We start from the raw sequence: 143,585 nt of genomic DNA, 5'->3' as shown, positions 1-143,585 counted from the left end.
TTGAGGCAGAAAAGTCTCCTGAGTAGTTGTTGGAATTTAGAATTACTCCAGATTATTATAACTGAGTGGCCAGAGGGATATGCTGCCATTATGTCCTTCAGCACAAAGTAGCGCTGAGTTCCGTGAGGAATAATGAATGTCATGTTTGTTATGAAGGCGGCAAAATAAGAAATAAAGAAAAGAATGAACGTTAGCACTGTTCTTAAGGCGTTTATATGGACTTCTGTGCTGACACTTCGAAAACCACGAGATCCGTTTTGCATCCGATGAGTGTGCTTGTAGAGAGACATGAGTAACATAAAAGTGCACATCAGGAATATGGCTAGAGGAAATAGGAGTGAAAAATTGACAAGAAGCACTTCATTAATACTCCTTATCTTGAATTTAGACGTCGTGCGTGTGGCATTTCTGAGGACATCCTCCACCGCGTTCTTAGGGTAATCTACCTCGATACACAGAGTTGCAGTGCTCACCGAGGCCAGCAAGCTTCCCAGAAGCAGCCCAGGCATTAACTTCGAGATCCTGAATTTCAGCCAAAGAAAACAGGGATGAGTGAAGCCTATTAACTTGAGGCAGTAAAATACAGAAAGGCAGGTGGCAAACCAGAGACTGACAGAGCTAAAAAACATCCAAAGGAACACCATCGCTGCACCATAAATTTTTGTCTGATAAAAGAGTGGAAAGAACATAGAGAAAAAACTTTGTACCATTAACATCAGCAGCAGACCGACTCTAGACATCCCTATACATATTAAAATGAGTTGCATTGGTGTTAGCTTTCTGCTTTTGATCAATTCGTTACAGCTGATGATTATCAGAAATCCATTGCTGGTAATCCCTGTAATAAATTCTGCTGACATGATGATAGCATGAGGAATAGCTGACAAAGAGGAGGTCATGTCTCCTACCACAAATCTTAGCTTTTCCTTGTGGATGGTGTTAAATACCTCCTCTAGATGATCTTGCAGATAGGAACATATACTGAGAAATGTGATCTTCTGCCAACTCCTGGAGTAGAGTCTTACACTAGACTTTTCCCCTAAGGTAGAAAATCAGAGGGAGACTTTTTGAATCTGATGCCCTTCAAATGAAACTGTGGAAATGCAAATTCAAAGATTTGAATGATGGTTACATCTTCCAATTACCATATCGACATTATTTAATTCTCACTCATACTCAGTTTTGCCAAAAAGTGTAATTATAAATGTTTTATTAAGGTTACTATTATTTCTTTTTTGCCTTTTGTTGTTTTTTTTTTTTCCTAATGACAATTACCACATCCTTGGGACAGACAATTATTTCCTATTATTGCCACAAGTATCCAAAAGCAGTGCACTTTTTTTCCCTGATAATTCCAAGATACTTTAATAGAATTTCCCCTTCCTCCCCTCCAAGCCCCACCAAAGACAATTTCTTCTCCATACTTGAAAATCACTTTCTGGGAACTAACTTTGTATAAGAATCCTTCATTTCCCTAAGCAAACTTTTATATTTTTAAAGCCTTCCTGGTAGAACTCTGATCTGAGGGTCAGCAAACCAGTGATGAAAGTAGTCTATAGTTAATCCACATGCTGATGACATCTAATGCTCATCTGAAGAGCATCATGTCAAAAAGTAGATGGTACAGAAACTTCTAACCACCAGCAGAAGGCATAATTACCTATGCGAAAAAAATGAGCTTACTCTATTTCACATAACCTTGCTGAACTTTAGTCACATCACAGGTAAAATGTAAATAAATCATCACTACTTCATAAATGAGATACGGTGCTCACAGTGCTTAGCTCAGTAGCTAGGTCATGCTAAGCACTCAACAAATGTTAACTATTAATAGTATTAAATGTCTGTTTTCATACCATGTTTACCCCAGCAAGAAAATAATGACTCTGTTTAGAAGTATTTTCAACAGCTTAAATATTTTCAATAAGAAATGAGATTTTAAGAGTATTGAAAATAGAAAAAAGCAAAGGACTAGACTTGCCACCCACTGTCTACACCAGTTATAGTTTTTAAAGCCTCCCAGAGCCATCCATAGAATGTATATTCACCCGCCCATGAAAGGCAATGTCAGTGGTACCTATGTGGTATTCCTCTGCCAGCTTTATCATCCTCCCACTCATCTTCTACACAGCATAGCTACCAACATGCAGCAAGAATTGTACCTTGGCATACTGGAATAATACTCTAACCCTGTGGTTGGCAAACTGCGGCTCACGAGCCACATGCAGTTCTTTGGCCCCTTGAGTGTGGCTCTTCCACAAAATGCCACGTGCAGGCACACGTACAGTGTGATTGAAACTTCGTGGCCCATGCGCAGAAGTCAGTTTTCAGCCTGGGCGAGTCTATTTTGAAGAAGTACTGTTGATATTTGGCTCTGTTGACTAACGAGTTTGCCGACCACTGCTCTAACCAACGAGGGCCTCCAATCAGTTTATATTTATATTTACACTAGAGGCCCAGTGCACAAAATTCGTGCATGGGGTGGGGGGCGGGGGGGTCCCTCAGCCCAACCTGCACCCTCTCACAATCCGGGACCACAGGCTCCTAACTGCTTGCCTGCCTTCCTGATTACCCGTAACCACTCTGCCTGCCTGCCTGCCTCATCACCCTTAACCCCTCTGCCTGCCTGCCTGATCACCCCTAACTATTCACCTGCCTGCCTTTCTGATTGCCCCTAACCACTTGCCTGCCTGCCTGACAGCCTCTAACTCAGGGGTGGGCAAACTTTTTGACTCGAGGGCCACAATGGGTTCTTAAACTGGACCGGAGGGCCGGAACAAAAGCATGGATGGAGTGTTTGTGTGAACTAATATAAATTCAAAGTAAACATCATTACATAAAAGGGTACGGTCTTTTTTTTCAATAGTTTTATTCATTTCAAATGGGCCGGATCCAGCCCGCGGGCCGTAGTTTGCCCACGGCTGCTCTAACTGCTCACCTGCCTGCCTGATTGCCCCTAACCACTCACCTGCCTGCCTGATTGCCCGTAACTGCTAACCTGCTTACCTGATCGCCCCTAACCACCTCTGCCTCAGCCCCCACCACTGAAGCTTCATCTGGAAGGACGTCCGGAATGATGTCCAGAAGGTCATTTGACTGTCTGGTCTAATTAGCATATTATGCTTTTATTATTATAGATGACACATTAATTGTATAATGTTAGACTAAAAATCTTGGAATATATGCTGACCATTAGGGCAATTTGTTTACTATGATAGATGTTCACTGCTTTTGCCTATATACTGTTGTAGAGGATACATGAATATGTCCAAAATATGTATATCCTATACCAGTATAACAATATGGATTTTTAAATATTTCAAATATTAAATATTTAAAAATATTACCATGATAACCAGCTTTTGGGGAGACAATAATTATATTAAATTATTTATTCCCCAGTATTCTTTTCCTAAGGTCCTTTCTCTTAATTTTCCATAGTAAGCTAGGGCAATAAAAGATGGATCAATATATGAAAACTCTTGATAGCCAAAAAGTTAACAAATTAATTGTAATCAAGAATAACTTCCCTGACAATTATATTTTATAAAAAGCAATTATTTTTTAAAATTGAATATTTATAACAGCTCCCTCAGGATGCACATATTTTATGATACCTAAATTCTTTAGAAATATAAAATCACACACACATTTTGTAAAGTTATTTTAATCTCATTTCTCAGATTAAAAATTAAGATTTAAGATGGATCTATCTCATTGAGTGTTCAAGTGCTTTAAAATTTTTTGCTGAGCTTCAAACAACCGTGTTTGTTACATTCATGCAGCTGCAGCTGGCAGCAAGGTCTGTGGGTTATATAATTCTGCCGTGAGATTAGCAGTTATCCAGAACTGATTTCATTCTGAAATCCTGCATTACAGCTCTCATTTGCCTCCTAATACATCAGTTAATTGAAGAGAAAGCTTGAATTTTCTAAGAACTCTTGTAAAGATGTAATGGACATTCAGCTACAATTTAGCTGGTTTGTGTTTGCATTTGTGATTTTCCTGTCATATGTGGACTGTTTTGCATTTGCCCTTATTGAATCTCACTTTGGAAAGAGAATTTTAGTGAATAACTTTCTCTTAGATCTGGAAAAGGCACTGACCAAATAGAGAGGTGATTTTCAAATTAAACAATCTCTGAAAGCTTTACTTTAAAAATTCTTCAAAAACCAAACAAAAACAATATCTACCAAGAGACATTGGATATTTATAACCTATTAAGCAAATTTCACTTTAGACATCTTTCAGTTAGTATATATTCTTCTACATGCTCACATGAACCTTGAAAATAGGCATTCCTCCAGTGGAGTTTTTTGTTTGTTTGTTTTGCCTTTGCTTTGAGTCACCTGATTCTAAGATGATGTTCATAAATTGCTCTAAAAATTAGGATGAACTTTAAATCTTGATATTATGACCACATGTTGCCCACACACAGAGAACAGCTTATTTAGTTGTCATTGGTTATAACTGTACAAATGTCTGAATTTTTAAAACAAGCATATTTAATTGCTACTACTTTCCAGTGCTTTAGTGCTTTATGAACCACTAAGATGATTGAAGCTTGTTTTCATTTTTTTAGTTGAATACTATAAACTGGCTCTCCAACATCCCCCAAGGGGTCCTGGATTGTGAGAGGGTGCAGGCCAGGCCGATGGACCCCACCGATGCACGAATCTGTGCACCAGGCTGGTTTCGGCCCGATCCATGCAGGCCAGGCCAGGGACCCCCACCGGTGCACAGATCTGGGCCTCTAGTATGCATATAAGGTCTTTGGTTAATCTCTTCCTGCCCTACCCCTCCCCACTTCCCTCTGAGATTTATCAGTCTGTTCCATGTTTCCATGCCTGTGCATTGAGCATCTGCTCCCTGGTGGTCAGTGTGCATCACAGCTACCAGTCAAGTGATCAGTCACTTAGGCTTTTATATAGAGAGATATTTTTGTTTGCAATTTTACCACTACCCTTCAGTATTGACATTTTTACAGAGAGAATTGGCCCTAAAGACTTGGTCCAATAATTTGGACCATTATTGGACCAAATTAATTCATTGGATTGGCTTATTTCTGTGAAAAACACAAAATGATTTTTGGTCTTCTGTAAAGGACTCAAAATTTCACTTACAATCTGTCTTGTTGTCATTAAATGGTCATTGGAGATGTAAGACGTCTATGTAGCTTTAAAAGATCCCTTTTTACACATTGGCAGCATTTAGGCGACTCCCTCCTTGCTGAGACCAGACTCCCATCACTGGAGAAATAATGTTTAAAGTTCATGCAATATGTCTTCATGTCTTTTATGTTCAATGTAGTTCTTTTATGTTGGGTTGATTTTAGTATTTGAATAGGTTATTTGTGTGAATTTTGAGCTTGAAGACAATTTTTTAATTTAGTCTCTGAGTTTCCTCCCCAAGTGTCTAGAATATTAAGTAAGAGGTGGGTGGTAGAAAATCCAAATAGAGTGAGCATCAGGCTCATAATCCTAGAGGTCAAAACTATTCCCACATGTGTTATATTGCATTCATCGGTTATTTTCTTAGGAAAAAAGTAGAAGACATCAAATTCAAATAGTAGAGATTAAGGAAATTTGCTAATCATATTCATATTTGACAATAACATTTCAGTTAATTTGACATGTATTGATTATATTTTATTTATCTGTAATTTTTACTTTAAAATATATTTTAAGCATTGTTCTGCATACTTATTATCATTTAATACTTAATGAGAACTATCAAATTATCTCATTTGATGAACATAATGAAATTCAAAAACTAAAGCTTCAGAATAGTGTAAATAGCCCTAGCCAGTTTGGCTCAGTGGATAGAGCCTCAGCCTGGGGACTGAAGGGTCCAAGGTTCAATTCTAGGCTTAATCACCGGCCCTGGTCAGGGTGCATGCGGGAGGCAACCAATTGATGTGTCTCTCTCACATAGATGTTTCTCTCTCTCTGTTTCTCCCCCCTTCTTCCACTCTCTCTCTCTCTCTAAGAAAAAAAAAAAGAATAGTGTAAATAAGGATTTGAATACAGTCTGACCCTGCCCAGAGCCCACATTTTTGTCCAAAACACTACAGTATATCCAGATTGTAATACTTTGCTTCACCAAAATTGTTAGAGAGCACATGTACAATGAAGTGGAGAATCACATTTTAATAATTCCTTCCTTCTCTATGACATTAATTAAAATATTAAATATAATTCATTTGTTTAGTGAAGTGATGAAGCCATGGAGACCCTGTATTACCAGCATATCTGTCTGCATCGGGTGCCATGGAACCAAGGCAGCAAATGGAACTTATTAAGTGTTCAATAACTATTGTTATTGCCCTTTCTGTGGAAAATGAGACACAATTCAGTTCCATGGAAAGTTATAGAGCTCTTAGGATTCGTAAAAAAACTTATTGGCAGAAGCAAGGAATCAGATTCCACTTCAATCATCCCAATTTTAGAGAGAAATATATTTTGGAATCTTACTAGTAAAGGTTAAATGACTTAGTCAAGGTTTAAATGAGTAACAACCTGTTACTTTTCTGGGCTTACATTTCTTCCAAGGCAAAACAAGAATCTAGAGGAAAATATGAATATTTATAATTTTGATTTTTGTCAACATTTTCACACTCATATTCTGCTAAAACCTTGAAGCAGTTGAGCTGCTTTTGTATGAGTTATGTCCCACCATTTCATGACCCATTAATATACTAGGTTAATGCACGGTCTATGAGCCAACTCTTCTCCGCTCCCCCTACTCCAGCTGATATCATAATGTTTATTATAATTCTACTTTAAAGGCCTTTCTAAGTGCAAATTTTAATTTGTATCTCAACCAGTGAATGAGGGAGCAGAGAAGAGCTCAGTTTCTCAAAGAGACTTTAATTAAGGACTTCATCATCTCCTTTACCACATCACTAAATATCAACTTTCATTATTCCATGGGACAGTTTAAACGAACAGGAAATGAAAGATGCAATACTTCTGAAAGTTGCATAAAAATGCAAAATGTAAATTAGTTACTATGAACTGCCTAGATATGACAAATATGTATCTAAGATAATAGAAGGGAGACAAATTTGGGGGGAGAATGTTTTAATTCTTTCATTGCAATTGAGAAACTATTAAACAACATAATAGAAGCAGACAAAAGAAAGGCTTAGTCCAAGAGTCAGAGAGAAGTATTTAGAAAGGTGTAGCAACAAGCGAAAAACATACATTCTATTGGCAGTGCTCCCAGTGGTCCCGGATCTATCTCTTGCTTCAAGTGTTTGGAAGGAACAGACCCAGGAATACCCCTTCTTTCAGCCTCCAGCCACTCTCCTGTGTCTTATCCAGTCACCACCTCCAGAACCACCTCTGACACCTTCCAACACAACGGGTTGTTGTTTTTTCCTACCTTAACTCATTGCCGAGCAACCATGAGCTCCCAAATTCGTCAGATCTATTCCACCGAGGTGGAGGCTGCAGTCAACCCCATGGCCAGCCTGCATCTGCGGGCCTCCCACACCTACCTCTCTCTGGGCTCCTATTTTCACTGTGATGATGTGGCTCTCCCGGGTGTGGGCCATTTCTTCTGCCTTCTCGCCTTTTTGAGGGCGCTGAGCATCTCTTAAAGTTGCAAAACGAGCGCAGTGACTGCATTCTCTTCCAAGACGTGCTGAAGCCTTACCAAAGTGAGTGGACAAAACTCAGGAGGCCAGGCAAGGCGCCATGGCCTTGGAGAGGAACATGAACCAGACCCTTGTGGAGCGGCCGGCACCGGGTTCTCCCCGCAGACCCTCAGCTCTGTGACTTCTGGGAGAACCACTTCCTGCGTCAGGAGGTGAAACTCATCAAGAGGATGGGCGACACCTGACTGACCCCCAGGGTGCGCTGGGCAAGTATCACTTTGAAAGGCTCGCCCTCAAGCACAACTAGGAGCCTTTGGAGCCCAGAGGCCTTTGAGAGGCTCCTCTGCATCCCCTGGTGTCTGGCTTTTATCTGAGCCTCTTCCCGAAATTACTAGCCATTCTTTAACCACCCTGAAGGCCTCTCCCATGCATTGGACCAATTGAAACAATAAAGCTTTTTTGCAGCAAAATAAACTTCACAAACACACATACACACAAAAACATACATTCTATTATCCCTCCATACTGAAATGGACTGTAGCCACCTTCAGATGTCTAGCATTCCTTAGTAACATGCATATAATCAGAAAAAGTAGCTGACAGCAGAAAATATGGTGATAGCATAGATGTGCTCCTCCAATTGAGACTTTATAAAATATTTATAAGATAATAAGTAAATGGAGTATAATGAAACGATACATTCTTTACTAAAATAGTGAGTGCAGAAAGCTCATTTAACTTTTTAAAATTTTCTAGTATTTGTAGTAGGGTCATCTCTATTGTCAAGATAGAAAACTGTAGCTTTGAAATGTTAGATAATTTACCTAAATTTAACCAGACAATCTATGAGAAACGTAGAAATAAGTTTTGAAATCCATATATACAAATTGGTACTTTTTATGTACACTAAGCCAGTCTCTCCATAGCTGATCTATTGAATGTGCTGAAATATAAAACAAAAGGAACTCCAAATCATGGTTTAGAACACACATAAAAAAAAAAGAAAAAAAAACACAGAAAAGGCTGCTATAATTTAGCCCAAGACCAAATTGTTTTAATAAATTTGAATAAACATACAATGTTTGCATATTTTGACAGTGATCTGTCCCTTCTTCAGTGTGCTTTTTACATCCATTTTTTTCAATATTCATTCCATATATAAGGTGACTGAATTCCAATGTAAGACCCTTTATATTTCTAGTAGTGCTCTGGTGGACTCAAAATGATTAGCGCAATTTGATGGAGAAGGATATATTCATACTATTTTCCTGATCTGTTCAAAGATAAAGTCTTAAAAGAAAAAATCTGTAACAGCTAGAGACCAATCAGCAAGCATTAAAACCCCAACACCATCATTTATCTTCTTTAGCTTTAGGATCATACTAGTAGTTTAGGCTGTTCATAATTCAAGATCAATTTCTGTCCTTTGGGTTTTTTTCCCATGTCCTTTGTTTTTGAGAGATTTCAAAAGCTTAATTAAATGATATTTTTCCTTGTCTGAGATCTAGCTAATGTTACCTTGAGACAATATTTATAGAAAAGAAAAACCTTTGTGCCCAATTTCAGTGATACTGACATTTCAAAAGAAATCCTGATGAATCGAAGTGGCAGTATAACAACCTTTCAGAAAGTCAGATGAAGCAATTCATCTACAAGTGGAGAAAAAATAGTACAACCCTTCCTTGATTTACATACGGATGTAGTCAGGTAGGCCTGCTGCACTAACTCAGAAAAAAAGATTATGTTCACAGCAATGTGTAAATTGAGCCTTTTCTCAAAAGGTACCCACATATAAGGCCCTGACTGGTTTGGCTCAGTGGATAGAGCATTGGCCTACGGACTGAAGGGTCCCAGGTTTGATTCCAGTCAAGGGCATGTACCTTAGTTGCAGGCACATCCCCAGTAGGGGGTGTGCGGAGGCAGCTGATTGATGTTTCTCTCTCATCGATGTTTCTAACTCTCTATCCCTCTCCCTTCCTCTCTGTAAAAAATCAATTAAATATATTTTTAAAAAATTAAAAAAAGGTACCCACATATAAGAATGCCAACACTTCTAGGAGACATATTTCTTCTGAACCTGAAATATTAAGCTAGTATATTTAAGACTGTGACATCTAAAAACTAGTGAATAAAGTAAAAAATTTTCCTCTTCCAAGATTACATTTTTGTGTGTGTGCAGCAATATATATAGTTAGTACCATTCTGTTGATTCTGCCCTTGGATATATTATATGGATTCTGGGAACTAAGTAAACTCTGGTTGATTTTTTAAAAATATATTTTTTATTGATTTCAGAGAGGAAGGGAGAGGGAGAGCGAGATAGAAACATCAATGTTGAGAGAGAATCATTGATCGGCTACCTCCTGCATGCCCTACACTGGAGATCGAGCCTGCAACCTGGGCATGTGCTCTGACAGGGAATTGAACCGTGACCTCCTAGTTCAGTGATGGCGAACCTTTTGAGCTCGGCATGTCAGCATTTTGAAAAACCCTAACTTAACTCTGGTGCCATGTCACATATAGAAATTTTTTGATATTTGCAACCATAGTAAAACAAAGATTTATATTTTTTATATTTATTTTATATATTTAAATGCCATTTAACAAAGAAAAATCAACCAAAAAAATGAGTTCACGTGTCAGAGGTTCGCCATCACTGTCTTAGTTCATAAGTCGATGCTCAGCTGCTGAGCCATACCAGCCGGGCAACTCTGGTTTGTTTTAAAATTTGAAGACTGGATTTTTGGAATTGAATTTTAAATTTGGGTTAGATGTGGGCTGCTTATGTGAAATGGATACATTCTGATTCTCTAACATTTCGGGATCACTGGTGATACGTAAGTAGAGGAAAATAGGGACAATTCTTGAAAGACTTTCCTTTATATATTTATGCTAGAGCAGTTCTGTCTCCAAGTGAAGAGTATATGTTCATCTACTGTAAACCTTGCAAATTAACATACTTATAACTGGCGTATCAAATCACTCAATAGTTACCAGTGATCAGTCAAATAAATATGACTAAAATTTCAAAGTGACCCTATATTTTCTTGGAAGTTTAAGAACATATATTAAAAGGTAACTCAGTATAACCATGGATTCTATTACACAGAAGTGAAAGCAAAGTTTATGGCTAGTGTCTCTTTATCTCTATCTATTAATAATATGGTTATTGGTATTTTAAATTTCATCCCTGTGGTCACATCATAGCTTTGCAAAGGTCTGAATCCAATCATCACTTTTTTTTTCCATCACATTTTGAATTAAGTTTAGCACCACATTAGCTTGGGAAATAAACACCTAAACCTGGTTATAGCCTTTATGCAGGTCAGCAGGTATCAGCATGTGAACTGGTATCAGCATGTTCTACTGCTTTCTGAGTTCAAATTAGATTTCCTTCTGCTCTGCTCTGTCTCCTCAATGATCATTGGCATTGACAAGTTACTTATGAATAGATCTTCATATTTTGGTTAAGAGAATATTACTCACTTTTCTAGATGACAGTATCCCAAATGAAAACTAATTTTTTTTTAGCCAAGATTAGTCATAGTGCTAAGATTAGAAGCTGTAAATTTATTAAATATTTTGTCATTATAGATTAGGGAATAATCTAAGTTCAGAAACACCACTACATAAACTTTTAATAATTTTGCATTTTCTTTTGAAAAGAATGAAGCTGTTATAATCATTCCATATACATCCTATCTAATAAAAGAGTAATATGCAAATTGACCATCACTCCAACACACAAGATGGCCACCCCAATGTGGTCAAAGATGGCGGCCACAAGCTGGCCAGCAGGGGAGGGCAGTTGGGGGCAATTAGGCCTGAAAGAGAGGACAGTTGGGGGCAATCAGGCCTGCAGGGGAGGGCAGTTGGGGGGACCAGCCCTGCAGGGAGGGGCAGTTGGGGGAGACCTGCCCTGCAGGGGAGGGCAGTTGGGGGGGACCAGGCCTGCAAGGGAGGGCAGTTGGGGGGAACCAGGCCTGCAGGGGAGGGCAGTTGGGGATGACCAGACCAGCAGGGGAGGGAAGTTAGGGGCAACAAGGCTGGCAAGGTAGGGAAGTTAGGGATGACTGCGCCAGCAGGGGAGGGCAGTTGGGGGCAACCAGCCAGCAGGGGAGCAGTTAGGCATCGATCAGGCTGGCAGGGGAGTGGTTACGGGGTGATCAGATTGGCAAGCAGAAGCGGTTAGGGGCAATCAGGCAGGCAGGCAGGCGAGCGGTTGGGAGCCAGCAGTCTTGGATTATGAGAGGGTCCCAGATTGAAGAGGGTGCAGGCTGGGCTGAGGGACACACACACCCCATGCACAAATTTTGTGCACTGGGCCTCTAGTTTACTATAAAAAGATTCCATGTTTTTACATAGCACATTAGCAACTGACAACTTAACGCTCTTCCCACTATATTGTGAGCACTTTCTCCCAAAACATCTCCAATAGGCAAATAAAATTTCATAATACAGTTATGCAATAATTAACTTTTCTTAATTTGTTAGATGTTTAAGTTTTTCCCAATTTTTAACAATATAAGTAATGTTAAATAGAACAGCCCAGCCAGTTCCTTTCATCTTTCTACTTTAAACAGTTTCTTTATCAGAAAGATAAAACTTAATTTTGTATTTTTAACTAAAAGTTATTATGTATTTATTTGGAAGAATATGAACTTATTGTATCATTTGTAAAAGCAGGTCTAATGGGAACTCTTTAATTTAGCTATTATACTTCGATTTAAAAAATCTGTTTTAATAGCTTTAATACACTGTCTATAGATGAAGCTCAGAGTAGACAGGAAATCTGATAAATATGAGAGAGGCACAAAGTTGGTAACACATTCTGCCAAAAGTTTAATCTCCTCTTGCTTCTTTGGGCCATATTTATATAGACTATTATAGACTGATGATGTGAGCAGTGCTTTATCCAGTTCCCTCAAGCTCATTTCACTGTCAATATTCATATCTCTACTAGAGAATAGGGAATAAAGAATGGTGGATTATCCAACAGTTCTTTTTCTGCCCCTGTAATGTTGGTTCCTTAGGTAAGTAAAAAGTAGTATCTAAAGTTAAGTTTCTTGAATTATCTACATATTTCATTAAATTTCTCTATAATTTAACATTGCTCAGTGAAAAGCATGCACCTAGTCAAACCATATTTAAAAAATAAATATCAGTTTCTCTACTTCTCTTGAATTAAAACAAAAGATACAACTTTGTTCAAGGTGCCTGCTGGTGCTTAGTGTGTGTTCACAGTGGGTAAGAGTACAAGGTGCCTGGTTAGTGTGTTTACGGTGGGTGAGAGATTGGACTACTCCTGTTGGACTGCAGAGCTGAGACCCTGGATCCCAAGGGAAGAGGCTCTTCTGATGTGGGTAGTGGAATGGATTTCCCTCCAAGGACTAAATTGCTTTTCAGAAAAGCTTGCTGAAGGTCAGTCAGATTGAATATCAAATTAAAATATTGAGAGGAGCAGTGAAGCCATCGACATATATATGACTAAAAACTGAGTGGACACAATAAAACTCATGTCAAAATGGAAGGAGGCTTTACTTGGGGTGACAAATACACAATACAATATACAGGTGATGTATTATAGAATTGAAACCTATATAATTTTATTAACCAATATCACCCCAATACATTTAATAGAATTTTTTAAATAACGTTCTTAAAAATTGCAAATATCCCTTTGTTTTTCTGTGGACATTATTAAGAAGAAGGTGCAGGAACTCCTTTCAGGCTGGTCCTTTGAAACATCTCACAGTAGAAACATATTGAATTAAGCCATCTCAATATCCTCTGCCTGTTCCAAACTGTGGATGTATGAATATGTTACAAAAAAAGTTATAAAATGCTTTTAGCGCCCAGCCAGCATGGCTCAGTGGTTGAGCGTCAATCTATGAACCAAGAGGTCAAGGTTGGATTATTAAACACAGCTTTATGGTGACATATAACAGAGGTTCAGAGTATTCATCATGTTCAACAAGCACTATGACACATTTAAAGTTAAAGTGGTATGCTGATTGTTGTTGTTGTGGGGATTTTTGGTGGTTGTTAACTAATATATTATTGATCTGTTTTAATGAATTGAACATAAACAAAAGACAGAATGCTTATTGTGTGTCTTAGTTTATAAAGGTTCTCATTTTCATTTTGCTTCTATATTTTACTTGAAAGAGAACTCTCTAATTATAATAATTTTTAGAACATAGATAGAAAAGCAAAATATATATTTTCTTACCGCTTAACACACTTTTTGCTCACAATCCATCATAAAAATACTGATATTTTTGTAATTAATTATTGTGTTTTTCTTCTTCCATAACTAATATAAGAATATTATTTTAATTTTTATTATTAGCAACTGGTTAATAAAATAACTCTGTGATATAATAAAAGAGATTAGTAAATTTATCATTGCAAAATAGTTGTAATTGCTGAAGTGGCATATTTAATCCTGTTTATCTAATCTTCATTTTGTTTAGAGGTACTTTGTATATACAGGATGACACATATTTACATGAGGAAGATTGTAGTTCCTGTTGTGTCTGCTTATACATCAGATCATGATACTGTAGGTAAATGCAGGTTTTCTTCTATGTAAATAAGTGAGACTAGGGGTCTTTTTACTAATCCATATTTACATGTACTATCTGGATTTTTATTGGTGGACAGGGAATCTACAGTTAATAGCTGTAGTACTTCATGGAAATGTGCATTGAAAAGTTAAAAATTGCATATAAACAGAGGAAAATATTATTATAGGTGAGTTAACTCTTTTTTATCATTAGGTTGCCCTCATATTATAAACATATGATCATAATTTAAATGCATTATTAAGCTTATTAGTCCAATACACCAAAATACTGAAATAATCTTTGGTATTGAAAGAGAGCTACTTAGCTGAGCAAATATTCATGAAACTGCGTGGATGCCTTGTGCCACACAGCTCTGTCTATGTCTATGAAGAGTCATCAACTTTGAGTGAGGGAGAAATTCCAGAAAACTAGCTTATGGTAAAACAAAATATAACTCTCCAGGCTGAGTTGAATTTACCAGGAAGCTAATCGAGCACAAGCTTCAGAGCCTCTTACTACCCATGGCCATTTACTTCCAAGTAAATGGCCTCGTAAGTGGCCCTAGCAATGCTTGTGAGTGTATACTTTTGAGACATTTGTAAAAGTAAAATATCTGAAAGTAGCTAAGACTGTTCTCTCTTCACTTTGCCTTCTTTATACTTTCCTTGTGGCAAGTGAGGTTGAAGTTATTGCAGAAACGTTTTTAAATAATACATATTTTTAATATATTTTTATTGATTTCAGAGAGGAAGGGAGAGGGAGATGGAAACATCAATGATAAGAGACAATCATTGATTGACTGCCTCCTGCATGCCCCACACTGGGGATGGAGCCCGCAACCCGGGCATATACCCTGATTGGAAATTGGACCATGACCTCCTGGTTCATAAGTTCATGCTCAACCACTGAGCCAGCCATAACTGCAGGAATTTTTGAGATCCGTCTAAAGGAAATTGAGTTGGGATACAATGAGATTGAATTTAATATGATGCAGTTATGTGGTTCACAGTTTCTTGCATGGATAGTTACATCATTGCTAGCTTTCGCTCTGCAGGAATGGCTTTCTATCATCCATCATGCCAAGTCAATGATGTCATGTCACAAAGGTGTTAATTTAAGCACTTGAATAAATGGCATATTACTCTACAAAAATGTCCAACAACAATCTGACACTAGAAGTGTAGAAATGGAGGGAAAAAAATGGTCTTGAAATCTGTATGTTCAAAACTAAAACTTGACAAAATAGTCCTATTGGTGAGTAGTCCCTGCATGCGGGCTCCTCCTCCAGAGAACTTCTTAAAGCGCAGAGTAACCTTTCCCAGCCCCACAAGCAGGATCTAGCATTCCTTCCTGCAGGTTCCCACAGTATGTGTTACTGTACTCTGGTTTGAAAATCTTACATGTCTTCCTGATTAGACTCCTGACTTCATTTTATGCTTCCTATTCTGTTTTCCTCTGTCCCAATTCTTTCCCTTAAAAATAATATGACATTAATTTGTTTTATTACTACCCAAACAATATATGTGTGCTTTACTAGTTTGAGGTCTATAAAAAATTAAAATGACCTTCCCTACTCCAATCCCAACACCTTAAGATATCAATTATAACAATTTGATTAGGTATCCCGACATATTTTTTAAGCTAATACAGACACAAACATTTTCATTTACAACAATTAAGATATATCCATATCTATATATACAGATTACTGTGAAGGTCATCTCTAATATCAACATAGTAGATCCAATTCATTCCATTGCAGAATATTTCATAGCATGGCTTTCCCATAATACTTTCAAATATTCTATGAAAGTTACATGAGATCAGAGATATAGATATACTTGCAATTACATAGAGCAACGCAAGTTCTCAGTAATTTTAGCATAAGGAACAACATTTCAGAATTTTACCTCTAAAGTGTCTCTAAATCTGTTTCCTTTTGGGCATTCCTACTATGATACTCAATTTAACTGGGGAAGTAGGCAGTCTTCATATATGGTGGCTGGTTAGTATTCCAAGAGAACTACATAAAAGCCCCCACGGCCTTTTCTGACCTAGTTTGGAAGTCACATAGAGATCATAAAGATTACCCAGACAGCATGGCTCAGTGGTTGAGCATCAACCTTATGAATCAGGAGGTCATGGTTCAATTCCCGGTCAGGACACATGTCTGGGTTGCAGGCTCCATCCCCAGTGTGGGGCATGCAGGAGGCAGCTGATCAATAATTCTCTCTCATCATTGACATTTCTATCTCTCTCTCCCTCTCCCTTCCTCTCTAAAATCAATAAAAAATATTTTTTTAAAAAGATCATAAAGATTTAAATTCTCATGTATTAAACATAAAGGTATCATATGAGCTCTTTTAGTGGAATGTGATGAGAAATAGCTCAGACATTTCTATTGTAGAAATGTCTATAGGTCCTTTTATTAAAATAATGCCAGTTATGATTTTGAATTTTACTCATGCCTTACTCTATAGTAGTGGTGGTTTTAAAATGTAGACCAGAATTCTTTGACTCTTCCCACAAGAATTGGAGTTTGTGCCCATCTCTAGAATCTGGGCAGGCTAATGATAGATTCTACCAATAGAATACAGTAAAAGTAATGTTGTGTGTAATAAGCCAATAAAATAAGGGGGCAATAAATAACATTATTCTAGGTCAATTTAAATCTTATTTTGTTACTTAAAAGTGCTTTCCCTTGCTGTTTGTGAAACAAAGATATTACCTAAAAATAAAGCAAAATTTAAAAGAGTGAAGATAGATGAACATGCTTATCATTTCTATCTAAAGAATGAACAGATTAAAATTACTTGTTGAAACGATGGCATGTTTGTGGGGCCTATTGACTAAACTGAATTTTTAAAAATTCCTTTTTCTGCCTTAGCCAGGTTTGCTCAGTGGATAGAGCATCATCCTTGGACCAAAGCATCCAGGGTTTGATTCTGGTCAAGGGCACATACTTAGGTTGCAGGCTTTTCTCCGGCCAGGGCTCTAGTCAGGGAGCCCGCAGGAGGCAACCAATTGATGTGTTTCTTTCACATGGATGTTTCTGTCTTTCCTTCTCTTCCACTCTCTAAAAATCAATGGAAAAATATCCTCAGATGCGGATTAACAACAACAACAAAAAGAAATAAAAAATTTTTCTTTTTAAAAAATATATATTTTATTGATTTTTTTTTTTTTTTTTTTTTTTTTTTTTTTTTTTTACAGAGAGTAAGGGAGAGGGATAGAGAGTTAGAAACATCGATGAGAGAGAAACATTGATCAGCTGCCTCCTGCACACCCCCTACTGGGGATGTGCCTGCAACCAAGGTACATGCCCTTAACCGGAATCGAACCTGGGACCCTACAGTGCACAGGCTGATGCACTGAGCCAAACCAGTTAGGGTTTCTTTTCCTTTTTAAAATTAAATTTATTGGGTTGCATTGGTTAACAACATTGTGTAAGTTTCTGGAATATCTACACTAATAAAAGAGAAACATGCAAATTGGTGTCACTCCGCTACCCTTCCCATTGGCTAATCAGGGCGATATGCAAATTAATTGCCAGCCAAGATGGCGGCCGGCAGCCAGGCAGCTTGAAGTGAACATGAGGCTTGCTTGCTTCAGTGACAGAGGACTCCAACATTCCCCACCTGCCCCTGCCGACCTCTGAGCTTGCAGTTTTAAACATTGTTACAAATATAGACGCTAAACAAAACCCCAGAAACCTGCTTTCAGCCAGCCGGGATCTCAGAGCTGGAGTTGAAACAGTGTTTCGATTATAGAACCCAAACAAACCAGATACCTGCTTTCAGCAGCCGAGGCCTAAGAGCTGGAGCCAAGCCTCAGAGCTAAAGCTGGCCCAGAATAAAAAGGAAAAAAAGAAAAAAGGAGCGGTTGGGAGCTTCAGTCACCCGCCAGCCTGAAAACAGCCCTCAGCCCCTCACCCAGACTGGCCAGGCACCCCAGTGGGGACCCCCACCCTGATCCAGGACACCCTTCAGGGCAAACCAGCCAGCCCCCACCCGTGCACCAGGCCTCTATCCTATATAGTAAAAGGGTAATATGCCTCCCAGCACGGGGATCAGTGGAGCCGAGAGGCCTTCTGGCACTGGGATCAGCGTGACAGGGGGCAGCACCCAAACCCCCTGATCACCTGGCGGCTCTGTGTGTGATGGGGGCAGGGCCACAACCTCCCTATCTGCCCTGCTCTGTTCGTGACAGGGGAAGGCACCCCAATCCCCTGATCAGCCCTGCTCTGTGCCTGATAGGGGGGAGCTCCCCAATCCCCTGATCACCCTGCAGCTCTGTGTGTGACAGGGTGCAGCGCCCAAGCCCCCCCCCCCCCACACACACACACACACACACACGGGCCCTGCTCTGTGTGTGACGGGGTAGAGCCATAACCTCCCCATCGGCCCTGCCCTGAGTGTGACAGTGGTGGCGCCCCAACCCCCTGATCAGCCCTGCTCTGTGGGTGATAGAGGGCAGCGCCCCAACCTCCCCCCACCGGCCCTGCTCTGTGTGTGACGGGGTAGAGCCATAACCTCCCCATCGGCCCTGCCCCGAGTGTGACAGGGTGCGGCGCCCCAACCCCCTGATCCGCCCTGCTCTGTGTGTGACAGGGGTCAGTGCCCCAACTCCCCTATCAGCCCTACTCTGTGAGTGACAGGGGGAGATCCTCAACCCCCTGATCGGCCCTGCTCTGTGCGTGACAGGGGGGATCTCCCCAACCCCCTGATGGGCCCTGCTCTGTGTGTGACAGGGGGGAGCTCCCCAACCCCCTGATGGGCCCTGCTCTGTGAGTGACAGGGGGCAGCGCCCCAACCCCCTGATTGGCCCTGCTCTGTGCGTGACAGGGGGTGGCGCCGCAACCTCCCCATCAACCCTGCCTTGAGTGTGACAGGGGGCGGTGCCCCAACCCCCCAATCGGCTCTACCCTGAGCATGACTGAGGGTGGCATCGCAACCTCCCAATCTGCCCTGCTCTGTGCATGACAGGGGGCGGTGCCCTAACTCCCCAATCAGCCCTGCTCTGAGCCCAACCAGGGGCTGCACCTAGGGATTGGGCCTGCCCTCTGCCACCCGGGAGCAGGCCTAAGCCAGCAGGTCCTCTCCTGAGGGGTCCCAGACTGCGAGAGGGCACAGGCCGGGCTGAGGGACCCTCCCTCCCCCCCAAGTGCTCAAATTTTTGTGCACCGGGCCTCTAGTGTTTAAATAAATGAGGGATTGCTGAACTACAAGTAATATAATAAACAAAGGTGATTTATAGCATGTCAAAATTGAAAGTATGGTAGAATAAGCCATATGGCATAAAATGAATCAGAGTAGATTGTGGGAGGTCAGATACCAGGTCTGTAAGTTAACATGCTTTATCTTTTTATGAAGTATTTACAGGTGTGTACTGACACCTGCACACACAAACATAAACTTATTTTCTTTTAACTTCATTCCATCTAATTGAAATGTTCTTGAACTTCACTGTATTTTTTTATTCAGGAATAATTTACTTTTATTTTATGGTTTAAGCAATAATAATGCAATCATGTCATTAAAAAATAAAATTATGACTATTCAAATTGTAAATGCAAACCAGTGAAAGATGATATTACTGCATTAGGTATTTCATAATACAATGATTGGCAATGTTAACTCACTAACATATCATAAACAAGAGTCTAATGCTGGCCTGACCAGTGTGGTTCAGTAGTTGAGCATTGACCTATGAATCAGGAGGTCACAGTTAGATTCCAGTCAGAGCAAATGCCCGGGTTGTGGGAACAAACCCCAGTGTGGGGCATGCAGAAGGCAGACAATCAATGATTCTCTCTCATCTTTGATGTTTCTATCTCTCTCTCTTCAACTCCCTTCTTCTCTGAAATCAATAAAGAAAAATATATATGTGTGTTTAAAAAGTAACAATACACTACTTACTTGTGTGACTTGATTGAACAAAAATTTAATTTCACAAATTATTAAAAAGTAGCTTTGCCAGAAACAATGTTATTAAATTAATTAGAAACAGCGCCTGACTGTTGGTAAAACAATTCTGTGGAATATGCCTCAATAAAGAGTAGCATCTTGCTTTTGGTGATGGGATCAGGTCTTGGGACTCTGGAGAAAAGAATAGTCCTGAGGGGCTGAGTGAGACAATTGCACTGAACATGACATTTAGCTGGATATACATAAAGACCTAACTCAAACATTTTGCTTTCCACTATAACTATACACTACAGTAGGATGCCCTAAAGCACCCAAATACATGGTCAGGGAGAGATCAATAATAATGCTTTTGTCACCAGTCAAATCCAAAAAACAGCCTGGACCACAAAAATGCACTGACTTCAGTGAAAGGAGTATAAGATTAGGGAAATGGGCTACTGATACCACAAGCTCCTCCTTTTTCATGGCACTGAAAATATACCTGCACCTGTACTTATCCATTACATATAAACTACACTATGTCATCTGTATCTATCTATCTATCTATCTATCTATCTATCTATCTATCTATCTACCTATCTAATGTTTTCTTTTTGAAAACATTAAGAATATTCTTAACTTCTATCTATAGCTATATGGAGTAAATATCCTTTGACATTTAAAGGTTTGAGTTTCAAAACATAAATGAATGAATAAGTTGGTTTGGCTCAGTGGATAGAGTGCCGGCCTGTGGACTGAAGGGCCCAGGGTTCTAATCAAGGGCATGTACCTCAGTTGCAGGCTTGATCCTGACCTCTGGTAAGGACTCAGGTGGGAGGCAGCCAATTGATATGTCTCTCTCACATCCATGTTTCTCTCTCTGTGTCTCTCCCCCTCCCTTCCACTTTCACTAAAAAAGAAAATTTTTTTAAATGGAAAAATATCCTTGGATGAGGCTTAACAACAACAACTAACTAACTAACTAAATAAATAAATAAAACTCATTTGAATCTTTTTTTTACTTTTTTTGTCTAGTTGTTCTGGCTAGAGCAACCAGTAAAATGGTGAATAGCAGTTGTGAAAGTAAACATTTTGTCTTGTTCCTGGTCTCAGGGAAAAAGTTTTTCACCATTGAGAATCATGTTAGCTATGGGTTTTTAAAAAATACTCTCTTTTGTGCTGGTGGGAATAAATTATTGCTTTTCAGCTATAACAATAAAATTAACAATAAGAATACTTTGGAGCTCCAGTTTGTATATGATTTCCACAAAGACAAAAGGACCATTGCTAAGGGTAAATTGTAAAATATCTGTATGGCAGTACTTTAAGAAAAAGGACTATCAAAAGTTGATATCAACGTGGTTATCCATGAAGAGTAGAATACTGAATAGATATTGGACACACACTGTGGAATATTTGGTATTTTTATATATTTTTAAAATAATAAGTTAGGTCTATACATATCGACCTAGAGGAATGTAAACTATCTGTTTTAGAGTAGAAAATATTTTAAGTAAATTAATACAACATAAGCTAATTTTTGTAAAAACAAAAACAAAACCACCCCAATGTGTGTTGTGTGTGTGTGTGTGTGTGTGTGTGTGCTTTCTATGAGTGCAAATGTGGAAAAGGATACATCCTGTGATAATAATAATAATTAGCTACCTAAAAAATAAGAGGTAGAAATCACATGGCAATTTCTGTTACTAGATTCAACATTATCTTGTATTACGGTACAAATCCTTCAGAAGATTTAATTAATACTTTATTAAAAATTAATTGATAAATATTTCAGAAGACTGATATGAAAAAGTGATACAAACTTGTGGAATAGCTGGAGAAAGGTTCTTTGTCAAGGGGAAAAAAACAAAAATGTGGAGGCCAGCATGACAGAGAGCCACTACACAGAACAGACTGGGAGGAGTGAGACAAGGGGGCTTCGTAGGTGACTGGAGATACTCAGTTGTCAAGACAGAAAAGCACTCACTTCAAGGAGCTCCCAGTTTAACAGGTTGTGTTCTATTCCCCTGAGTGTTTCTGGGAAATGACAACTTATGTAGTTGTTTGTGGTTTTTTTTTTTTTCAGGTAAAGCCTCAAATATCAATTCGAATGTATCATTTTAACCTTTGTGATTATAGCTATGTACAGACCATTTCCCCCCTAATTTTAGGGTATTGCTGCCACCTGTGTGTAATAATAGAGTATTACATACAGTTTGCACCAGTGAGTTATGGAGTAGTGAATGCTAGACATAGTTTGAGTTTCATACAGTTTAGATCAGTTCGATTCAGTTCAAATATTTATTATCAATATTAAGCACTGAATTAGGCACTGGACATTTAGAGGTAAATAAGCTTTGATCTTTTAATTAGCCTCTCAAGGTTTAAGTTGAGAACCTGAAGAATGAATAAAATACCTTTGGGAGAAAGATGACAAAGACAGTCACAAAGACACATGGGTACACTCCAACTAGCCTCTTCTAGATTTGGAAAAGGAAGAGCGAGAGGTAGGGCAGAATCTTTAACAGAGTGGCTCAGGGGAGATCTATGCAGAAAGACCAGGTCACCCCAAAAGAAGTTTCCAAATGGCTGTGAAGGGGCAGCAAGCTGAGAGAGCCTAAGGATCCATGATGACCAAGGCAACATCTGATGCAGGGGAAAAGCAGACGAGCAGCACCACCACCCCCCAAAAGCCTTGCCACCATGTCGGACCCCTATCACCTTGATCACACCAAGGCATTGTATCCACAGAAAAGAGGCACTCTCCTGGCTTCCCCAACCCCCTATGTCAAACACACACATCTTAACAACCACTCGGTTATAATGATGTTATGTTTCCTCATTCAGCCTTACCACACACACCATCATTCAATGACCTATTAGAAATTTGGTGAGAATAATATATTGACCCTTCAGTTGCTGCTGTTTATTTGTACTGAATGCTGTGGACTGTTCAAAATTTAGTTATGTGTATTATTTCAGAATTTGCCATTTATTTGTTCTGCATTTTACTCAATTTGGGATGTATGTTTTGTAGGTTGATATTCAGGAATGAGGTTATTTGTGAGTTAGGTTTTTTCAATGTTGTGCATTTTTAATGTCAGTTTATAAAAGTAAATAAACCAGAAGTCTACAGCAACAACATGAGTACAAAGTGATTTCTGTCGCAGACCTCAGTCAAGAGGAAGATACTGGCAGCAGTCCTCAAACCCCTCACCCCTGGCAGAGCTGGAAAGCTTGAACACAGATAAGATTTTGGTATATGGGTATGAGTCACCCATGTGGCTGCTTCCTAATTCCTTTTTCTTTCTCCTTTTAAAATAACATCATTTCCATTCACTAAATATACCCTCTTTGTGTACAGTTCTGAGAGTTTTCATAACCACCTACCTCCTTAAGCAAGATAAAGAACAGATATCTCCCCTCAAATGTACCTCCTTGTCCATTTGAAATCAACACCTGTCTCACATGCAGCCCTCAGCAACTACTTCTCTTCTCTCTGACCAGATAGTATTGCCTTGCAATAATGTCATATAAATGGAATCATACAACATGTAGCCATTTAAGTGTATCTACTTTCACAAAGCATAGTGCAACTGAGATTAATTCTTTTTTTTTTTTGAGATTAATTCTTATAAAAATGGCACATTTACAGCTCTAGGATGGCCTGTTCAGCAACGTTTGTTTGCCAAACACAGCCTGCCAATGTCGCTTATTGACAAGAAATATATCATATTTAACAATGGGGAGAGACATATAAAGTTTATTAAAACAGCTTGACAATTACTATGTAGGTATAAATGAAGATTAATGGGTGCAACAATGAAGGGGCCTAGAGAGCAATGAATGTGACACTCTGGAGAAAATTTTCTTGGCATGGAATTTGTAAGTCCTTTATCACTGGATGTATTGCAGCTGAATCGCAAAGAGGATCTTTCCAATAAGAAATAGTGGGAAGAGCAGTTTAGGCAAAGGAAACAGCGTGAATAAGGATATGTGGTACATGTTGTCATGGTTGCAATACAATGAAATTACAGAAAGGAGTATGAATCAATCTCAATTTCCTAATCCCAAAACACAATGTCTTTCTCATCTGATATTCTGTAGTCCAGATGAAATGCCACCAAGTTGTGTCATCCTAAGCAAGTGTAACTGGAATAGATTATACTGTGACTTGAAAAACAATGCTAGACAGTCATGAGAATATGAGTAATTAACTGAGCATTTTACTGACCCGGTAGGCAGTTAAATTCAATTGGTAATGATTGGGTATCAACTTTGGTTTTGTTTTTTAAATATTTGAGGGGAAAACATTAGAGGACAAAGCAGTGTTTTGTTTTGTTTTTTAAGTAGGTTGTTTGGTGCCCTAATGTAAGGAAGCCAGATCTCTGCTGGGGTTGCAGAAACCAATACTGGGCCTTATTCCTAACTCTCTCATGAACCTGCTGAATAACACTGTTCACTCAGACCCTTGACCTACCCTTCCTTATCAGCATAATCAATACATAATTAATACTGTATTTTAAAAAATATATTTTTATTGATTTCAGAGAGGAAGGGAGGTGAAAGAGATAGAAACATCAATGATGAGAGAGAATAATTGATCAGCTGCCTCCTGCAAGCCCCCTATGGGGATGAGCTCACAACTGGGGCACGTGCCCTGACCAGGAATCCAACCGTGACCTCCTGGTTCATGGGTCAACTCTCAGTCTCTGAGCTACACCGGCCAGGAATACTTCTACAGTATTCAATTTATTCTGGCAAGTACTTTCAAGTGCCATCAATGCCTCAGTCACAGAGCCATCCTCTACGAGATAACATGTTGATCCACACAATCTTTACTTTCAAGGACCTCACAGTTTGGTGGGGTAGGCAGATGAGGATATAAGAACTTCATGGGTAGAGATGGGAGCTGTGAGAATGCTAAGTACATGGAGCTATGAGGATGCCAGTGCAAGAAACAGGGCAGGTGGGAGCGTGCGTGCTGGCACAACTCCCAGACCTGCACATTTCCGTCACAGGGAGGAGCAGCACACAAGCCAACAACACTATCCCTGTGACAGAAATGTGCAGGGCATGTACCTTGGTTGCAGGCACATCCCCAGTAGGAGGTGTGCAGGAGGCAGCTGATCGATGTTTCTCTCTCATTGATGTTTCTAACTCTCTATCCCTTTCCCTTCCTCTCTGTAAAAAATCAATAAAATATATTTTAAAAAAAACAATTAGAAGATTGTAATTAAACTGTGCCTCCAATTTGATACTCTGTTGTTTTTAGAGTTTATCATTAGGAATAAGTCATGCTGATTCATTATATAAGCTGACCACTGTTTAAATAATCAGGTTTAAAGAGGACCTTAAAAAGATCTTTCTGCCAAGAACTTCCAGGAATCTTCATGTTTTATATCCTGCTAAACACTGGATTTTAAGAAATGAAACTGAATATAGTGATATGCTTTTTAAAACCTTTCTTCATTTAATTCATATATTGTCCTCTATCATCTACAAAATCCTTTCATTACAGTGTATTAGTGGCGCATGCCTATTTCATTACTGTCTGAAGTTGAAACTGACACTCATAGAAGCAGTTGTGGTTCTAAAAATAACAGACAGGAAATTCAGAAGCACGACTGGGGATTTGCTTTAGTAGTTAAAGGGGAAGAAAGAGGCCTTTTCAAAGTATATTGGAAGTCTCTCATTAAAACCATAGTTCAACACGACATAATTTACAATAAGCCATGTTTCCTAAACATGTTCATTTTTCGATCTCCTTTTGCAGTGAATTATAGTCATCTGTTTGCTTCTTTTGAAGTGTAGTTTCTTTCTGATCCAGATCAAGTGTCACAATTTTAAGGGTAAAACTGAGATACATAATGTTTCACTGTCACCTAACAGGTAGGCTCCCTTTTATGACTTGGTTGCACATAAATTGTCAGTTACACATGTGGAGAGCTACAGTCTCATCCCATCCCTCCTTTCAAACTACCATAAGTGCTGACATTGTTGTTTTTCCCTTGATTGAAAACTTATGGAACTAGACAATTCTGATTTGTTACATTTGTGTAAGAATTTTTAAAGATATTTATTCTGTAGATCCAGAGAGACAAAAATGCATAGTCATGCTTACCAAATGATGGCTCATCAATCCTGTATTTTCTTTTTCTTTTTTTTTTTTTTATTGATTTCAGAGAGGAAGGTAGAGAGACAGAGAGATAGAAACATCAATGATGAGAGAGAATCACTAATCAGCTGCCTCCCGCATGCCCCCCACTGGGGGTCAAGCCCACAACCAGGGGCCCTTCAGTCCACAGGCCAACGCCCTAGCCACTGAGCCAAACCAGCTAGGGCAGTCCTGTATTTTCTTAATACCACATATCAAAACTTTCATTACAGTCTAAAATTTAATAATAGCTCCATTTATCAAGTGAATACTATATGCCAGAATGGGCTAAATGCTTCCATTCACTATGCCTTTTAATCCTCACCACAACCCTATGCGGATGCATTTACCTTCTTGTGTTACAAAGAATGCTTAGACATAATGGTGACCAGAACTGGGATTTCTAGAACAGATCTGCCCAACCACAAAGTCTGCATTCTTAATTGCTAAATGATCAGCCCAGCTGTCTTCCCAAATCAAAGACAATATGTTAGTGAAAAGTTTATTTCACTGGTAGATAGGGCTCCAGAACTTCCACTCCCACTTTAGTCAAAGCCTTTATACATACTATTTTCTTTGAATAAATTCTCTTAAATAAGCTTAAAAACCATTGATCTAGATGACTTCTTCAGCTCTAAATTATGTTTATTCAGATATAACTAGAGTATCTCTTTTACTATTTTTATTATTATGCAGGTAAGACAACACTGAAATTTTAAGGTAGGTTTAAATGTTTCAATAAAACAAAAGATCATATATTTACACATTAAGGAAGAAAGAAATTCACTATGTGCAAGGCAAGTAAATAATAATAAATGCCACCTTTTAATGATCTGTGAGGGATCTACAAACTATATAGAGGCATAAAGGAATATGTGTTGCTTAATAGTGGAGGTTGGAATAGAAAGAGACTGTAAGTTGGCATGAGAGGTTTATCTTTACAGTGATGAAAATGTTCTAAAATTAGGTTATGGTAATGTTTTTACAGATCTATAAATATGCAACTATTCATTGAATTATACACTATAAACAGGTAAATTTGTTATATAAATCATATAGGCTATTTTTAAAAATGGGTTTGCATCTAGTAAAATTCAGACTTCTTTAAAATTGGATTAGGGTAGGTGTTTGAGACAGTTGAACAAAAACTAAATTTACTGACATCTACTAGATTATTTTGTAAATCTAACTAGTCATGTCTTAAATAATAACATTACTGCTCCAATAGTATCAGACATTCCTACTATAGTTATAGAATTTAACTAATTATATATTACAACGTATAATTACAAGGTGAGGCTCAAAATGATTTATGGTTTAGAAAAGGATGGTAACATAAATAATATAAACAAAAATAGGAATGTCACAGAACTTTACCACCAGCTACAATGTTTTATTGAAGGCTTTTAGAAGAATTTAAATAACATTCAGGTATAATCATGATTCTTACTAGCCAGCCACTTCAATTATAAAGGTATTTTATAATATATATTTAAGATGCAAACAGTATTGCTTATGTCTATGGATAGAAGTTGAAAGGGAAAATATACACTTTTTCCAACTCCATTTAAAGGAATTTTAGTAATCCAATCTCATTTTAAATCACATTGTGAAAAATATTAAGTTGAAACAATTTATTAAAATACCTATTTTTAAAGTTGCTTTTACTATATAAAAATGACAAACAAAATCTGTGAAAAGTAACTTCTTAGCCTTCTGTAAAATATTCTGAATTATAAGAGGAAAATAGCTTAGCTGAGAAAGCTTATGTCACTATGTTGTTATCTATGTAGTTTTGCATGGTTGATTGATACAAATTAGTTTGTCAACCTCTAGCCTTTCTACTCAACCGAACATTTGCAAGGAGTCTCTTTGGAATCAATGATGTTGAGATCTGTTTATGTAAAGGTCTTGCTTTCTAGCTGATGGGTGAAAGATTAAAAAAAAATTTCCTATTGTGGCAAAATATACATAACATGAATTTACCAATGTCCTTCCCCCCAGCCCTTGGCAACCACCATTCTATTTTCTGCCTATGAACTTGACTGCTCTAAGTACTTCATTTAAGTAGAATCACACAGTATTTGTCCTTGGTTTCCTGGCTTATTTCACTTAGCATATCTTCAAGGTGTATTCCCATCTGTAGTTTGTACCAGAATTTCCTTCCCTTTGAAAGCTGAATAATATTCCATTGTATGTATATACCACCTTTTGCTGGGTTTCTTCCACATTTTAGCTATTATGAATAATGCGGCTATGAACGGGGGTATAGAAAGATTCATTCTCATAACCAGCATTCATGCCAGACATGCAGTACTCCTCTCCAAGCTTATCCATATTATTTTCTAAAAGCAATAAACATTATACAATTCCCAGTTACTCCTCTTTAACAAAAAGGGATGTTCTGTTGTTGACAATGAAATGTCTGTTTCATTTAGTGTTTCTGTCTGGGAGCAATGCCTTCCCCAATATAAATTCAGGACCAGAGCCAAGACATTCATTTTTGAAGCAAAAGTATTGAGCCTCGCATCATCCTCTTTCCCGATACTATTTCTATGAATCCCCTCAAAAAGATGTATAGGGAGAGAGCAAGACAGACGCTCATCTAGTAAAACATACACAGGCCAAGGAATTCAGATGTTATATAGACGTGTTTTTCAGTAGGAGCACTCTAAATTATACTGCATACTGTAATAGGATAATGCTGAAAAGGGTACATACCTTCTCTGCATGTAAAAGATCCACCCAAGTTTTGTGCATCATGAATAATTTTTTTCCCCAAGATGGGTTAATGCTTCTATTTTTGGAAACAGGTGTTAAAATTTTAAATGGCAATTTCTCTTTCAAATTAAATAATTATAAGTGATTTTTAAAGTAACTCATTTATGTATTTGGCACCTCCTGTCTTTAGCACCATGCCTACTCCAAGCCTCAATCCTCCAAATCTATAGGTGGAACTCTGTCCTGAACCCTGCCACCCAAGGTGTCCAGGACTACTTCTGTTGACCCCTCAGACTCTGAGGGCAAAGTTCCAAGAGTGAATAAGGGGGCACTAGAAGGAGACTGCCGAAGAAAAACTAGGAGAGAGAGGTTTATTTAATAACATAATGCAGAATCCGTGGGGGCACGGGGGAGGGGAGGCGTTCCTTTTTTTGTTTGTTTTAAGGTAGGGGCTCCCTCTGCGGAGACCACCACACATCTGAAGATAACTTCAGATTGGAGACCATCCCCAACGCAACCTTGGGAGTCATGTGACCATGTGCTAAGCAGTGGTTCTCAACCTTCTGGCCCTTTAAATACAGTTCCTCATGTTGTGACCCAACCATGAAATTATTTTCGTTGCTACTTCATAACTGCAATGTTGCTACTGTTATGAATCGTAATGTAAATATCTGATATGCAGGATGGTCTTAGGAGACCCCTGTGAAAGGGTCGTTGGACCGCCAAAGGGGTCGCGACCCACAGGTTGAGAACCGCTGTACGGATCCTGAGTCACTTGGTCACCACTGGCCCAAGGGAGCTCTGGGCATCATTGCTCAGTAAATACATGACTGACACCATGTGTTTGGAAAATATCTAAATATCTCCCCTCCTAACCTGGCACAGAGGTAAAGGAAGGACTACTGTCGCAACACTCTCTACTGGCTCCTGCCATCCTTCATCTCTGAGGCAACTTCTAAGAATGTTCGCCTTTGGGGAGCAAACAACAAACAACCCGGATGAACACATTAAAAATCCACCTGCAAGTACGACGGGGCACTGCCCCTTTCAACAGAACCTTGCAAGGCTTCTTTTATTGCAGGTCCCTCTGAGCAGTTTCTAGGATTACCACGTTTTCCTAAAGCATTTGTTCCAACAGCCAGACCCGAGGCGCCAAGCTATATCCCGGGAGCTTGTGCCTGGGGCGTGCACTGCCTGCTGCAGACACCCGAGATCTCACCGCCAGAACCCGGGGGCGTGCCGCCGACTCCAGGGACAGGTTGGGTGTGGCTTCTGGGCAGGTGGCTGGGGCTTGGAGGGAGGAGTCACCAGGCTCGTGCCACAGTCCCTGGAAAGGACGGCTGCACCCCAAAAGCGAGGACATGCTGGGACCCTGAAGGCCGAGGAGAAACAGACTAAGCAAGACCTGCGGTGGCCCCATCCTCCCCGCACCCGCAGCGGGGGTTCTGAGAAGCTTTCGTCCCTACCCGTGGCAGCAGCGATGCCGGGCGGAGTTTGGGCGCTGGCGCTGGCGCTGATGCTCCTGCACCCCGGGAATGGTCGGCGAGGTAGGGCGCTGGCGGACGGGAGCGCTGGGCTCCCCCTGGAGCTTTGGGGAGGGGGAAATCCTGTGCACATTGAAGGCTGTATCGGTATTTGTCCCTCGCCGACTTCCGCTCTGTCCATCTACGGTCTTCAGTCATTTACAGCCCTGGTGTTCTCCAGTAATCCTTGGGAGGTTGTTATCTCCTCTTCTGCTTTAAGATCCTCGGCTGTTTTCGTTCCTTTGTTTGTGTCCTGCTGATATCTTGCTCCGTAAGGTCCCTTTAATTTAACGTAAGAAACTTTTCCCAGACATGTCAGGTATCCTAGCAGCATTGGATGCGAATTCTCAGAAGAGACTTTAGCTCTAAACTGCACGACTTCTACCCCATCCCACAGCCGGAAATAATTAGTAGATGAATACCTTATTCCTACCAAAAATCAATAACCAGTTTGGTGATGATATTTTTGTATAGCTGTTAGAATCCCTTTTGCGACTGTACCAGTAAAAGAGATCTCTATGGAGAGAATAGCGCTCCTCCCACTTCTTTATCCACGACAAAGAACAGTTTAAAATAACAGTGACGTTAAAACAAAACAGACTTTCCACCGAAGACCGAAGTCCAAAGACTGAAGCGCTTTCCGGCTGGAGCTGAAACATGGAAGACCTCTGGCAGGAGCGGGGCAGAGCAGACCCTTGCTACTGTTGCCTGAATAAATTCTCCCTCCTCATCACACCCCAAACTGGGGCTTCCTGCTGGCGTCCGAATTGGCGCCAACCTTCCCAACAGCCGTGCTCTGAAGCCAGGAGCAGATCTGACACAGTCCTGAAACCAACTCCTCTGGCCATGAACATTGCCTGTGCTGGAGTTGTCTTCCTGGCGGCACCTAAGGATGTGGGGAGCTGTGGGTTGTTACTAATCGATTGAACGTTACAGCACCCTGTTTGTTGATTATCATTATTATTATCATCCCTGAAGTTCAGAGAGGTTAAGTGTCGCTTTCAAGGCCAGACAGCCTTTGAATGGGAAAGCCTGGGGTGAAGCCCCAATTGTTGAATGCTGGTGTCAAACTCCCTCTGGATAAGCCTGATTTTCAGCCTCAGATAAGCCCTCCCTGTTTGCGGATGCAAAGGCAGGAAGGAGTTACTGATAAGATACTTGTCTAGGAGCCTTCATTCTTGGGTAGAGGTGCAATAAGAGGATAAGCGTCTAAAATTAACAATCGTATTCCCTTATGGGAATACTGAGTGTGTGATTCAGAATTGTGGTAAGAGAGCAAAATAGATTTAGTAAACCAATACCTCTCTGTTTGACAGTGCTTTCCAAACTTTTGTGTTGTTGCAGAAACCATAATCCTATTTTGAAAGCCAGACACTTAACAATTTTTTATTTATCCTTGAATTTGGAGCTTCAAGGTAGTTTTTCTCTTTCCCACGTCTTTGGGGGAAGTTGTAAGACTTTTAAAAATTCACAATATTTGAAATTAACATAGGGCAATCAATATACCAATGGTTTTATAATTACAATCTCAGTTATTCTAAAGTTCCTCTCTTCTGGTGTTAAGCATATTCATCTCTTAAAGAATTTATTTATTTTCTTAACATATTTGTCTATTATGAATCTTTAAAAACATGCTAGTCTGGCCATTGTATTAAGACAGAAAACAATATAATACAAGTTACCTTGTATTTACAAACAAAACTTGAAAACCAAGTGCATATTGTATTATTATGTATCTATTATTTATAACTTGACACATTCTCCCAAAGTATTTGAAATCTAAGTATTGCAGATTCTATTTTATAATACTTAGCTGCTTTAAATTATCTTAGGAAGAAGGCAGCCCTGACCGGTTTGGCCCAGTGGATAGAGCGTTGGGCTGTGGACTGAAAGGTTCCAGGGATCCATTCCAGTCAAGGGCATGTACCTTGGTTGCAGGCTCACTCTCCAGTAGAGGGCGTGCAGGAGGCAGCTGATTGATGTTTCTCTCTCATGGATGTTTCTAACTCTCTATCCCTCTCACTTCCTCTCTGTAAAAAAAAAATCAATAAAAATATATTTTAAAAATGGAAGAAGGCAGAACAAATAGAAATGTAAATTTTTATTTTTATTTTATATGTACTCTTGTTTTGAGGGAAATGTTATATTAGGAGTTTGCTTGAAAGTTCTACACATCATTCATGTTATGAAATTGACAGTTAGATGAGATGTGCTTATAAACCTGTTCTTTTAGTACTTGAGGATCTAAGCCCTCAAACTCTCACATGGGAGCCTAAACAATCCTCATAATTTAGTTAACTATATCTTACATTCTAAAGTTAAAGTTGTAATGAGGTTTTTAAGAGTATGGCTTGTTTATTGCAAGTAAAATTTAAAAATTTTCTACACATATTTTGAACAGTTTAAAAGACAGAAGGAGATTTGGCGGGGAGAAGGGGTGGATTGTGACATATCCAATCTATCTATATATATATAAAAGCCTAATATGCCAATTGTCCTTCCAACCGTTCGACCATTCGACCAGTCACTATGATGCGCACTGACCACCCAGGGGCAGATGCTCTGACCAGTAGGTTAGCTTGCTGCTGGGGTCCGGCCGATCGGGACTGGGTGAGACGAAGCCAGACATACCCTGGAGCCCTCCCGTGGTCCCTTCCCAGCCCTGATCATGCACAGGTGGGGTCCCTCAGCTTGGCCTGTGCCCTCTCGCAATCTGGGACCCCTCGGGGGATGTCAGAGAGCCAGTTTCAGCCTGATCCCCACAAGCCAAGCCGAGGGACCCCACCAGTGCACAAATTCATGCACCGGGCCTCTAGTTTAAAATATGAGCTATTCTTAATTATGTAAATTAAGAAGTTTCCTAAATATTAAATAAAAATAACTATAAATTCCTGTTTAAATACTATGCATTTTTTAGTGTTATTGGTGTCATACTGTCATTCCTATATCCATCACATCTTTAACTTTGCATTAGAAAAATAATTCTTCAAAACTGCAAAATCAGAGGACATGTGGGAACTACAGAAGCACTTAGGAAGGAGAAATACTACACAAAAGAAAGATGGAGGTATTGACTTTTTCCCCAACACAAAATTCTATTGCAAGAGCAGAGAAAATATTTCAATAATTCATACAAACCTTGCCAGTAATCTCTGTTTAAACATTTTCCTTAGTTTCTAACCAGGTGCAATATTCTGGTATTGACAAGATCTTAGAGCTATTTCAAAGTTACATATGCAGCATATCCCCTGACTTCTATCCACACACACTTTATAAAATATTTAAAGCCACAAGAGCCTTTGAGGCCAAAATTTTCTTGGGAAATTTAAAACTGGTGGAGCAAGAGATAAAAAGAAGAGGAACTTTTGGACTCATTTCTAAAATATTTTACTAAAGAAATTATTTAGGGAGAAATTTTATCTTGCAAAACATTGCCTTTCATACAGTTTGTTATAACTACAAGCAATAAAAATAAAAAGGAAGAAAATTATCATAATTTTTATAAGCTATTACTTGTGAGATTTATTTGCAAGTTAATATCTCTAGTTTTTTGTGCTCATTAATTTAAGAAATTAATTTTGCTTTATGAACACTTCTATAGCATGAAGTTATATAATAAATGTTTGAGAGTTTTATTCAGTTAGATCATTTTTTTTCACAGTGAATGCTTTAATAATGACTGAATTTTTCTTTCAAATTTCTATTTCATAGATTTTGTCTTTATTACAGTGTTTTCCTTCAACAAATATAATATTTAATGCTTAGAGATTTTCTACCTACAGTGTCAACAAGGTACTCTAGTATCCAAATAAGGAAAATTTCTGTGTTTCTTATTATTTGGGAATCAGGAGCCTCAAAGAAGAGTTGTATTTCTCAAATTATTCTGTTTCTGCTGCCTCCTCTATGCTGGAACGAGGAGCTTTATGTTCTTAGTGGGTTTAAGAGAAAAAGTATCTTCCGGGTCACCTGCTGCTCAGAAAATACAGAACTCTCCCTTTCTCCCTGGTCTTTTCTTGTTCCTCCCTCAAAACTGTTCCTGTCTACCCTTTCCTGCGCTTAGTAATAAAAAATGGACTTCAATAATCAACTATTAATTGAACTATTTTAACGAAGAGCACACTTACATAAAGACACTTATCTTTCCATCCTAGCTCAGGAGTGCTCTCCCGGGGGACACCGGTTACTACAGAGCCCTCACAGAAGTGTCCATTTTGACTCATCGCTCCTCCAGCAGTCAGCCCCTCAAGACCTGATATGTGACCATTCTCTTGCTGCTGGATGGTATCGATTTGTCATTTTTGACAGACCTGCTGAGATGCCAACCAAATGTGTCGAGGTATTCCAACTCACTAAGAACTGTATGTGCTTGTTCTTATGTATATTTTTTCATGGGAGGATCGAATCTTATTGCAACCCATTTATTTCCCATGCTGAATTATTTTAATTTTGTGTCAAGATTGAATTAATCTGAAGTGTTCCATGTTCCTTATTATGTTATGTAATATAATAATAGTTTATGCTATGCTCATGCAGTCCACCAAGTGATTTTACCTACAGCATCTTATATCATTTTTACAGCAATTCTAGAATACAGTCGATCATTATTATTTGCATCATACAGTGCAGGACACATATATTCTTAGACATAACAGTCCTAGAGTCACCCAGCTAGCAGGTCAGCCAGCCACGTTTTGATCACAATTGTCACTCTCCAGTACTCACGTACTTAAAGGCAAGTAACCCAAAACCTGCTTCTGTTCCTGTCAGTCTTAAATAGAAGGCACATTCTCCTTATTGTTACTCACATCTTGTGAATTATGAAGAAACAAGAATTATTTTCCCTTTTAAGCATGTAACTAATGTGAGAAAAACTCAGGAAAGATATTTAAATTTTAAGTTGTGACATTGTAGCTGTCTTATTTTTCTCCTTTTGGTTTATTTGCTTGCCATATTTGTGACATTTCACTTGCAATAAACTAAAGAATAAATCAGAATTTGAAAGTAAAATTTGAGGAAATTCATTACATCCTTAAGTATTTGTGTTCTTTTGGTTCTATATTTTAAATTAACTATAACTGATTCCAGAACCTCACACAAAGGTGAAGGTGAACTAGCTCTTTTCCTGGATATCAGCTGTGCCCCACAAGAAAGTGTTCCCTGTTCCCATTCTTTCATGCACTCTCCAACCTAGTCCCTGGACCATTCTGCTGGAGAACAGATAGAATCTACTTTTTGTCTACAAGATAATAAAAATCTGTGTAAATAAATTTCTATTTATAATGTTTTAAGTAACTCATGTGCATTAAAAAACTTAGAAAATAAAGGACAGGGGGAAAAATAAAATATTGCATGCCTTTAAGAATTTAAAAAATAATAATAAATAAAATATTGCATGCCTTTATGTAAGAATTTTTAAAAAAGGACAGGTAATAGAATAACATTCATTGGTAATCCACCTACATATTCTATCATTAACATTTTGCTATTATTCCTTCTTATTTATATTGTTTTGTAAAGTTCATGCTATATGTTCAATTACCTAACATGATTATTTTCCAGTTACAGCTACAGCATTTGCATTTTCCTATTACTAAAATTATATCATTTGAAAATAATATGTCATATGTACACCATATTTATTTAAACCATTATCATATGTGTGTACTTTCAGGTTTTTGCTATAATAAGTAATTATGCAATTAGCAAATGTGCATATAAATCATTGTTTGATTTTAGTCTTTTTGAGTTTTTTAAATACATAAATTGTTTTTTTAAAATTAAATCTTCATTGTTTAGATTATTACATTTGTTTCTCTTTTTCCCCCCATAACTCCCCTCCTCCCAGTTCCCACCCCACCCTCCACCCTCATTCCCCACCCACTGTCCTCATCCATAGGTGCACGATTTTTGTCCAGTCTCTTCCTGCATCTCCCACACCCCTTTCCCCCCCAAGAATAGTCAGTCCATTCTCTTTCTATGTCCCTGATTCTATTATAATCACCAGTTCATTCTGTTCATCAGATTATTTATTCACTTGATTCTTAGATTCACTTGTTGATAGATGCATATTTGTTGTTCATAGTTTGTATCTTTACCTTTTCTTCTTCTTCCTCTTCTTAAAGGATACCTTTCAGCATTTCATATAATACTGGTTTGGTGGTGATGAACTCCTTTAACTTTTCCTTATCTGTGAAGCTCTTTATCTGACCTTCAATTCTGAATGATAGCTTTGCTAGATAAAGTAATCTTGGTTGTAGGTTCTTGGTATTCATCACTTTGAATATATCTTGCCACTCCCTTCTGGCCTGCAAAGTTTCTGTTGAGAAATCAGCTGACAGTCGTATGGGTATTCCCTTGTAGGTAACTGAGTTTCTTTCTCTTGCTGCTTTTAAGATTCTCTCTTTGTCTTTGCTCTTTTTGAGTTTTTTAAATACATAGTTAAATTGTTTTTTAAAAATATAATGCTAATTTTTAATTCCAGTAGCAATAGATAAAAATATTTTTCTAGTATTAAGTATTCTCATGTATTCATTGGACGTATGTATTTATTCTTTAAATTATGTTTGTGTATTTTTCCCATCTGTGATTTTAGGATCTTTAAATGGATATTATATGGCTAAAATAAAATAAGAAATATAGTAATGTAATAATAAATAAATAATATAACAGACTAAATATAATGCTATTAACAAGTAATTTTCTCTTTAACTCATTTGTCTCATATTTATTAAATTATTATTTAATATAACTATCAAAATTTTCCTTTATGAGTTTTTCTTTGCTTTTAAGCATGGAAAAATAATTATATTAACAATTATTGAGACATCGCTGTGTGAAAGTTGTGCTATATACATTTTTTAATTTACACTTCACAGCAGTATGAGGTGGGTACTATAATTCACCTAATATAAAAGCAAAGATGTTTAGTGCCCACGGTCATTTTTTCCCAAGTCATATAGCTTCATATTTTTCCTGGGTTAATTTTCTATTTAATTTTATTTTCCATCTGAAACTCGTTTTGATAACTGGCTTTAAGTGTGGCACTAACTTCAATTTTTTCCAAATTGCCAACCAATTGTTTTCACTAGATTTCAAACAATCCCTTCCTTCTCCCCTGATTTTTTGATGCCTCCTCAACTGTACATTAACTTCTTACATATACTATTTCCAGCAATTTTTCAAGAAATCTCCAATGTCAGTTCATCTTTGTGCTATATGTTAAGATGACTTCAGACTGACTTATATTGTCTTAGGTTATCTGACACTGAATTTCTCTTGTTCATAATACAAATGTAGCAAATGGAATAAAGGTATTTAAATAGAATAAAATTAGGTTAATTACAAGGAATCTACCTTTAAGTGTACTATTCCATAAAGTTACTTTTTCTTTTATACTACAAGTATAAGTCATTTGATTTTTTTTCATTTGATTTTTAAAAATATAATTGATAATTAATATTTTAAAGGTTGTTTAGAAGAAAATGTAAAATTGCTTTATCTGCCACGTATAAAAATAAATTGAATTTTCAACTTTTGTTTTCTCTGATGCAAAAGATGAACCACTGTGGAACACAGGCGCCTGTCTGGCTGTCTCTGCGAGACTCAGAAACAATGCCTGCACCGGGGGAGCTCAAGCACCTCACTGCTTGTGCCACGTGGCAGTTTTTGCTGAGCGCTACTGAAGACTGCTGCCTTTTCCAAATCCCAGTGTCTGTAAGAAACTGTGGACAATTTTTTGTGTACTTACTACGACCCACTCAGGGGTGTATGGGATATTGTGCAGAAGGTAAGAATACATGGGTAATACACATGAACTGCTAATCATGGCACTGTGTATGCTGGTGTGTTTATGCCATTCTCCAGATGGGTTGTATAGAGCTAATGCAATGCTCAAGAGATTCGATCCACTATGATTGCTCCAGTGAAGCTAAATTTCTGGTTTAAACTGGCCAGATTTGTTTAGGATTCTTTGCCAAGATCTTAAAATACTCAAAAATGTTTGTCTATATGGAAGCATCAAAGATTAACATACAATAACAAGCAATAACAAAGGTTAACATACAATAACAATATTCTTCCTCAAAAGCCACAACCCCAGTCTAATCAAGAGCAAATTCATACGGAGAAGATTGAAAATGCTGGAACATACTGTTATAACCCAGTGTTAGCAAACTTGGCAAACACTTGCAAATAATAATAATAATTATATGAGTAACCCCTATGAACATTTTCATCCTGTGGTTGTTGGACTTTTCAAACTAGGAAACCCCAAATAACACAGGTACAGCAAAACAGTGGCAAAGAATATTCATACAATTACAAATTGCAATTAATGGTATGGATGAAAAGATTAAATTTTTCTATAATTGAGAATACTTGAGGTGAGAAAAAAATGAAACTTATAATGAGGGATCACCAGAGAAAGCCTCTTCTGAGAGTAGGGCATTAATACTGAGAGTCTGAGGGTAAACAACCCAATTTAAAGTCAGATTGGATTAAAAGAAAAATAAGGCCCAACTACAGACAAACCTGGAAAACCTGGAAAACCAAGGGTCATTTTCTAATGATAAAAGGGTCAATTCAACAACAGGACATAACAATTATAAATTCTTATGTACCTAATAACAGAGAATCAAAATACATGAAGCAAAACATAGAAAAGACTAGACAAATCTACATTAATGTTGGAGATCAACACCCATCTGATAATTAATTGAATATATAGAAACAAAAACAGCAAAAAAGGAGACTCAAAAAACTGTCGGCCAACATGATCTACATGACAGTTAGAGAAAATTTTACAAAAAACAGAGCATCAATATTCTTTATAAGTGCACATGAAACATTTACCAAGATAGATCACATCTCGACCCCAATTTTAAAAAGTTAGAATATCACAAAAGTTTGAATTTAATTTAAAGAAAACCCACCAAACATCTATATTGGAAAATAAGAAAGGTCATAAATAGAAAAGAAAAAAAAAAACTCAGCTTATACACACGAAGGAACTAGAAGAAGCACAAATAAGACCCTGAGTAAGCAAAAGGAAATAATGATCAGAGTGAAAGCCAATGAAGCAGAATACACAAAACAGAAAATTAAAGAAAATCAAAAGTTGGTTCTTGGAGAAATTCAATAAAATTAATATTTTAGCCAAACTGATCAGTGAAAAAAAAAAAAAAAGATCAATATCAGGAATAAAAGAGAGATACAACTACAGATTCTACAGATAGTACAATGAAAAAGAATATAGTGAAGAACTCTGCCAATACATTTGACAATTTAAATAAAGTGAACAAATTTCTTGAAATACACAGGAAAGCAAAAATCACTAAAAAAATAATTAGATAACCTATTAAAGAAATTGTTTTTCTAATTAAAATCTATCCCACTAAAAAACTAAAACTAAAACAAACAACAACAACAAAGCCCACCACCCCACCAAGCTTACATAGATGGCTTGGGAAATCTTTTAAACCAGTGGTTTTCAATCTTCCTAATGCCGCAACCCTTTTATACAGTTCCTCATGTTGTGGTGACCCCCAACCATAAAATTATTTTTGTTGCTACTTCATAACTGTAATGTTGCTACTGTTATGAATCGTAATATAAATATCTGATATGCAGGATGTATTTTCATTGTTACAAATTGAACATAATTAAAGCAGAGTGATTAATCACAAAAACAATATGTAATTATATATGTGTTTTCTGATGGTCTTAGGCGACCCCTGTGAAAGGGTTGTTTGACCCCCAAAGGGGTTGCAACCCACAGGTTGAGAACTGCTGTTAAACATTTAAGAAGGAAATAATACCACTTTTATACACTTCTTTCAGAGAAATAAAGAGAAATGATTATGAAACCATTGTCAAGTTAGCAATGTTCTGAAACTAAAACCAAATATAGGCACTTCAGGAAAAGAAAAGTATGGAATAATATCCCTAAGAATATAAATGCAAATTACTTAATCATCTATTTCCAAAATTCAATGCTGAAAGAAAAAGGTCAACTTACAGAATCATTTAAAATTCTTTATACTAGCAATAAGCAATCAGAAATGTCATGTAAATATCCTATAAAATAAAGCGGTGATACGCAAATTGACCATCACTCCAGCACACAAGATGGCCACCCCTATGTGGACACAAGATGGCCATCAGGGAAGGGCAGTTGGGGGCAACCAGGCCAGCAGGGGAGGGCAGTTGGGGGTGACCAGGCTGACATGGGAGGGCAGTTAGAGGTAATCAGGCAGGCAGGGGAGCAGTTAGGCATTAATCAGGCTGGCAGGGAGTGCTTAGGGGGTGATCAGGCTGGCAGGCAGATGAGCGGTTGGGAGCCAGCAGTCCTGGATTGTGAGAGGGATGTCTGATGTGGGATCGGGCCTAAACGGGCAGTCGAACATCCCTCAAGGCGTCTGAGATTGGAGAGGGTGCAGGTTGGGCTGAGGGACAACCCCCCCACCCCCCGCACGAATTTCGTGCACCGGGCCTCTAGTCAATAATATTACTGAACACAGGGTGTCTCCCCAAAAATGTATACAAACTTTGAATAATCATGACTTCCAATGGGTTAAATCTGAAAAGAAACATCAATTAATCTATCAGCTGTTAAAGTGTATATACATTTTTGGGACACCCTGTATATGAAATACTTAGCAATGAATATGGAAAAATATGTACAAGAACTATAAAGTTAAAATTATAAAATTCTGCTAACAGAAATTATAGAAGTCCTAAAATAATGGAGCAATGAACCATGTTCATGAAATGAAGAGTCAATGTTCAGATGTCAATTCTCTTCAAAATGATTTATAGTTCCAAAACAGTCCTAATCAATATACCAGCAAGATTTTTGTGTGGGAATTGACAAGTTCATACTAAAACTTATATGGATATAGAAAGTAGCCATAATCCCCAAACTACTTTGACAAGAAAAAAGTTGGATAATTTACACTATCTGATTGAGACTTGTTCTAAAGTTACAGGAATCTACAGAGTGTTATGTTTGCATCAAGATACACAAATAGACCAATGGAAAAGAAGAGAGCGTCCAGCCCTGGCCGGTTTGGCTCAGTGGATAGAGGATCAGTCTGCTGACGAAAGGTTCCCATTTCAGTCAAGGGCACAGACCTCAGTTGCAGGCTTCTCCTTGGCCCTGGCCCTGGTCAGGGTACCTTCAGGAGGCAACCAATTGATGTTTTTTTTCTAACATTGATATTTCTCTCTGTTTTTCCCCTCTCTCTTCCACTTTCTCTAAAATCAATGGAAAAATATCCTTGGGTGAAGATTAAAATACAATACAATAAAATAAAATAAAATAATAAATAAAATTTATTACTTAATGCAGACTAAAATTTAGAAAACAAGATATAAGTTATAATTGTTTTAAAATATAATCCCAAATTATCTCCATTTGATCTCATCCTGAAAAGAGAAAAAATTTATTATGAAAAAATAAAACAAATAAGTTTTAGTCTGTATTAAAACATACTTCTCTGAAGATTTGTCATTTCATATACATTATATATAAATATATTTATATCTTTATGCTCAATTGGATAAATATAAAAACTCTACCTTTTGCAGCTATTTCTGATGCAAAATTAAACCCATGCGGCCCTGACGAAATCGAAATTGAAGGTGACTGTGTTCGTAAGTATCAGATTTTATTTTTAATAATTTATTTATAAACTAATAATTTCAACAGGCTTTTAGGTTTTGTGATTTACTTTGGATGTTGATTTATGCTAATATTTGACAACACGTCAGTTTAGTGGATATAAAAATCATTTTATCATGCCTTTAAGAAATAGCAGTGGAGTTAGCAAAGGTGCAGAGCGGGGCATGTTCATGCCCTGCAAATTGTGTATATATTGGTAGAGTAATTTTATGAGAAAAATTGGCAATTTATCTCAACAATCATAAACATCCTCATGCATTTGTACCTAGCAATTTGACTTCCAAAAATCTAGTTTAGAGAAATATTCAAAGAATTGTGCAGGTACAATTTTTATAAAACTATTTTTCTAATAATATGAAACAATTGCAACTATCCAATAACTGCAGGTTGGTTATATATTTTTGATATATCCATAATGATAAAATATTCTATAAACAATATGAAAATTCATGAATATATTTTTTGACATTACTATTCATGGTATATTGAAACTAAGAAATCAGATTATGCATCAAAATCTCATTTTTTTCTTCTAGTGATGATTGCATTTGTACCAAATAAGTATTAAAAGATAAACAACAAAAGTGTTAATGGTTGTCATAATTTTTCTTCCCTTTTAAATCTGTAATTTTCATTTTCTAACTTAGTTAAAATTTTTAAGTTATTTCAAATATTAAGAAACCTCCTGCTATAATATTCCTTAAGACAAATCACTCTAAATAGATTGCCTAATAAAATGCATGACATCTTCCTAAAAAAAGTGCAGAAATAAAAATTATTGAAACATTAGCCTTTTCCTGGAACCTGTTGGCCAAATGTGATAATGAATGTGAGATTGTTGACATATAATTAATTAACAAAGATTTTTTTTATGGTGAAATAAGCCATAATGATATAAAACAAATTAGATTATACAATATTCATGTACCATGCCTAAAAAGTAATATGATTTATCTTTAAATAAAACTAATATAATAATTCTCAATAAATGTTCTGAGTTGCTTTTCCAGTTATAAATGAATTTTCCAGTCCCCCTTTCTTTAAACAAGCTAGTATTTTTTCTGAAAGTCTCAGTGTAATTAGACCCTGTGATTTAAGTTCTTAAAAGAATAAAACAATCCTATCTAATATAATCTAATAATAGACAAACATGGTAATTAACCGTAACTTTGCTACACTTCCCATTGGCTAATCAGGGTGATATGCAAATTAACTGCCAACTAAGATGGTGGTTAACCGCCAACAAAAATGGCAGCTAATTTGCACACATAGACACAATGATGGGAGGCGAAAGGGGAAGGATGGAAGAGGCCGTCTGCTGGTGTCAGAACCCAGGTGGCAGCCAAGAGCCAGAGAACTGAGCCACCTTTGCTGGCCCTCAGCCAGTTCGGAGAAGCCGGGTGGGGCAGGGAAGAGGGGATGTCCGCCTCTTCCCTGCCCCGCCGGGCTTCTCAGATCACCGATCGGAGAACACCCAGAGGCGGGGCCAGAGGCCAGGCTGCATCCCTGCCTGGGGACGCGATCCGGTCCTGGGATGACGCAGCCAGGCCCCAGAAGGAGACCCAGGGGCCGGGGCTGTGTCACCGCAGGGGCACGCGATCTGGTGCCTGGGCAATGGCGCATCCCCGGCCCCAGAAGGAGACCCAGGGGCCTCCCAAGCGGAGAGTCTCCATGGTCAGACTGCGCGGTGTCGGGACAGGAATAAAGATGTAGGTGACTCAGATGCCTGGCCAGTGGCATTAGACCAGCAAGCAGGGCCTTTCAGTGGGGACTCAGGGTGGGGGTGGGGCGAGGAAAGCAAGCGGGGAAATAGAGAATTACAACTCCCAGGCGGCTTAGCTGCCGGGGCCTGTGTGCCTGGCCATGAAATCGGATAGAGCGAGTCGTTTTGCACTTTAAGAGGCTTGCAAGGTTGGAAGTTTAATTTTGCAAATGTCCAGAGATAAAAATCTCTCTGAGTTCCTGGAGGAATCTTCAAACATTTTTTTTTAATAATTAAATCTTTATTGTTCAGATTATTACAGTTGTTTCTCTTTTTTCCCCCATAGCTCCCCTCCACCCGGTTCCCACCCCGCCCTCCGCCCTCACCACCTCCCCCCCCCCACTGTCCTCATCCATACGTGCACAATTTTTGTCCAGTCTCTTTCCACATCACCCCCCACCGCTTTCCCCCCCAAGAATAGTTAGTCCATTCCCTTTCTATGTCCCTGATTCTATTATAATCACCAGTTCATTCTGTTCATCAGATTATTTATTCACTTGATTCTTAGATTCACTTGTTGATAGATGTGTATTTGTTGTTCATAATTTGTATCTTTACCTTTTTCTTCTTCTTCCTCTTCTTAAAGGATACCTTTCAGCATTTCATATAATACTGGTTTGGTGGTGATGAACTCCTTTAGCTTTTCCTTATCTGTGAAGCTCTTTATCTGACCTTCAATTCTGAATGATAGCTTTGCTGGATAAAGTAATCTTGGTTGTAGGTTCTTGGTATTCATCACTTTGAATATTTCTTGCCACTCCCTTCTGGCCTGCAAAGTTTCTGTTGAGAAATCAGCTGACAGTCGTATGGGTACTCCCTTATAGGTAATTGACTATCTTTCTCTTGGTGCTTTTAATTCTTTGTCTTTTGCCCTTGGAATTTTAATTATGATGTGTCTTGGTGTGGTCCTCTTTGGATTCCTTTTGTTTGGGGTTCTCTGCGCTTCCTGGACTTGTAAGTCTATTTCTTTCACCAGGTAGGGGAAGTTTTCTGTCATTATTTCTTCAAATAGGTTTTCAATATCTTGCTCTCTCTCTTCTTCTGGCACCCCTATAATTCAGATATTGGTACGCTTGAAGCTGTTCCAGAGGCTCCTTACACTATCTTCGTATTTTTGGATTCTTTTTTCATTTTGCTTTTCCAGTTGGGAGTTTTTTGCTTCTTCGTATTTCAAATCTTTGACTTGATTCTTGTGATCCTCTAGTCTGCTGTTGGAACTCTGCATAATATCCTTTATTTCAGTCAGTGTATGCTTAATTTCTAGTTGGTCCTTTTTCATACCCTTGATGGTCTCACTAGATTTCTTGAGGATCTCACTACATTTATCGGCGGTCTCACCCATCTTTTTGAGGGTCTCACTAAATTTGTCGTAGGTTTCTAGAAAGTTCTTGAAAAACCTTAAAAGTGTGATTTTGAACTCTATATCCAATAGTTTGCTTTCCTCCATTTCTGTCATTTGTGTCCTGTTTCTTTGTCTCCACATTTTGGCTGCTTCCCTGTGTCGATAAGAGTGGCTTTCTGTGCTAAGTGTCCTATAGGGCCCAGTGGCTCAGCCTCCCCAATTACCTGAGGTAGACACTCTTCATGCACCCCCTTGTGGGCTTCGTGCACAGCCTATTTTTAGTTAAGCCTTGATTGTTGTAGGTAACACTGGGAGGGACTGACCTCCAGGCCAATTGGCTGTGAGAATCAGCTGTTTCTGCAGTGGGAGAACTTCTGTGCTAGAGACACCCCTCCGGGACAAGACTTGCTTCAGTGGGGCTTTGGTGCTCACTGAGTCTGCCCCCTGAGTGTGTCCTTTATGGATCCAAGGAGCTGCAATCTGGATGGTCCCACTCTGACCACTGGGCACATTGGCTCCGGGATCTCTAGGGAGGTGCTAATCTAGCCTCTGCCTGAGGCTACCCAGCAGAAGCCAGCTGGGAAGCAATGCAAGTTGCCCTGGGGCCTTGGGACAGCTACAGTTTGTTAAGTAATTTTCAGATTGCAAAGGGCCAGGCCTTTCATATGCAAAAGCGTCCATGCATGGCTTGGGTGGGGCAGGGTCCCAGGGGATCAACAGGGTGGGTGGAGCGAGCAGTTATAGCTGCTCTCAGTCCTGCCCTCAGAGGCCCCGCTCCCGGCAATCGCAATCACTGCGAGCACCTCCGAGAGAAAGAAAGCTGCTCTTAAGTTCTGACCGATGCCAGACAGTCCCATTTCTCCTGTATGAGTCTGGATCCCCAGAGACAAAGACAACTGTGTCCTCAGCCGCCAGCCCTCTCCGCATGCACCACCGCACCTTTGTATTTTACTTCCGCACAGCACCTCCTCTGAGTCTTGGTATGCTTTTCTCTTTCCTTCTAGTTGTAGAATTTCCACTCAGCTAGCCTTCCTGTGGTTCTGGATGATGTCCGTTCCGTCTTTTAGTTGTATTTTTGAAGTGGTTGTGCGAGGCAGCAATCTCCGGTGTTTACCTATGCTGCCATCTTGGTTTCTCCTGGAATCTCTCTTCAAACATTTTTAACCCCAAACATTTTCATAGGAAAATGAAAAGAATAAGACTATTTTTCAACATTGGTATATTTCACTAAGATAGTATAATCACTCCCATAAGGAACAACTCTTTCAACCCAGAGTAATGGCAAGTTGAGTTATAAGAGTAAATTATAAGAGTAAAATTGTAAGTCATTTGATTTTACATTATAATGACCAGTTTTCTTTGTAACAAAAAATTGTAATGTATGTGGTACATCTACACAATGGAATACTATGCTGCAGTAAAAAAAGAAGGAATTCTTACCATTTGCAACAGCATGGATGGAACTGGAGAACATTATGCTAAGCAAAATAAGCCAGTCAGAGAAAGATAAATATCACATGATCTCACTAATTTGTGAAATATAATGAACAACATAAACTGATGAATAAAAATAGATCCAGAGACAGAGAAGCATCGATTAGACCATCAAACCTCAGAGGGAATGTAGGGGAGGGTGGAGGTAAGGGGAGAGATCAACCAAAGGACTTGCATGCATGCATATAAGCCTAACCAATGGACACAGACACCAGGGGGGTGAGAGTATGAGTGGGGGGGGGGGGTATGGGAGGATAAGGATACATATATAATACCTTAATCAATAAAGAAAAAAAGCAAATAGAAAATATTAAAAAAATTAATTGTAGAACACCTTGTTTTGTTTGTTCCATCTTTTAGAAAAGGTAATAGCCGAAAAGAAGGATAACCTTTTTTGCTCAAGAGCTTGACTTTTCTAGGTAGACATATTCAATATACATTAATATAAGCTTGATAAGCTGATGAATTTCTCTATCAATATATATGTGATTATGGATCAAAATAAGAATGTGCTATTTTGCTGATTGCTAGAGAATATTTTTCTAAATGTATTTTATTTCCCTTAATATAAAACCCTGAGTTACAGTCTTTGTGAGCTTTCCCCATAAGCCAGTCTCTCTTTTTCAAGATGTCCAACTACAAATTATGCATTTTCTCCCACCAGGTCAGCTGTCTGCCTCATTGCCACCACCACCTCCAGGAAGACCCCAGATTGTGATAGAGCTGATTGAGTCCAGGGTTTTCTGTAGGTGTGCTTTTGATGCTTCTCCTATGAACAACTCCGTGGGATTTATTATAGCTTGGTCTAGGCTTTCTTCTCAAGATGTCAAAGAGGAACTGAAGCAAGAGACCACAGTTCAGGCATTCTCTCTTTTAGAACTGGACGGCATAAACCTCAGACTTGGCGATAGGGTATGTTCAAAACTAATTGGGTTTTCTTTACTTTGCGTGAATGTATTAACTTGCAAAACTGGATTTTTTAGATCCTATCCTAAAAATAGTGTTTGTCCCCATAATATAAAGCACGAATGTTTTTCTTTTTCTTTTTTCCTTGGTAATTGTGCCAAATCCAGTGATAATTGGATGAGTCAGCAATCTTAATAACTATGAGTATCTGAATCTAGCAATTTCCTGATTATTATCAATGAACCCTTGTAACTTAATGTCTCTTTCTTAAATTGATTACTTTTATTCTAGAAATATTTTCATTTTTTCAATGATTATATCACTTATTATCCACTTTAAAATACATATTAAATACAAATTCTACAATAATTTATTGAGGCTTGAATATTTTATAAAGATAAAATTATTTCTCAATGTTAAGTAAGTTTTAAAAAATATTTTTATTGTTGATAATATTACAGATATCTTCCATTTCCCCCCCTTTCTCCCCTCCTCCCAGCCTCTACCCACCCCCTAGGTCATCACTACCCTATTGCTCATGTCCATGGCTACGCAAGTTTTTAAATTATTATCTCTTATGTGCTAGCAGAAATGGAAATTAAGTACTTAAATATAATAATTTACACATATTTTCTCCATTATGTTATTGCTAAATGATTATTTGTTAACTATATTTATAGATATTCTGTACGGCTTCTATCTTTTTCTTGGAGAAACCGCAAGTAAAAAGTTTAGCTACCGAAAGTCAAGAATTTTTTGCAGGCATTAAGGTACGTAGCAGTGGGGATGGATAAGAAAGATTATCCCTCTGGAACTGTGTTTTCCACACAGTGATTTGGGGATGCTGGTTATAGGACCTCATCACAATCTGATGTTGGGACCCAAGATTCTGTATTTTTGAAAAATAACCCCAATAATTCTAATGAGGAGCAAATTTTGAGGGCCTCTATTAATGAACTAAAGTTGGAATATACTTACTTTTTTTCTAGAGATACCTCAAATTAAAATAAAGCACAAATTCTATGCTTATAATTTATTCCATTTTATAAGTAAAAGTTAGAATATCAATATTTAGTTAGCATGCATTTTGGAAGGCAGGTGCCAGGATCAAGTGACCAGAGCCTCTGGCTAGAGTAGAATTGGCCCAGAAATCTAGACTTTATTAACTGCAAAAATTGCACCATCTAAACAGTCAGGGTCTATGGTCACTACTGTTAGCACTGGGGTTCAAGAACTGATGAGCTATTCCAGCAGATGACAGGGACTCCAGATTGGTAGAAGGAATGGGCAGTACCAAAAGGTCTAGGCAGGCAAGTGCTGCACACCTTCTGAGGAGTCAGCCATAGTACTGGAGTTTTATCTGGTCTCATCTCTAGTTCAAGAACAAGATGGATAAGTGATAGATTGTAAGAATAGGATTCAGAACCAGTTCAAAGCCTGTTCTTGAATAAAGACCATTTATACACAACAGGGACCAGGGAAAAGAGTGAGCAGAGTGAGCTACCTTGTCAGAGTAGCATAGTCACAGTGGGAGGGGAAGTGGAGCTCAGACCTTGGGAACACAACCTTTGGATCTACATTGGTGAGAACTCAGCAGATTATGAGTAACAGCAGTCAGCCCTCAGGCACTGTTTCTAGGCTAACAGAGAGAGTATTCTGTACTAAGAACCATCTGTTATGAAAACTAGACAAGAACCGAGAATGCATAAAATCTTCCTGCCTCAAAAAACGATTCACCTATGAACTAGGATAGATTTCAGTACTCAGCAACTCCAACCATGGAAAGCAGGAGCTGAGAAATAAGCTGAAGGTTGAGATATTTCAGGTGACAATGATGTTTTGATTTATGAGTTAAAACAACTTAGATTTCTAATTTATATTAGGGATAATATTAATGACTAAGGATAAACTGACTCTTCCATTAGTGTGTCAGTAAACATTAGCAAGCAAATGGAAGGATATAGGAAACTTTGTAACCTCCACTCTCCAGTGCCCACCACAGAACCAGAATCACTATGGCAGGCTCCAAACTGACTACGATGTGTTGGAGAACTAAATACCCAAACTCAGAGCAGTACGGCAACTCCATGGAATTTTCTGTGTGTTGCTGATGTTTTTAAGGGTTTGGTTTTCATTGATCTTGTGTAACTAAAAAATTCCAGTGCTTATTACTACCTGTTACTTTAGAAAAAATACAGGTTATTACTACCTGTTACTTTAGAAAAAATACCATTCAAAATTATTGTATCATAGAACTAAATCCTATTTTTACATGACTGCTTTACGTATTTTCTTGTACCAGTTACAACCTGAGTTGAGCACTATATCAGAAGATGGAAAAGAATACCAGTTGAGGATAGAGAGCACAATTCCTGTCGTTTGTCCTGAATTCAGTGAACTTGATCAGGAATGTAAAATCTCATTAAAACTGAAAACTGTTGATCAAGGTAATATAGTAAATCCATTCAATTTTATTATTAGATTTCAAGTAATAACTAATGCTATTTTCCTCTACAAAAAGTCACTGAAGTGTGCTCATAATTCATTGTGTTGCATGTTTACATCAAATTATAGCTTAATCATATTAATAACACTGAGCCAAGTTTAGGATTGCCAGAGAAGTCCACATTGCAACCCACATTTATCCCTCCTGGGCTCAAAGTATAAATTAAAAAAAAGAACAAAACAGGAATGAAATAATATCCTCCTCCTCCTCCCCCTCCCCCTCTTTCTCCTCTATCTCTTCCTTTTTTCTTCTCCTTTTCCTTTTTCTCTCCTCCTTATCTTCCTGTTTAATTTTTTTCTTTGCTTTGTTTTCAGAGATTGAGTAGACCAAGTGCTCTTTAGTGTGTTCCAAATCATATCTAATGAGCGAGGGGGGATGTTATGCTAAAAGTTCAAGCTTGTCCACCATGGATCTCATAGTGCACTTTGCACTTCTCTCCCTAACATAAGCTTATGTTTAAGATCTTTTAAAACGTCTTCTATTTAAATTACTAATTATGTAGATTGTATGATACATGACGACATACATGTCACTGTCACAGCCATAACATAACAAATGTATAATTGAAACATAACACTGTCACATAACAAATATATAATTTAAACTATAACTTTTAAGAGAGATTGTAATCCTATTAGCATAGATTTTCACCATAAGACATACAATTTTATTTAGTAAATACACCAAATAAAATGTATCTATGTCTTTATGTCTGTATTATTCCTAATTAAACCAGAGAAACAAAGGATAAAAATGCTATGGGAGAGAGTGTCTCATGGAATGGTACACCCAGGAAAGGAGATGATGTGAAGGTATAAAGGACTCAAGAGAGCCTATTCCAAGATACTTGACAGTAAACAGGGTTCGTGGATAATACCCAGTTACTCACTCAAATTTCAGGAGCACCGTGAGCAACACTCTATTTTGAAATACAGCTCACAACTATGAAATTAAACCCTCTGTCTCAGACGACTTGAAACAATTATACTTCAAAGTACCCCTGAAAGCATAGTGTGCAAATTTTACTACAGTTTAGGAGGCAAAATAGTAAGAGGATGATGTTATTGATGTCTTCCAAAATTACATTAAGCAAAAATTTCCTTCAGTTACAAATAGACTTTAAGCTGTATTTGCATGTTCTCAATTCTTTCAACAAGTCAAGCATTGCTACAAGTGATATAAAACAGCCTAAATGTATTTCTACATTTTAGAAGTTTGTATGTTCTTGTTCTTTGTCAATTAAAAACAATGTTTTTTTCTGGAGGAAAAATTCTGGGTTTTATTCTAGATATTCCTCATCTCACAGGAACTTCCTTAAGTGTATTTGCATTACATCTCTACTTTCATTAAGGACAGGTCAGTGTATCCTAGTCTGTTTCTGCAAAGACTATGCTGCTTTTTCACAGGGTTAAGGGGAATAGTACTTGGCCCTCATACCATAAACCAGGGACAATTATATCAGGGACTATATCTAAGCCAGATATTTTCCATATTCAGTTTAGGAAGCCATATAAAAGTCTGGATGTTTCTGCTATTTGTTAAGTGCATAAAAAGCATATATTCCTAGAAAAGGTGCATGAAGACAAAAAGTTTTTCAGAAATTTTGAATCTAGTGCAGACTACCTATGTTAGACAAATATAATTTATATCCAAAAATGCCATGTAGAAAATAGAGTTTTTAATGACTTCTTTTTTCCTCTTCGATTCTCTGAAGGATTTTGTAATAATTCATTGGATGTGTGAGCAAGCATTCTTTGCAGATATTTTCTGGAGGAATCTATTCTTTTTGTTTAGTTATACAAATTCCTGGAGTTCCTTCTCTTCTGCTACCATTTTCTTTCCAAATTATTTTTTCTTGTTTTTGTTCCATAGATAAGGAAGCCTCTTGAGGTTCTGAATATGTTGGAAAATTTGGGAGGTGAAAAGAGGTAGAAAGTTTATTACTAATGTGGAATTACCTTAATTTCTTTTCTATTTTTTAAGTTTGGTGAACCTTGTATTAATAATCATTGCTATCACTCAATGGATAGAACATGAGTTCGAGCCTTAAAAAATGTTAAGATATACCCAGACCCAAGGTCCAATTTTTATACAGAAAGTCAAATTGTGCTCCTCATTGCTAGAATTATAATTTTTTTACAGAAGTAAAGATGAATTGTATATAATGCTTTTGAATTTTACCCAAGTGCATATGAGTTTAAAACTTATTGGAGCCCTAGCCAGTTTGTCTCAGTGGATAGAGCATTAGCTCACAGACTGAAGGGTCCCAGGTTCGATTCTGGTCAAGGACATGTACCTCAGTTGCATGCTCAGTCCCCAGCTTCCATAGCGGAGGGGCGAGGGGGGGACGGGATGGTAGGGGAGGCAACCAATCAATGTCTCTCTCACATCGATGTTTCCCTCTCTCTGTCTCTCCCCCTTCTTTCCACTCTTGCTAAACATCAATGGAAAATGATCCTCAGGTGAGGATTAACACCCCCCCCCCAAAAAAAAAAAAAACTATTGGAAATAGTAATATGCATGTACATATATATGTGTATATTGAAGTTGACTAAGTATTTGTAAAGATCAGGTGGGGAGCTCCAATGGCACAATCGGTTAGCGCGTGGTACTTATAAGATCAGGCAGAGTTACAACTTTGGTTTTATTTAGCCAAAAACTACAAGCATATTTTTTAAGAAAAAGTAATTTAAGAATAATCTCTCATTTTAATGTTCTGTGTTAATCAACTGATTACATACTTTGGTTGGTGTATTTCCTTACAAAAATATACAATGTATTTTTTCTTTGTAACATAGGTAAAGACCTGCTAGGTTTAAATTTGGCCCTGTCTTCCTGTCACGTGGACCTTCGCCAGATGTCGTCCTGTGCTAATGGAACCTGTAGCCATGCTCTTGTTTACTACACTGCTGTGACTGATTTTTCCCACGATGGAAACAGAGTTACAGACATTATAGTGGAACCTATAGTTAATGAGGATTTCCTGTGGAACAGCTACACTCCAGACAGCATCCAGGTTGACAAATCACAAATATACCTTCAAAACTCAAGCTTTAAAAATGATATATGTATTTTATCACCATAGCTTGAAAACTTTTCATTTCAAAAATTTAAAATGTTATTTTAATTTTAAAATACTATTTTCAACAACATGATAAAAATAACTAATTTTTTTTCAGATTGCTAAGCAATTTATTATATATCACTAAATAACATTAATGATATTATTTACTGAAAATATTTTTGCTTTTAAGGTCAGAGTAAAGGATGTCCCAACTGCTTACTGCTATTCATTTACTGACCCACATATAATTACATTTGATGGCAGGTAATTTCCTTAATTGTTTTTAATAGTTTGTGTTCCCTTGAATTTTTTAAAATGATAATATTTTATTATTTCTTAGTCTTATTCACTGAAAAATTAAAAAGGAAGGTATAGCCCTAGCTAGTTTGGCTCAGTGGATAGAGCATCAGCCTGCAGACCAAAGGGTTCGATTCTGGTTGAGGGCACATACTTGGTCCTTGGTTGCAGGCTCCTCCCCAGCCCAGGCCCTGTGTAGGGGGCAACCAATTGATGTGCTTCTCTCACATGGATATTTCTCTCTGTCTTTCCCTCTCTTCCACTCTCCCTAAAAAAAAATCAATGGAAAAATATCCTTGGGTGAGTATTAACAAACAAAAAATTTTTTAAAAAGGAAGGCATGCATGGACATCACTGGCTTATTTCAAAATACCAATTTACTTGTGTGGGGTGGTTTTCCTTTAAAATCTAGTTCTTAGTAACTATATGAATTAGCTGTGAGACTGAATTTGTAAAAATTAAGATTCCTGCCAAAACCGGTTTGGCTCAGTGGATAGAGCGTCCGCCTGCGGACTGAAAGGTCCCAGGTTCGATTCCGGTCAAGGGCATGTATGTTGGTTGCGGGCACATCCCCAGTAGGAGATGTGCAGGAGGCAGCTGATCGATGTCTCTCTCTCATCGATGTTTCTAACTCTCTATCTCTCTCCCTTCCTCTATGTAAAAAATCAATAAAATACATATATAAAAAAAATTAAGATTCCTACAACTACAAACAATCATTTTATCTTGACTATTTATATTTAATAATGATTAATTTTTTTGCTCTAGACATATATACTGTATTGCATTTCTAGGTGATACTGAAATAATCTTTAAGGTTTAAGGCAAGATGATTAAACTAACACATAATTATTTTAAAATCTCACTTCTAATTCATGGCAAGGACACTCAGGGAAAAAAAATCTATTGTAGTAATCATGAATACCTGGATATTGCCTGTGGATCTTAAAGTAAAATAGACAACATGACCAAAAAAGAGTAAGTGATCCCGCTACTAATATCTGCATAGAAGGATTTAAATTCAGTTATACTGTTCTGGGGAATTCATCTAATCTAATAAAAGAGAAAAATGTAAATTGACTGCACCTTTGCTACGCCCCAAGCCACGCCCACCAGCCAATCAGAGCAAATATATGCAAATTAACCCAACCAAGATGGTGGCCGGCAGCCACGGAGCTGGAGCAAGCAGGAGGCGTGGTTGCCCCACCAATGGAGGAGGCCAAGCTTCCCACCTGCCTTGGCTGGCTGTGGCCTCCGCTGAAGGCAACAAAGTTTCAATTATAGAAGATAAATAAATCCCAGATACCTGCTTCCAGCCAGCCTCCACTGGGAGCTTGGGTGGCTGGGTGCCATGGTCAGTCTGCAAACAGTCATCAGCCCCTCACCCAGGCTGGCCAGGCACCCCAGTGGGGACCCCCACCCTGAAGGGGCTGTGGCCAGCCTGCAAACAGCCATCAGCCCCTCACCCAGGCTGGCCATACCCTCAAGGGGTGAATGTCCCTGCTGGGGGGCTTGACCAGCCTACAAACAGCCATCAGCCACTCACCCAGGCTGGCCAGGCACCCCAGCGGGGACCCCCACCCTGATCCAGGACATCCTTCAGGGCAAACCAGCCAGCCCCCACCTATGCACCAGGCATATAATAAAAGGGTAATATGCAAATTGATCCTAACAGCAGAATGACTGGGAATGACTGGTAACTATGACACACACTGACCACCAGGGGCAGACGCTCAATGCAGGAGCTGCCCCCTGGTGGTCAGTGCACTCCCACAGGGGGAGCTCTGCTCAGCCACAAGCCAGGCTGACGGCTGCCAGCACAGCAGTGATGGCAGGAGCCTCTCCTGCCTCCTCAGCAGTGCTAAGGATGTCTGACTGCAGCTTAGGCCTGCTCCCCGCTGGCAAGTGGACATCCCCCAAGGGCTCCCGGGCTGCCAGAGGGATGTCTGACTGCCAGCTTAGGCCTGATCCCCCCGGGGAGTGGGCCTAAGCCAGCAGGTGGACATCCCCCAAGGGGTCCGAGACTGTGAGAGGGCACAGACTGGGCTGAGGGACCCCCTCTCCCCCCCGAGCACACAAATTTTTGTGCACCGGGCCTCTAGTGTTTTTAATAAGTCCCTAAAAAATGATATGAACATTTCATTGTTGTCAAAATTTTCTTCATGATGCAAGGTAATTTATTCTTTTTTAAAAAGTATAAGGTTATTATTGTTAGTAAAATTATTCAATATTAGTGCATAGATGCAGATCCCCTCCAATAATGAATGATACTCCAAAAGTTCGAACCAGTATACAAAGTTGTAGAAACCAATCCCACAGGCAAGAATCCTTTATGGTTATAATAAAAAACAGAAGTTTTAAATGGAAGAACCTCAGGAAAGAGTAGTGGTGACTAATTTTATCCACTATAATCCAACAAGATTAATTGTGCAATAACTAAGTGACAAACCATGTTCTACGTGCTGGGGGCAAGTATAGGTATGGCAGTGATAAGACAGATAGACATACTCTACCTTATCTTTGTATAGGTGGAGAGAGATATACACAGTTAATATATAAAATATATAGTATATCTGAGAAAGATAGGCATTAGGAAGAAAACTAAGCAGGGATGGAAAGAAAAGGCTGGAAGCAGGGGCTGACAGAGCATTGCAAGGGTAGAAGATCAGTGAGAGAGATTTAGGTGTTTATCACTACTTGTCTCCTTCAATGCTCTACAAAAAAAAATGCTCATGATAAATAAACCTATTAAAAATGTAGATTTTTCATTTTTGCAGCAAAGTGTATTGAACGCATATAAATACTAAATTGAGCACACATTTTTGGTTTACAACATACTGTTGTGATATTTTATACCAATTCTTAATGCAATTGGCTTTTGTTAATGTTAGGGTATATGATAATTTCAAGACTGGAACGTTTGTGCTTTATAAGAGTATGTCACGTGATTTTGAAGTCCACGTACGTCAATGGGACTGTGGAAGCCTTCACTATACCGTGTCATGTAACTGCGGGTTTGTTGCCAAAGAAGAAGGTGATGTAGTTACTTTCGATATGTGCGGTGGTCAGCTACATGAATCGCAGCCATATTTATTTCTAAAGAGCCAACGTGAAACCAGCAATATCAAGATAAGTGAATCTTATTTAGGAAGAAAAGTCACAGTATGTATGATTATTAAAAGTATTTTTTTCTTTTTTCTACAGAATTTTGATTTATTCTGAGTCTATTTGCATCTCTATTAATTTAAAAACTATCATTTTCAACATTAGGGTTTTGTGGGTTTTTTTCACTAAAATACATTTAGAGTAACACTGATCTTATAAGGAGTAAAATTTTTTTCATGTACCACATACAAATAGACAAAGCAATAGTTAAAACTGTCAAACTGAACTTCCTTATTTAAAATTTCATTATAACTTGGTGGATGATTCATAGAAATATTTTTGGCAATGCCTAATAAGTGGTATATTAGCCATAGATAAAATATATAATTAAGAATAAATATTTGGGAATAGCTAGTCAACTTTTGAAATGAATACAGATGGTCCTGCCTCAGAAATAGACTGGTAGACATGGAAGAGATTAGAAAATCAAGAAACATCAAAGATTACATAGTCATTAATATGCATCACTAATGTATGATCAGCATACCAAAAAGTGAGCAATGATATAAACATGAAATTCATAAAATAAATAAAATTGATAAATATGTCCAAAAGTAAAAATAACCAATAAAAATGTAAAAACTTCAATTTCACTAGTAATCAAAGAAATGCTGCTCCTATATTTCTCATACAATATTGGCAAGATTTCCAGACCCTATGCATGTCATTTTTCAAGAAATTTTACTTCTGAAAACTTACCATAATAAAATAATTAAGGATGTGCAGAACCCCACATAATATCCCTCCTTTTGAGAGGGAAAAGTTACAATTAATCAATGATGAATAAAAGAGTTTAACCAAAACCCCAAATATAGCAATGTCACATAATAGACCACTTTATAGTCATGAAAATTTTGGAATAGATGTGTATTTATTGACAGGAAAAGAAATTAATGAAATATAGGAAAGGTTTTCAAAGAATATGCACCAGCACGCTAACATTAGCCACCTCAGATTGAGTAGCAATATGAAATTGGCTTGCTTTTAAAATAACACCATTTTTTCTAAAAAGAAAAACTGAAAATTTTAAATCTAAAAAATACATGGAACCAGGATAGACACAGTCAAGAAACAGGGTGGCATCAACAAAACAGATGGAAATTTTTAAATCTAATAAAAATAAAATAAACGGGGTAGTAAAGTTGGAGGAACAGACATACGTGGTGTATTTTCAGTGGATTTTAGAAGAAAGAAATTCTCAACATGTACATCCAAGTCCCTGATTTGGGAGGGTGAGACTTCTATGATCACAGGTGACATAGGCTATTAGGATGATTCAACAAACCCCTTCTCTCATTCCAAATCCCCTAGCAACGTTCTGGTTATAATTTGGCTTCTGATTCTATTTGCCTTCTGGAGTTACATTTACATGTATAAATCAATTACTCATCAGTCTAAGTCTAGATCAAATAATTACTATCAGAGACATTACTTGGTAAACATTATACTCAACATTAATAGCTGCTTTAATTGCACAAAATGTCTCACTCTAGTTTAAATTATTTTTAAAGAGTTTAAACAAAATATCTCAATAAAAGGATCAATGTGGAAATCAAATTTCAAATCAGCAAAAGGCAAAACCCCATTATTTTGACATATAGCATTAAAAGGAAAGGTGTAGTCTAAGGAAAATCAATATTTTATTTTCCTTTTATATTGAGAGAATAAATGATTTTATTTTTTACATAATCGCTTTTTCATAATCTGCCCTGAATATTATTTTTTATAAGTTTATCTTTATTGAAAGTATTACAGATGTCCTCCTTTTTAAATATTGCATATTATTTTAAATGACTTCTTTCTGTTTTTCAGATCTGGTTTTCTTCTGGAGCATTCATCCGTGCTGATCTTAGTGAATGGGGCCTGAGTCTAACAATCAGAGCCCCTAGTGTCGATTACAAAAACACTTTGGGACTTTGTGGCACCTTTGATGAAAACCCCGAAAATGATTTCCATGACAAACATGGGATCAAAATTGATCAAACTTTTAATAATTGTTTTGCTTTTATTAACGAATGGAGGTAAGAAAGTAAATTAATATTTGACTTAAAATGAGTGATGACTCAATACACTACTTTTTTTTGCAAGATCTTCCTGGGGAGGGGGGTGGGATGTTTTTGTTCAAATTACTTTTCTGTTTTCCATCTGGAAGGATTTTGCCAGGAAAAAGCATGTTCGACACAATGCCAATATCTCTGCCATCGCCTGGAAAACTATCCTATTGTAGCTGCTCCTTGGACACCACTTCACCCTACCCGTCTTCTAATCATCTGGTCCGTGTTTCTCAAGCAGACATTGCTTCCAACTGCAAAGTCCTCACAGGTGTCAAATTCTTTTCCTTGATACCAGAAGTGGATGTCACTTCTAAATATATTAATCCAGAAGCTCTTGTCAGAGAGATCAACAAGCATACCTCTCGAGAAGAAAATAATTCAAATTTCTTTCAAGACAAAAAGCACGTGAATCTACCCAAACTGGATTTAAATTTACAAAAATATCCTAAGAATGAAAAACAAGATGTACCAAAAACTTTGGACAATGGGATACACACATGGGACCAGGATAGACACAGTCAAGGAAAATGGTGGCATCGACAAAACAGATGGAAACGGCAAAACATTCATGAGTTACTTCCTTTGCTTGCTTTCCAAAGTCTCAGCCAGAAGGATGTAAAAGAGCTTATTTATTTTTTCCCTGAGGACCATACTGAGGATGTCCAGCAAGAGTTTGTCCCCACGTGGCCTACACCCTCTGGCCTCACGGAACACGGCACGTTGGAACTGTGTCAGCGGACTCTAGCCAACTCCAGCATAGGAAGGCGCTGTCTCGCCTTTCTTGGCAAGAGACTCGACAGTGTTATAGATATGTGCGTTAAGGATGTTCTCCTAAAAGATGATCTTAGCTGGGCAGGAGCAGGGGTGGCCCTTTTAGAAAATGAATGTGAAAGGAGAATTTTGGAAGAAGGTAAATATAACACAGAAGAATATGGCAAATCAATTGAAGACATTCTCTTAATATTAAAATGCCCCAATTTGTGCAGTGGCAATGGGCAGTGTATGCAATGGGGATGCATGTGTTCCCCAGGCTTTGGTTCCTATGACTGCAGTGACTCACGTGGTAAGTAAATACTCTTCAACTGCAATACTGTGAATGTAATTTAATTCTGAAAATATCTTTGTTCTTTTTACCTTCAGTATTTTAGCAGGGTTGTATAGATAATATAGGGGGGAAAACAAATTATATTAACTAATCCTATATGATAAAAGGCTAGTCAAGGTCCCCCTTGACTAGAAGTTCGACCTGGAATTCAACTGGGAGTTCAACCAGGGGGCTGGGCCTGCCAGCCAACTGCCCACTGTCCCTCCCCCCAGCTGGCCTGACTCGATCTGTGCATGAATTCGTGCACCAGGCCTCTAGTACATTAGTATTTTTCCAACAGTGTTGCATCTTATTCAGAGTAAAAGCTGAAGCACAGCCCTACCTGGTTTGGCTCAGTGGATACAGTGTAGCTTGTGGACCAAAGGGTCCCGGGTTTGATTCCATTCAAGGGCACATGCCTGGATTGTAGGATCGATTCCCAGAGTGGGGTGTGCTTCTCTCTCATCATTGATGTTTTTTTCTCTCTCTCTCCCTCTCCCTTTCTCTCTGAAATCAATAAAAAATATATATATTTTTAAAAGCTGAAGCACATATAATAGCCTGTAAGGCACAACATGATCTTGCACACAATATCTGTCAAAACTTACCCCCTGCTATTATTGCCCTCACTCATTCCATTCCACCCACTTTGTTCTCGTTGTGTTCCTTGCAAATGCATGGCTCTCTTGACCTCGGGAACTTTGCACACAGCTGATCCCTCTACTGGCAGAGAATAAGTTTTTCTAGAACTCAAATTTAGTTTTCTTAAGACTATGTTTATATTTTGCTAATTATACCAATTTGCTTAATTTTTTCTCTAACTTATCTACATGGAACTATTTTCTCCCAATATATTAGAGAAAGAAGTTTTTAAAGTCTATTTGATTCCATTAACAGGTAAACCAATAACTCCTGATTTTCCTCCAATCACCACCATTCTTTCCTTTTTCAATTGCAAGTGTTTCTAGCTCAGTAAATGCAAACTTCGTCCCTCTCACTACTCATATTAAAAATCTGTAGTCATCACCCTGACCGGTTTGGCTCAGTGGATGGGGCGTCGGCCTGCAGACTCGAGGGTCCCGGGTTCGATTCCAGTCAAGGGCATGTACCTTGGTTGCAGGCACATCCCCAGTGGGGGGTATGCAGGAGGCAGCTGATCGATGTTTCTCTCTCATCGATGTTTCTAACTCTCTATCCCTCTCCCTTCCTGTCTGTAAAAAAATCAATAAAATATGTTTTTTTTAAAAAAATCTGTAGTCATCTTGCACCGCCAGTGCGGCTCTATGGTTGAGTGTCAACCCTTAAACCAGGTGGTCATGGTTTGATTCTCAGTCAAGGGCACACGCCCTGGCAGCGGCTCATGCAGGAGGCAACCAATCAATGTGTTTCTCTCACATCGGTATTTCTGTCTTTTCCTCTCTTCTACTCCGCCCCCACAAAAAAAATAGGTTTCCAGTTGTTAAGTATATAAAACACAGTTTATTTTTGTATCATTATTAATTATTGTATTATTTTCCATACAAACAACTGTAAACCTACATTTGCTCCACTCTGTATATAGCATATATACTCTGATTTAATGGGTTTAAGTATAATAGCAGGGAATATGACAGGTAATCACATAGTTCAGTATGGTGTTCTGTGTCTTTTGATAGAAGTGCTTAGAATAGTAGAAATCATGTCTACCTGGAGGGATAATAAAAAGCTTTCAAAAGGTAGTGTCACTACAGCTAAATTTGATCCAGAAAGAGAAAGCATTCGAGGTAGAGGAAAGAGCAGGAGCAAAGGTACAGAGGCATCACACACACAAACATCACAGCACACCTTGGGCACTGTGAGTAATTTGGTATGCCTGAAGTCTATTGGGAGGAGGGCTGCTGCAGGGGTTGAAGCTAGAGAGGTGGCCAGTGTCCAGACCACTGAAACACTATGAGAAACAGGATAAGGTTTACATTTGAAAAAGGCTGTTTCAGAGCAGTATGGAGGATGGACCACTTGCAGGTAAAAAACTGCATGTCTGAAGATGGGAAGAAGCGTTAAACCAATATCGCAAATATATACAGGAAAGACATGAAGATATTCTGACCTAAGGTGAGGAGATAACAAATGAAAGAGACACTAAAGAAGCAAATTGATAATGCTTGGTCAATGATTGAAATGAGGAGTGGGTTTTAAATTTTATCATGGTTTTTCAGTATTATTTATTAAGTTGCTATGATTTCTGTTAAATTTCCTTTGACTAACTTATTCAAAATGTTTTAATGTATCAAATTACATTTTTAACATTGTTTTATATTATTTTCATTAGTATCTCAATGTAATTATGTAATATAATAACATTGATAGAGATACAGGTCTATTTAATCCCAATGCAGTAATATCTAACCACAGAGCTACATTTGATTTGGTATTTCATTTAAATTTTTATGCATATTTATAAATAATATTTACTACAGGATTATGCCACTCTGATCAAATGTTTATAAACTTTTCATCTCTTTCTGTGCACTGCAACAATTTGGAAAATATTCTTTCCTTGATTATTTTGTAAATGTTTTCCCAATAGATCACCTGTCCTGAATCATTTTGGGAGGTGATTTTAGATTATTTTCTGTTTCTTTCATGGTAATTATTATTTCAACTATATTCTATCACTTCTTGGGTCAATTTAGTCATTATATTTTATTTAAAAATCATTATTTCATCAAGATTTCAAATTTTTATTTAAAATCACATGTAGTATTCTTGTATAATTTAAAATTATCCTCATATATGTAGCTTTTTCTCTTTTCTTACGTTCAGTTGTTTAGTTGTATCTTCCTACTGTTTTTATCTGGACAGAACTTGATAAAGGTTATCTGTTTATTGTTTTTTTCATATAATTATTTAGATTTGCTTCTCTGTTACCTGTTCTGTTCATAACTCCTGTTTGACTTTTTGTTGATTTGTAATAGTACTTTACATGTTCTTAAAATTATCTTCTTTATCTCAGTGGCTTTTGCTTTTATCTATGTTGTCTTTTTATGCAGAAATATTAAAATTTTATGTAGTCAAATACAGGTATTTTTTATTACAGTTTTTATTTATAGCTTCCATTTCCAAAGATCTCCTAACTTCTACATTATGCATATAATCTCTTCAATTTTCTTATACTGTATCTATTCATTATTTTATATTATTTTATATTTTACATTCAGTTCTCAGTCCATCTGGAATTTATGTTGTGAGTTAGAGGCCCTATATATTTTTCCTCCAGATAAATAAGCAGTTATGTGTTATCATTTATTAAAATAAGCCATATTTTCACACTGAAATTTAATACCATGTTTTTATATTAAATTCAAATATACACTGAGATATATTTCTGAGCTTCCTATTATGTTTTTATTACCTAATGGTCTTTTTCTATGCCAATAATGCATTATTTTGATTAGTGTGGCTTTATAATACACTTTAATATTGCTAAGGTAAATAGCCCCTCACAATTCTATTTTGTAATTTTTCAATATTTCTGATGCCTACTTTAACATGAACCCTAAGATTTTATTATATTAAATTTCAAAAGAAAACAATACATTTTATTATGTGCATTTGCTAAAATATACTCCTCCCTTCATGTCTTCTGCCATATTTTTCATAATCTGAAATTAATTCCAATTCTTCTCTACTTCTTTTTTCAATTCAAAACCAGAAACTCTCCTAAGAAGATGACTCATATGAAGCAGTGTGGGGTGGGAAGGAGCAGTCCTTCAGTGCACAAAGACAGGATAAGAGGACACTAATTTGTCTCAGATTTTTTATCAGTTGACCTGAGGATGGATCCAGGGTCCTCTTGTTCTTTGTACTGTGATAACTACTTTGTTCTTATTTTTGTTTTGGGCTATATTTGGTACACTCTTGTGTCTCTATTAGTCTGAAACCCTATGATTTCTGTGTTTTATGAAGTCCTCAAAATTACCATATTTCATTGCCCTTGTTTCTGTTTATCAATTATATTACTATTATTTTTTATTGTTGCTTTTGGTTTGTTTTCTTATGTCTTTTTCTGATTTTGATTTGATTTATCCCTTTTTTCATATTATAAGGGATTTGAGAAGTGCTGTGCCTGAAGACACTGCAAAAATCAACCCTAAATCAACAGTAGAAAGGATAAAAGAGAAACATGTCTAGTCACTGCTTAAAATTACCCGTATTCTAAAATACAAGATTTTTCATACCAAAGAAACTTTTTAAAAGAGTTACTGAATAAAGAAAATAAAGTACCTTGGAAGAAAGAAAAAATGACGACCCACCCTTACAAAGAACACACACAAAACTGTTTAATTCCTACTTGAACAATCAATAAAGATGAGGGTATAAAATCCTGTTTTGTCACATTGATAAAATGACTAGAGCCACAGTTCTTTCTTTGCCTCTCATACAAAATAGCATTTATATAATTATCAATTGATTTTTCTATAAGCATTAATTTTCTTTTCTTACCTTTCCAGGCAAAATAACTTGTCCACTCCTCCATGCTCTTATAGGTTCCATAGCTGTCACTTTTATAGTAATGATCACAGATCATTAAAATGAGTTGCTCACATGCCTATATCCTTACAACATCGAGTTTCTCAGGGATGGAGCTGGGCTTTCTTTTGCTTTGAGCTTACTGTGTATTAGGTGGTAATAAATGTTTGTTGACTATTTCTAACTCTTAATAAAACTATTAGTTATTGTCCTCTAATTGTTACACTGTGTAGACAAATAGATTATAAGTCTATTGAAAGCAGGAGTTGTGGGCTGACTCCTCATTACTGCATGGCTCCTCATACAGTGTTATACATGCAATAGATATTGAATGAAAGAATGAATTACTTAATATTTGATATTGTGGGTAGAGCAGAACCTTAATAAATATTATTGACTAACGTTTATTTCTTTCCTGGTTATTTAGATATAAATTCTCAGTCGCCATCAACAGAGCCCTTACTAACTGGTGCAAGTTTTACCCACAGTCCAGTTACTACCAAAACCAGCAACATCTCCTACTTCTCATTAAAATCAGTTACAACTCGAATGAATAATTCGAAGGCAATTTCTCATCAGATATCAGGTTTTAAACATGCGGCTCATACTCTGAGTACAAATTTCAGTCTGGGGGAGCTACAAGTTCCTATGGACAATCGTAGTTCTATACGCATTAACCCCAACCGCTCCCATGATGAAGTAAAGGACATTAGCCAGGGCACCGTCCAAACAGAGACAGGAGGATATAATTATCAAGTTATCACATCTGTCCAAGGTTACACACAGCACACGGATGGGTTTGCAGCATCAGTTGGTAGAGCCATCACTATTTTGCCAGAAAAGCCTGAGTCAACCAAAATACCAACTTGTGCAGAATCGCCTTGCTTTCTGGGTGTTTCCTGTGTACCAACCACCGATGGTCACTTCCGATGTGGACGCTGCCCCCTTGGATATTACGGAGATGGTATCAATTGTAAAGGTAGTACGAAAACTCTTCAAAGAAAACTATCTAATTCACATTAGTTAAAAAGATATGCTATTAATCTCTATTTACTCCGTTTAGTTCAATAATTTCTATTTATTTTACTTATTTATTTGTTTATAGTCTTTTTCATATTTCAAAAAATTAACATGGGCATTTCTGAGTTATTTTTTAAATAGTGTTAATATTAAATTTATATTATAACTATATAATATAAATGTATTTATTGAGTATCTACTGTGGTCCATGGTCTATGGAAACATTCTTTATCAATTTTCTCATATAATCCACAAGGACCCCACAAATTGGGTGTTATTTTCTCATTATACAGATGAGAAAGCAGAACCTTAGAGGGCTAACTGGTTTTCCTGGAATTAAGCAGCTAAAAAGATAAAATAAAAATGGGAATAACATTGTGGTCTGGGTTCTTTTCAGCTCTCAGTATGCATTTAGCCCTTTAACTTACTACTTCTGACATATTTGCTTATTTGCATAAATGAGGTTTCTCTGTAATTCCTCCGGCTCTTGAGAATAAAACAAATTGGGCATCACATTAATTTTGGGGGGGGAAAAGCATTTACTTCTTTTCAAACTTATCAGCATTGTTTTCACTGATGCAAATCAAGTTTTGGCTTTGACAACATAAAAGCTATTTTTTTTGTTGTTGTTTTGTTTTGATTTGAGACCTACTTACACAATAGCGATGTTGGAGTATTCCTTTGTTCTCAGTATTCCCTGGAGGAACTCTTATTTTTTCTGTAGGAATAATGACAATAATAATAATCTTCAATATTTAATGCTTATAATATAGAATTTATTATTATTGAAAAACAAAACAACCTCATGCATTGCAGTTTCCCCAGAAGTGTTAAATGCCTAATAATTAGAATATATCAGGTAGTTATAGAAGCCTAAGGAATACAAACCTGTAAGCTTATGATGTGTTCCTGGCATCTTGCTCTTTGAAATTCTAATTATCCTTGCCATTCACCAACATTTACCTGATTAGTACCTGACATTTCATCGACCTCTGGAAAAGATTGTAATATAATTTCATAGATAAATGTAGTGGTTATTGTTTAATAATAGTATCAAATTAGTCAAAGTTCAGAAAATTTTACTTTTATGACTAAGTCTATAAGCAACATGTACATACTGTATCAACAACTCAGCCTTTTACCCTTCATTTTTGCAGCCATTTGTAGACACCCATGTGGAAAAGGGAGGGAGTGTGTTGCCCCAAACATATGCAAATGTAAACCTGGTTACACTGGTTCTAACTGCCAAACTGGTAGGTATAGTACTCCTTAGTTTGCATAATTAATTTAATTGATAATTGATATTTCTAACCAAGAGCCTTATTTTATACAGCTATATGTCTTCCTGATTGCAAAAACCATGGAAAATGTATTAGACCTAACATTTGTGAATGTACCCCAGGACATGGTGGAGCAACTTGTGAAGAAGGTAATAATTCAAATTAAAAATTGAATAATAAAACAAATTTTTAAGGATAGTTTTTCTGTATACATATTAATATATATTCATTAATGCTGGTGAGGGAGTCAAAGTTTTTAATGTTTATTTAAAATAATTTATTTGAAGATTTAAAAAAATTAAATTTCTAAAATCAGAAAACTAAAGAGCAATAGCTTACTTGTCCTTGGTAAAATTATCTTCAGGAATAATTTTTTGAGATTTAGTTATAAGTTATCAGAGCCCTACAAGTATTTTACCTTCAAACAAAGGACATCTGATTATTGAAGGACTTGTCAAACATAGTTTCAAAGAACTGTGAAATACCAAATAATTAGATATCAGGTAGATATCAGGTAGTAAGAATAAATTTAAAAAGTGATTTTTAGAAACATGTCTGTATAGACCAGCCAACATGGCTCAGTGGTTGAGCATCTACTTATGAACCAGGAGGTCACAGTTCGATTCTCTGCCAGGGCACATGCCCAGGTTGTGGGCTCAATCCTGAGTGTGGGGCATGTAGGAGGCAGCCAATCAATGACTCTCTCTCATCACTTATGTTTCTATCTCTCTCTCCCTCTTCCTTCCTCTCTGAAATCAATTCAAATATATTTTAAAAAATAAAGCATGTCTATAGCCATATAATTTTATTGTCTTAATAGAAATCTTAAGTAGAGAGTTTAGAAAATGATATTCCTAAAGTGGATAATATATTAAAAAAACAAATTTGTTATTTTAAAATTAATATGTTGGTAGATGGTAATGTAATCCTATCTAATAATAGACAAACATGGTAATTAACCGTAGCTCCAACACGCTTCCCATTGGCTAATCAGGGTGATATGCAAATTAACTGCCAAACAAGATGGCGGCCGGCAGCCAGGCAGCTGAAGCGAACAGGAAGCTTGCTTGTTCCAGTGATGGAGGAAGCCAAAGTTCCCCGCCTGCCGCTGCCAGCCTCTGAGCTTGCACTCTAAGAAACAATGTTGCAATTATAGAAGTTAAACAAAACCCAGAAACCTACTTTCAGTCAGCTGGGCTTCAGCCAGCAGGATCGCAACAGTGTTACAATCATAGAACCCAAACAAACCCAGATCCCTGCTTTCAGCAGCAGAGGTCTCAGAGCTGCAGCTGGGCCTCAGAGCTAAAGCTGGCTCTCAGCTCCAGTGACAGCCATAGAAGGTAAATAAATCCCAGAATAAAAAAAAAGAAAGAAAAAAGGAAGTTGGGAGCTTCAGTCACCCGCCAGCCTGAAAACGGCCCTCAGCCCCTCACCCAGACTGGCCAGGCACCCCAGTGGGGACCCCCACCCTGAAGGGGGTGTGCCCAGCTGCAAACAGCCATCATCCCCTCACCCAGACTGGCCAGGCACCCCAGTGGGGACCCCCACCCTGAAGCAACAAGATGGTGGCTAATTTGCATACTGAAGGCGGGCGGCAGCGGGCAAGGCTGTCCGCGGTCCAGGACCCGGATCTGTGACCTGGTGGGCGGGGGGCAGCACTTGAGGCTGTCCATGGGACCAAGACATGGATCTGTGACCTGGCGGGCGGGGGGCAGCACTTGAGGCTGTCCATGGGACCGAGACACGGATCTGTGACCCTGCCGGGCGGGGGGCAGTGCTTGAGGCTGTCCGTGGTCCCAGGACCCGGATCCGTGACCCTTCCCGGCGGGGCACAGCTCACACAGAGGCAGATCGGCCAGGGTTGGGCAGGGCAGAATGCCTGGCTTCCACCCAGCCCCAGTCACTTTGGGCAGGTGAGCAGCGCAGAGAGCCTCTGGACAGGGGAGGCAGGCCGGCGGAGGGCGGCCTGTACTTCCCACATGGCGCCAGGCGGAGCCTGCAGGCTGAGCTGAAGTAGCGCCTGCAGGCCATCAGCGCCCAGGAGTGGCTGCGCAAGATCCGCCTCCTGGCCCAGAAGGTGCAGGATCGCAGGGACAGCCACTGTGGCAGGCCAGACTGATGTCCTCCTGGCCGCACCACGGGGGTTTGTGGATCTGCAAAGCCAGAGGCCTCTGGTGTGCACATCCCCCCCTGGCGTGGGAACATCCCCCAGCACACTGTCACCCTCCCGTGCCTGCAACAGTTGCAAACCAAGGCGTGCACCAGTTCCCCCCGCCTCTCCACCGCACTTCCATCAACCCAGCATGCCTAACACACCCACAGGATGTGCACACAACTCCTCTGATGCGCTCACGTCCTTTGGAGAGTGTCTGGGTGTTCTGGGTGCTGAGGGTGGGCGCCTGTGAGATGACAGTGAGAGGGCGGAGTGGTGATGCCCTGTTCCCACAGAGGCCAGTGCAGCTACGAGATCACCTCTAGGGGGTTAATGCAGGTGCTGAGGCGGGAGCAGATGCAGATAGACACACCTGGTGGGTGCGGGCGGCCCTCGCTGAGGTGCCTTCGGTCAGCGTTCAAGATCAAGAACCCAGAGGTGGAGAGGAATTCCGTCCTCTCAGTGAAACAGTGGGATAGTCGGGGCGACTGTAGAGGAGGAATGTGCACTTTGGGTGCCAGCACCCATGAGCGAAGGTTGCCCTGACTGAGCCTCGCTTGCTTGGGGCCTAGCGCACTCCTGACAGGCAGCAGGTGACAGGACGTGCTTTTCCAAATTAATGAGAGAAAACACTGATTCTCCTCCTGCTCATGAAGGTGGAAAGTGAAGTGGAGAGACATATGGGGAGTGAGCGAGGTTCCCTGTCTGGGGGTTCCAAATCTGCTGTTGGTTTCTTTCACCGCTGACTAGAGATATACAGGGTGTCCCCCCAAAATGTATACACACTTTGAATACCTACTAATTCCAATGGTTTTAAGCATAAGAAACAATAATGGAGCTGTTATCTGTTAAAAGTGTGGGCACAAACAGGTAGTTGGACATTCCCTGAGGGATCTCAGATTGGAGAGGGTGAAGGCCAGACTGAGGGGCCCTTTCCCCACAACCCCTACCCCAGTGCACGAATTTCGTGCACCGGGCTATTAGTTATTAATAAAATAGAGCCATATTAAATGCTTTCATAACAAGGTACAAATTAACAAATTAAACTAAATCTAGAATAAACCAACAGAAACAGTCAATATCAATAGCATATGAAAATAATTATGGAAATATAAAAGTGTTCTACTTGTAAGCTAGAATGCATATGTCTAAGTATCACTTTCCAGAAGAAAGCTAAGATCATATATAATCTTATCAGTTAATCATAAGTTTTATAAACCAAGACATGCTAATGATTTGTGGGTGTTTTTAGAGCCCGAACTCATAGTGAATCCTACAGAACCAAATTTCATAGTAAAAGATAACTGAGCTTATTATAATTTGCTCTTACAAAAAGCTTTTATTGTGGCTGTATTTTATAAACAAAAACTGACTTTTTTAAAATTGAGAGCTGACTTAATAACATAATCTGTGTCTGCAGAATACTGTAGCCCACCTTGTCAACATGGTGGCACCTGCTTGGCTGGAAACCTCTGTACTTGTCCTTATGGTTTTGTGGGACCCAGGTGCAAAACAAGTAAGCAAAGCTCTTGTGGACTCATATAATGAAATCGCTCCTTTGAACAGCTGATGGCTTTAATGCTAACTGATATCAACCCAACCCCAAGGAAAAACCACACATTTGTGGTTTATTATGACAGTTACCATTCAGCAAACTACTGAGAGTGCTGGGTGCCAAAACTAAAATAAAAGTTTCTTCTTATAAGCAACTTTTTGGCCTTATTCATGACCATTTCTCCATTTTTTTTTTAGATGACAGGAATTCAGTTTGCTGAATTACATATAAATGTATCTCATTTAATTTATGCCTGTGATTACTTTCATTAGTAACTAATAATTTTTCCAAATGGCCATTTCTTGTTTACCATTCAGCTCAATGGTTTCCTACTTTCCCATCTCTATCAGCAAAATAAGTAAAATAAAAATAACTTGATGTGAGAAATGGAGACCTTGTAAAGCCAATGGAAAAATTATTTTTATCTTTCTTTCTGATCTTATTCATTAAAGATGTAATAGGCAGTTATGAGCTAACCAGGTAATAATCAATAATATGACCAATTCCAAGCCCAATCTACTTTTCTTTTATTTGTGTCCTATGATCTTAGTGGTTTGTAACAAGCACTGTGAAAATGGAGGTGAATGCCTTATACCAGATGTTTGCCAGTGCAAGCCTGGCTGGTATGGCCCCACCTGCAGTACAGGTAAAATAAAAAATATTTTCAATAAATATCAGTTAAAAGAAAATTTAAATACATCAATATCCTAAAGACTTGTACCCCAAATCATAAAACTAATCTCACAAGATTGGTATGAAGTTTTTATTTCAGACATATTTTTAAAAACCTATCTTTCATCTTCATTCTTTTTCTTCTTATATTAAACCATAGACGATATAACAGCTTTATTGTCATCCAACCTGACCAATATATATTTTTTTATTTTTGCTTCTATATTTTCTTCACCCACTTGCCTCATGGTGGAGAGACATATCTGTGTTGCATCTTCTAGACCTCAAGTTGTTGTGGGATTTTTTAAAAATCACAGACATTCTATTTCATTAAACATTCAAGCAATTTTGAGTTAAGTGGGCACCATCAAATGAATTCATTTATCACAAAATCAGGCTTACTTCTTGGCAGCAGTGTTTGCAATTATCTATGTTTAATCTAATACATTGTATTCTAATGACTTTTTTCAACATAGATTTAATTCAACATTTGTAACTTGCCAACTATGTGCGAAGCATAATGCAAAGGGAAACAAAGATCAATCTGATTTTGCCCTGCTTTTAAGGAGCATGTCATTAGTGAAGGAGAACAGGAATGCATTATTAAAAAGACTCTGATACAAGTTGAGTTATAATAAATTATGTAATTAATGTACAGTTTCTTGGAAGCAGAGAAGAGGAAAATTAATTTTGGCAAGTCATTTTGGAGGGAAAAGGGTTTCACTCATATGTGGGGTATAAAACAAAAAGCAACAAATGAACAAACAAAATAAACAAACTTGCAGATACAGACAACAGAATGGTGGTTACCAGAGGGGAAGGAGGTTGGGGAAGAATGAAGTAAAGGGTGTCAAGGATATGGTGATGGGAGGAGACTAAACTTTGGGTGGTGAGCACACAATGCAGTACTCAGATGTTGTATTATAAAATTATACACTTGAAATTTGTTTTTAACCAGTGTAACCCAATACATGAATTTTTAAAAAGAAAAATGGGGGTACCTTTTAAAATGAAGCAAAGGTAAAGAAGCAAAAACGAAGATTGTTTTTCAGTGTGCTAGGACTTAAGAGCAGTGTTCCTTATGAATTGGGAAGGAGACTTACAGAGGCCCACATGGCCACTTGTACTTGCGCGATTACAGACCATCCTGTCTGAGCTTTTGAATTGCCTTCTCCTAACTTCTAGTCACCCTTCCAGCTTAACAAGGGCATTCTGAATTCTAACCATAATCTTAGCTTGGTATTATTTGTAAGCTTGATGAACAGACTTTCAAAGCTATTATCCAGTTATTTTATTCTTCTTGTATTTGGCAAATTCTAACTAATTGTAAGTTATGGGTTTTACTTGTAGTAAAAATAAAAAATATTTCATTATGCACCATTTTGCATTTCCATGCAGCTTTCATTTTTTTAAAAATAATAAAACTTTTATGGTCTCTCTCCTTCCTGCTATTCATTAGCTTTGTGTGACCCTGTTTGCCTCAATGGTGGTTCCTGTAATAAGCCGAACACTTGCCGCTGTCCAAATGGATTCTTTGGCGCACAGTGTCAGAATGGTAATTATTCTTTCTTTATAAATAAAAAGGCTAAGGGGAAGTTAGACATAAACAGAGATCTAAGTAAATATAAAGAGACAAGTTCCAAAGGAAAGATGCTATTTTTTTTCTCTATTTCTTTTTTTTAATATATATATATATATATATATATATATATATATATTTTATTATTATTAGTTAAGGTATTACAAATGTGTCCTCATCCCCCCCATTAACCCCCAACCTCCGCACACACATGCTCCCATCCCCCTGTTGTCCATGTCCATTGGTTTGGCTTATATACATGTATACAAGTCCTTCTGTTGATCTCTTCCCCTTACCCCCGCCCTTCTCTATTTCTTATGATGTTGCAAGTTTGGCCATCAAAGGATCACTTCATAGAAACATATCAGAGTTATGATGAATAACGATTATATTTATTCAGCATATGTTAGGCTCACAACTATGGCAGTTGTCTGTGCAGTTTTATAGAACCAAGGTGTAAAACAAATAAGGAAAGTTTTCTCACAGTCTAGTATTATAATGAAATGGTGTCATTTTTGTTGCCTTCACAGCAAAAACGTTTGACTTGTGCTCAATTTAATGTTCACTTTTATCTCATGATCCCTCTTGACTTCAGTTTTATTAAACATTTATGAAGAGCCAGATATGCACAGCACTATGCAAGGTGATATGTGAACATAAAAATGCATCATTTCCCCTTTATGGCCTGTTATTTTAATACTTTCCCTCATAATGTTAATGCTATGGGTTTTTCAGAATAGTGGGCATGCCTGAAGTTGTCAGTGTAGACATGAATTAATGTCAATAAATGAAATTTAAAATGCATCTTCTGATCTTCATATATTTTTAGCTAATGCAAAGTGTAGGGTAGATTTTTTAGTAAAAAACAAAAAGCAACAAATGAACAAACAAAATAAACAAACTTGCAGATGTCAGAACATGTCAGAACTTAATTCCTAAAATGTATACTTTTTTGTCCTGTTACACTTTGATTTTATTCCAATTTTTTATTTGGATGTTGGCTAGAAGTATTAGGTGGCAATTGAGGCAGAGAAAAAAAACACATCATTTTCTTTTTCTTTTTTTTTTTAATATATTTTATTGATTTTTTACAGAGAGGAAGGTAGAGAGATAGAGAGTTAGAAACATCGATGAGAGAGAAACATCAGTCAGCTGCGTCCTGCACATCTCCTACTGGGGATGTGCCCGCAACCCAGGCACATGCCCTTGACCAGAATCAAACCTGGGACCCGTCAGTCCGCAGGCCGACGCTCTATCCACTGAGCCAAACCGGTTTCGGCAAACACATCATTTTAATACTAGATATGTGCACATTGGAAACGAGTTCCTATAATTCAAATTTCCTATAAGAAACTAAATAGAAAAAGAGAAGAAAGTAAAGACAGAGATAAGGCAAATCTTAAAAATTAAGAGACTATGTTTAAGCCCATGTTTATGAGTTATAGATATAATGTTAAGTGGAGAATGTTAGAAGGGAAACGAAAAGCTTACATCTCTTATACTATTTGAAGTAGATGTAAAATATAATTTTAAAGTTCTCTAAAAATTTTTAAGTTTATTTTATTTTCTAAATTTTTTAAAAAAATATATTTTTATTGATTTCAGAGAGGAAGGGAGAGGGAGAGAAATATAGAAACATCAATGATGAGCGATATCATTGATCAACTGCCTCCTGCAGGCCCCTTACTGGGGATCGAGCCTAAAACCTAGGCATGTGCCCTGACCGGGAATAGAACCATTACCTCCTGGGTCATTGGTAGCTCAATCACTGAGCCACACTGGCCGGGCAATTCTCTAAAATTTATAAGCATGCCCTAGCTGGTTTGGCTCAGTGGATAGAGCGTCAGCCTGCGAACTGAAAGGTCCCAGGTTCAATTCCAGTCAAGGGTACATGCCCGGGTTGTCTCTTGATCCCCAGTAGGGGGTGTGCAGGAGGCAGTCAATCAATGATTCTCTCTCATCATTCATGTTTCTCTCTCTCTCTCCCTCTCCCTTCCTCTCTGAAATCAGTAAAAAATATTTTAAATAAAATTTATATGCCAACAGTTAACTAGGAGAGCATTTCTCCATAATAAAAAATAGCAACAGCCCTCGCCATTATTTGACATTCATTTTTAAAACACACACTAAAATTTATTTATTTATCATTTAGGAAAAATTAAATTTAAAATTGCCTATGTATTATTATTTTTAAAACAACCACATTTAATTGTCATAGCTAGAAGAAACATGAAGCAATATAATAATCCTTTCATAAAAGATGATATTAGATTCTGAGCTTCACAGAATATATATATATATATATATATATATATATATATATATATATGTATGTATGTATATTACTACAGTATGTTCAAGATTACCCAATAAATATTCCTAACAAAGCCAAGGATTTACTGTTTAAAAGATTTTTACCAAACAGTCACAGAAAAGTCACATATAAAGCTCTGTACTCATTACCTCGGTAGGTATTTAAAAGTTAAAGTATTTTCCAAATATTATGTGACAGATTATTTAGATTTTTCTGATTTCCATAGGAACAGATACATTCTTACACAGACCTAGGTTTTGACATATTTTCTTGGTTTTGGTCAGATCATTTCATTCTTTACTTAAAGTGTGGTAAAACATAAGATAAGGTTCATACTATGTGCACTATAATACCAAAGACTCCATTTGTTATGACCAATTCCCCAATACATTGCAAACTGTGCTAACCCACTAGCAGCTTATAGCTCCAAGAATTGTATTTTGATTTAGAAGGGGTGATTTTAGTACTTGCAGTTGTGATCTTTTATTTTAATAGCACATCTCTCTGCCTTATGGCCCCACAGATAACAAGCACACGATGCAATATGTAATATATAGCAATTGAATGTGTAATATTCACAGATTGCTGCCATGTATTCTTTTAGCTATCTGTCACCCTCCCTGTAAGAATGGTGGCCACTGCGTGAGAAATAATGTGTGCACCTGTCGTGAAGGATACACTGGTAGGAGATGCCAAAAAAGTAAGACACCACTACATGTATTTGCCAACTACAGGTAAATAAAACACATTAAATAGCTAAAACTATTGCTATTGAAGACCTGACATTTCATCTTTTTACCTTAAGGTATCTGTGATCCCATATGCATGAATGGAGGAAAATGTGTGGGACCAAACGTTTGCTCTTGTCCTTCTGGTTGGAGAGGGAAACACTGCAACACACGTAAGAGGAATACTCAGTGCTAACACCTCCATTATCTTGTGAATATGAATTCGAATTTAAGACAAAGAACTTTTTCCTTGTTTTTATTTTTGCTTTATTTGTTTCTATTTTAAGTGATATCTTAAAAAAAAAAAAAGAAATCTGCCAAATCCTTTCAACTTGTTCTTTCGAGTTAGCAGAGGAAGCAGATATATTGTATTTTCCAGTCTGTCCACTGCAATTGCCAGGATAAATAGCCAGTCTTTAAGTCCTGGTCTTCTAGTTTTAAAGAGGAGTCAGGAGAAGGTTTTAAAAAAATTACTAATTTCATGGTCCCATCTCAGACCAACCAATTTAGAACCTCCCAAGGTGGGGTGCCACTGCTTTCAAACCTGGTTAGTTTTTTAAATGATAGCAGCTCTCCTCATTCAAATATATTTTTCCTTTTTATAAATTATTAGTTAAAATGAGCAGCTATGATAACATATTGGTCAAAGAGAAAAACGAGAAGCAATATGATGTCTAATTGGAGGAAAGTTAAATCACTATGCACTTTATCAATGGAACATTATACAACCATTAAAATCAAGAATAAGTAGTGACATTGGAAATATTCTGGATAAAATGTTAAGGGAAAAGATCCTTTCACCACTGATTTTTAACTGTCATTTTATTTCTCTAATGAAAATTTTTGCATTTTATGATAGGATTTGTTTAGTAAATCATATTTTTGACTTGTGTATGTTTCTGTTTGCAGCTATCTGCGTTCAGAAATGTAAAAATGGTGGTGAATGTATTGCTCCCAGTATATGCCATTGTCCTGCCACCTGGGAAGGAATGCAGTGTCAAATACGTAAGCCTACAGCATTCATTTTCTATGATAGATTCTGACTCTCAATCTGTTATATTGATTAGCCAGAGAGCAGGGAAGAACCAAACAGCCATCTTGGGTTTCCCATAGCCCCTACTATTTGTTTAATTTACAACCATTGTTTATCCATACAATATACCCTAGAAGTTTTCATCACTAATTTTATGATGCTTCCCATGCAATTTCAAATATTTTGAGGTATTCCAGGGGTCCTTCTGAAATACCACCAAGTTATTCCTACATATATTGAGATTTTAAACCCTTAAACTCAATTTCTAGCAAGCCTCTGAGACCCGAGAATTGAGAGCTTCTTCTCTCGGGGGACTGCCCCCGGGGGCCCAGCGGCTGTCACCATGCCACAAAACGAGTATATTGAGTTACCCTGGAAGCTCTATGGCTATCGTTTGGGTTACTGTGAGAAAAAGAGAAAGAAGGCAGGCCAAGAGGTTCATGAACATTCAAAGGCAAAAAAAGATGATTGGTCTGAAGGCTAAGCTCTACCATAAACAGCACCATGCTGAGAAAACACAAATGAAAAAGACTATCAACATGCATGAAAAACAAAACACCAAACAAAAGAATGAGGAAAAGACTCCACAAGGAGCAGTACCTGCATACCTACTGGACAGAGAGGGACAGTCGCGAGCCAAAGTACTTTCCAGTGTGATTAAACAAAAACGAAAAGAGAAAGTGGGAAAATGGGAAGTCCCTCTGCCCAAAGTTCGTGCCCAGGGAGAAACAGGTATTAAAAGTTATTCAAACAGGAAAGAGAAAGACAAGAGGATGGTTACTAAAGTCTGCTTTGTTGGAGAGGGCTTTACTCGAAAACCACCTAAATACGAGATTCATTAGGCCAATGGACATACATTTCAAGAAGGCCCACATAACACATCCTGAACGGAAAGCTACCTTTTGCCTGCCAATACTTGGTGTAAAGAAGAATCCCTTCTCCCCACTTTATACAACTTTGGGTGTTATAACCAAAGGTGCTGTCATCGAGGTGAACGTGAATGAGCTGGGCCTTGTGACACAAGGAGGCAAGGTTATTTGGGGAAAATATGCCCAGGTTACCAACAGTCCTGAAAATGATGGGGTCATAAATGCAGTCTTCCTGGTTTGACAGCAGTTTCATACAAGTAACTCTTTGTAATTGTTGAAGACTATGCACCAATCAGCTCCTTTACTGTGCTGTTCCTGAGTGCTATCAAACAGCTTATATGTCTGCAGTCATCAAGGGAATTATTTATTCTATCGTAAAGAACATTAAAATGAGCCAGTTTTACAAACTGGTCTTTATTTTGGGGTCTGTTTATCACTTAGATTAGTGGTTCTCAACCTTCCTAATGCTGTGACCCTTTAATACAGTTCCTCATGTTGTGGTGACTCCCAACCATAAAATTATTTTCATTGCTACTTCATAACTAATTTTGCTACTGTTATGGATCATAATGTAAATATCTGATATGTAGGATGTATTTTCATTGTTACAAACTGAACATAATTAAAGTATTGAGATTAATCACAAAAACAATATGTAATTATATATGTGTTTTCTGATGGTCTTAGGCGACCCCTGTGAAAGGGTCATTTGACCCCCAAAGGAGTTGTGACCCATAGGTTGAGAACCGCTAGATGTTCATGAAATTGAATGATTAAAAAAAGCAATTATAGCAAAAAAATAACAAAAACTCAATTTCTAATGAAACCTAAATAAGCAATTAGCATCCTTTGGCTTGGATATTTTATAACCTCTAGAAACATTAGTTATATTAGACCTAAAAGTCATTACTAACATGGAATTATTTTTTTAAAACCAGACAAAATAAATGTCTGTTTTACTTAAACCAACAAACTTAAGGAAGCTTTTATTTACTAAAGATTAATCTTAGGTCACATGAACTTGAAAAGCATTTGTGTTAGCTTCTATATTTCTGAGACTTTTAGAATACCCAAATATTACAAGCCTTCATCTTTGAATTAATTTTTAACAACACCATCCAAAGGTAGAAAATTATCTCACATGTACAACATGGACAGACACAAACAGAAACCATTTGACCATTAGAAAAACTCACTAGCTTATAAAAGGACAACTGAATCCAAATTTTCCCTGGGGGCATTTACAATTTACATTGTAAATTCCATGACAAGTCAAGTTCCAAATGACCAGCCCCCTTTTAAAATTAGGACAACTCTGGGCAGCATGGTTCAGTGGTTAGAGCATCAGCCTATGCACCGGAGAGTTGTGGATTCCCCTCACCCTCCCCATCCCCCCCACTTGCCCCCCCCCCAACCCCCCACCCCGCCCCCTGCGTTTTGGTGCATGTGGGAAGCAACCAATTATTGTTGTTGTTTTTTTATTGTTTAAAGTATTACATGTTTAAACCAATTGATGTTTCTATGTCACATCAAAGTTGGTGAGAATTTAAAAAGATAAAATAAAATTAGGGCAGAAATTTTTTAAAACAGGTTTTTATTGATTTTTAGAGAGAGGAAGGGAAAAGGAGAAACATCAATCAGTTGCCTCCTGCATGCTTTCCGTCCCCCAACCCAGGCATGTGCCCTGATCAGTTGGTGCATGAATCGACACTCTCTCTACCACTGACCTGCACTGGCCGGGCGGGATGGACATTTTTAATTCCTCAAAGAACTGGGTTGACACCTCAATGACATCCTAGTTGAAGTATTTATCTAAATCCTCTTTTTGAAGCTTGGAGAGACCAATACATTTTCCATTCATCCTGCCTAACATTATAGCCAGCTTTTTCTAATGTGCACAGTAAAGTTAATTTAGAACTATCAAAGGATCCCCATTTCAGCCACGTTAGTGGTTTTTTTAGTGTTTTGTTGGTTTTTAAAAATATATGTATTTTTTTATTTTAGAGAGAAAGAGAGAGAAAGAGAGAGAAACATCAATGACGAGAGAGAATCACTGACGGGCTGCCTCCCGCACGCCCCACACCAGGGATTGAGCCGGGCCCTCCTGGTTGACAGGTCGGCGCGCAGCCACTGAGCCACACCGTCAGGGCTGCGGAGAGGCTGAGCTCGGCGTGTCCTATCAGCCGCTGAGGCATGATTTCCCGGGATCACCGTGAGACCTGCAGGTCTAACGAAATTCTAGGGAAACCGGCCCTACATGCCTGTCTCCGGACAAGCCAAACGCAGTGGGTCTCCTTCAGCCCTGCCTATGCCCAGAGGCAGCTCTTCCGCAGGCAAAGCCTCAGAAACCCTGATTCACCTCCGAGTCCCGGGCAAAGGCCGGGCAGCGCTCACGGCCGCCCGGGGCCACCAGGCTTCCCGAGGCGGCCCCTTCCCGAGCCTCCCCGAGTGCACCCGGCCCGGGCCGCTCGGGCGGGCCGCGTCCTCACTGCCCGCCACTCCGGATGCGGAGGGTGAAGTCCGAGCGCCGGCACCTCGGCCATGGGGCTGGGGAAGCAAGTGTCCTCTCTCCTGGGGAAGTGGGAGCTGGGTCTCTCTCTCATGGGCCCGGCACAACGTTCGTTTAGCCTCGGATAGCAATCTGACGAAAAAGCCGAAATTAAAAGCGGCACCTTTTTTTTTTCTTTCCCCGGTTATCTCAACCCTTACCCACCTTGAGGGTTTCTGAAGAGCAGCTTAAATAAAGTCATGGCCGGCTACTGAGAGGCGGAGGCCGGGAATCCTGAGAGAAACTCGCCGGTTGGCGGGATGGGAGGCAGGAAGTGGGTGGGCTTCCCGGGTCCTGACGCACCACGCGCTGCGTGCCGTCCCGGGACGTAAGGACGTCCAGACCCCAGAGAATTTTGATGAGCTTATTGGAGCCAAACTGATGACATGTGCGGGGGAGGGGGATGACAATATGTCAAATGCTCCTCCATGATGTGTCTCTTTTAAAAATCCCCTTCCTCAAAATGCTTTGTTTCCAACTGTCCAGAAACTAAGTATTGATGACATTTTTAAAAAATATGGTTTTTATTGATTTCAGCAGAGGAAGGAGATGGAGTGAGAGATAGAAACATCACTGATGAGAGAGAATCATTGATCGACTGCCTCCTGCACGGGATCAAGCCCACAACCCAGGCATGTGCCTTGACTGGGAATCAAACCGTGACCTACTGGTTCATAGGTCCATGCTCAACCACTGAGCCATGCCAGCCCAGCTTGATGACATTATTTGAATAAGATGTCCTATTGCCTTTTTCAGGAAAATCGTTTCATAAGTATTCAAATCCATGATGTCTGTGACGTGAACAGCTCTTCCTTAGCTGTGCGGCTTGTGCATTACACATCCTGCCCAACCATTCATGCCAGTCCGATGAAAACAACCTGTAAATGCTGCATTTATACCAAAGGGAGTATTATCTTGAATTATACCAGTTTGCAGTATGAGCTATTGAAGCAGATACCTCTCTCATGAAAAATAAGTGTAGTGATTATAAATTTATATTGTTTATTTTCACTCCATATTATTTAAAAGTATGTCCTTGTCCTTAAAAACAAACTCTCAATGATATATTAAGTTCTATAATACTAACACTACAATTCACTTGACCTTTCCCCCTTATGTGGAACATTTATTTAGAAGTTGTTACTATTATAAGAATTTTCTCAGAGGCCATGATGGTGGCAAACTCCTGTACTTGCAGCCTCCCACAACCACATCAAAATTACAACTAAAATACAGAACAACCATCATACAGAAGTAAAGAAGAAAGCACACTGACACTGGTAGGAGGTGCAGAGGTGCAGAACAGACTGGTCCAGCACCACGTGGGCCGCTTTTTTAATCAGGAGAGAGGTCATCTCTGCGGAGGCCACCCAGAGGAGCAAGGGGTCTCAGCCCCACACCAGATGCCCAGCCCAGGGTCCCAGATCTGGGAAAAGAAGTCCCCGTAACCTCAGCTGTAAAAACCAATGCAGATTGGGGCTCAGTGACTCAGAGACCCAGCTGTTCCTCTTAAAAGGCCAGCGCAGAAACTGAACTTACAAGGTCCCGCTTCCTCTGAGCTCCAACGCCAGGGAGAAGCTCTGGTGGACACAGACACATACAAGGAGGAACTGGATTGTCTGGCATCAGGGCAGGAACTTGGAGGCGGCTTTCTCCCAGATGGAGGTGCTTGCAGGGATCATTTTTCCTATGCTGGGACCTCCCTGGTCAGTCTCAGGGCTGACTGGCAGCCATTTCTGTTTGCTCCACCCTGGTGATTCCCTGAGGACCCGCCTCATCCAATTTACAACCCCACCCAAGCTGTGAGCAGCAGCTTTTTCATATAAATGGCCTCTCCTTGCTCACGGTAAAATCTGTCAAACAAGCTGCAAGGAGTCAGAGAGCTCCAAACCTATCAATAGAAGGCCCAAGACCCAGCACCAGCACCAGCCTGCCTTGCTTCACAGCTGGGCCTCTTCTGGGCACTTCCAAACCCAGTACAAAGAGGAGGAATCTGCAGATCTCTCTGTAGTTCCTGCTGGCTGGCCTCCGGGCAGTAGCTGCCTTTACTCCTCTCTGGAGACCCAAGAGCCAGTGTACCCAGTGGTCAGTGTCAGACCATATCAGATGACAACTCCACATCATAAACAACACAATCAAGGGGCAGACTCAGTGAGCACCAAAGCTCCATTGAAGCAAGTGCTGCTCCATAGGGGTATCTCCTGCACAGCAGCTCTCCCACTGTAGTAGCAGCTGGTCCTCACAGCCAATTGGCCTGGAGATCAATTCCTCCCAATGACACCAACAGCAATCAAGTCTCAACTACAACAAGACTGTGCACACAGCCCATAAAGGGGTGCACCTAGAGCAGTGATGGTGAACCTATGACACACATGTCAGAGGTGACACGTGAACTCATTTTTTTGGTTGATTTTTCTTTGTTAAATGACATTTAAATATATAAAATAAATATCAAAAATATAAGTCTTTGTTTTACTATGGTTGCAAATATCAAAAAATTTCTATATGTGACACGGCACCAGAGTTAAGTTAGGGTTTTTCAAAATGCTGACACACCGAGCTCAAAGGTTCACCATCACTGACCTAGAGTATTTACCTCAGATGATTAAGGAAGCTGAGCCACTGCGCCCTATAAGACACCTACTACACAAGGCCACTCTATCAACTCAAGGAGGTATAGCAGTTCTATGCAATACGTAGAAATAAATACAGGGAAGCAGCCAAAATGTTGAGACAAAGAAACATGTCACAAATGAAAGAAATGGGAGAAATAAAACTACTGGATATAGAGTTCAAAATCACAGATATAAGGTTACTCAAGAATCTTCTAGAAACTTCTAAGGGACTTAGTGAGACATGTCTAAAGTATAAGATAAATTGAGACATTATCAAAATAAAATTATTGCTAACTTTGATAAGAATCTTTTAAGTAATAAAGTTTAATGTCAGAATTAATAAGATTTTGATTTATCATCGCATATTTGCTAAAAGTTTTAAAGAATTATTAAGAGAATTGAACATTTCACGATGTTTTATTTTGTTATAAAACATACAAACATATAAATGCAAAATGAACCTTTAACAATTAGTGTGTACTTAAAATTTTAAGCGCTTGTGAAAACGTGAGTACTAGAAAGAAAAAGTACTCTAGATAAAAATGAAAAAAATTAAAGTTAACAATTGGAACTGAAATTTTTACTATGGAAATAGAGATAATTTTAATATCTGTCTCTTTGCCTCCTTTGCTTGATATACAATGGAGCAAATTTATCAGTAGCCTTATTTAATTGATTTTCAATATATACTTTTTATGGTTAGAAAGTTATCATTGCCCAGGGATTGATTCTGAAATGTCTAAACCAGCACTTTATGTTTTTAAATATATTTTTATTGATTTACGAGAGAAAGGGAGAAGGAGAGATAGAAACATCAATGATGAGAGAGATGCATCTATTGGTTGCTTCCTGCATGCACCTGGATAAAGCCTGCAACTGAGGTATGTGCTCTTGACTGAAATCGAACCCGGGACCTTTCAATCCTCAAGCCAATGTTCTACCCACTGGGAAAAACTGGCCAGGGCTCTAAACCAGCACTTAAAATTTTTCATAAATATTTCCTAGATCCACAGCACAAATCCCAAGCTTTCATTAAAATATTAACCAATAGGCTATCCATTTATAATAGACTAGAGGCCCACTGCATGAAATTCGTGCACTCGGGGGGAGGGTTCCTCAGCCCGGGTTTCGAGAAGATGCAGGCCAGGTAGAGGGACCCCACCAGTGCACAATTGGGGCCGGGGAGGGACACAGGAGGTTGACCAGCCAATGAGGAACCACGGGGGGCCTCCAGGGCATGTCCTGCCCGTCATGCTCAGTCCCGATCAGCCAGACACCAGCAGCAAGCTAACCTACTGGTCAGAGAGTCTGCCCCCTGGTGGTCATAGTGAGCAGTTGAATGGCCTTAGCATATCATTAGCATATTACACATTGATTGGTTAAATGGGCAACCAGACGATCAGACACTTAGCATATTAGGTTTTTATTACATAGAGTTTAATAGACTTGTATATGCTAATAATAAAGAAATGCTATAGTTTACAGATTTTATAAAAGCACTCCTATGAATGCTAATGACTCATGCAAATGAAAGAAATGTTTTAGAAATATAATGAGTTTAGAAAAGAAAGTAATTTAATAAATTTACGGAAAAGAAATTTAATTTTTTGCTTATTTTTTAAATGCTATTTTCACACCTATTACCTGCTTACATTTAAAGTGGCTGTATTTGAATGCACGTCTGTCTCATATGGAGGGCTATTATTTATTTATTTCAATGACATAGTATCACTTATTTTTTAAAAACATATTGTTATTGATTTTAGAGAGGAAAGGAGAGAGTTAGAAACATCAATGATGAGAGAGGATCATTGATTGGTTGCCTCCTGCACGCCCACACTGGGGATCAAGTCCACAACTCAGGCATGTGCCCTGACCAGGAATCGAACCATGACCTCCTAGTTCAGAGGTCGAAGCTCAAACTGGGCTCACTTATTTTTTTTTAAAGCCAAGAGTTTTCAATGACTTTAATGGCTCATGACCACTTGATAAGGGATCTTACTTGAGTATCTTTCCCTATTTTTTCAATCCATGTCATGGGTTGATAGAAAAAGCTATGCCTTGACTTTCACAGAGTTTCACCTCCCTCTACATTTAATTCCTTCACTTGTAAGAAGAAACAGGTGTTTTTAATTTAAAATGAGATTATTATAAATAATTTTTTCACAATGAATGTCATTTAATAAGTACTCAATATAACCTGGTCAGCATGCCTCAGTAGTTGAGTGCTGATCTGTGAACCAGGAGGTCACGGTTTGATTCCTGGTCAGGGCACATGCCTGGGTTTGGGCTTGATCCCCAGTGTGGGGTGTGCAGAAGGCAGCCAATCCATGATTCTCTCTCATCGTTGATGTTTCTATCTTCTTTTTCCCTCCTCCTTTCTCTCTGAAATCAATAAAAATATTTTTAAATGCCCAATATACAGGTTTTAATATGTTTTTGTTGCTAAAAATGAATCAGTGCCTCACTGGCATGGCTCAGTGGGTGAGCATCGACCTATGACCCAGGAGGTCACGGTTCGATTCCTGGTCAGGGCACATGTCTGGGTTGTGGGCTCAGTCCCTGGTGTGCAGAAGGCAGCCATCAGTAATAATCATCATTGATGTTTTTATCTCTCTTCCTCTCCCTTCCTCTCTTAAATCAATAAAAATATATTTTTTAAAAATGAATCAGTGGAACCACTCTAGGAAATGATGACAAAGTTCCTCATTTGGGTTTTAGGTTTTCCAATGATTACTGTTTACTAGTGTTTCTTGTTTCCTAATTAAAGAATTTATTTTTTTAAAGCATTGATTAAACAATGTGTGAGATATGTGGACATAAATTTTAAATAATCTCTGGCATAGCATTTGTAAGAACCAGACAAAAAGGCTAAAAGCAGCCGATATATAATGACAAATTTTCTAAATTGGCAAGGATTTACAAGGATTTATAAGGATTGAGTTGATTATGGCTCCTGACTCTTCGTGGTCCTTCAGCATTGAGCAATCAGCCTGCCAGTAGGACCTTTGTGGGCTCTAGGCACATGTGTCTTCCCAGACCCCTTTCTCCACTTAAAAACATTAAAAATTATATTCTATAAGATGGATTGGTATATGCACATCATATGTTGAAACATTTTCCTTAACCTAGAAGTTCATTTTTATTTCTGAGTTTAAAAGAAATTAAAACGTTCCCATGAGCCTTTAAAGGTATTGTGGACCCTAGATGCTGTGCCCCCTGGTCCCAATCGGAAAGGTGGCCGCTGTGAACGGTCTGAGAGAATAAAAGGAAGACAAACTAGATAGCATTTCAGTTTATATTTTTATTGTAAGCACAGCCCTCTCCGTCATATGGAACTAATTTTAACCTCAATGGTAAAGCTTCTGTGAAATTAGCAGATCTTTGCCTGCAGATGGTGCTAGATACTCAGTTCCCAGGTAACAGGCCTGAAATGAAAAATTCAGCTTTGGAAATGGAGCATATTAAACATTTAGTGCAAACATGACATCTTTTCAAAAATAAAATTCTTCATTGACACAACATGGGTCTTTTCTGTGAGCCTAGAAATCTTTCTTACACCTAGTGATTAATCAATAACTGTAGTCACTTGACTGAGTGCTGTTAACAATCCCTACCTGTGCCAGTAAGGGATGTTACTTTCATTTGAAGATCTGGTACATTCCTCAATATATATGAGATTAAAATTGTTGTGAGTGGTATTAAGATAAGCAGAAACATTTTGTTTTTCATATATACATTGAACTTGGAAAATTCTACCAATTAAAACAGCCAATACTTTCAGGTATTTCAAAATGATATCTTTTTTTCCTTGTCACTGACAAATAATCATAAATCAATAGGCAGCACACCCTGAGAGAAAAAAAGCCTTTTTAAAAAAAATATATTTGTATTGATTTCAGAGAGAAAGGGAGGAGAGAGAGAGATACAAACATCAATGATGAAAGAGAATCATTGATTGTCTGCATCCTACATGCCCCTTACTGGGGATCATGTGCCCTTGACCGGAATCAAACCCTGGATCCTTCAGTCCCAAGGCCAACACTCTATCCACTGAGCCAAACCGGCTAGGGCGAGAAAAACGTCTTTGTAAAGGATAATGCTTTCCTGAATATGCTCCTTCTTGACACCATGATTTTGTCTGAAGTAAGGAGGGTCCCCTAGCTTTACATCTTGTACCTGGCAATGCCTGGAGAACCTTTGACCTGAAACACTATGAACTTGAAAAAAAATACTAAGACTTCTTAAACACAATCATTATAGTGAGAATAATCCCAATGTACAATAGCTAGATAAATAGATATAGATAAAGATCAAATGTTTACAGAATGAATTCTGCTATTCAGCTTCCATCTTCCTCACCAAGGAACCAGTGGGAATCCGTGCTAGTGTGGCCTAGCAGTAGTCTTATGGTCTAGCTTGGATTCTCATTCTGGGATCTAAGGATCTCCATCTGCATTTCCTTCACTGCTTCTTGAGCTGAGATGTTCCTCTCTGGTTGAGGACTCTGGTTAGGAACTTCTTAGGGTTTGCCTTTTTCCATGGCCCCAAGTTGTGATTTTAGCCACCAAGACCTACCCTTTGTTTCTAGGGAAGACTTTGATGATGCCTCCTATATTAGCTAATGGAAATGGCAGCTGCCAATGGCTCATCCCTTACTGTGACTGCTCTTTGCCACCCCAGTGTTCTCTGCTGATGCTTTCTAACTGATGATTGACAATTTCTGAGGACTGTGGAAATGGACAGGATCTTTTTAAAAATCCCTTCTTGAGATAATAACCAATTCTTTCTTTGGAGTTCACCTGAAACCTATCTCTCCATATCAAAGAATCCAGCCATTTTGAGTGCAATGCCATAAGCATACCCTGCTACACCATTACAACTGAAATAAATAAAGTATTAGACATGACATGTATAGCCTTACCTCATTTCCTACACAGTGGTCTACATGGAAGAGTAGAATGGTTCAATCTAGGAAAAAGTTACAAGGCAGCAGCAAAGCTTGGTCAAAACTATGGGCACCTTCCCGTAGAAAATGCATCATGCTTCACATGAGTCAGACAAGTATTTTAAAAAGACATGCTTTCATTATCTTTTTCTCCCCATAACAGAAGAAATAACTGTAGGAAATGGAAATTGGCATTGCCGGAGCATAAAACCGGAATTGCTCATTTTGAGGGTTGGCGTATGGCTGTGTGCCTGGCTCTGCAGAGAGGTTTTTCCAGAGCCATATGGTTGAATCAAGAAGGGCAACGGGCTAGAGCAGACTGAAGGCAGTTTACAGTTAATGATAAAGCCCTGATGCATAATATATTTGAAAAAGCTCCCAGTCTTAGATGCACATTAAAAAGGAGGCAACCAAGAAATACCCTGATGTTTTTTTCTCCTGCAATGGGAAAACAAAGTTGCCAGGCAGAGCACTACCTGTCAGCTCTTCTTAGATGATCTACCTTCCAATTACTGTGAAACCAAACTATTAAGAGAAAATTCCTATTCTAATTGTTTTAACTCCAGGATAGCCTTCCCGATGGGTAAATACTGAGTGTCCGCTAAAACACAAAAATCCTTTACCAATCCGTGGAAGTGGACAGGGTACAGGCTCAGCCTGTCTATCTCACTAAGCACAATGGAGACAACTTTCTAGAAAGAAAGCTAGGTTCCCCCAACCCTCAGGGAAAACTAAAATGACAAGCATGGTTGACACTAAAATGAATAATCAGTTTGTAATTTCTGATGGACTACTCATGCTGAAAATATTACAGATGAGATTTTTAACTAATTAGGCCCCAAGCTCTTTGCAAACGCCGCATTGCAATTAATTAAGATGATTGCTGCTCATTATTTTTTAAGAAGCAAATTCTTGTTTATATGTACAGAACTGCCAGAGAAAAATAAACACTCTTACACTACCATATTATGGTTTTTATGCTAAAATAAATAAAATATTTAAAACTATTTTTAAGCTATTCATTTGAGTTGAAATTGGCATACTGTTATGAATTCTTTAGCTAATATGTAATCATAATTGAATTAACAATGAAAATTAAAGTCAAGATTTGTAACCTCTTATTGAGGCCCAAATATAAAGCCTATAACATCCACTAGTAAGAGCAGTGCTATGAAATTCCTACCTGTAAGTAGGAATTTTGAGAGATACAGCAATTTAAGGGAGGACATAAAAAATTTAAATATTACTCTTCTAATAATTCATTTTAATTATTAGAGTAACAGTTTCAGAGCCAAGCGTTTATTTTGGCATTTTTTTTAAAATACTAGAAAATAAAGATTAATACATAAAATATTTAAACAATATCAACAGAAAAATAGTTAAATGATTATAGCTCCAACTATGGAATTTTTATACAGTCAATAAAACAGTGATTCATGTAGAGTTGTATCTTATAAATATGGATATTTATTGTTGAAAAGGCAAATTTCCAGACCACAATTATGGTAGTGTCTCATTTTAAAATGTGTATGTGTTTGCATATGTGTAAACACATATATATTTTTAATAACAGAACATTTCTAAAAAGACATACATCAAGTTTTTAAAATTTGTTACCTCAGGTAAGTGGAATTAGGAACTGAGGGTTGATTTAGATGGATTTTACTTAATACTTCATATATATTTGTACTGCTTAAAATTGTACAGTAGTCATAAGTTATTTTGTAATTTATGTTTTTGTAGAATCTCCCACTTGCCTCCAACAATGACTTTCTTAAAATACCAATTAAGAGACATTCAGAATAATGTAAATTGAAAATCAAAGAACTGCTACATAGTTTTTCTTAACTGAAAAGGGGCAATAAAATTAATTTAAAAATTTGTGTCATTTTCATAAAATTTTTGTTGTGAAACTTATAATTATACTCTTTTTAGAGTAAACGATTTTGCTAATTCAGTACTGCATATATATTTGAGTAGGAAACCAGTGAATTTAAGTTAACGAGAATGGTTTACAATCCCATGAGTGTTATCATAAGATTAAAATTAATTGCTTGGAATTTTCATGAGGCCAAACTGGACAGGTAATCAGTCATGGGCTAATGTCATTAGCTTGATTCATGTTATCAAACTATATTTCTTATAATACCAGGCAATGGGATAGATGGGAGAGAAATATTACATATCAAAATGATGGAACCAAGTTCTTTTGTTTGCATTAATTCTAATATTTACAGGTCACATTTACAGCAAAGAGTTAGGTTTATTGAGTCATTCAAACACAAAGCTCACATTTGCCTAAATTTATGAAAGCAAAGACACCACAAAATAATGTTTCTTCTATAAGTTTGTAGAGTGCCTTTAATATGAAAATTTTGGAAACTTTAAAAGACTGAATTAAAGATACTTTAAAATGAGTGCATGAACATTTTACTTTAGAGATAGAATTAAAGCACACTGTTCGTTTGACATATATAACCCGGAATGAAGTGGCCTTCCTCAGAATTCATAAATCAGATGAAATGCAATGGCTAATTTTCAATAGGAACTAAAGTTATTAAGGGTCAGTCTTGAATATGTACAGATGTTTTGTTTCAGAAGATGAACTCTTTCTTTCATTTTGAAAAAAATATATTTTATATATATGAAGGAAAATATTGTATCTATAAAGTTAAAAAACATATCAAAATGAACGCCTACAATTCAATCATCCAATTCAGAAATATGCCAATGCCAACCTCTAGGCTCCTCTTAAAATCCTGCTTCTTTCCACCCCAATAAACACAAAATACACCCCTGTATTTTGTGTTTATTGCCTATGCTAGACAATCTCTAAGATGGTCCCCAAAGACTACCACTTTCCGTTATTCACACCCTTATGTAATTCCCTTGCTTTGAGGGTGGGCTGGATTTAGTGATTCAATTCTAACAAATAGAATATGACAGAAGTAATGACTGTCACTTTGGAAATTAGGTTATAAAATTACTGAAGTCTCTCTCTCTCTCTCTCTCTCTCTCTCTCTCTCTCTCTCTCTCTCTCTCTCTCCACTCTCCTCTTGCTCTGAAGAATGTCATTTGCTGAGAGGTCAGTTTATCTATGAAAAGATCTATATATTTCCAAGAACTGTCTCCAGCCCAACCAGAAGAACTGAGGCCCTCAGTCCAACAGCCCAGGAGGAACTGAATCCTAGAGACCTAAGGCCAGGAGAAGGGAGTTGCCAGGGCACTTAGTTCCCTCTCTCTACCTGAACACTGTTAATGCTTTTACTTCTTTGTGAAGCTGGGCTTTATTCTTTTATTTATAAAAGACACAAAAGCACAAAAGGTATTTTTCCTCAAACTGCAATGGGACAACCAATGGGTCTGGGCTGCCTGTCACTACTTGAGCCAATGAAGCAGAGACAGGGTTGAGTCATATTTGAGCATTTATTCCAATGCTGCCAGCAGAATGGGAGAGCAGCTGGCCATCCACAAAAACCTGCTCTGCAAAGGACAAAGCTGACCTGGGGAAGTAGGAATTATAGGCATGGGGAAGTAGACAACGGGAGCTGGGACAGGACTCCATCCTTTTTTTTTTTTTTTTAATTAAATCTTTATTGTTCAGATTATTACATTTGTTCCTCTTTTTTCCCCCCATAACTCCCCTCCTCCCAGTTCCCGCCCCACCATCCGCAATCACTCCCCACCCACTGTCCTCATCCATAGGTGCACGATTTTTGTCCAGTCTCTTCCCGCATCTCCGACACCCCTTTCCCCCCCAAGAATAGTCAGTCCATTCCCTTTCTATGTCCCTCATTCTATTATAATCACCAGTTCATTCTGTTCATCGGATTATTTATTCACTTGATTCTTAGATTCACTTGTTGATAGATGCATATTTGTTGTTCATAATTTGTATCTTTACCTTTTTCTTCCTCTTCCTCTTCTTAAAGGATACCCCTCAGCATTTCATATAATCCTGATTTGGTGGTGATGAACTCCTTTAGCTTTTCCTTATCTGTGAAGCTCTTTATCTGACCTTCAATTCTGAATGATAGCTTTGCTGGATAAAGTAATCTTGGTTGTAGGTTCTTGGTATTCATCACTTTGAATATTTCTTGCCACTCCCTTCTGGCCTGCAAAGTTTCTGTTGAGAAATCAGCTGACAGTCGTATGGGTATTCCCTTGTAGGTAACTGAGTTTCTTTCTCTTGCTGTTTTTAAGATTCTCTCTTTATCTTTTGCTCTTGGCATTTTAATTATGATGTGTCTTGGTGTGGTCCTCTTTGGATTCCTTTTGTTTGGGGTTCTCCGCGCTTCTTGGACCTGTAAGTCCATTTCTTTCACCAGGTGAGGGAAGTTTTCTGTCATTATTTCTTCAAATAGGTTTTTAATATCTTGCTCTCTCTCATCTTCTGGCACCCCTATAATTCTGATGTTGGTACGCCTGAAGCTGTCCCAGAGGCTCCTTACACTATCCTCGCATTTTTGGATTCTTTTTTCATTTTGCTTTTCCGGTTGGGTGTTTTTTGCTTCCTCGCATTTCAAATCATTGACTTGATTCTTGCGCTCCTCTGTTCTGCTGTCGGGAGTCTGTATAATATTCTTTATTTCAGTCAGTGTATGCTTAATTTCTAGTTGATTCCCCAATATAACATCGAGGGTCTCATTAGTTTTCTTGTAGATCTCATTAAGTTTATCGGCGGCTTCTAAACAGTTCTTGAGAGACCTTAAAAGTGTGGTTCTGAACTCTAGATCTTCCATTGACAATTTTGTCCTGTTTCTTTGTCTCCGCATTTTGTTATGCTTCCTTGGTGCACCCCCTAGTGGTCTTTGTGCGCAGTCTTATAGTTAAATCTTGTAGCTAATTCCAGGGAGGGTTTGACCTCCAGGCCAAGTGGCTATGAGAATCAGCTGTGTCAGCAGTGAGAGAACTTCTGTCCTCTAGGGAGGTGCTAATCTAGCCTTTGCCTGAGGCTATCCGGCAAATGCCTTTGTGCAGGGCTTGGGCGGAGCGGGTCGCACAGTATCAATAGGGTGGGCCGGAGAGAGCAGTGATGGCGGCTCTCAGTCCTGTCCCCAGGGGCTCTGCCTCTCTGAGTCCCAGCACCCGCTGCAAAGCTCGGAGAGAAAGCTGCACTCGCTCTGACCGAAGCCAGGCAGTCCCGCTTCTCCCGTTTGAGTCTGGGTCCCTAAAGACTCGCCCGGATCTGGAGCTCAGAGTCTGCGACTCCCTCCCGATTGAAAACAACAACCGTGCCCTCCGCCGCCAGCCCGCTCCGCGCGCGCACTCCGCACCTCAGAATTTGACTTCAGCACTGCGCCTCCTCTGAGTGTCCGTATGCGTTTCTCTTTCCTCCTAGTTGTAGGACTTCCATTCAGCCAGCGTTCCAGTGGTTTTGGGTGATGTCCGTTCTGTCTTTTAGTTTCACTTTTGAAGTAGTTGTTCAAAGCAGCAAACTCCGGCGTTAACCTATGCCGCCATCTTCAGGACTCCATCCTTTAGGCAACAAGGTTGTTAATCTTTCCATATCAGTAGGCAGTTCTTGAGTGAGAATGGACCGCATTCCAAAATTGACTCCTAGGTCCAAGGTTGACTCCCAGGTCCTAGGGGTGTACAACTCCCAGCCAAGTTAGAATGTCCTTTCTTTAATCAGAACAAGGCAATCACAATTAACAGAGCATGATTAATATTTCTTATAACTATAGCTAGTCCCCAATATTCTATTTTTGTCCCTAACAAAACAAGACTGAATTGAATTCTTCAGAATCATGAGCAATTCCCAAATAAACCAGGAAAAACAAATCTTTTTTTTTTTTTGCTTCACCTGAATATTGCCATGCCAATCATCACTGAGTATTTTATGTGAAATTGCTTTAAGAATATGAAAGATAAATAAGCAAACCCTTTTCCACTGTAAATAAAAGGGCAGAGCAATTCTCCAAATGTAGCACCTCTGGCAACAGAATGGACATTGTTGAATGGAAATGGAGAATCTCATAAAAAAGAAAAAAAATGTTTAGAGATTTGGCCTAATGTGATCATGTTACAGAATTTACCAGGAGACCAGAAAATACACAGGGGGTACTCGGAGATTCAGGAAAAACCCATTTATTCTCAGATGTACTAGTACAGTGACTCAAGGGGTCAGTTCTCCAAATCCTTGAGTGAATATGGAGGAAGCTTTTCCTTTATCCCCTTTGGTTTCTTTGTCCCCCAAATATTGATCAGACTTCCGGACCTTTTGTGGGCTTTGTGAAAAGCCCTGTGTGTTGGAATGGGGGACGTGAGACCACACCCAAAGGCCTGGCCTGGCGCAGGAGCTGACAACCCCCTCCCGGGTTTGTGTATGGTTCATGGTTTATAGTCTCTGTAAAATGGGAGTGTTCTGGGAAACAGGTTCTGCAAGACAGGACAGGCATCGGTGGAGTTAATTATCGGCTAGCAAGAGTGTGCGTTAGAAGGCAGGTTACTGGCACAGATTCGGATTGCTAGCCCCCCAGAAATGTCTTATATTCCCATTCAATCAAAAGCTTTCAGAAAAAGAAAAATAAAGACTACCGAAAAGTGAATTCATAATCCAAAATGTTTTTTTCTTACTGATGTAAAAGATGGATGCCAACCATAAAAATGCTTTGCTAATTTTTTATACAGTTTTATTTCTTATTTATAGGTAATTACTATATTAATGACATATATAAAGAAAAAAAATCACTGTAAGTTAAGAAGGAAGAGCAGAATAAAAATAAGTGGAAGAAACTAATTCCATACCATAAAGGAAAGCTGTCACATTAGCACAAAACTTCTTCACTCCTGTCTATATTTTATCAACACTCCCTGACTACCTACTTTTAATACATATGAGAATGGGCACTGCCATAGTCCAGGGTCATTTTAGGCTCCCTGGAAAGTGCAATGAAACTGAAGCATATATGCACCATTTCCAGAGCTTTTTTTTCACTCCCAACATGCCTACTTTTAGTTATTAGTAGGAAAGCTTAACCAACTACCCTGGTCTACCCAATGGTTATTTCAACAAACATAACCTGTCATAGTCTCACCCAGGTCATTGAGATGAGAATTAACTAGGTCTGTTTGTCCATTCCAAAGTATCTCTAACCAGTCCCTCTTTCTTGGGCTTTCATTCTGACCTGACTGTGCTTTTAACTATCTGACAACGACAGAAATAAAATAGTAATAAATGCTACTATGACAACTTTTTACCTTGATATGCATGCTTCTAGTTGTTAGGTAAAAAAATATTTTAATACTTACATAAAGAAAATTTTTTACAATATTTCAGCACAGATAAAATATAGTTCAACTGTGACATTATAAAATGTGTAGCTCAGCCAGTGTGGTTCAATGGTTAAGCGTCGATCAACCTATAAGCCAGGAGGTCACGGTTCAGTTCCCAGTGGGTCTGGGCACATGCCCGGGTTTCAATCTTGATCCCCAGTAGGGGGAATGCAGGAGGCAGCCAATCAATGATTCTCTATTATCGTTGATGTTTCTATTTCCTTTCCTCTGAAATCAATAAAAAATATTAAAAAAATTAAACAAACAAATATTTGAATCAGGGGAAAAACATCTAATAAGATCTTGTCTAGTATAATTCACGAGACTAAAAAGGACTGGTATTTATGTTTTGGAGGTAATGTAAGCTTGTCTCAGAAGTTTTAGATTTAGCTAAAGAGAAATCCCCAATTCAGAGGATTACTGACTAAAGCAACAGTGTATTTCTTTTAAAACAATGTTTAGCCCTAGCCAGTTTGGCTCAGTGGATAGAGTGTCGGCCTGAGGACTGACAGGTCCCAGTTCGATTCCTGTCAAGGGCACATGCCCGGGTTGTGGGCTTGATCCCCATTAGGGGGCATGCAGGAGGCAGCTGGTCAATGATTCTCTTTCATCATTGATGTTTCCATCTCTCCCTCTCTCTTTCTCTCTGAAATAAATAAAAATATTTTTTTTAAAAAAATAAATGTTTAAATTAAAGTTTACTACAAACCAACAAAGGCATACTTTGTGTTTTCAAAGTGCTGAGAACATGGGAAGTATAAATATTTCTAAAACTAAACTCAATTTATTCTAATCCTATATAATAAAAGCAAAGTAGGCAAATTGTCCCCTTGACTGGGAGTTTGTCTGGGAGTTTGACTAGGGGGTGGGGCTGGCAAGAGGAAGGGAGGGAGGCCCTGGCCAGCAGCTGGCAGCCCATAGGGACCCTACCAGTGCACGAATTTTGTGCACTGGGTCTCTAGTTTTAAATAAATTGACTGGAGTGTAATGTCAATGAGAAAATGTGAAAAGCACTCTCTATGTTGCCTAAAGTTAGACAGGGTAAACCATGAACAAATGTATCTGTCTTGAAAAATACATAACTGGGCTCAGCAAATAGGTACTTTTAGTTAATTATTAAGGATGCATGTAAAGGGAATTTTTCAGCACACTTTTCTTCCGCCCTCTACCTTATAATTTTAAAAGCTCCTTGTTCCTTCTGATTAATTGTCTTGTTTGTGCATTCTAGCCTCAGAGTCAGAGTTAAGGGGACAGCTAAAATTAAGGGACTAAGAAACAATCTGTCAATCTTTGCCCCTTGGGTAGAAGGCTGCTATAAAACAAATGAAAAATGAAGCATCATTAAGAATAAATTGTAGGTTTTCAGTACATTGCTTTATTCTCAAAATGGGTTTTCTTTTTAGAGAATCGTCTCTTTCCATTTGAATTGGCTTGTATTATAAGCTGATTGTGGCATTCTGTGTTCATCTGAATCCACCCAGATGTTCCTTTCATTTACAGGAAAAATTTCTATTTCACATACAAAGTTCTGTATTTTTAGGCCCCATCTGATGACCTAGGTTTCAAAATCTTAAGAAAGTTCTCAGAAGCTTACAACTTTTTTTCTTTGAATCTGTATTTTGCTTTTTAATTTGAACAAAACTTTTGTTGATCTTTTGGTTTTGTTAAGTTTAGAATGTTTTCTCCCATATTTCCAATCAGTTAAGTTTGGCATTTCAAAGCAGCATCTTCATGTTATTTAAAAATGTAACCTAAATATTCAACTCTGAATGTGTCGCAATATTCCCATAGACGGGGAAGAAACACCTTGAGGTAACTCTAGCAACTGACAGGAGGCTAACGTCCAGACCCCTGTCATGGCAGGAAGCACTCTACAGGTTACGTCAGCAAGAAGAGAATAGTGACAACTCCCCAATAGCCCAGCCACCCTGCAGATCATGTCCCACCAGCTAGAGTGGCCTCTTTCCTCTCCAGGCTTCTCTCTCCTTTCCCAGGCAGCTGAGCACCTGCATGCCCAGACCTGTGCATATTTTAACTGTCTCTTATACTCCATTATACACTCCTAGCATCATAACCACGCCTTATGTATATAGTAGGTGACCAAAAAAGTGTCTGGGAGATTCATGAAGGGATCAACAGAGCAATTTAATTCTATTTAAAACATAGATTGACACAAGATGTTTTAAAAATTAAATTAACACAGTTAATAATAGTAAATCAATGCTTATCTTAAGGGGATTGATCATGTTTCTTTTAGAAAACATATCTTCAAGCTTATAAAAACTAGGTGTAATTATTACAAGAAAGAGTATAAGTGATTCCAATATTAACTTTTACTGATTGAAATGCTGTTATAAATTTTTTAAAAAGGCAGGATCCTCAGTTACCTAGTGCAAACTGTTGGGCCATCAGTTTTCACCACACTGAAATTTAGAAAAGTGTAGAATTTTTGTCATAAAGAGACTCTAAGGCCAAATTACATGTCACTTTACAATAATTGTGTTTTTACTGTGACTTGGAAATATTTCTTAGAGGGGATATTGTTTAAACTCCAACATTTTTTAGATACAAAGTGTTAACTATAAATCAGAGGAAACTGAACTTTGTTTCTAGGTTCTGAGTTACCCAGGAGTGGACAATTGTGAAGAGAAAATACCAAGATTTTCATGTGTACAAAGCTGAGTCTATATTTGGAGAGAAAAGAACTACTTTATATCTTCAAACTAGCTTATGTAGAGGTCAGAGTGTTATCCCGGCCATCTTTATCTATGTTATTTTTTCTTTCAAATTATGCTGACATGTGCATATCATCATCCCAACTTTTGTTTTACTGTGGTTATTCCTTGGGACTCTTTTATAGCTTTCCCAGTGCCAAGATGAAAGAGATGGCACACAGTGGATTTACAGGCAATGAAAGTCTTTTTAAACATTTTTGGGAATCAAACCTGGGACTTCCTGGTCCATGGGATAACCCTCAATCCACTGAGCTATACTAGCCAGGCCAAAGTGACTTTTAAAAAAGTCAGTTGCTTATACTTGTATATAGGGGTTTCTGGTAGCAAGAACTAACCAATCAAATGCAACCTTATTATGCCACGTGACAAATAAGAAGCAACTCTTTTATATGACCCATGTATTTATGGTTCAAGATGGCATTCACACCAGACAGCTTTGGTTGTGTTGGCTGTTGTCAGTTTTAAATTTGACAATCTACAGGAAAAGAGGCCAGTGCCCCTGACTAAAAAGTCAGGTATTGCAAATTAAAAAAATTTTTTTCGCCCCAGCTGGTTTGGCTCAGTGGATAGAGCGTCAGCCTGCAAACTGAAGGGTTCTGGGTTAGATTCTGGTCAAGGGCACATGCCCGGGTTGCAGTCTTGATCCCCAGGAGGGGGCATGCAGGAGGCAGTCGATCGATCAAGATCAATGATTCTCATCATTGATTTTTTTTTTTATCTCTCTCTGTTTCCCTCCCTCGCTGAAATCAATAAAAATAAAAAGTAAAAAAAAATTGTGTGGCACTCTAATTGCAAATCGCTGCCCTAGATGCACAAAAACAATGGGCAGGGCTTAGTTAAGATAAATATAAAATTTGATCTAATAATCAAATTGACATGTGACAGATTAGTAGGAGAAAAACAAATTGAAGTTTAATAGCATGTGTACCTCCTATGTACATGGGAGAGACTGAGTAACTCACCAAAATTACTAAGGTCACCACCTTAAATACCATCCTCTGTAAAGACAATAGCAGATGTTGGGGAGTGGGGGAGGCAGTGGTGGGAGATTACCAGGAAAAGCCCCGTAAGTAAGAGTATAATTGTTATGCAGATTTAAATCCTTGCCTACTCCAGTGATAAGAGTTTCTGGATATGGCATCTACCTCTTCCTGGTACAGGGCTGAAAACACCATGAAGAAGGTATATGTCTGGGGCATGACTACCCACTGTGCTCTGTCCAATTGGGAATTTATGGCCAGATCACCATATAAGCTTACTTGCTGTAGAACCCCTTTTTCATCCACAAATATATACTTAAACCAAAAGCCATTATATGGTGATATTTTCTTAAAAGCTAGGATGCATGGGTTTGGTACAAGGCACGGGAATGGGTGTAGACTCTCATCATCACTCCTACTGACCCACGTGGGGACTGTGTGCTTAACTGTCTAACAACTTTAGGCTCTGCTGAACTAGAGATACAGGTCTGGAGAGAGGTATGGGATGAGATGCTTTCTATCAGGACACAGCAAGGGTTTGCAACTAAACCTACAGTGGTGGTTGCCACATGGGCATTTTAGATTCCTGCTACCAAAAGACAAATGAGCCCACAAAAAAGTTACTATACTGGGAGGGGTCATGGGACCTGATTATCATGAAGAGATAAGGCTGTTGCTAGTAACAGAGTCAGGAAAGAGTGTCTGAAATTTCAGTGGTTCTATTAGTTTTCTCTTGCTACTTAGTTACCCCCAGTGATAGACAATAAACTATACACAATCAGTTATCACATTGATAAGGAAAAAATTCAGCATTGTGATGCTGGATTGATATATAGAATTTTTAAGATACCGAGAAAAAAGCAGTTTCTAAATTCAGTTGAAATTTAAAGAAACTTAATTGTTATTCTTATTATATTTATCATATGGAATATGATTTTCTTAATTAGAAAATGAGTAATGGACAAGGCACAATTAAAAAGATAAAGTTGTATATACAAAGTCCACTTTTCTTTAACACTAAAATTTGTTTGAAAAGCTGCTGTGTAATAAAACCTCAACTGAAAATTGAGAAGGTTAACCTATTTGTCAGAGAACACCTATTTCTAATTTCAAAGGTTATTAAAATCAATTGAGTAACTGTTTCGCCATATCCTTCCATCCCACTTCACAGCACTCATATCAAACCCCACAGGGCTAGAAAAATCACACCAAGCCGGTTATCATTTTAGTCTGTTGGTACATAATGTAGTCATTGATTTTTTTCTAGAGTAATTTTCATATTTCTAATTAAACCTTTCCATGGATTTATTTAAAAGGTGTGGAACACATCAGAGATGTATGGCATAGTAAATTAAGCCCAAGTTGAGACCTCATTTAAAGCACTATGTTATATTGTATTTTAACACATTTAACTAATTGCTCCTGCTAAGTAGGAATTTTTTTGAGATATTCATTTATGTTTTGTTTCCATTGCTGTACTGACTACCTTCTCTGCATGCAAATACCTTCTCCATTTTTTCACTCTGTACCGCAGGATGCTGAATCTGGAAAACATCAGTGATTCCCTTGCCCATAGGCTTTGGCTCCAGCCAATGGGACAAAGCTAGGAGTTTAGAGCGGTGAGGAGATTCATTCTTTCATATTGCCCCATGTGACATCACCTCAGGTTGTCTCTGGTCTGCTGACAGAACACCTTCTCTATAAAGCTTTCTTCTCCGAGAAAACCCCAAGAAGGTGGGAGAACGAAAGGAGGGGACTAGATTACAGGATAGTTAACAAGATTATGTGTTCTCTTGAGGTTAGCTTCTGGGGAGGGTCTGAAAAAAAGACTTTTCAAAGGTATTAATTTAGATGCACAGAAACAATGGATAGGACTTGCTGAAGGCAGAGATACAACTTTTACTAAAAAAGTGATATGCCTGGGGTGTGGCTACCCACAATGGTCTGTCCAGTTAGGAATTATGATCAGATAACCCTGTGAGGTTCCTCTTGGTTACAGCACCCCTTTTTCATTCACAAAAGACACAGCAAACAAGCCAACAAATGGCTGAATAAAATAGTATCCACTTTTAAAAAACAAATATGCCACAACCTGCACAGCTAGGATCTAAAGAAGAGGCAGATGCACAAATGAAAATGCTATACAAGAAATATGGATTTAGAAGGCATTGGGGGTCAGGGGTGTCTCTTTCGTGAAGAGCACACAACAAAACTCTGGCCAGTCCACTTTTTTTTTTTTTAATATTTTATTGATTTTTTACAGAGAGGAAGGGAGAGGGATAGAGAGTCAGAAACATCGATGAGAGAGAAACATCGATCAGCTGCCTCCTGCACACCCCCTACTGGGGATGTGCCTGCAATCAAGGTCCATGCCCTTGACCAGAATCGAACCTGGGACCCTTGAGTCCGCAGGCCGATGCTCTATCCAATGAGCCAAACCAGTTAGGGCCCAGTAAATTTTTTATTCAGTTTTAGATACACATCTTGCCCTCAGTAAAGCACGGCAAACAGGCAGCAGACAGACCATCTCAAAGGTCAGTAAAGATCAGTAAAGATTCAGTAAACATTTACTTTGAGGCTATTAGGTCAGGAAATTGCTTCGAGCCATCACTATCTCAACACAGCCTTGCTAAGTCCAAGTCCATCGGCCTTCCACGTTCCTTGGTGCACTCTTTTGACAGTATTGGGAAAGCAGTGGCTTCCCACACAAATACAGCTTTAAAACAAAAAATTTTTAAATATGGGTGAAAAAAAACAGTAAGATAACACAATTTCAAAATTAATTTAGTTACTTGCTAAAAACACAGAGGCAAGGCAGCCTAGGCAGGAAAAGGGAATCTGTCTTGAAGGCTTTAATGTTTCTCTTTATGCAACCTGGTCAGTACCTGGAATCCCAGACTCCTCCTCCTCCTGGGTTCGTCTTTAAAAAGTCTTGAAAGAAGTTTGAGGCTGGAAGGCCAGGATCTAACTGAACTTCTCAGAATTTTCTTTGTTCTGCAACTGAATGTGGGGTGGCAGGATTTGATCCCCTGCCTCCAGCTTTCTCCATTCCAATTCCCACTCCTCTTCCCTGTCCCTCCCTACCCCAACATCACCATGCCCTTGAGGGGTCTTCAGGGCCCATAGGACATCCTCAAAGCCAAGATCCATAAACATCCCACAGTCTAGAAGTGTTGACCCCACTGTAAGCAGGACTGTGTGAAGAAAGACTCTAGGAAAGAACCTCAGACGTTTGAAAAGTGGGCGTGGGACTTGTGGAACAGACCGTGCTGAGTCCCAGGTACCCATGGCATGGTCTAGACCCGTGGTCGGCAAACCGTGGCTCGTGAGCCACATGTGGCTCCTTGGCCCCTTGAGTGTGGCTCTTCCACAAAATACCACGTGTGGGCGCGCACGTACAGTGCAATTGAAACTTCGTGGCCCATGCGCAGAAGTCAGTTTTTGGCCTGGGCGAGTCTATCGAGTCTATTTTGAAGAAGTGGTGTTAGAAGAAGTGGGGGGTGTAGGTCTGTCGGGCGTCAGGAGACACAGTGCAGGCGGGCCGTGGGATATGCAGTGTGGGGGAGGTACATTGTTTTGAGGTCCACTTGCTGAGGTAGACCCCTTCCAACTCTCCTATCCACACTCGTCTATCTGAAACAAGTATACAAGATGAGTGTGGATGGGAGAGTTGGAAGGGGTTGACCTCAGCAAACGGATCTCAATCAGATTGAGGACATTTTTAGCAAAGGTCAGCTTAGGAGTACCCTAATTAAGTTAATAACAATGTACCTACCTATATAGTTTAAGTTTAAAAAATTTGGCTCTCAAAAGAAATTTCAATTGATATTTGGCTCTGTTGACTAATGAGTTTGCCGACCACTTGTCTAGAAGGTGGAACACAGTCTCTGGTTGGCCACATGCCCTTGGCCCTGTGGGGAGTGACATGGTGAAGGACAACTCTAACACCTGTGGTCCAAGTCCAAGAATGATATAGATCATAATGCTACTGGAGTGACAAAATTTAGGATGTTCAACACATGAAATATGGTTAACTGTATTCAAACAATGCTATAAATAAAGTGCTGGCAAGAATATCCAGTGACTGGAAAACATGATCAGAAGCATAGGACTCTGATGCTTATTGGCAGTCACATCTAGTCCTAGGTAGAACATAAAGTGTGTGGGTTTGGTACTGATGTCCTCACATCTCTCTCTGTGTCCCCTCTGCCCTCTGTCAGGATGAGGAACCTGCTCTAAGTTTGGTATGGAGTTGTCCCACTCAGAATTACTCTTCTCATAAAAAGGTGACATTATTTTTCTTTTCCTTCTCACCCTGACAAACTTCCTTTGTCTTGAGGAAAGTGATGTCAGGCAGGCGAAAAGGAAAACAACAAAGGATGAGAAGAGCAGTTTCCTCAACATAATCTTCTCAGGAGATTTTTCATTTTATTAATATTATTATTTTAATTATAATTTTTATTGATTTCAGAGAGGAAGGGAGAGGAAGAGAGAGAAACATCAAAGATGAGACTCACGAGAAATCACTACTATATATTATTTAATATTTTATTTCTTCTATAACTTTCGTCTCATACCGTGCCTACCTTAGAAGAGACTATAAGAAGAAATTATCAGGAGAAATTCAATACAGAAATAACAATGGTATATATGTTATTCATTTATGCTTACAGAACTTTAGAGGTTCCACAACCATTGAGTCATCAAATCTCAGTAACCCTGTGAGTGCACTTGGCTGTTATCATTGTAACTTACTGTAATTCAGACAGGTCAAGTTTCCCCTGGAGTGCTGAGTGGCTCCTGCAGAAAGTGTTGGCTTTTCAATATTCTGCATCTGATAATCACATTTCACGTTTATAAAATTAGCTCATTTTCCCTAGGATTGTCTCTTGTGAGTTTACCAGCCATCATCCACTCCAGGTAACATAGCAGAAATAGTGCTCACACAGCTTTTAGAAATCCCTTAAGTTCAAAGGCCATTTTGTTTCCTTCAAGAGATATGGAGAAGACGCAAACTACTTGAGGGAATAAAAAGTGGTCAGTGGATGGTTTGCTTTCCAACACTACCAAACAATGCTCCAATTCTCAAAGGACACTGCCTAGGTATGCTACAGATTTAACTCACTTCTGACATTATCTACCTGGAGATAGCATCAGATCCCACAGGTAAATGGCAGGTTAATCCTCAGTCCCATGAGGCGGCCCCTGTTTCAGACACCAATTGCAAGTCCAGGTTGTCACCTTATTTCTGACCTACTGGCTAAAATCTGCGGTTCCCATGACCCCTTCCTTGGATTCAGTAATGGGCAACAGAGCTTGTTTACTTAGAGTTACCGGGTATTACAGAGGATATCATAAAGGACACAAATGAACGTGGGGCCAGAGGGTCCTGAGCATCCTTGCTCATGGAACTGAGTTTTACTACCTCCTAGCACCTAGATACATTCATCACCTGGAAGCTCTTCAAGCCCTGTCTTTTTTTGGTGCCTATTTATTTATTTATTTGAGGTCCTGTGCATGAATTCATGCACAGGTGGGATCCCTTGGCCTGGCTGGCAATCGGGCTGATGGGGGCCGGGCCTGATCAGGGCCCATTAGGCTGGCCGGGGAAAGCTCCAGGGTGTGTTCAGTGGCCAGACCCCAGCAGCAAGCTAACCTACCAGTTGGAGCATCTGCCCCCTGGTGGTCAGTGCACATTACAGCGACCGATTGATCAGACACTTAGCATATTATGCTTTTATTATATAGGACTAGAGGCCTGGTGCACAACAATTTGTGCACTTGTGGGGAAGAGGGGGTCCCTCAGCCCGGCCTGTGCCCTCTCGCAGTCTGGGACCCCTCAGGAGATAACGACCCGCTGGCTTAGGCCTGCTCCTGGGTGGCAGAGGGCAGGCCCAATCCCTAGGTGCAGCCCCTGGTCCGGCTCAGAGCAGGGCTGATTGGGAAGTTGGGGTGCCTCCCCTGTAATGCACAGAGCAGGGCGGATCGGGAGGTTGCAATGCCACCCTCAGTTACGCTCAGGGTAGGGCTGATTGCGGGGTTGGGGCACTGCCCCCTGTCACACTCAAGGCAGGGTCGATGGGGAGGTTGCGGCGCCACCCCGTCACACACAGAGCAAGGCCAATCAGAGGGTTGGGGCGCTGCCCCGTCACTCACAGAGCAGGGCCCATCAGGGGGTTGGGGAGCTCCCCCTGTCACGCACAGAGCAGGACCCATCAGGGGGTTGGGGAGCTCCCCCCTGTCACACTGATCCTGGTGCCAGGAGGCCTCTCGGCTCCGCTGATCCTGGTGCTGGGAGGCATATTACCCTTTTACTATATAGGATAGAGGCCTGGTGCACGGGTTGGGGCTGGCTGGTTTGCCCTGAAGGGTGTCCTGGATCAGGGTGGGGGTCCCCACTGGGGTGCCTGGCAAGCCTGGGTGAGGGGATGATGGCTGTTTGCAGCTGGTCACACACCCTTCAGGGTGGGGGTCCCCACTGGGGTGCCTGGCCAGTCTGGGTGAGGGGCTGAGGGCTGTTTTCAGGCTGGTGGGTGACGGAAGCTCCCAACCACTCCTTTTTTTCTTTCTTTTTTTTTTTTATTCTGGGCCAGCTTTAGTTCTGAGGCTCCAGCTCTTAGGCCTGCGCTGCTGAAAGCAGGTATCTGGTTTGTTTCGGTTCTATAATCGAAACAATGTATAACTCCAGCTCTGAGATCCCGGCTCGCTGAAAGCAGGTTTCTGGGGTTTTGTTTAGCTTCTATATTTGTTACAATGTTTCAAACTGCAGGCTCAGAGGCCATCCGTCACTGAAGGAAGCAAGCCTCATGTTAGTTTCAAGCTGCCTGGCTGCTGGCCGCCATCTTGGCTGGCAGTTAATTTGCATATTGCCCTGATTAGCCAATGGGAAGGGTAGCGGTCGTACGCTAATTACCATGTTTCTCTTTTATTAGATAGGATTATATAGGATTTTTATGGAGGCTTCATTACTTAGGCATGATTGATCAAATCATCAATCACTGGAGATTAAACTGAGTTGGAAATAGATTATTTATTTTCAGTCTTTTTATTTTCTAATATATGCATTTTAAGATATAATTTTTCTTGTCACTTTGGATATATTGGACACATTTAAAAATGTAATGCTCTCAGTTCAAAGTATTTTCAATTTTATTTTCTATTTGTCTTGTGTTTTACACCTTTTAATTTTCTATTTTATTTTTTTTAAATCCTCAACCGAGGATATTTTTCCATTGATTTTCAGAGAGTGGAAGAGGGTAGGAAAGACAGAGAGAAATATCAATGTGAGAGAAACACATTGATTGGTTGCCTCCTACACAGGCTCCGACCAGAGCCCTGGCCAGGGAAGAGCCTGCAACCACGGTACAGGCTCTTGTCCAGAATCAAACCTGAGATCCTTTGGTCTGCAGGCCGATGATGCTCTATTCACTGAGCAAACTGGCTAGGGCTACACCTTTTAATTTTCCAAAAAAAAACCTAAAACACAAAACACAACCCTCATGAACTTGTTAATGATTCTTCTTTCTCCCTTAATTGGCTAGGTAGAGCATACCCAGGTAATCTCATTATCCTCCTTATTCTACCAGGAGATAGATAGATATATATATATATATACCTGGTGCACAAAAATTTGTGCCCAGAGATCGGGGGGGGGGGGTCCCTCAGCCCGGCCTGTGCCCTCCTGCAGTCTGAGACCCCTCGGAGGATGCCCACTTGCTGGCTTAGGCCCGCTCACTGGGGGATCGAGCCCAAGCTGGCAGTCAGACATCCCTCTGGCAGCCCGGCAGCCCTCGGGGGATGTCCACTTACCAGCGGGGAGCAGACCTAAGCTGCAGGCAGACATCCTTAGTGCTGCTGAGGAGGCGGGAGAGGCTCCTGCCACCACCGCTGTGCTGGCAGCCATCAACCTGGCTTATGGCTAAGCAGAGCTCCCCCTGTGGGAGCGCACTGACCACCAGGGAACAGCTCCTGCATTGAGCACCTGCCCCCTGGTGGTCAGTGTGTGTCATAGTGACCAGTCATTCCCAGTCATTCTGCTGTTAGGGTCAATTTGCATATTACCCTTTTATTATATAGGATAGAGGCCTGGTGCCCGGGAGGGAGAGAGGGGTGGAACACTCAGCTGGGCATTGAAAGAAATAAGATTAGGGGATTAAAAATATGGCCAAATAATTTTATTGGAAAAAAGATTTCAAGTATGAGACAGACTCCAGAGATATTAGAGATTGAATAGATAGAATTCACCAATGAATCAGAATCTAAGTAAATGAAAGAAAAAGAAATCAATGATGATGTTAATGTGGAATCTGAGTAAAGGTTGTAAGGACTTAAGGACTTTACGCTAAAGGGCTTTCAATATCTAAACTGATTTACTTATGTAAAGATAATTTCAAAAGCATAACCAACATACTTGACTAATACAACTTTTATTTTTCATGCTAAAATTTTTACAAATTTTATTGTGTCATACACAATTACAAGAGTTAACAGTTACAAGTGAATTAAAAATAATAGTATTTGGGGGCACTTCTCATTTTACTATCATAAGCGAGTTTTGTTACATGAACAGCAACAACAGTTAACTGCTCGACTTGGAAATTTAATAAGTGTTATGATGGAGGCTAATGTATAATATGAAGAGTAAGAACCCTATACACAGTCTCATATCTATATTACTCTTTACTCCATAATAAGAATCATGGGTTAGAATCTACCCAGTAATGCCATCATTCAAATATTTGACCAGGGAGGTCAAGTCAGCAAGCATTTCAAATTATTTTCCAAAATCTTATGTAATTTAGTTCTACAAGGAAATATAAAACAAAACACTCAAGATATGGCTTGCTGATACTTTATGCCTAAAACAAACCATTACATAATGAACTTATGCATGTTTTGCAAGTTGGCATATGCTCCATGTCACATAATAATTTTAAGATGAATCACCCAACTACAGCTGATGCTGCATCTCCCAGACTTCTAGTTTCTAAAATTCTGGGGAAGTGAAACAATTTATACTGTAACAGTCTACATGGTAGTAATATTACCTCTTGGCCATTGGCTCAATACTAATTCCTTTTGTTTTTTTAGTATACAAAATATGCTGAAAACATTTAAACACATTTCATTTAATGTAATTAAACAGAAGGCAACAATTTCCTTCTAGAAGAATTAGATTTAGCTATGAAAAACTTGACGTTTGTTGTATTAATTTATGAAATATTTTTTTGGATCAATACAGACCATAGTATATTTTTAAACTTACAGCCTGTGCTAAACACATGTAAAATCAACTACAAACATAAGCAATCACATTATTTGTTTTAAAAAAATTAAAATTACCATTTTCCCCCAGTAGTAACTTTATAAACATATTATTTGCTTTCTTCCAAATTAAGGATAATTTTAAAAATCCACTGTGAAATTTACATTCTGACTAAACACAAAAATACACAAATATTAGTTCTAATCAGAAATTTCAGCTGACAAATGAAAATGTTTATTTTGAAAATAAGATCTTGGATAGAGAAGTGAAATTTTTGTTCCAAGAACATTGTAAATATATTGTTTTCATGTAAAAATACATTTTTTAAAGAAATAATGTTTAACAGTCTTTTAACCCTACCTTCTCAAACACATTTTTCCCTTAAAATAAAAGTTTAAGATAAACATCTCATTTCAAATATTTTACAAGATAAATCAAATTAATTTTTCTTATATGAATGTGAGCCAAGTATTTGCTGCTTTCAAGATGTCATGACCTAATGTAACAACTTTTGGCTTGCAACTTAATAGCTTGAAAGTCAATTTATGCTGCTAATCAAAGAAGGTTGATATGTATTTGTAAATTTAAAATTTTTCATCTTTTAAAAGAAATAAATCCTAAGAAATAATACATTTTAAAAATCAATGATAAACATTTTTATTACACCAAAGATCTACAAAACAATAAAGCCTCCTAATATTATTTTTGAAAACAGTTGATCCTTGAACAACACAGGTTTCCACTGCAGAGGCCAATTTATATCCAAATTGAACAGTGTAATTTAAACTCACATTATTCAAGGGTCCACTCTGCGGTTGGTTGAAAATCTGTATATGGCCTATCAAACACCTCAAAGTTTTATATGTTAAGTGCAACAACCAATATATTTTTGCAATCACTTTCAAAGACTGGAAAGAAAATATGCTAATTACAAGAGCAATAATGCTTGAGTTACAGACTTGTAAATCTTGAATCTGCCACTTAAAATCTTAACTATAACTTTCTTAAAAGTCAATTTTATCAGATATAAAGTGGGATGTAACAACAGTATCCACCTTAGAGGGCTCTTCTGAGGAGTAACATAATGCACACAAAAGATTAATACAGTATGTGACACAGGAAGTTAACAATAAATACTAGCTATACCTAGCAGCGACTTAAGGGTTAAGTACCTAACAAATTATATTCTTAAATACGATGTAATCATTATTTAAAGAATTAAGAACTCTAAAAAAGAAAAAATAGCGTGGGAGACAGTTGGGGACATGCCCTCCAATGAAATATCCAGAATTATATTGCAATAATAATAAGGCTAAGAACCACAAAGGACTCATTAGACTAATATTTGAAGTCTCCTAGGTTACTTTTATTGTGTTTTGGCAGTCATTTCCTATACATTTTAACACTGCACTGTGTCATTTTCAAACTGCAATTCAGAAGATCTGAAGTGAATTTTATTTTATTTTTTGAATTTTATTTTGTCACGAATTTTTAGAAAAAATAATTAACTCATTGACCTAAACAAAAAAGGCATAGAAAAACTGTACACAAATTAAGTCATTTACATGTTATGTATTATATAGTAACCATTTTAGCAATTTCAAGTAATTTGTCTGGTATCTAATTAATTTTCATACTGTTCATATTTCAAATCTCAAAAAATCTATTATTTATGAATAGTCTATTCTGATGACATGTCATATCTTTATTGGAATGATCAAGTACTAAATTTTACAAAAACATTAAGCTATAGATTATGGTCCAAAATATTTTATTGGTGTTAATTTCCCATTTAAAATATTCCAGGTACTAACTTAAGTTACCCAAACCATAGTCCACAATATTATTTTGAGTGCGACTAGTAAGCATGTGAACAGTTCCTCTAATTTTTGATCATACTAACCTGAGTCAATGACATTTCCAATGGATATATTAAATGACAGAGCACAGATATAGGAGACAGAAAAACTAGGTCTGGCCCAGTCAAAGTATTTACTAAATATGTTAAGTTCAGCATGTCCTTCAACTTCTCCATGCCTCTCCTTCCTATTTCAAAAGAGAGGATCCTACCCTCTTTTGTCTAACTCACAGGGCTATGGTAAATCACCTAAGAAAAATATATGAAAGTGCTCTGAAAAGGACACAGTGCTATATACATGTGATATCAACACACACGGGCTTGTTATAGTATTATACCTTGTTAGAATGGCCAGGCTATTAAAAGTGTAATTTAAGAGAAAGTTATCCTTGGAATTATCAGAAAAAAATTGTAATATCTTTACCATGTCCTTTGGATAAGGTTTGAGAGCAGTTTTAAAACAATGCACTGATACCTATCCTATTACCATGTAAGAAACTACATCGGACAATGACCTAAGAAAAGATAAGCCTCATTTATTCTTCCCAGATTTTTTAAAAATGGCTATAATTCGGCCTTACCAGAATGTGTTTCTGTAGTGTTATTAATATTAATTTATAGCCGGCTGTTTTAGGCTTATTCTGGTAGTTACTTAACCCACTCTGAAAGTAGTCATAGGTGATCTTTATTTCTCCACTACCTTTTTAAAAAATACTTACTTTAAATTCTAGGGGTTTTTTTTTCTGACTTAAACTCACAGAAAGTAGGTATAATAAGTTTTTAAATAGAAAAAAAATATTCAAAACTAAATTAATAAAAAGCAAATGTTCCCTCACTTTCCCGCCTCTTCATTCGATACTATGAATCCAAAAGAATTTTAGAACCACAAATCAACAAAAAAATCCATTTAATTTACACTATATAATTTTCCAAGGTTAAAAGATACAAAGCAAGAAAATCAATTAGGATTGATTTTTGTAGAAGATGATTCTGAAGAAATGAATGTGATTTTGAAGGAAACAGGATATGAGGACAAGATGAGAACAAAACAAAAAGTAAGATTTTGTAAAACATTGTTTGGTTTTACACATAGTCACTGAAATATTAGTATCTCTAAGTCACTAGCTACATGGGAAACTAGATGGGTAATCGATCAGGCATGTGGAAACAGATTTGGAAGATCTGATATAAATGATTGCATTGTTGAAGTCACAGGAGTAGAAATTATGAGGTGAAAGACTCAGGGTCTAGATAATACTCATTAAAAGATGTCAGAAGAGAATGAGGGAAAATGAAATGACAATGATTTGAAAAATATAAATAGAATCAATACACTAGAGAAGTGTGGGATTTCAAGAATGGGAGTAGTCAAAAACTAAGGAAAAAACTTAAAAGATTGGGTTTGACCAGAATTCCATAATAAATGTGAAGAGCTGATTTTAGCAGTAACACTGGATTAAGTTAGCAATAAATTAAGGGAAGATAAGTAGTTAGAAAGGAGGGCTTCATAATAATTATTAATAAGTAAATAATAAATTCAGTATTGAGTTATTAATAGAAATAACTTAATACAACATGTTTCAGAATTGAGTCAGACTGTTTAATAATTATGTTTCAGACTTAAGTTAGACATTTTGGGGGAGGTGGCCAGGGGAGCCTTATTCCTGTAAGGAGGCAACAGAAAGATACTAATCAAGCCACCCCCTCCCCCTTTTTTTGAATAGCATAGTCAGTCCCTACACTCAGTGGTATGTATTTAAAAGGTACTTAGACCTTAGTAAGTAAAAAGGCAAAAAGCCCAGTTGGTAAGTGGTATTGAAAGCATAAAACAACAAAGTGAATAAGTCAATAATTTACAGTTGAAAACAATTTTAAATAAAATTCAAACCAAAAATAGAAAACCTTAAAAATGTAACTGCTAGAGGCATGATATCCATGTTATGTGCAAAGTGATTAAATATTTAAAAGCATGATATAGATTTTATTTTGATATAGCCACTTTCATTCAATGACAAGATTTCTTGGATAATTTTAACCAAAGAAATTTCTACCTCAAAGCATCCATAAAATTGATAATTTGGGTACCTAATAGTTATGAAAAGTGTCTTCACAATTTTTAGTATGAAAAGCAATATTAAAAAAATGGAGCATCAAAATATTTTATTTAAAATTTATTTTATGCCTAATCTAATATGTAAATGGAAATATATCCACATTCTATAGGTTTCTGAATTTCATTTTCTATTTTATTTTTATGAATATCTTACTTTCTTTTGAATTTGTATCACTTGACATTAAAGCTGTATAAAAGCCATGCAGTTTATTTACAATATTATACATTAATTATGTTTGAAGATTATACCAAAATTTCACAAAATTATAATTAAAATGAAAAGACAAGTGAAACATTTAGAGACTTTAAAAATTTTAGGTATAGAATTTTGCAAAGATTATTTTGGTTTATTTGTAAGTGTTATTCAAGCACTGGCTTGAAATAAGATGGACAAAAAATGCAAATGAGTAGAATTTCAACAAATGAAAAACTAAAAATGTTTAGCTAAAAGTAATGAAATCCGATATCATATAGATGAAATACTTCCTTGTAGCAATGGGAATTAGAAAACAGGAAAAAAGGTTATTCCTTAAAAGTCTTTCATAAAGAATAAGCAACCAGTAATAAGTCTATAAAAACTTTCAGAAATAAAGTTTCTTGAATTATGTTAATCACCAAACTTATGTTTTCAGTAGTGATTGGAGCTATGAACCTTAAATATTTATTTTACTGTAGGGAGTCTCAGTTTCCACCTTTGGGGAGTGGGGGTGAAGGGGTAGGGGGAGAAGAAAACCAATCAATAACCTTAGATTTAAGTAAAGATCCTGGTACCAATATCATGTACTTGGGAGTAGAGAGCTGCAGAGACTTGCAAGTCCACATACTTTTAGCTGTATAGAATAGTGTAAATACAGAGTAGTGTAAAATTTAGGTTGTTCAATGTATGATCCCCTATCAAAGTAAGTCCCTCATCCTTCAGAGTTTAAAAGATATCAATAGGGCCCTGGCCAGTTTGGCTCAGTAGACGAAGTGTCGGTCAAGGGCACATACCTCAGTTGCAGGCTCAATCCCCGACCCCATGTCTCTCTAAACATGGATGTTTCTCTGTGTCTCTCCCCCTCCGACTCTTTCTAAAAATCAATAGAAAAATATCCTCAGGTGAGGATTAAAAAAAAAAAAATCAATACTGTTTCTTCTTCTCTAGCAGCATCTCGTCCAGCTTTCACTGTTGTGGCTGAAGGACATTCAGGTACTCAGACTGCCCCAGCTGGTAAGTCGTGTTCCTTCCACAGTCGACGTACTGGTACCTCTCCTGGGATATCTGTTCAGAGTGTCCAAAGTATGTTGTTGTCACAGTGACTCTAAAAATAAAATAAATGCGGGGAAACATTGAATAGTTACATATAAAAAAGTTTTCTCAATTGAGAATACTTTTATACATTAAAATTCTCTCCAGAGAGAGATTATTTGACTGATGATAGCTTCATATTCTGGACATGGGTCTCTTAGGGAATATTTTCCCAACAGACAACAGAAATGCTGCCTGAGCAAGCCCTATCCAAATAATTATATACAACAAATGTATTTTTTTTCAAAACACCTATCTTTAGTTAAAAATATAGCATAAGTTCATTATATTATTAAAAGTCATACAGTTATAGAAAAAGGGTTCATCAAATGTTAGGTTCATGGCCCAAATTCCAAACCAATAACCTACAATGTTTTAACAGCTTAGGGCATTGGTCGGCAAACTGCGGCCCCTTGAGTGTGGTTCTTCCACAAAATACCACGTGTGGGCGTGCACGTACAGTGCGATTGAAACTTCGTGGCCACACTCAAGGGGCCAAAGAGCCGCATGTGGCTTGGGAGCTGCAGTTTGCCGACCACTGGCTTAGGGTAACACCCAATATACAAACCAGTAACATTATTTCTCCCCACTAACACTAATGATCATTTACCAAAGAGAGCAAGGAATTGGATGCTAAGTTCAGTCCTCCCCTCTGTCCAACCCCTGACATTTTCCTGAGGTCTTGCAAGGTCCAGGTTCACTATTCAGCAGCATGTGATCCTGTACTAATACTTCTTGAGCTCCCATTTCCTCATTTGTAACATGGGATAATAGTTATTTGACATCAGAGCACTCTTGTAAGACATAACACCCAAATGAGATGGCATTGTAAAAATGCTGCGTATGCTCCAAGTCAGTGATTTTCAACCCTGTTCAATTCAAGGCACACATAACCTAATTACTAAAATTCTGAAACAGACCAAAAACTTATTTGCTGATCAAAAAAAGGGTATATTTTTGATTTACAAATAAATAACATAATAGTGATTACCTACCCTTTTTGCTTCAAAGTAAGTCAGATGCAAACTTATTATGCAACATGACCAATAAGATGCAACTCTATTATGTGACCTATATACTTATGGTTCGTGACAGGGCATTCACACTAGAAGGCTATATTGTGTTGACTGTTGTCATTTTTTTGTATTTGACAATCTAAGAGAAAAGAGGTCAGTGTCCCTGACTAGTCAGGTATTGCATGCTTTAAAAATCCTCAGAGTACACCAGTAGAAAATCGCTGCTCTAAGCCAATGTTATGAATCTGAAATTTAAACAAAGAAATGTCTCTTTCAAAAAATTCATACTCACTGCATCATGAGAACTATGTTATGCACTTTGATGGATGGCAGTGTACAGAAGTCACTGTTAAAGAGAAAAAACAATGTGAACACATGATACCTATGACATAAATGTAAAAGTTTAATTACAATTCTTTCTATGTTAAAGCTAAGTGATACTATTAAGATATAATAAGCAGTATTGGTTGATCATTTCCTCTATCTCATATAATGATTAATATTTTCATGCCTTCTTATTCTATAAACAAATATGCTTTCTTACTATAGCAGTTGTAGAGCTGTTTTAACATGGGCCACAACTTACTTTCACTTTTTAAAATGTTTTTATTGATTTAAGAGAGAGAGGAAGGGAGAGAGAAGGAGAGCCAGAGAGAGAGAGAAAGAGAGAAACATTGATGTGAGAAACAACAATTGGTTGCCTCCCAGACCAGGATCAAATCTGAAAACTGGGTATGTACCCTGACTGCGAATGGAACAGGTGATCTTTCAGTGAATGGATGACGCTCAACCAACTGAACCACTTTGGCCAGGGCAATTTACATTTACTTTTTAAAAATAATTATTTTTTTATTGATTAAGGTATTACATATGTGTGCTTATCCTCCCATTGCCCCCACTCATGCCCTCACCCCCCCTGGTGTTGGTGTCCATTGGTTAGGCTTATATGCATGCATACAACAAGTTCTTTGGTTGATCTCTCCCCTTTACCTTCACCCTCCTCTACCTTCCCTCTGAGGTTTGACGGTCTGATCGATGCTTTTCTGTCTCTGGATCTGTTTCTGTTAATCAGTTTATGTTGTTCATTACATTCCACAAATGAGTGAGATCATGTGATATTCATCTTTCTCCGACTGACTTATTTTGTTTAGCATAATGCTCTCCAGGCCCATCCATGCTGTTGCAAATGGTAGGAGTTCTTTTCTTTTTTACAGCAGCGTAGTATTCCTTTGAGTAGATGTACCACAGGTTTTTAATCCACTCATCTGCTGATGGGCACTTAAGCTGTTTCCAAATCTTAGCTACTATAAATTGTGCTGCTATGAACATAGGGGTGATATCCTTTCTGATTGGTATTTCTGGTTTCTTGGGATGTAGTCCTAGAAGTGGGATTACTGGGTCAAATGGAAGTTCCACTTTTAGTTTTTTGAGGAAACTCCATACTGTTCTCCACAGTGGCTGCACCAGTCTGCATCCCCACCAGCAGTACACGAGGGTTCCTTTTTCTCCACATCCTCACCAGCACTTGTCATTTGTTGATGATAGCCATTCTGACAGGTGTGAGATGGTACCACATTGTTGTTTTGATTTGCATCTCTCGGATGATTAGTGACTTTGAGCATGTTTTCACATGTCTCTTGGCCTTCTGTATGTCCTCTTTCGATAAGTATCTATTTAGGTCTGTTGCCCATTTTTTTATTAGGTTGTTATCTTCCTTTTGTTAAGTTGTATGAGTTCCCTATAAATTTTGGAGATTAAACCCTTATCGGGGATAACATTGGCAAATATATTCTCCCATGCAGTGGGCTTTCTTGTTCTTTTGTTGACAGTTTCCTTTGCTGTGCAGCAGCTTTTTATTTTGATATAGTCCTATTTGTTTATTTTCTTTTTAGTTTCCATTGCCCTGAGCTGTATTGGTGAAGATAATGCTTTGGCATATGCCTGAGATTTTGTTGCCTATGGATTCCTCTAAGATTTTTATGGTTTCCCGTCTTACACTTAAGTCCTTTATCCATTTTGAGTTTATTTCTGTGTATGGTGTAAGTTGGTGGTCTAGTTTCATTTTTTTTTTGCATGTATCTGTCCAATTTTCTGAACATCTTTTGTTGAAGAGACTGTCTTGACTCCATTGTGTGCTCTTTGCATCCTTTGTAAAATATTGAGCATAGTGGTTTCTGGGTTCTCTATTCTATTCTGTTGGTCTATGTCTATTCTTGTGCCAGTACCAGGCAGTTTTGAGAACAGTGGCTCTGTAATATAGCTTGATATCTGGTATTGAGAAACCTCCTACTTTGTTCTTCTTTCTCAAGATTGCTGCAGCTATTTGGGGTCTTTTTTTTATTCCAGATGAATTTTTGAAGAGTTCATTCTAGGTCTATGAAATATGCCATTGGTATTTTAATGGGGAGTGCACTGAATCTATAAATTGCTTTGAATAGTATGAACATTTTAATGATGCTGATTCTACCAATCCATGAACACAGTCTGTTCTTCCATCTGTTTACATCTTCCTCTATCTCTTTTTTCAGTGTCCTGAAGTTCTCCGAGTACAAGTCTTTTACCTCTTTAGTTTATTCCTAGGTATCTTAATTTGTTTGGTGAAATGATAAATGGGATTGTTTTTTTTAAATCTCTCTTCCTGTAAGTTCACTATTGGTATATAAAAATGCCATAGATTTCTGGGCGTTAATTTTGTATCCTGCTACATAGCTGAATTCATTTATTAAGTCTAATAGTTTTTGATGGAGTCTAGGATTTTGTATGTACAGTGTCATGTCATCTGCGAATGACAGTTTTACATCTTCTTTTCCAATTTGGATACCCTTTATTCCTTCTTCTTGTCTAATTGTTATGGCTAGCACTTCCAGTACTATGTGGAACAGGAGTGGTGAAAGTGGGCATCCCTGTCTTATTCCTGTTCTTAGGGGAAATGGTGTTAGTTTTTGTCCATTGAATATGATGTTGGCTGTGGGTTTGTCATATATGGCTTTTATTATGTTGAGGTATGATCCCTCTATTCCCACTTCGCTGAGGGTTTTTATAAAAAATGGGTGTTGGATTTTGTCAAATGCTTTTTCTGCATCAATTGATATGACCATGTGATTTTTATCTCTCAATTTGTTTATGTGATGTATCATTTTTATTGATTTGCGGATATTGTACTATCCTTGCATCCCCGGGACAAATCCTACTTGGTCATGGTGTATGATCTTTCTGATGTACTGCTGGATCCGATTTGCTAAGATTTATGTTGAGAAATCACTTGATAATCTAATGGGAGATCCCTTTTATGTAACTTTCTGTTTCTCTCTTGCAGCCTTTAAGATTCTCTCTTTGTCCTGAATGTTTGCCATCATAATTACGATGTGTCTTGGTGGGGGTCTTTTTAGGTTCATCTCACTTGGGATTCTCTGTGCTTGTGTGACTTTTTTCTTCCCCAAATCAGGGAAGTTTTCTGACATTATTTCTTCAAAAAGGTTTTCTAACCATTGTTCCTCTTTCTGTTGTTATGGTACTCCTATTATTTGTATGTTGCTTCGTTTCATGTTGTCCCAAAGCTCCCTTAGGCTCTCCTCCTGTTTTTTAATATTTTTTTCCAACTGAGGTTCAGTTTGGGTGTGTTTTGCTTCCGTCTTCTAATTCGCTAATTCGGTCCTCCCCTTCTCCTAGTCTACTGTTGAAACTTTCCATAGTGTTGTTTTTTTTTTTTATTGCAGCTGTATCACTCTTTATTTCCTCTTGATTCTTACATAAGTTGTTTATTTTTTTCATCCATCTGGTTTATGAACTGTATAACCTTTATGCTGAATTCTTTGTCTGACATATTGCATGCTTCCATTTCACTTAGCTCCTTTTTCGCAATTCCTCCTTTCCTTTGGGGGTTTCTTTGTTTCCCCATTCTCACCGAAGTATCTAGGTGTCGAGTCATGCGGGGGCTGCTCTTCAGGCAGTTGAAGCTCCTTGGGTGGCGGCTTCTCCTCGGGCAGTCATGGCAGTAGCTACTCCTCAGTTGGCAGTGGCTCCTCTGCTGTGTGCTGCTTGCGCAGATGCTCGCAGCAGTGGTGGCTCCTCTGTCTGGCGGGGGCAGGCTGCTCACGTGGCTGCTGCTCCTTGGACGGCAACAGGATGCTCATGCTGCTTCTGCTCCTCGGACAAGGGTGGGCTGCTCGCATGCTGATGCTCCTTAGATGGAGGTGGGATGCTTGCACGGCTGCTACTAGTGTAGTTGTGGTGCTCTAGGCCAGAGCATTGGACTGGCCAGAGGGAAGTGCGCCTCAGAACTCACAGGAGCCCGTAGCCAGGGTGGCTGAAGTCTCGGTGACCATAGGACCACAGCTGAGGCAGCAGGTCCTTGGTGGGGGTGGCTGTAGACCCTGGGTGGTGTCTGAGGGCACCCTGGGTGGAGGTGAGGCTGGGTTCCCAATCACAGCAGCTCTCCCCTTCAAGAAGGCACGGCCTCTGCAGTAGAGCAGGCCACCCCGGGACTGTTTGTAACAGTCCTGCAGGGTCCAACTGCCCCTCACTCACGTACACACACACAGACACCCCTTTTGTTCCCTCACTCACTCACACTCTCTCCCTCACTGACGCCATCTTCTTGCCTCTGTAGTTGGATCTGGAGTGTTATTGACCTGTTCGTGAATGGAGTCTCCTCTCTGGGTGTCTGGTTATGTGGCTCGCTCTCTACCACATTGACCAAACAGGAGAAAATGCAAGACACAAAACCCAACACAAAGGCAACAAAACACGAATGTACTCATGACACTGATAACCCCACTATTAGTGACCACCAGAGAAAAGAGAATTGGGGGAGAGAAAAGAGCACAAATGATATCAAGGAGAGAAAAAATGGTAACAGAGAAAAGAAAAAGAATAAGAAGAAAAAGGAAAAAAATATATATGGGGAGAAAACACCACTGAACAAACAGATAAACCAAAAAATGCAAACACCAAACAGCCAGAAAGGAGGGTGGGGGCAGAATCTGTAGAGGCCGGGCTTATATACAGAAAGTAAGGTTAAGGAATTGGATGAATATGGGGAGGGCCTCAGTTCAGTATAGATGAAGTCGAAAGAGGATGAGTGGATAAGAAGAAAGATGTTACACCTGTCCAAAGGGACATGGCCTTGGTGCCGTACGGCTTCCTTCCGACCCTCCAGGCTTGGAGGTCTTCCACCTCTCCAGCCCAGATCCCTGATTGTACTGTTCTCTAGGCGCCCTCTGCCCTTTCCGGCTGCGAATTGTCTCACCAGCTGTGTTCACTTTGCCAATTCAGGGTGGATGTTATTCGATTTAGTTGCTCCCTCAATCTGCTGCATGACAAGGCTCAGGACACATCTGCCTATTCTGCTGCCATTTTGTCTCTCTCCCTACTTTTACTTTTCAACTTTTGAAATTTCACTAATCAGTTTGTAGTTCAGAAATTTTATATCAGGCTGATAGAGGATAAAAATTTATCACTGTTTTACTTAGCAAGAGTTAATAATCATTTAGAACCAATTTATAAGCTTTAGAATATGAAAACAACAGAGCATTACACATTACAGTGGAACATCGGTTTGAACTTAATTTCTTCCACAAGCGATTTTTTTGAAAACCCAAATCATTTTTTCCTATTAGAAATAATGTAAATTGAATCCATTCCAGACCCCCAAATGATTCCATTTTAACCTTTCTTACATAGAGTACATGTCTAATGTACTATTTAATCTTAAATAAACACTGTATTTCTTAAACTTATCAAACCACCCCTTACTAGCCTTAAAGGAATCACTTTCAGCACTTGGTCCAGGGGTGTCATTCAGGTCAGCATGCAGTGTCTTTGCTTGTTCATATATCACTGCCTCTGAGATGCTATCACTGGCTAATGGCTTTTCATTTATCCAAATCAACAGCAGTTTTTCTACCTCTTCAATAGCCTGTAATCATTGTTTCTTTCATACCGTTAGCAACACTAGCACTCTTTTTATTTTCCCCATTTTTTTAAGAACTTTACCTTCTTTTCCTAAAACATCAATGTCATTATATATTTTATTATTTTTTATTTTAATTTTTTTAATTTAAATTCTTTATTGTTGAAAGTATGACATATGTCTCCATTTCCCCCGTTGACCTCTCATGCATGCTCTGACCCTTTCCTAATGTTTTTATTGATTTTTAGATAGGAAGGGAGAGGGACGGAAACACCATTGATTTGCACGCCCTCTACTGGGATTGAGCCTGCTTCCCAGGCATATGCTCTTGACTGGAATGGAATCAGGAACTCTTTAGTCCACAGGCCAACATTCTATCCACTGAGCCAAACCTGCTATGGCCATTAGCACTTTTGAGGACCTTCTTATGTTTTAACACACTGTATGCGGGAAACGTATTTATACATTTTACGTTGACTGGTAGTAGAGCGCGGGACACGTATTTTATAGACGTGGGATACGTTTTTTATAGACTAGCGGTAGAATGCGGGTAACGTATAAATAAACTAAAGTTATCGTAATTTTACTGAACGCTGCCATTTGCGCAAAAAAATTAGCAAAAATGGCCTGCGCCACCTGTTAGCGCGCGATAAAAACTACCCGCAAACAATGTGTTAAAATTGTACTAATGGTTGATTTAGCCAGCAAAAAAAGCATTCTCTCCCAGTTGCCTGAGAGAGACTTTTTGTCATGCTGAGGTATCAGCATAAACATTGAAAACCAAAGTTTGGTTCATTTTGACCCAGATTTTTTTTTTCTGTGAACTGGGTTGAGAACAGAATTGTTCGAGATGAGAGACATTTGAGAAATGAGGCTTGACTATATTAGCATTATTAATCTTCCTATAATAAAACATCAACAAATAATAGAATATAGGAGAATATGATTTTAAAATAATAAACATAAAGTGACATGGTATATATGATCTTAATTATGAAAAAAAAAATCAGATACTGCCATAAATGTCATGTATGTTGAAAAGGGAGAAGAGAAAAATAGAGATGAGCAGAAGCCAGAAGGAACATTCCAAAATGTGATCTTGTGACTGCTAAGATTATGGGAGATAAAATATATACATATTTACTTCATACTTTATAATTTAACGAGAGAAAATAAAAGTCAGAACTTACTACATGTAACTCATTTCCTCTGCTATGATAGTAGGTACTGTGTAATCAATCTGAAAGGCAAAAAAATAAAAATAAACAGAGAGAATAGGATCAATAATCAAACATTTCAGATACATTTCATAACTTCAAAGAGTTCAGAAATCTCTCCCTTTATGAGTCTGATGCTAAGATTTACTCTTATATATTCACTAGAGGCCCGATGCACGAAATTCGTGCAAGGGGCTCGGCCTTCGCAGCCACAGCGGCTTGCCTCGGCCCTAGCAGCCCCAGCTTTATCCAGAAGGTCATCCAGAAGGACATCCGGAAGGTCGTTCGGCTGTCCGGTCTAATTAGCATATTACGCTTTTATTATTATAGACAGGGCATATTTCAAAGTCAAGTTTTTGAGGAAATCCCCACCTCCCTCAAGGTAGTACAATAAAGCTGAGACTCCTTTAACTTATTCAAAATATTTCATGACTGAAGCTTACCTGTCTCATATCCAGTGGGCCAATGTTTGTTATGTTGTTTAAACGTGACTTTCCAATAACTGTTTTTGAAAACTGAACTTGTGCAGTGATGTTTTCAACTTCAACAGCATAATAGTTATTGTTTGTTATATTTAGTGTGTTCTACAAAAGAAAGGAGGCAGAAAATGTGTAAGTTATCTGAAAATAAGCAAAAGGAAGATGTATTCAAACTAATAAAAATGACTTTAGTTGTGCCATGCTTCATTATTAGAATAAAAGTTTTAACAAAAATGTCAAAGAATATCAAATGAACCAATTCTTTGGTTTTATGTGAGTCCAATGTATTGAATATGCTACAATAATGTAAAAAAAAAAAAAGACCCAGAGATGGTACAGGCCTAGAATGTTAGAAAAGGTATTTGTGGCATTAGCAAAAATTCAATAAAAATAATTTTTAAATTTCATCTAAATGTTTACTAAATGTTAATAAAGTTATTTCTTATTCTAATAAATACAAATATGGCCATATAGCAGTACTTTAAATAAATTTTGTTTAAAAGAAATTGGTATTTTAGCTTATAAACAAATAGAAATTTCTACCAGGTCACCATGGAGAAAAAATGGAAAAGGTGTAAGTCTGTTTGGTTGGAAAAAAGATAAAGGTGCACCACTTCTATACTTAGGTAACACTAGGTCCAACTTTTTTTATTCTAATTCACAACTGTCTCAAATTCAGAAACAAATGTTGAAAAGTAAACAGATTATAAATATATTTTTTGGTAGCAATTAATTGTTTAATTCATTTATCCTCCTAAAGGCATTTTCAAATGCTAAATGATTCTGCATACACAACTGACCGTATTTATTATTCACCACTTTCAGCAGAAACAGAAATGAGAGAAGGTCAATACTGTAGACACACAGAAAGCAAACTGACCAGCGAGCTTCACATTTAACCTCTCAACAAGGACAAAGGTTCTAATTAACATCATAAAGGAATGAAGTAATCTATTATTAATATAAATTTTTACTTACTGTGATATTTAAATATATTGTACGCTTTTCATCATCATAACCGACGTATGCTGATTTGACACCAATGTATTTCACGTCGATAGAGCGAGGGAAAAGGAAAAACACAGCCAATCCAGAAATCAGCAGACAGACAAACACAGAAGCCATCACATACAGTTTTCTGAAAAAGAAAATGGAGTATTTAAATATATGTCCACCAAAAATTACACAATGAAACATTTAGAGAGGATACATTTCAACTGGAATTTCCCCCCTATTATGCTAGCTGTATAAGATGTATTTTATCAACTTTTTACATTATAAAAGTATTGAGTAGGCTTGGGTCTGAGTCTACTAAGTGCTGAAATGTTCTCTTTATAAGATGTACTGGTGTTTACCTTATTGGAGACTGGGATTTCAGGCTTATTACAGATATAACATCACTGCAGTGATTCCCAAACTGGGCTGCACATTAAAATCAAGACAGGGAGCTTTAAAAATATAGATTTCAGGACTTCCTCCTGAATTCCCTAAAGCAGAATTTTCACATGTGAATTTTGCCACTGTGTTTCCCTAAAGTGACTACTCATCAATAACCACCTCTGACGCTCTTAAAACAATGTGATATCAACACGGCTTATCAATTTCACCTCAAGTTTATAGCCATTCTCTGTTGTTATAAAAGGTATTAAAAGATGGCCAGTATGAATATCTACTTCTATAGTTCTGAGATTATTTCCCTAGGTGCTGAATCTTTTCTCCCCTTTATCCATATTCTTGCCCTGTGGAAACTGGATTCTACCCCCAGCAGGTTCTTCTTAGGATGTGCTTGTCCTTTTTGTAAGAGTTTTTATCCAGTTTCCCTCAGGTCTTTGAAGGCTTAGGATGGTCCAGTTCTCTCTAATCTTTTCATGGTCCCTTGCTGGATTCCTGTGGTCTTTTTCACACTCTCTCCACGCTGGAGCATGAGGAGCACTCCCATTTTAACAGGTTATTCTCAAAGGTATTTGCTGAAAGTTCTCTGAGTGGGATCCTCTTCTTATAGGTATTTGCTTTGGGTATCAGTGGCATTAGGACTCTTAGGAACTCTCTATTTGCTTCCATTCACAATTTCTACACAGCTGCTCAACATGTTAAGTCCTTGCTGTCATCAAGGTTTGAATACCCATTTTTATCCTGTGGCTAGTGGGAACACTCATTTTTAAAAAATAAACATGTTTTCTCTATGTGTGTTTCTTACTATTATTTTAAGTTTGTCTGTTTTAATAAATGGACTTGAGAAGATTCAGATACTATGCTGCTTTCAAGACCTTACCCCAACCAGGAATCTTTTTTTTTTTTTTTTTTTTTTGATGACACAAAAGCATATGAGAGCATTACTTAACAACCTGATAGCATTTTTCCCTTTTAATAGTGTTAACCAGAGTAATTATTATATAGTAGAGGCCTGGTGCATGAAATTCGTGCACGGGGGTTTGGGTCCCTCAGCACAGCTTGCACCCTCTCCAATCTAGGACCTCTTGGGGGATGTCCGACTGCCGGTTTAGGCCCGATCCTTGAGGGAAACTGGCAGTCGGACATCCCTCTTGCAATCCGGGACTGCTGGCTCCTAACTGCTCGCCTGCCTGCTGGCCTAATTGCCCCTAACACCTCTGCCTGCCAGTCTGATTGCTCCTAACTGCTCTCCCCTGCCGGCCTAATTGCCACTAACTGTCCTCCCCTGCTGGCCTGATCGCCCCTAACTGCTCTCCCCTGCTGGCCTAATTGACCCTAGCTGCCTCTGCCTCAGCCCCCGCCACTGTGGCTTTGTCCGGAAGGAAGGCAGGGCGACGGGAAGATGTCGGTCAACCCAGTCTAATTAGCATATTACCCTTTTATTAGTATAGATAATTTGAAAAGCAAAAAACAAAAAAAAAACCAAAAAAGCAAAACAAAAAACAAAACAAAACCCCCACAGCAAAACAATTTGCCACTTTCTTACTAGTATAAATCACTTACGTCCTTCTTGGCCTTAATCTCTGATCACTATATGGAATCAATGCCACCAGCTGGTTTTCTTGCCCTAAGAGTTAAAGAAGTTTAAAAATTTATTAACATGGTTAATTAAAAATGTAGTGACTGCTCAACAAAGTCTGGTTTGGAGAGACCAAAATACCATGTGGTTCTCATCACATTCCTTTAGTAAACTGCTCTCAAAATCTTCAGAAATTACCCAACTTGGATCTTTGTATTAGCCATTAAAGCACCAAAGTTAAATTCTCTTTCAAAGCTTTCCATAATGCTTCAATTATTCCTTCCTGACCCCTCAATAATCCTCCCCTCATTTACACTACCCCCAACACACCCACATATAAATATATATTTATTATGTATATATGTCTCTTTGTGTATATATACATATTGCATCTTTGTGTATATATACATATTGCATCTTGTTATTCATTTAGCTAAACTACAATCCTGGTTAAAACCAACCCTTTAGCTACTGTGCCTATAGCCACAGTTAAATGTGAGAGAGAAAAATATCCAACTATACTCACTGGTCTGATTTTAGATCACTAATCTCAAGTAGCCCTTAATGATGCCAACAATCACACTAATTTCCTTAAGTTCACACTCTCAACCTGATATACCAAGACCACCATTTCATAACTTTAACTTTTTTTGAAACATCCAATATCTTCTTCCCCATACTCACTCTGAGCACAGAATGTAGCAAACAGAAGAGAACTTTCGCAAGCTCCCACCACCACATCCATCTAAACTATCTACTGCCGTGTCCACACATTCTAACTTCTCTTCTATTACTAAGAGTAGCCCTCTGCACTAGGTCTAATTGTCCTGGCTCCTGCATTATCAATGCTTTCTCTGTGCATCATTCTCATTAGCAAATATTATTCACTCCATCTTATAAAAATCCCTCTCCTGACCTCACAGCCCCCTCTAGCTATACCACTTCACTCCTTTTTTACACAGTGAAACTCAAAGCAAAAACTATCTTCCCACTATATAACTGCTCCTCCTATGTACTTGATTCCACTCTACACACGATATACATACTTTTGCAGGCTACCAAAACTTTACAGGTCCCCACTGGTCTTTACATCACCAAATCCAATGGTAAGTTCTCAGTCCTCACATTAATTGATCTATCAGTAATATTTAACACAGTTGATCAATTTTTCTCCTTGGTATATGTTCTATATTTACCTTCTAGGACACCAACTACAGATTTCCTCCTTCTACACTAGCTGCTCTGTCAGTGTCTGCTAATTCTTTCTCAAGTAACTGATCTCAAAATGCAATGCTCGAGGGTTCAGTGCTAGGGTTTCTTCCTTTTTTCCCCCTATACTGCTGAACTTGGTGCTCTTGTTACCTGTGAGACTACAAGACCTTGGTTCTTATCTTCTTAAAGGAAAGATTTCAATCAAGAGACAAAGTGCAGAAGAGCAAGCAAGACTTTATTGACGGTAGCAAAAAAACATTTAGAAACAAGGAAGGGCATAGAAGAAGCTACTGGAGAACCTAGGCGAGGCTGCCTTGGCTCACTGGGAAGTAAGAGAAAAGGGGGCCTTGGAGACAGGTTCAGGGTTAGCCTGGGACAAACTGCTGCAGCCCATTGCTCCCCTGGTTGCAAGTCTCATGGGGTCCCTTAGAGTTTAGGAGATTCATGCCTGTGGGGGAAGAGAATGGCATGGCCTGCTGGGACCTTTGTTTTCATGAGGTTTTAAAGGGTGGGCATTTAGGAGAGGCCTTAAGGGAGGATCAGCAGAATACCCATTAGCTTTATGCGGAAGTACCAGAATGAGATTTATTCTCTTAACCTGTCTGTCCTTGGGTGTGGTTAGCAAATGGCACTAATTGGATTTCTGTTATCTGTCTCCCTGAGTAGAGTGATTTATACTATTTACCCTCTGGTTGGGGAGAAGTACAAACCATTTACTCTTAAATGTCCTTGTTTAGGGAAGATAGGATTTACTAGGTGGCTGCAAACTGCTGTTTAATTGTCTGTTTAGTTTCCCAATTTCACTTGTCCTAAAATTTTCCTACCTTCTTACTATCCTATAACGCTCTCATCCATCTCAGCTTTAAGTATCACCTGTGTACTGATGACTCCAGCCTACACGTTGCACTTGAATTCCAGGCCCTCATTATAACTGCCTATTGCACATACCCACTTAGATGTCAAATATGCATCTCCAAACATACATAACTAAAACGGAGCTCCTGAGCTCTCTCCTGACATACACCTTCAAACCTTTTCCCTATCCTAATAACTAGTCCATTCTTCCAGTTGCTCAGACAAAATATACCTTTGGAGTCATCCTTGATTTCCCACTATCCACTTCCAGCTGCCAAAAAAGCCCACTGGCCATACCTCAAAAACATATCTAGGTAATCTTCCCCTCCCCTAGTCCGGTACATTAATCCCTTCAACAAAAATAATCCTTTTATTCTCAGTCACTATCACTGCAAAGATAAAATCATCACATTCAAAGGCCAACTCAAATATAATTTTTCCCAACCCGAGGCATTTATCAGAGACTCTGCTAGACCTTATACTGCCACTCTGTCCTTCCCCTGGGCTTCTCCAGAGTCACATCATCAACTCTAACCAAGCAGATAGTGGAAGAGCACAAACGTACTTTTACTATTTCTATTGTTGCCATTGCTCCTAAAATAGCCTGAAAACAGCACACGGGAATTATTTCCTTCTGATTTCTATGATATTCCACAAACTGATATTTTTTTTCCTATTTGACTCATCATCATATGCCATCCCTCTTCATGCAGTTCCTCTTTTGCCAATGCCTGAAATCATTCTTTTTTAAAAAAATGTATTTTATTGATTTTTTACAGAAAGGAAGGGAGGGATAGAGAGTTAGAAGCATCAATGAGAGAGAAACATCGATCAGCTGCTTCCTGTACACCCCCTACTGGGGATGTGCCCGCAACCAAGGTACATGCTCTTGACCAGAATCTAACCTGGGACCTTTCAGTCCGCCGGCCGACGCTCTATCCACTGAGCCAAACCAGTCAGGGCTGAAATCATTCTTTAAAGAGAAAATAAAGGGCACATACCCCTAGGAATTCTTCCTGTTCCTTGACAAGTGGGGCAGGTGACACTATCTCTTCCTGTAAATTCCACATACGGAAACTGAGAGACATCTCCACTTCTTCCATCTTCATTATGGACTTCATTACTAACCAATCCATTCCTCATGTTTTCAGTTGATGCGACTCCACCGTAAGCATCTTCTTTATTTGAATGCAAAGGCAAATGGGAAAAAGACTTTCCCATGTCTAAAGAAAAAGAATAATCTTATAATAAACTTCACACACAAAACATGTATACACAAGAACTGTATGGAACATTTATACGAATCTAATTAATTTAGAAAACTTCAGGGGAATATTCATTCAGACAGACTACTTTGGGAATTAGAATTATATTTAATCAAAGTAATGTCAGAAACAATGAAGCCACTTACTTGAGTCCAAAAGTGTTTATCTATCAAAATATCTATATATATATATAAAACCCAAATATGCAAATAGACCAAATGGCGGGACAACCGGTTGCTATGATGTGCGCTGACCACAAGGGGGCATGCGGGGAACATGGCAGGCATCAGCCGTGGTGGGTTTATGGAGCAAGGGAGTGGGTGCCAGACCAAAGCAGGGTGCCTGTCACTATCATCAGGGCGAGCCTCTGGTGGTTACTGAAAATTCTTTGCTCCCGTGTGCTGTGGTCCCACCTGGTGCTCAATACCATCAGTGGGTGTGAGCAGCAGCTGCTGGCCCCGATCTCCCCTCAGAGATTCTCCACCTCCCCCTGCTCCTGGGTGATCGGGGTAGCAGCCACTGCTTGCACCTGCTGATGGTGCCGGCCCCTCTCACAACCGCTGCTGGCGCAGGCCCCAATCTCTCCGCGCTGTCAGTGGGTGTGAGGGGTCGCCATCAGCATGTGGGAGCGGTGGCAGCGGGAGTGGAGTTGCCAGCAGACAGGGGACCACGGGCCATGGTGGAGAGGCTGGGTGGGGGTGCGGAGGATGGGCCAAGACCTGCCCCTGTGCCCACCGCAGCCTCGTGGTCCACAGTTTCTTTCAAGTGCATGAATTCATGCACTGGGCCCCTAGTTATGAAATAGACTTGTGATGAGAATGGGCTTTCAAACAACATTATAATTTAACAAGTCTATACTTTCTCTGAAAAGTAATGTGGGCTTCATAGTTCTTAGAATAAAACACAAACACATTACTACCTTTAAACCAATTAGCACCAAAGGCAAAAGTTTCTTTGGGCAGATAACAATTAGGTATCACCAAGCAAATTAAAAGTAGTATTTTTCAATCTTTTAAAATTCATGCTTCTTTGTGATAAATAAAATTTACAATCCCTCTCATCCACACAGTTCTTTGCTTTAAACACTTAGACACTTGCAACAAAAACAACTCAAAAACCAAATTCTACATGTTTTTCTCTCATTCAGCAGTGGGCAGAGCTAAAATTATGAAAGGAACATTCCAAATATTGACTATAACTTACCCCCACAAAACATCAATTTCAAAATTTTAGCATAACAGTGTCAAAAATAATGTGGGGAAAATTAAGTATAAATTTAAAGCCATTTTTATTATGTGTAAGTTCAAAAACATAACTTATGACTTCTACAAAAATGCATTATCTTCTCTTGATTTGTTTCAATGACATCCAATCCCAGCCAAATCCATTCTTGCCAGGCACAGGTATGTCTTAGGAGAGAAAGACACAGAAGGCAAAACCAGTGGCTCTGTCTGGGCCTCATTAGCAGTGGCCTTGAAGAGTCGGCCTCAGAAAGGTGTGCTTGCCCTGCCTGCATGCCATAGGCATGGCTCAGCTCAACCTATGAACCAGGAGGTCAAGGTTCCGCGGTTGCAGGCTCTATCCCCAGTGTGGGGCGTGCAGGAGGCAGTCCATCGGTGATTCTCTCTCCTCGTTGATATTGATGTTTCTCCCTGTCTCTCCCCTACTCTCCCTTCCTCTCTGAAGTCAATAAAATTTAAAAAAAAGAAAAGAAAGAAAGGTGTTTGTTTCCAGGCTAATGGACAAACACCAGACCTTGTCGGGTACTGGGCATCCCCACACTTCTTACTGAATTGTCCTCAGAACCCTCTGACTTTAAGCACTTTTATTCCTGGCGGCTGGTTGGCATACAGAGAGGTTCTAAGCCCCCTTCTCTTCCGTGTGCTCAGAGTGTTGTTTGTTGGTTTTATCGCAGCCTTTTAATGCACTGAAAACCAATATGGAACTCAGACTCGGTATGAAGAGAGAGAGAAAAGTACAGCAGTCCATCCCATTTAAATGGGTCGTAACTTTCTGCGATAACGAAGGAAGCCAATCCCTTCCGTAAGCTACACAAACAAAACAAAACCAAACCCAGCAGACAGTCTACTCCGGAAAGGTTAACACGAAGACCCAGCCAACCGTGCAAGAAAACTCAAAAATGGCAAAACCCGCGGCCTCACAAGGAGGAACCAACCCAGCGCGTCCAGGGCTTGGGCCGCAGCCCGTCCCCACCGCAGGAGTCGGGGTCAGGGCAGGAGGCGGAGGTGGCACAGCCCCTCCATCCACACCGCCCAGCGCTCCGCCCCTGTCGCCTGGCGGGCCCAGCTCCCCGCGGTCTCTCCTCCCTCCGCTCGGGAAGGGGACCGGCGGCCGCGCATCGGGGTCGCTCACCGGCGCCGCGTTGTCCCGAGCTGCTCCGGCGCGGACGGGCCCGAGGACAGGGTCGCGGAGCGCGCGGTCAGGCTGCGGGGCTGGAGCGACTGGCCTGCAGCAGGGTCGCGGCGGAGTCAGGGGGCGGGAGCAGCGCGGGGACGGATCAGCTGATGCGAACCCTGTTGCAACCTGCGCCCGCGCCTGCGCAGAGCGCTCTCAGAGGCGTGTGCGGCCAGGACCCGGCCCCGCGCATGCGTCCTTCCTCCGCCGCCTGCAAGCCGAAGCGCAGCGGCAGGGAATGTGCGCGCTTGCGTTTCTTACCTAGGTCTCCCTACACTTGAAGGTAAAAATTGGCCGCCTGGCCCTAGAAAATTTAAAAGTAATAGTGTGACCTCCCCCCCCCGCCCCCCCGTGGAGGCCATTTCCCTTTACAAAGGGAAAAAACGTGCGCTTCTGCCTCCGCCCTCAGCCGAGCCATCGTCTCGTCCCTGACCGTCGCGGCGCCGGGAGGGGGATGAACTGGACGATAGACTCACGTCTGTTTTAATTTAATTTAATTTAATTTAAAAGTCGCACTTATTTTAACTTGGAGCCTCTTGTTCAGTAGAAGGAACATGCACGCAGGAGGGCACCCAACTGGTGTTCGTTTTGGTTTTGGTTTGGTTTTGCACACGCGCCCCGCCTCCCCCTTGGCGGCTGGTTAACCAGAGTGTGAGCCCCGTGCCCCCCGCATCCGTGTAACTTGGGCCGCTTTCCTCCGCGTCTCAAAGGGTGGGTTATCGCCTTTAGAAGATGAGAGTAACAACAATACACAGTTGTTCTGAGGGTTAAATGACATACAGGGAATCACTGTTCAGCACAGGCGGGACTCATGGTTTGCAGAAAGTTTGACATTCCATGCATTTAAATAACATACTCTCCTAGTATTTGTATCTTAACTGGTAGCTCCTGTGTTTGTAGTTTCAGGTTGTGTATTAATCGAATCAGAACAGCAATCTCTGGTGCGACAGTAAGTGACGTGGGAGACAGTGGGACTATTCAAGGTGGAACTCTAGTAATAGGGAAATCACAGAAATTTTCTTCTTCGGAGGCCATAACTGTAGCTGAAGTTAGAGAATTAGAGGCAAGTTTTGTGTGTTCAGCGGGGCAGTCTGCCAAATCCAAAAGGTCAGCCCAGCTGGGATGGAGCACTTCCAGGTTACAGGGTTAGACAAGATGGTTAGAATTAAAGAAAAAGGTTTCAGGAAGAGGCCATCCTTTTTTTTAAAAAAAAAAAAAATTTATTGATATCAGAGAGGAAGGGAGAGGGAGAGATAGAAACATCAATGATGATAAGAAATCATTGATCGGCTGCCTCCTGCACGCCGCCTACTGGGGATCCAGCTGCAACCCAGGCATGTGCACTGACCTGAGGGGGAATCTAACTGACCTCTTGGCTCATTGATTGACCCTCAACCGCTGAGCCATGCTGGCGGGGCCATCCTTAAAACAGTATGAAAACCCTGAACAAACAGCCACCATAATGCAAGTTAAGGATCTAGGCAAAATGTTTGAACAATACATGTACGGTAGGTACTAAACCAAGAGTGGAGCTTAATAAACCAAGGACCTTTAAGGTAAGTTCTACTTACATGTTTCCTACGAAAGGTCAAAATTGTTCTCAAGTACAGGGAGGCCCAAGAGAATCATTGCTCGGCTGCCTCCACCCAGGGGGTGGAGCCCGCAACCCTATTGTATAGGTAGAAAAAAGGGAACGCATGGCTGGAGCGAGAGGCTCTGGGAATAAGAAACAAGGCCAGATAGACAAGTCACAGTGGGGTCCAGTGGCTTTTGCCTACGGGAATGCAAAGGAGAACAGTAAGTTATGTGGGAAGGGGAGAAAAGGAGTACTTTCAGTCTTTTAGTGATTGTCACTACTACTTAATAGAGGAGAATTCTGTTCAGGAACCCTGGAGGAGGTATTCTGAAACGGTTACAAAATAAAAATAAAGAGACCAGTCAGGATTTATAAAGTTATAAGAGACTTGCTCCACTCCACAACAAGCACAAGCCAGAAAAGATTTGTTAAAATCAGTTAAAAAATGATCAGAACTGAGGGCACAAATAAACATTCATAAACTTAAATCCAGATGGTAGTGAGAGCTAAGAGAGGAGGGGATGACAGTTTTTTTCATTTCTTACAGAACAGTTTATGGTACATCTAGTAACTTTTACTACATGAATGCACCCTAAACAGGTAATAGGAGACCATCCAAATGTTGAATGGTTGTGTGTGGGCTGGAATGCTAGATTACATGCTCATGGAGCTCCAGTCCAGAGTGAGTCTTCTGCACCCATCCTCTAACTCTGCCCCAAAGGCTGAAAGTGCCCAAAATTAGCATGTGAAAGTCAGGATGGAACAGTCCCTTTGAGGACTCCAGGCCTTTGTTAGGTGTCCAGAAGCAATCCTCTGAAGGCTGGGAGAGGGCAGCAGGATGGAGAGAATTCTACTGAGGCACAGAAAGAAGGATAAGACTGGAAAACACACAACAAATATCCACCAAAGGATATACAGTTCCCATGGAATACTAGTCAGCAAAAAACAGGAACAAACTACTGATAAAAGCAACATGATGACTCTGAAGAACATTTTGTACAAAACAGTCTAGATGCAAAAAAAAAAAAAAAAAGTGTACAATCACAATGTGTTTCCATTTACATGAATTCCAAGAAAAGGCAAAACTAATATATGGTTAAAGAAATTGGAAAGTAATTGTCTTAGATAAGGGCAGAAATGGAGAGGAAAGGGGGGGAAAAAAGGAACTTTCTGGGGTTATATAAATGTTCTTTGGTTTGGTTTTTGACAGTAGTTAAAAGGTTTCATGCAACTGCCCAAACTCATTTAACTGAACAGTTAGGATTTTTAATTTATTATATGTAGCAATACTTCAATAAAACATTAAAAATTCATACTTAGAAAAAGTATTAGATGAACTTTTCTTTCTCATCATGTTACTTCATCTTCCAGCCTGGAGGTTCCTATTTATCTTGGATTTTCATTAATTACTGACACTCAATACTTCATACTTTTATACTTCAACAATAGGTCATAAATTCAGTTAATTAGTTTGGGGCCCTATTTGATGATGATATTCTATAGTTCCCATTACTATTCAGAGTTGGGCTCTAAATTCCTATTATATAGAAGATTTGCCTTAATCTGGACTGTGTTGCCCAGTCTCTGCTCCATTTTCTTACTTCTGTTGTCCAAACTGTTTTCCTGGATTTAGAACCTATTGCCACTTCTGACCATCAGTACCTGCATGAACTTTAAAGCCTCCTCTTGTGCCTGTGTATCCTTATCATTCATTGCACTATTTCTGTAATGCTGCTCCATGAGATAGAGGAACATGTTGGTTTTGAATACTATAAATTTGAAAGAAATTTCATGAAAAGTAAATTAAAATAATGAGGGTGAATAATAAATAGAAGTTGACACTTTGACTCTGTATTTATTATTTTGTAATTCTTCATTGTTGAAAGTATTACATATGTCCCCTTTTCCCCCCCACTACCCTGCCTCCACCCCAGGCCTTCAGCATCCTATTGTCTGTGTCCACGGGTTATACATATGTGCATACAAGGTCTTTGGTTGATCACCTCCCACCCACCCACTTTCCCCCGCCTTCCCCCTGAGATTGGCACTCTGTTCCATGCTTCCATTCCTCTAGATCCACTCCATTCATCAGTTTATTTTGTTACTTAGATTCCACATATGAGTGCGATCATGTGATACTTGTGTTTCTTTGACTGACTTATTTCACTTACATCATCCTCTCCAGGTCCCTCCATGCTGTCTCAAAGAGTAAGAGATCCTTCTTTTTTACTGCTGCATAGTATTCCATGGTATAAATGTACCAAAGCTTTTTTTATCCACTCATCTACTGATGGGCACTTGGGCTGTTTCCAGATCTTAACTATTGTAAAGTGTGCTGCTATCAACATAGGGGTGCATACATTCTTTCTGATTGGTGTTTCAGGTTTCTTAGGATATATTCCTAGAAGTGGGATCACTGGGTCAAATGGCAGTTCCGTATTTAATTTCTTGAGGGAATTCCATACTGTTTTTCATAATGGCTACACCAATCTGCATTCCCACCAGCAATGTACTAGGGTTCCCTTCTCTCCACATTCTCACTAGCACTTATCATTTGTTGATGGTAGCCTGACTCTGTATTTGAATAGATGCATTTTCTCTTGTACACCTGGTCTGAGCTTATCCTAAACAGTTTGGATGAAACATTTACATTTAATACAAAATCATTGTGTATTATATATTTTAAACTCTCTTTCATATTTACCATTAGTTATTTTCTGATTTATTTGTGGGATCTTATTGGACAGTGACTAAGAAGAGAAAGAAAATAGGCATATGTAATATCCAGAATTTTGAAACAGACTATAGATATTGAGTCCTATAAACCAACAGTTGACAGTGGCTTTAAAGAGCTGATATGAGATGATGGCAGCACCATGCCATTTGCACTTTATTCTAGAGAAGGAGTTAGAGAATATTGTCAGGTACTAGAAAAAAGAAATGAGGATTATGTCCTGCAGAGCTGGCTGTTTAATTCCACACAAGTGTGGCCTTTTATTGTTCATCTGGTCACATTTGTTGTAACTTTTAGCCCCTCAGGGTCTGACCCTGGACATATGGGTTGAGTGTTTACTAGGATGACTATTTATCAGGATAATGATACTTCAAATGGAATTGTGCAAACACTCTGCCAGGACACTACAGTCCTTGCTCTTCTGCATTTCTGCATTTCCTATCTTGTTCTTCCTGCCACTGTGGTTTCAGTCCTGTTTTGCTGGGGTCCAACCCCAGCAGGTCCAGGGGTCCCCACAGGTGTAGATGGAGTCGGCGAGGAAGGAATGACACGGAGACAGCATTCAGTTGATCATCAGCCTAGCCAGGATCTCTAGCCAGGATCTCCAGCCAAGTTCTGGTCTGGATCTCCAGCGAAGTTCTGGTTAGGACCTCCAGCCAGGTTCTGTGTCCATGTTCTCTCGCTAGGTTCTGTCTTTTAGGTTCTGTCTCCAGTTTCTGTCCGGGATCTTTTGCCATGTTCTCTCCAGCGAAGTTCTTCTGTCTCTAGGTTCTGTGTAGGTTCTCCTGTTGTCTTGTTACATCTGTATTTATACCAGTTGATTCCAATCCTATCAATTTCTATTCCAAAGGTTAGGGCGTTTCTTATCTCCATTACAGGGAGTAAAGATTATGTAGCTTAAGCATGATTGTTCGTAGTTAAAGTGATTAATTACCCACCTGGCACTTGGTTAAGGGGTTTTATTCCCTCCCTAACTTCAGGGGAAAATCCCTACCTGGGGAAACAACCTTTCTCAGAGAGGTGACCTTGGTTAAAACACATAGTGCCAAGAAGGTGAGCAAACATATTAAGAACAGTATGCCATATATGCCAGGTCCCTTGAAACAGCAAGCATGGACCGGCTCCCGGCACTATTTGGCTTTCTGCTTGGGATGTGCTCATCACCTTCCAGTCTTAGTTTTACATGTTTTTACTTCTTAATCATTATTTCCCTGCTAATGGTAAATACTCCAGTGTCTTCCTTTTATTATCCTTATTGATAGAGTTAATGATCTTGCCCAGCTGGCATGGCTCAGTGGTTGAGCATCTGCCAGGGTCCAGCCCCAGCGGGTCCAGGGGTTCCCAAAGGCGTAGACTGAGTTGGCGAAGAAGGAATGACACGGAGACAGCGTTCAGTTGATCAGCAGCCTAGCCAGGATCTCCAGCCAAGTTCTGGTCTCGATCTCCAGAGAGCTTCTGCTGTTTATTGTCTTGTTACATCCGTATTTATCCCAGTTGATTTTAATCCTGTCAATTTCTATTACAAAGGTTAGGGCGTTTCTTATCTCCATTCCAGGGAGTAAAGATTATGTAGCTTAAGCATGATTGTTTGTAGTGAAGTGATTAACTACCCGCCTGGCACTTAGTTAAGGAGTTTCATCCCCTCCCTAACTTCAGGGAAAAATTCCTACCTGGGGAAACAACCTTTCTAGGAGAGGCATCCCCTCCCTGACTTCAGGGAAAAGTTCCTACCTGGGGAAACAACCTTTCTCGGAGAGGTGACCTTGGTTAAAACACACAGCGCTAAGGGGAGCAAACATATTAAGAACAGTATGCTATATACCCAGGTCCCTTGAAACATAATGCTGTGCAGATGTTTCTTTCCTTCAGCGACTGTGTCAAGCAGCAAGGATGGACCGGCTTCCGGCAAGCATCGACCTATGAACCAGGAGGTCACAGTTTGATTCCTGGTCAGGGCTCTATCCCCATTGTGGGGAGTGTAGGAGGCAGTCGATCAATGATTCTCTCTCAGCATTGATGTTTCTATCTTTCCCTTTCCCTTCCTCTCTGAAATCAATAAAAATCTCTATATATAAAAGCCTAAGCGACCATTCGGCCATTTGGCCATTTGACCGGTAGTTCTGATGCGCCCTGACCACCATGGGGCAGACACTCCGGTTGGTAGGTTAAGTTGCTGGAAGCAGGTTAGCTTGCTGCTGGGGCCCTGTCAGCCCCGCTCTGGTTCACCTGCACCCTGGACACAGAGAGGAGGGAGGAGGGAGCCTGATTCTTCGTGGAATTGGCCATGGGTTAGCTTGCTGCGATATTAAAATATTTCTTCTAATTAATTTCATTTTAATGTGCACAAATCTTTGCACCAGGAAACTGAGTTTCCTGGCCAGGACTATATATATAATTTATGAGTCCTGGCCAGGACATATATATAATTTATGAGTCCTAGCTCAGTGGATAGAGCTTCGACCTGCAGACTGAAGGGTCCCGGGTTCGATTCCTGTCAAGGGCACATGCCTAGGTTAAGGGCTCTAATCAATAAAAAAATATTTTTTAAAAAAGAAGTGCCAATTAAAATTAGATTTTAAAAAAAAGAGTTAATGATCTACATGGAAGTGCTTCCCTTCCCCACTTGCTTGTACTTGAACATTTTTCTCAATATAATCATTTCTATGACATTTGCCAACCTATTTTCATTGAAGTAATTTGGAAAGTTCATCGAATACTTGGAAGCAGTACTTTGAGTCACAAATACAAAAGTAAACAACACATGGAACATTTGAACAGACTTTGGCACCAGCCAAATGAATGAATTGAAAGACAATCTGATGCTTGAACCTAGTACCTGATGACGAATGGAAAATTACAGAGCCTCACTTCTAACCTTGACATTCCTAAGAGGTTTTAGTTTCACAAGAGGTCAGGCATGCATAGATAATAAGTGGAGCACCCAAACAAAAATAAGCCTTGTTAACAACAATCATCTGTGAGAAGGTTCTACATAATTTGTTTTTCCTGCTCCTGGCACTAGAACATGGCTAGAGTAATAATGTAGAGGTCATTGTTGCACATGTGCCTGAGAGGATTGCTTTATTAGTACTCTAAAAAGACTTTATGTTTATGTTTAAAATCACTGAACTCACTATCGAATGATAACTATGTAAATTGTACTGTGCAATTAACTGGGAACATAACTATGTGCAATAGGCAATGGGTTTACATATAGCTTTTCCCTAAGAAATTGCCATAAAATTTACCCTGTGTATGTAAGGACATCACTTTTTAAAAATAAAGTCTGGGTTCATTTCTTGTGATTTACAAATAACTTTTGTCTCTTGAGCAGCTCTTGACCAAGGAGAGACCGCCATAGAGGATGTATGGATTGGTTATCCAAGCATTCTTCATCTTATGAAACAGAAAGATCTAAAAAAGAAAATGAAATGAGATTTCACTTACTATAAACTGTCATATACCTTTAAAAAAAACCCCACAAAACACTATCCTGGACAATAGCACCTCTAGCTACAGGTTTGTACCTTTTATTTATTTTTATTTTTAGAGGAAGTGGAAGAGAGTGGGAGAGACAGAGAGAGAAACATCTATGTAAGAGAGACATATTAATTGGTTGCCTCCTGCACGCACCCTGACCAGAGCCTGGAATGGAGCCTGCAACAGAGGTACATGCCCTTGACTGGAATCCAACCCAGGACCCTTCAGTCCTCGGGCCAGTGCTCTATCCACTGAGCCAAACTGACAAGGACTAAACTGTCAATATACCTTAACAAATTGGCCAAAGATATTTTTGTTTCTTTACAATAAGATGTTATATATAAGGAACTAGGAGGATTGTCTCAACTTTGGGCCACCTGGAAAATATTGAAAGTGAAAGCAGTACATTAATTCATTTTTTTAAAAAAACAGGGAAACCAAGGTAATTTAAGTTTTATCGATTGATTTGAGAGAGAGAGAGAGAGGAGAGAGAGAGAGAGAGAGAGAGAGAGAGAGAGAGAGAGGAACATCAATATGCTGTTCCACTTATTTATGCATTTATTGTATGTGCCCTGACCAGGGATCGAATTCGTAACCTTGGAATATCAGGACGATGCTCTAACCAACTGAGCTTCCTGGCCAGGACTACATTAATTCATTTTCGTAAATAGTTTTCTTTTTGTGTGTGTGTTTAATTAATTTAAGTGTTCATTTTAAAATGCTAAAAAAAAAGCATGTGGTAATTAATCCTAAATTTGAATGTTTTCAGCTTTTGTTTCTAGGTGGTGAGATTTCTGATGTTTTTATAAGTCTTTCTTTTACTTTGTCATAGTTTTGAAATTTTTGAAATAAATGAAGTCTTATAACTCAAAATATGAAATAATCTCTAGTTTGAAATTTTTCTGAACCAGGGAGGGCTATCAGGAAAATGGCAGTGTAGGAGTTTCTAGCACTTTCTTCTCCTAGAAGCATCCATTTGAATAACTATCCATGCACAGAAGAATCTTCACAAGAGCTAAGGATACCAGATGAGGGATTCCTGGCCCCTGGCTTACCCCAGCACCTGCCGGCTCTAGGATGTTGAACAGATAGATACTTGTACCCCCATGTTCACTGCAGCATTATTTACAATAGTCAAGACAGAAATAATGAAGGCACTGGGGGGCAGAGAACATCCATCCTGCTATGCTTTGCTTGAATTTCTACCCCGCAGAACCTATGAAGATAATAATAGTTGTTTGGAGTAATTTATCACATAGTGTAACTAGAATTGAAGGTGTAGCCTCTCTCTTCAGGTTATGGCAGTCGATAAGTAGAAGTTGGGGTCCCCTTATCAATACATTTTATTTAAGTATAATATAAGGAAAATGCCAAAAATAAATATCCAGATAATGAATAATCAAAAATGAAAACTTGAGTAACGAACACCCAGGAAAAAAAAGCTATGTTCAGCAATGACTTATCTGTGTTTTCTCTCCCATTCGTCCTTTTGTTATCAGTGGAAATAGGGTATCCCCTTCACTACTGGGTGCTGGGGATGGGGTTCTTAAAATATATAGGGAAAATAATCTTCTGAGGTCTGCATGGGAGAATGAGTGATCTTTATTTGCATGGGTTTCCAAAATCCCATTTCCTTTAATCCAGTCCTAGAAGAAATGTAACTGGGGCTTCAGCTAGGAGTAAAGACAGTGTCCAGAATTTCCACTCCATGTTGGAGTTGGGGCCGGTATAGCATCCAACTACTTGTAGTCCGTTTGTCCATTATGTGGGGTCCCCAAGGCTCTGGGCCATGTGGGTGAATGTAGAGAAGCCAAGAGAGCACACCACCTGCAACAAGAATCCCAAGGGAACCAAGAGCACCAGGAGCATGCCAAGAGAGCGAACTTCTTTGTGTAGGGGATTAAATATCTCAAGTCGGCTTGCAGTGGCCACACATACTCTGGCCAATGACCTGTTCTCAGGTGTGTGATTGGTACGCAAGTACCTTCCCCATTTCACCCAGACTACTGGGCATGCATCTATTCTCCCCTGTGCAGTCCCTTCCCCCTGTGATCTGAAGAATAGACTGGTGGCTTCCAGGGGAGTATTAAACTGCAGCTTCCGGGCAGAACTTCGCAGATGGCATGCCTATAATACTTGGCCTCCCCTTTGCTCCTTTCCTGTTATGAATAACCAGATTAATTACAATGGTATCGCTTCCACCAAATGAGATACAGGAATTTTCTCACCATCTGCCCACTCACCCTTCTCCCTATTGAAACCAAACAATTCTTGGTTTTATATCTCAGAATGAGACACCTATTTGGAGAATGTGTTCTGTCAGCAGTGTCAGGGATGTACAGCTGGGGGTGTCCTTTCTCCACAGTTTCCTGCATTCCGTTTTACCTGAGCTGCTTTTGGCAGTCCTTTAATCTGTTGTTTGTTGACAGTGAGTTTCACATCTCTGTTCTATCTTAGCATCTTTTGAGGGCGATTATGATTTCTGAGAGAATAGGCAAACACTGTATTTATTTAAATAATAAACTATTAAAACTTAAAAAAAATCCCTTTATTTAAATTTTTAAAAACTGCATTTCTTATGTATTTTATGTAATTTGGCCTTGATAATGGGATGGGATTTTGAGAATGGAGAGGGTCAGTGAAAGGAGTGCCCTCAGACGTCAAAGACCTCTCCGTTTCTACTTTCAATCTGGGCAGATCAGCATGCCTCAGCCAACTTAAGGTTTTTCATTTTAATGGGATTGTTTGACTTACAGAATTTCAAGTATTCTCTATATATTCTGCAAAAACAGTCATTTATCAGATACATATTTTTCTACGAGTGTCCTTTTTTCTATTCCTAGATCCAGTCCAGACTATTGTAATGTGTTTAGGCCTTATGTCTCTTAATTTCCTCTGGCATTTTCTCAGCATTTCCTATTTTTTAAAATATATTTGTTGATTTCAGAGAGGAAAGGAGAGGGAGAGGGAGATAGAAACATCAACGATGAGAATCATTGATCGGCTGCTTCATGTATACACCCCCTATGGGGATCGAGCTCACAAACCTGGACAAGTGCCCTGACTGGGAATTAAACCTTGACTTCCTGCTCATAGGTTATGCTCAACCACTGAGCCAGGCCAGCTGGTGTGCATTTCCTATTTTTCAATACCTTAGGATTGTTGAAGATTACTGGTTAGATGTATCATAATTTGGGCATAACTAATGTTTTCTCATAATTACATTGAGGTTCTGGGTCTTGGGGAAGAATGCCATATAGATGAAATGCCCTTCTCATAGCAGCCTACCAGAGGCAAGTGATACCAACTCCCATTATCACTGGTGAGTGTAAACTTGATTACTTCTTTCAGATTATATCTGCCCGGTTTCTCTGTTGTAATGTCACTATTCTCCCTTTGCATAATTCTGTTCTTTTCAAGTGAGTCATTAAATCCAGCCCACTCTAAAGAGTAAGATAATTTGGCTTAATTTTCTGAAGGAAAGAATATCAAAAAGTCTATGTACATGTTAAAATGACTGTAATAATTAATACATATTTGGGGGGAGGCTACTTTGAAGCTATGCATCTGTCCAGTTTCTCCTTAAAGTTTTGTCCACTAATTTTACCATTCATCTGTGAATCTTGTCTGCAGCAATTATTACTATTCTGATCTAATGGTTTTCTGTTTCTCACACTTCTTCTTTATTTAACTTTTAGAGTTCTTCTGTAAGGGAGTATTGTCCTTTCTCCCCCACTTTTAAATTTAATTACAGGAGTTGGAAAAATTTTTCTGATATGGACTAAATAGTAAATATTTTAGACTCTGAATGCTGGATTTTGGAGGAAAAAAATAAAAAAGTATCTGTTATTCTACTAACTTGGCTCTAAGAAAGACATGTTCCGAACTTGGTAACCTTTAATGATTCTGACATCTGTTTAGTCTAATGTTAATTGGGTATGTGTAAATGAACATTTCATCATAAGACATCTTTTAAAAAATTGAGACATTTGGACATTACTTTATGGATACATTATAATGAATGGAAGGTGAAATGTACTCTTGGATGAACTGGTTGGTCTTTAAAGATTTGATTATGGGGAGATTTCCCCCCTCCCCCCTAACTGAAAACACAATTATCTTAAAGCTTCAGCTGCCTGGCAGGTGTGTCTCAGTGGTTGAGCATTGACCTATGAACCAGGAGGTCTTTGTTAGGTTCCCAGTTAGGGTGCATGCCTGGGGTGCAGGCTCTATACCCAGTAGGGGGCATGCAGGAGGCAGCCAATCGATGGTTATCTCTCATCATTGATGTTTCTGTCTCTCTCTCCCTCTCCCTTTCTCACTCTTAATATAAAAAGAGGGAAAAAAAAGCTTCAGTGATTCAAAGGTTGGTATCTTTATTTTACAAATGGCAAAACCAAGGCTTGGATGACTAAGTAAATTATGTGAGGTCATATGTACAGCTGGGACCAGAATCTTCTAGACTCTAATGCTAGTAAGTTTTTTCTTTCATTACCCTTTGCTGCCACATATAGGAAGAAATAAATATATCAGATTTTAAAAATGTAGGGTTAAATTATTCCTTAAAAAAGTTTTGCAACTAAAATGATTTAAAAGTGGCCATCCTATCTAATAAAAGAGAAACATGGTAATTGGCATACGACTGCTACCCTTCCCATTGGCTAATCAGCGAGATATGCAAATTAACTGCCAGTCAAGATGGCGGCCGGCAGCCAGGCAGCTTGAACTGAACATGAGGCTTGCTTGCTTCAGTGACGGAGGAAACCAACGTTCCCCACCTGCTTTGCCGGCCTCTGAGCCTGCAGTTTAAGAAACATTGTAACAAATATAGAAGCTAAACAAAACCCCAGAAACCTGCTTTCAGGGAGCCTGGGATCTCAGAGCTGGAGTTGATACAGAGTTTCGATTATAGAACCGAAACAAACCAGATACCTGCTTTCAGCAGCAGAGGCCTCAAACTGGAGCAAAGCCTCAGAGCTAAAGCTGGCCCAGAATAAAAAAAGAAAAAAAGGAGCAGTTGGGAGCTTCAGTCCCAGCCTGAAAACAGCCCTCAGCCCCTCACCAAAACTGGCCAGGCACCCACCCCAGTGGGGACCCCCACCCTGAAGGGTGTGTGACCAGCTGCAAACAGCCATCATCCCCTCACCCAGGCTGGTCAGGCACCCCAATGGGGACCCCCACCCTGAAGGGTGTGTTACCAGCTGCAAACAGCCATCATCCCCTCACCCAGGCTGGCCAGGAACCCCAGTGGGGACCCCCACCCTGATCCAGGACACCCTTCAGGG

At 38.9% G+C, this 143,585-nt stretch overlaps 3 protein-coding genes and 1 pseudogene across 4 annotated transcripts in view; 2 read left to right on the top strand and 2 right to left on the bottom strand.

The window, feature by feature from the left end:
* Positions 1-899, bottom strand: part of LOC308526578 (taste receptor type 2 member 2-like) — a gene marked incomplete at both ends in the record, with an annotated part of 912 nt that extends 13 nt beyond the window's left edge. The window contains one exon of the mRNA XM_081101700.1: positions 1-899. This exon is cut by the window's left edge and continues 13 nt beyond it. Coding sequence (XP_080957826.1) covers positions 1-899 — 899 coding nt within the window.
* A 29,534-nt stretch (positions 900-30,433) lies between these two features.
* VWDE (von Willebrand factor D and EGF domains) lies at positions 30,434-76,682 on the top strand (the record flags this gene model as incomplete). The annotated part of the gene is made up of 21 exons (XM_081101999.1): positions 30,434-30,500; positions 34,628-34,812; positions 38,031-38,262; positions 42,063-42,128; positions 47,419-47,666; positions 48,341-48,430; positions 49,963-50,107; positions 52,965-53,182; positions 53,421-53,494; positions 56,419-56,689; positions 58,505-58,713; positions 58,845-59,809; positions 64,767-65,318; positions 66,517-66,612; positions 66,693-66,788; positions 70,212-70,307; positions 70,897-70,992; positions 72,478-72,573; positions 75,516-75,611; positions 75,717-75,812; positions 76,549-76,682. 21 exons carry the CDS (start codon positions 30,434-30,436, stop codon positions 76,680-76,682), a joined length of 4,128 nt encoding a protein of 1,375 aa, XP_080958125.1.
* Positions 76,683-77,015: 333 nt separating this feature from the next.
* Positions 77,016-77,782, top strand: LOC308526984 (ribosome biogenesis protein NSA2 homolog; annotated as a pseudogene). Its single transcript has one exon. The product of its transcript is annotated as a ribosome biogenesis protein NSA2 homolog (transcript).
* Positions 77,783-111,350: 33,568 nt separating this feature from the next.
* Positions 111,351-130,653, bottom strand: TMEM106B (transmembrane protein 106B). The gene is made up of 8 exons (XM_081101883.1): positions 130,469-130,653; positions 127,832-128,053; positions 124,748-124,811; positions 122,771-122,930; positions 121,757-121,897; positions 121,287-121,336; positions 114,478-114,531; positions 111,351-113,182 (listed from the first exon to the last, which is right to left on the bottom strand). The coding sequence occupies exons 2-8, from the start codon at positions 128,049-128,051 to the stop codon at positions 113,044-113,046; spliced, it is 828 nt and encodes a 275-aa protein (XP_080958009.1). The 5' UTR covers positions 128,052-128,053; positions 130,469-130,653; the 3' UTR covers positions 111,351-113,043.
* Positions 130,654-143,585: the final 12,932 nt, after the last annotated feature.

Source organism: Myotis nattereri (genome assembly GCF_964212035.1).
Source record: "Myotis nattereri genome assembly, chromosome: 11".
Classification (NCBI taxonomy): Eukaryota; Metazoa; Chordata; class Mammalia; order Chiroptera; family Vespertilionidae; genus Myotis; species Myotis nattereri.
Note: the sequence above shows the minus strand (reverse complement) of the source record. Positions and strands in the feature narration are given on the sequence as shown.

Bases quoted from the DNA above. Each gene is read 5' to 3' on its own strand.
- TMEM106B (XM_081101883.1), bottom strand. From the start codon at position 128,051: ATGGGAAAGTCTTTTTCCCATTTGCCTTTGCATTCAAATAAAGAAGAT. The intron at 124,812-127,831 runs GTATGTGCCCTT...TTTAACTCTTAG, and splicing joins AACAGGAAGAATTCCTAGGG to GGCAAGAAAACCAGCTGGTG. The intron at 121,898-122,770 runs GTAAGTAAAAAT...TTTCTTTTGTAG, and splicing joins CAATATATTTAAATATCACA to AACACACTAAATATAACAAA.